Here is a 144,179-nt window from a genome sequence, read left to right on the forward strand (position 1 = left end):
ATTGAAAGAAATGCACGACAACCCAGTAGGTGGTCACTACGGCGGAGAGACCACAACTCACAAAATATTAAGAGCTAGATATTATTGGCCCACAGTGTTAAGAGATTCACATGCCTACGCTTGCAAATGCAAGGTGTGTCAAACCGCTGCAGGACGAGAAAGAAAGCCAGTTGTTCCCCTCAGGCCTGTTATGATTTATTGATCGTTCCAGCAATGGGGCCTAGACATCATAGGCGAGATCACTCCAAACTCCTCACAGCAGCATAAGTATATACTCACAGCGACTAACTACTTCACCAAATGGACTGAAACCATCCCACTTCGGAAGGTGAACGAAGACGAGGTAATATCATTCATTGAGAAATTCATTATTAATAGGTATGGCATCCCTAAGCTCTCATATTTGATAACGCTTCTTACTTTTCATCACTGAAATTGACTGAGTTTTCTATTGATAAATAAATCCACATAAGGTATGCAGCAAACTATTACCCCAAGGAAATGGACTTGCAGAGTCCTCAAATAAGAACCTCATATGCATAATTTGTAAGTCTGTCACAGATAACCAGAGAAACTGGCACAACGCTCTAAAAAATGCCCTTTGGGCCGATAGGGTCACCCCAAAAGTGGCCTTAGGAAACTCCCCATACTTCCTCGTCTATGGACAGGAAGCCATCCTGCTTCCCAATGTTACCCTTCCCTCTTTACAGCTCTCTTAAGCTTCAAGAGGAACCCCCTCTGCCTTACTTCAAGAGAGGATCAACCAACTGATGAGGTTGGAGGAATTGAGGCATAAAGCCAGAAATAAATTCAGGAATCACCAAATGATTGTAAAAATATGGTTTGATCATCATTTGGCAGGAGATAAAGAATTCCAAATAGGAGAGCTAGTCCTGAAATGGGCCAAGTTGAGTGAGCCAAAAGGTAAACACATGAAATTCCAACACTTATGGCTGGGCCCATTCCAAGTTGTTGAAAAAATTGGTCAAGAAATTTACAGGTTGAAAACATTATACGGAGAGACTAAAAAACTCCCTGTTAATGGCCATCATCTAAAGAGATACTTCCAGTAGCCACCACATGGTGGTTACCTCCTGAGTAGGTTAGAATTCATTTTATTTTTGTGGTTAGTTTAGTTGCATTTCTATCTTTTCCTTTTTGTTTTTTGCAAAGTTTATTTTCCTATTGTTTTGAATAATAGTCCTTTTCAGCCAACTGATTTCGGTCCTCCAGTGTCATTTCTTACCCTTTCAAGAGTGCACTCACTCACCACCTTCAGCCTTTACCTTCCTCATTGACCTGCTGGTGAGTTTGTTGATTCTAAATCCATCATTACCTTGCAAATCAAACAAATTTTCAATAGGCCCATGAGAACTTGAAAATCAGCAGTGGAATTCAAACCGAAGCCACTCATTGGCATCTTTTGGGAACTATATGAGATCTATTGATAACTTGGATATTTGGAGCATGTAGGGGCATCCTTATAAAACAAAAAATGTGTAACTACAGTTGGATTGGCATGGAGGAACGATGCATTTTAAAATCCCACTCAGACCTAGCCTATACTTGCTTGTAAGGTTTGCAATCATTCTCCATTGGTCCCATCCACCACACTAAGTTTTTCAATACCTGTCATCTACAAGTAAACTTCCTTTCATGGGCTAAACTCACTGTCGTATACCTGTGGAAAATGCAATTGTGCTCTAGTCCTTGTGCCTGAAACTGGAAGAACTTATTTAAAAAGAAAATGAAATGTTAGGTCCTTGTGCCAATCTGGAAGGACAAGTTGTTTGGGAAGCCGGTTAGCGTAGGGACTGTTGCTGGGTTTAGAGTATCGGTTGATACAGCAAGCCCAACCTTGCTTAAGCGGTTTAAAAATATGGAAAGATCCATGACTGCGCCCCATTCAATCATATGCAAATACAACACTGAAATTCTTATATAAAGTGCAGGCAAACATATTTATATCAAGTTTGATGACCAATAAAGAGCTGAGGTATACACCTAAACAGCTATGGATAGACCAGTGATGGCCCCAAAAGGATTTTTGAAAGTGGGAAACAGGTAAAGGAAGGTCAATAAACCCCATAATATTTCCATTGGAGAATGCCTGTCAAAATCCTATCAATAAGTAGAAGTTATTTGTCTCTATCCCACCTGAAGTAATTAATGTTGAAGTGGAACCCATGCTTGTCCATCTATATAGTCTACATTTCAAGTTTATACTAACACCCTGATGTTCTATTGATCCAATGTTTATTTGGAAACAGAGATAACTGGTTCGCTCAGTGGTTTGCCATTTGTTGTGACCACAACCACCACCCTATCAAAACTTGTGTTGGCAACAATTTTGAATGGGTCCCCTAAAAGTTGGTCTTCTACCTCTCTGAATGATCTGTTTAGTCCCAGATACTTTAACTCATTGTTGAGCCAAATTTTCAGTTTTTAATGGTCAAGACCCCCCTTTTAATCCTTACTACATGGTCCATTCATCACCCAGCCTAGCCCTCCATTCATTCGCTCCATCAGAACCTTTTCAGCCCTCAAAACCTTCTATCGCATCATTATTCCCATCATAACTCTTTATAGCGAAAATACTTCGCAAAACATGCATAAATCCCTTTTTTTTGGCTTACCGCAATTAACACTACGCACTGTTTCCTTCCGGACCCAAAGAAATTATCGACCCAAATTCATATATTTAGGGTTTGGAGTTATATTGAAAATCGCTATCAGCCAAGCACCAAGGCTATATATATAAAGGGCGCATATGTCTTCCAGACCCGACGGCTGTATTAACCATGATACATGTTTGTTTTATCAGCTCTGCCCCCCAATCGCATATCGTAATCGGTGGTGTCCACGGCATGAACATAAAGCGTAGTTCGATATGGCAGACCCACCGGGGCTATTAAATATAGCATATATATATATCGGGTCCGGCATAATCGCATATCACAATCGGCGGGGCCCTGGGCCTGGGCATATTGTGATATGTGATATGGCGGACCCGCCGATCCGATTAAATATAATATATATGCTATCGGGTCCACCCCTCCCCCATCGCAAATCGCTATCGGGGGGTCTAGCACTCATGCATAAGGTGCGACACCATACGCCGGACCCGCCAATAACTTTAGGCTCAAGCATATGAAATTTGAAGTCCAACTGTACGGCCCAGAGGCGGTTTTTCCCTTGTTTCTTGTGTATTCAGTAAAATGATATGGTTACAGTTTTTTATGGAATATGCCATATGGCGGACCTGATAGGGTATAGGTTCCCACCTATAGTATTTCAAGTCCGGGTTTTGGGTTCCGCTCTGTGTTTTGCGAGGATTTGCAATGTAAATTGGATTTACATTCACGGGACTTAATTAGTGCATAAATTAAAAAGAAGGGGGGATTCTTTCACATTTGATGTTATAAACACAAGATTCATGTTTTGTAGGCATGTTTTCCATATGTCTCACAGTCATAGCTGATATGAATTATTTTGCAGGCAAATTTGAGCAGACCCGATAATGGATAAAGGTGAGTTGTATCAAGATGACACCTCTGCTCCACCGGTGTCAGCATTGCGAAACACACTCTGCAAAAGGGAAGACGGACCGCCAAAGTGCATAATGGAGGCACTCCTTCAGTTCAGTGGAAGCACTCATGACAACGCTAATCCATCAAGATGTCATCACTGCCAGATACATCACAAAATATGCCAGATGTGTGATGATGAGCGCAACATCTTCAGTTTCCTTCAGGAAATGATAGAGAATGATAGCCACTCCATACAGGTGCTAAGAAATGATACACAGTCCTCCTCTGTTCCAAAGGCATCCATTCATTTCCCCAGGAAGGAGAATGCTCCACCAAGGGTGACCTTGGCGTGTTAGCAGTTTCACCGACCGTTCTCATCTATATATGCTGATCTGTTTAATGAAAAGAGGGGAAATGAAAGGTCATGGAAGACTAAGGGTCATTCAGGGCTGCATAAGTATTACCTCTAGATAGGAGAGGGGGGCTTTTTTTTGGAGAAAACAACTTTTATTTATTATGAATAAAGAGGACTGTTTGGTTCAAGAAGGAGCCTGTTGTTTCAATTTGTTTCCCTTTTCTCTTATATGTTTAGAATCAGTGTGTTGTTGCTGGTATAAGGATAAGTGTGATTTTCTTTGTGCACATTGATAACTAGTTGTTCATGGTTATTTGAATGTAATTCAATAGCATTGATAATTCATGAAAGGTTGTTGATTCCATACTTTGTTAAACATCAGTCGCAAGTGTTATTTGTATGGAAAGGAATGTATATTCCTATATGAGTAATTTCATTGTGATTAGGATTTAATACAACCTTGGTCTTATGTGGATCAGTAATTGATTCATTTAGACTTGGGATTTATTTATGATGTTTAACCTCCTTTTGTTTTGCTCCTACGGGATAGGTTAGGATAGTTAGGACATAGACTAGAGTAGTTAGAAGTAGTTTGGATAGGATTTGATACATATAGGTTAGCTATTTTATTTTGTTGATTTAATTGAATTCTTCTTCCCAGAAGCAATCTTTCAAAGCATTTAACAGTTTACGAGGTCCCTTAAAACCCGTTGGAACTGGCCATTCCAAACGAAAGCAAGCCTAATTGGGGCTTGTGATCGGTTTAGTTCCCCTTGTTGGTATAGCGAAAATTCGCCATGTCAACATGTTGTTAATGAGAGAAATTATCGAATTTCCCCAGTGCATAATCTCGGTTAGATGTTACACCATTTGGGTTAGGATTCCCATCCAATATGTGGGTCAAGATGGCACCATGTTGTTTAGAGATTTGCTTTCGACAAGATGAACAATGATCGTTAGATAACAAATAAAACTTGTAAAAAACACAAGTTAAGAAGCTTTATAGAAACTTACCATATGAGTTGTGAACATAACAACAATTAACAAGACATGAATCTTAAATAAGTAATATTAGCAAAACTTCAATTAAAATGCGTGTATAAAAAGACAGATTTGTTTATCGACCATGACTTAGTTCATAATCGAGAACAAGCATTAAAGCATTAAAACATTAAAAGCATACAACTCCATAAATGATATGTGCTTAAATCAACAAAGCAGTTTGTTAATGTAAAAACAATGAAAGCAAACATATACCATTGAATCATTGCAAGAAGTGTCTTGCAATACTCAACAACACATGTAAGGAATTGTTTGCCGAGGCTCAAAGAGATTCTAACATTAAGTTGAAATATTCACAACCCCATCACATGAAATTCCCATGAAGTCCATTGGTGGGAATGCAAAGCCACCACTTGAATCCTCAAAAGGTCTATAAGCTCTAAAAAAATATGCACAAGTCAAGTCCAAAACTAAAGGTCCCTTACATATAGCCATGAGGGTTTATTTATAGAAAGTAGAGTGACTTTCACCTACCATGACCTTTCACCTACCCTCATGACTCTTAAACTCCCACATGACCTTTCACATTCTATGTGTGATTCTCTACTTTAAATCCTAATGCATTTTTAAAAAAATACAAATTACACTAATATCAAGGAAACAAACATTCTCAATCAACCAGGTTAGTGATGGAAAGTTCTAGAACATCTACTTGTAGATATCGAACAAAATATGCTTGCCAAAGCTTGTATTCACCTATGATAGTTAGGACCTTGTGTTGTAGCTCATCCCCATGTCTAATAAGGCATTCTAATGCATCTGGTACCAAGGTTGGCTTCTTGGATAGTATCTTATTCAATAGCATGGCAAGCTTTGTTTGCAACTTCACAGGCTCAAATACACATTGTGCAATTACTTCTTTTGTAGCTTCCAAATTGTCTCTTGTAGCAGCTTGCTTAATTGGGTAAAAAATTGTTTGTACCTCTTGCTTGACCTCTTCTTTCAATCTAGTTTCACCTAGTGCACCTATGGAAGGTATATTGTGCACCTTGGCAAAAGATTCCAACACAATATACAAGGTCTTATAAGAGTCCACTACCTTGTCCAAGTCCCTGCTCAACTTATCATGTGATTGCATCTTGATCTTGACATCAACCTTATCCTTCTATGCCATTATCCAATTTTTCCTTGGGAGCTCTTAAGGTGCATTAGGACACTTGATGATCCACTCATATACAATATCTATTGTTGAGGAGGCTAGTTTGTTCAAAATTCCTCTATCTTTTCCCTCACTTTGCATGTTGGGGAATGGAGCCATAACTTTATGCAGAGTCAATTGCATCTCATTATGAACAATATCCATTACTTCTTCAAGAATGGATGCTTGCAAGTCCTCATCTCAGGAGTGTGAGATCAACAAATTTTGGTTCTCATTTTGCAATTGTAGAATTCTTTTCTCAGAGGTAGTCGAATTTTCTTTTAGACCTTCGTTTCCTTTTGTTAATTGATCTATATTTTTTTTCGTCGCAACTACAAAGGAAGTTCCGGCGGAATCTATCATTACAAGGTTCATTACAGTGTCCATAACTATCTCCCTTTCTATAATGATTGATATAGGCTTCACTGGGTTCTTGGCCAAGAATCTGTGACTTTCTTGTATGATCTTTCATTGGACTTGGTCAAAGGTAATCATAGATATATCCAATACCTCTTCCTCTCCCTCCTCTGTGATGCCTACTTCCTACAATGGGAAATTTCCACCAATGATAGGAGTAGATGGCGGGATATTCAATGTAGGCATCTTCAATTGTGTCTTTGGACCCTTTATCCTATTATCTTGTTAACTTATTCTCATGCTATGTATCCATTAACACTTTCTCAAGTTGTTTGGCTAAAGCCTCTTCCTACATCTTGGTTTCTTCTTCCTCCTTTCTCTTCCTTTCTTCCTCTTCCTTTCTCTTTTGTTCTTCTTCAACTTTTTTTCTTTACTCTTCCTCTTCTCTCTTTTTCTTCATTGTTTCCTCTTTCTTTTTCTTAGCTACCTCTATGTTCTTTCTCTTTATAGCTTATTTTATTTTCCTCTCTTCTTCCTGCCTTTTCATGTTTTCTTCTTCTTCTTTCCTTTTCATCTCTTCCTCCTCTCTCTTGCGCTGAGCTTATTCTTCTTGTTTCTTCTTAGCCTCTTCTTCTTGCTTCTTCTTTTGTTTCTTTTATTTTTCCTTACTAGTTTCTTGCCCTTGTTTCCTTTTGAGAATAGTTTCTCTAGCCTCCAAGCTTATGATTTATTTGGTATTGTGTTCATATTTCTCTGCTTCTTCCACTTGCAAGGCTAATTCTAGTGCTTTGGAAGCATTATAAAAAATTTCACCTTTTCTTCCGCTTTGTCGGTGGTCGGAGAATATGCCCAACCATATCCAATTTCCTTGCAGTGTGCCATGGAAATACCCCTTGGGTCATATCTGTGGAAACTTAACTCAACAAAATGGAAGTGTTGTAGGTATTCAACGTCTGCTTTCGCCTCCTTAAAACTTTTAATAGTGTAAGTGTCGATGTCTAATCTGAATAGAGGCCACGGACACTTCTAGCCTTTCACCAAAGTCTTGGACAACCCAGTGTTGAGTTGGTATGTCACCTCTTACAGCAACATCTTACCTGTAATAAATGTAGGAAGGGCATGAGGAGGCTTGTAAGCACCAAACACTTTAATATAAGTAGTATCTCCATGGGGAAACTAGTCTGCAATATCATGAAGAGGAGTCCTAGCTCTTTCAGACATGCATGGAGGTTCTTCTCCAAAAAGTATTCTATATAGAGGAGAGATGAAATACTATGTGATCTTCTCGTACATCCCTATGTACCCTGTGTTCCATAAGTTTTTGTAATTTATATGCACATGTAATCCTTATTCAGGAGTCCACTTCAAGCCTACGCCTTCAAAGTCACATTTTGCACATACTGCATCTTAAAGATAAGAAGCCATATAAAACTCTGATTTTTCTCCCTCTGCTGGACTCTTTTTTGCATAGGAATTTGATTTGAGAGATGATCCAAGTAAACTCACCTAGTTGAATGTTATCCCTTTTGTGGCACATGCACACATCAAGGGGACCTAGGTTTCCTAAGAACTTTCTGTGTTTTGTTTTCCATGGAGCCTGTTCATTAGGAAACTGTCATTTGATAAAATTTCTTGATAGATTTTGTCTTGTATATTCCATCTACTCTATGCTTGAACTTATTTGGCTCTTTCCACCAAGAATTCAACACATCCTTGGTGGATCCATCAAATATGATGAACCTTCTGCTATTAAAAGTTTCATGATGCTTGGGCAGCTTAGAATAATTTGTAATGTCTGTTGTTGTAAATGATGCCACAATTTCTCCCATATATATTTTCATTGTGCATTTCTCTTCATCTCTATGCTGAAGAATCCACTCTAATGTATCTGCACACTAGAATACTAGTGGGTGTGCTACAACCTTGTGTAGCCAAGACTTATTTACATTGATGTACACATGGAAGTCCTCCTCATCTTGTGGGATATATTTCCTTGAAAACTTTGAGTAGATGTCACCCGATGTGAGCGTCGTTGCCCTGTCAATATAACAAATAGTATCACCATAGACAGGAAATTTCAGAGGGTTGTTCACAACTCGCTTTATGTTTCTTTCCACCCTTCCAAAGCTTCTGCCATATCCTCTTATGATAGGCAGAACCATCTCTTTGAAAGAAGATGATATGTTGATGAAATCTAGGTCAATGATACCTGACATATTGAAGATATTCATTAGCAAAACAATATATTAGATTACGTCAATGTTAACCAATAATTACAAATGGAAATGGAGGTAGGTTCGTTGCCTAAATTTGCTCAGCTCTGAATATTATAATATGATATTGTTTTGATGTCGAATTCAAGAACAATTTAGATTACCACTTCTCATTTCCTGGGTTAAGAAACAAAGGGGCTAAATATGGTAGTCTATGAATTATTTAATAAAATAACTAAAGATTGTTTTATATAATGAAAAATATTTGTAGTTTTCTCTTTGGATGATGTGGCTAATTAAATTTTGTTTTTTTTATTTGGTGAATTTTTTTGTTTTGTTCTAAATTTTGAATGCAAAATATTTGTAGTTTTCTCTTTAGATGATGTGGCTAATTAAATTTTGTTTTGTTATTGGTGATTTTTTTTGTTTTATTTTATGTATGGTACATCATATATATATATATATATATATATATATATATATATATATATATATATATATAGATATATATATATATATATATATATATATATATATAGATATTGAACCTTTATGTTTGGAGATATAGATACTTAATCTTTATGTTTACAGAACATGCTTGTATATTTAGGATTTAGATTGTATTTAAACAAACGAAGTTTCAAAGGATGCTTTGTGAATTTAAATATTGAAATTGAACATCCTAAATCCAATAACAAAATCATGCAATAAGGAAGTCAGTAATATCTTGGGGAGAGGGCCATTGAAGCACATGAACCAAATATAGGAATATTTATGAAATCATATGGAATTATAGTGTTTTCTTTGTTAAATACCATATATATATATATATATATATATTGAAGTGTCTAATTAAGCTTTTTATAAATTTAAAATAAAATTGTTATTTAAAAATATATTTCGACATTTTTTATTTTTATGTTAAAATATAATCAATTAAATTAATATCCACTCGCTTTGAAATTAATATGAAAAAGATCATGGACTTTGTTTTTCTCTTATGTCCACTTAGTTGGGAAGTAATATGAAAAAGAAAACTAAATTAAATTTTGGTATTTCATTCTAATCTCATGTATAGATAATATGTTACAGTCTTTCTCATGTATAATATGTTACATCCTTTCTCAAAATTCAATAAACCTAAAGCATTGTGGAACTTAAGCTAATTTCAATTATAATGGTTAATTCAATGGTGAATTTAATGGCCAAGCATTGATTTATAAATTTCACTAACACACTTAGATTCTATTTTCCCTTGAATAAAGAAACATATATTTATTGATACATTTTTGAACAATATGATATTTAAACATGTTTTCAAGAATTCTCTTTGTCAAATTTAACATTAATGTGAATTTGAATACAAATGTTGGAATCATTTCACATTGATTTATATTTCTAAAAAGCAAGGAAAATGCTTTTGGTATATAGTTGTATATATGTAAAGATTCACGAGACTATAATACTATCTGTATATAGATATGATTTTTTCTTATGATTAAATATGTTGTTTCTTTCTAATTTATGTATTTTCTTATTTTATTGTTTGTGTTGATTGATTAGGTGTAAATCTTGAAAAAATTCTCCCCTTGATTGCCCTAAGAAAGATAAGAATCAAATGACAACCATTGATGCATTTGGTATCCCACAAAATTCCAATCAAGCGTCTCATTATCAAAATGAAGTTGATGCTCATCTACTTGAAGATGAGGGACCAGATAGTGTGGAGCATGTTGAAAGGGAAAACCCATCAAAGAAACACAAAAGAATGATCAAATCCAAATGGAAGACAAGGTTTCCATGGGCTTATGTTGTAAACTATTGTAACAAAAATGGAAAGATAAAATGTTCTTAGTGTGTTAAATTTAAAAGAGGCACTCCATTTGCTAAAGAGGGAAGTAACACTCTTCAAGTTAGTGGTATGATTTACCATGCAAAATCAGAAGCTCATAAATTTTCTTTACAACTTTTGTAGGATGAAAGCAAACAAAGTAATCTTCCAATCACTAAACACATGGAACTAATGGTAGATGCTGAGAAGGGGAGAATTATATCAGTGATTGAAAACATGTATTTTGTTGCTATACATCTTTTATCTTTAGAAATGTATCAATCAGTATGTGACTTAAACGGGTATAAATTCACTCCAAATATGCATTCATCATATGAATATTATGCATACACAAATACGACATCGAGAAAATAATTTCTTCAAGCTGCTAAAGAGGTGTATTAGAAAAATTTAAAAGATGAGATATTACATAACCCATTTTATGCAATTCTAGTTGATTAAAGCATAGATCGAACTATGGAACACAATTTGATTATTTATATTAAATATTTGACAAATGGAGGAAGAGATCGATGTGTAACAAAGTTATTTGTTATGAATAAAATATATTAAATATAAATAATTGTAATAATGATCAGTTAATTAATAATTAGTTAAACAAAGAGTCATTTCTAAGGAGACATGATCGCTCGTGAAAGGGTACTTACCTAGCTATATATATAGGACCCTCACTATCAATTGTATCATCATTCCCATTCATTTATTTTAATATATATTCTTGTATCTCAATGGAGATATACATATTCCAAGCCTTATGGAGTATTTAACTTGAAGAACAAACTTTGTTCATTCCATTATGTGTTTGCTTCATATAAAGGATGGAACATCTCAGTGCATGTATGATGCTCTGAAAACTCTTTTAGTAGAGATGGATCTATCTTTGAAGAAGTTAGTTGGTTTTGGATCATATGGCGCATCTACTCTGAGTGGTATTCATAAAGGTTTATCTTATAATCTTCGTTGAGATTCTCTTCATTTATTAGATATCAATTGCATAGCACATAGAGAATAATTAGCTACAAATGATGATTCATCTCATTTTCCAAAGTTGCAATATATTGACAAATTTGCAAAGTTTATTCATGGCTTGGGAAATCGACAAAAATACACGGAGAATTGAAAGAGCTAATGGAATAATTTCAAATAACTAAGCTATAGGTCTTACAAATTCATCAAATTATATGGATTTCTAGAGAAAAATTCATGAAGAGACTTGTTAAACTCATGCCTGCTTTGTTAAAAGATTGGGAGTTAGGGGAGAAAAAAATGTATGGGTTGGAAACAATATTTCAAGTGAAATTTTTCATCCATATACTTGCATATGTGCTCATTGAATTAAATTAGTTGAATTATAAGTTTCAAGAGGATCATGTTGGTATTACATGTATTGGAGGTACTCTAAATGTTTCTATCAGCATGCTTCGCAAACAATTCTTAGGAAGCAGTTTTGGGGCAAGTGAAATTCACATATCCTATTTTCTAATTAAACCATAAGGCGGGGGGGTAAATTTGTGGATAACATAGGTATGGTACATTTACATCCATTAAGTTTTGAAATTTTTCCAAAGATGCAAACATCAGGGACAATAGATGATTGTATTCTTTTGGGAAAATTTAATGTTATGAAGGTGATCGAATCTCTAGATAGGAGGCTCACAGATTTACCTATATTTAGCGTTGTTAATTTTTTTGTCCACGAAATTATTATGAATATTCGAATGATAAATACTCTCAAAATAAAATATGTTTGAAGTGTTTATGTGAAAAAATTAGTGTTAGGGAATCACCCATTGTGGATACTACTAGATGTTTGGGTGAAATGGATGAATTTATTTATATTATTTCTAAATTATACCTCAAAAAATATATGTTTGGAGAATGGGATCTATGTGGATATGACCCTGAATGGTATTAAGGCTTTCCATAGTTAATGCAATTATCACAACCAATTCTTTTTATTCCAGCAAGCACAACAGTGTGTGAAAGAGGTTTCTCAAAATTAAACAAGATTAAAAGAAATGATAGATCAATACTTAGATTGGAGATGTTAGATCTGTTGATGTTCCTCTCTCTTAGTGCACCTCATGCTCTAAATGATTGGAATGTCATTCAGGATGTATGGAAACAAATGAAAAGTAGAAAGCTTCTGTCATTGGGAAAATAGATTGAAATTTTCAATCATGTAAGTCTAAATATTTTTGAACATCATCTAATGAATGAAAGAAACATTTGCTTAGTTGTTTAAATAAATTTTGAGAAAAACCTTTACTTATTTACTAATTTTATTGAAATTTTATATTATTTTGATGTAACCACGATATAATTTTTTCAATATGTAGAGGTTTAGAAGGGCACTCTATTTATGCTTTTTTTAATGAAGATTTTATTTACTTTACACTTGTCAATTTAAGTACAATTTTTTTTAACCTTTCATCCTTGAAAGGTTAGATGAATATATAACCTTCCCAATAAAATTAGTATGATCATTTCAAATTTGATCACCGGTCGCAATGCCACTTAGGATTATAACTATGATTTGTGACCTAAAGGAAGAGCAGGGTCAGTCTCGTTGCTGGTTTCATCTACAACGTAGGTCGCATTTTTAAACTACAATGTTGATGGAGGCTAAGACTATGATTTGTGACCTAAGCCTTTCCACAATTTAAAACTATAGCACATATCACATTTTGATATCATAGTCTCACTAAGAGCTAGACATATAAGTAGCGATAGAGGGAAAAGGGAACGAGATTAGCTTAGTCACAGAATTTAACCTTAGCTTCACTGGAAGTTGTAAACATGATTTGTGACTTGAGATGTACGAGACACCTATGCTAGTCATAAATATGAGTTCCAATATTATTTTCTTTTGGATATGCGTTTTGTAAGTTATAAACTATGTTTCCCAGCATAATTTTTTATCGGGTCTTTGAACCTTAATGGTTCAATTTGCAATGAACTAACAAAGGGTTTCTCCATGAATAAATTGCAAGGAACTATGTTTGAAATACATGATATGCGAATAGAATTTTCAGAAGAGGATTTATTTGTTTGAGTATCAGATGATTGAATCGGGAAAATGTTAATAAAATAACTAATATGACCCTTGCTATTTTTGTTAATGTGTTATATAAACAAAACACGACTCCCCACAAACATATTCACACAATCTTCAAGCAAAAGCTCATGCGATTCCAGCCATGAGCGAATGCATACAATTAAAGCAAGGGTAGTGTGCATGATTTTGGTTATCTGAATGGATTTCATTGTAAACGCAAGGTAAAGGCCCTTGACAATAGTATAGGGTTTAGATGTCTAAAGCTACAAGCATCGAATTTTGCAAACAAAAGAGAATCAGTGGCTCCTTGAGAGTGTAGTTCAGCTAAAGAGATCGAAGATGAATGTTTGATGGCCAAATGCGAAGCTAATAGAGAGGAAAGTGCACTGGAGGTTATAAGTAGGCAAGGTTGTGAGAAGACAAATCGATTTTATACTTGGAAAGTAAAACAAGAGAAATGATGACATAAGATATGTGCTACTTACTAGGAGGTGGAGATCGCAAATCATGTCCATAAGAGAAGCCTACTCATCCAGCGCTAAAGACAATGAAAATAAAGAGGGAAAATTTTGACTAATTCTTATTGCTTAGTTAAAGACTAATTCTCATCAACTCTGTTGTGAAATAGGGCACTAGAAAAGGCCAAAGGAAGTGTGGGAGGAAAGGGTATGCATTTTTTTCTTCTTTTAGAAAAGTGGAAACAGAAAAACATTTCATTTTCGAATATGAGGCCTTCAAAGACAATAGGGAAAGTTATGTAGATATGTTGGTAGCTAGCTCTTGGGATAATCTATTTAGCGAGGGGTTTGTCGAAAAGCTGGGAGCATTTATTGTGAAGCTTCACAGAAAAAGGGTTGAATACATCAAGCAGATGAAGAAGCAATCTGTCCCATAGGTTATCTTTAGCCTCGTGGACATTAAAATAATTTCTTTCTTTCTTTGTTTCTATGAGGAATAGCACGTGTGTAAGGTTGCAACCTGGAAGTGTGCGTTGTCTTTATTGCATGCACTAAAGACAATGCCAGCCACATGTCGCAATACTATAGTGTAGTGATAAGTCACTTCCAATTGAAGATGTGATTTGCAACTAGAGGGAATGAACTACTCAGAGTAAGTTGCGTGTCACACTTTCAAAGGCTCGGGAGACTAGCTCTGTAAGTTGCGATTGTGACTTGCAAGTAAGGCAAAAAACATAAGTTTTAAAGCTTTAATGGTACGCTCATTAGGAAGCAGTGAAACCCTATCTAGGTCAAAGGATAAGTAAAAGCCTAAGAAAACCAAGGAAAAGTGTATTATGAAGATGAGTAAAGGGGATCTCCAATTTTTGAAGTGCTCAGAAATTTGGGGCTATTGTAGCAGCTACAACAATTGGAGATTTACTGGTAGGACCTCATAATATTTGTTTGGCCTTTGCTCCAAGATGAAGTGTAATCCTTGGAAGTGTGTCTTAGACCTATGGATCCCACCAATTTCACTATGCAACCCTATTGATAAGCATAGTGTCTCTATCACTTTGATTGGTTTGTTTCGAACACACTTTATAAGTTAGGAGGAGACATTAATGACATGAAGATGTTTGGACTTAAAATGAGTCTTTGGTTGCATTTTTTTGCCAACATGCTTGTTTAGTACCCTAACATAGTCACTTAAGAAATCACAAGCATTTATTCGCTGGCAGCAGGCCTGTTCAGTACCCTGACGAAGTTGCTTGCATGACCTCTCTGTGCAAGAATCATTTCTCAATCTTGTACCCTTTATTTGATTGATTTTATTTTGCATGCACACTGGCATCATTGATTAGGTGTTTATTACATCAGGGTGGATGAGGGATCCTGACTTATTTTATGGGCAAGTGAGGTTGTTTCTTATTTTTAAATATTTTTAGGTTTTTCCAAAATGAGTTTTCTCACCATGTTTTTTCTCCCTTTCCCTTCTCTAACCACTATATCAACTCGATTAGAACACCGATTGAATTTGAAAAGCCAATTCAAGTAACATAAAGCATATTATGGATATGGGGTGTTCCATCGAATTAGAGTTCTCAATAAAATCGAGTTTGTATTTTCCTTATGGAAATCCTTGACTTGTAAATATGTTCAAGATCAAAGAGTGGAAAGATGTCTAAATATAGACAATGATTGAACAATTACCACATTGTATGTAAATCCAACTTATTGAAAATGTCCTTGAGCACTTTATTTATACACAATGCTTTTATTTATGTAAAGAAGCCTTTGAGAAAAACTGAAGATCAAATGCATAAGGAAATATGATAGGAAAATAAAAGCATGGATTGAAAATGACACAAAAGTAATATGTACAAAGGAGATGAGCTACAAGTGCTGATAAATAAAGTAAAATTTCAAGTCTTTGCCATTCATGGGAAGGGATTCAATCTTCCCATCTAGGGTTTGGAGATAGTAGATATGTTGGCCAAGCTTTTCCTTAACTTGATATGGACCAATCCATGGGGAATGAAAATTGGTGTGCTTGCCTTTGTCCTCATGGTATTTATCCCATTTCAATACGAGGTCACCCACAATAAATTCCTTATTGCCTATACATTTTTTTTCAAACCATCTCTTGATTCGGTTATGATGTGAGACAATTTTTTCTTGATCCATTTTCCTTTCTTCCTAAAGTTTTAACAAGGTGTCAATCCTAATTTGCATAATTTGGCATGACCTACTACTGGATTCTTGAGGCAATTTAAAGCACGTAGGAACATGTTGGGTGGTATGGTCGCAAGGAAGTAAGAATAAATGCTAAGAGAAGGTTTAGGAGTAACCCAATCAACCCAAAGAGAATTAGTTAGAGCATTGTGCCAATTTTATGTTGTGTAAGCACAGTTTTCTTGATGATACGAATCATATTCTTGTTGGTGGATTCAGCTAGGAAATTGCCTTTAGGGTAGTAATTAGCATAATGTTTCAATACAATCCCATTTTCCAAATCAAAATCATATAACCTTAATGATGAAAAATAAGTTACATTTTTTAAGACAAGTGAGGTTGGTATGTCAAACCTAGTAATGATGTTTCAATTGAGAAATTGAATTCACTTCTTAATCGTTCACTTTTCTAAGTGGCACGGATTCAATCGACCTTGTAAAATAGTTTGTGGCTATGAGAATGTACTTATGTTGCTTTGAGGAGTGTGGAGTGATCTCCCCATTAACGTCCAAACCCCACTATTGAAAACTCTCTTCTATCACAATGGGCTGGAGTGGCACAGTTGATCGTCTCACTCTTCTAATGTGCCTTTGATAGATGGAACATTTGTGTGCATATGCATGTGTTTCTCTAAATAATGTAGGCCAATTATAGCCTGCCCTCATAATCTTGTGTGTTCTAATAACACTGGCATAATGTCCTCCTATCGGTCTGCCATGCAGTTCCTTTAATACCTTCTCAGAATCATCAGATTCTAAACATTTCAGCGAAATGCCATTATGGTGTTTCCGAAATGGATTTCCATGGACCAACTGATAAGAAGAGCCTTTTAATTTGATGACCCTTTTTTGCTTTGCTGACAAATGTGAAGGAAAAGTTCCTTATTCTAGATATTTTCTTAATTATGCATACCAATATGATGACGTACGAGGTGTACGTGTATAATCGTTGTTATACATCTCAATCTCTTGTTCCCATCCTAAGATTTCTTCTTCATGTGGATTAAAGGCTTTGGTAACAAGCTTACATAAGCCATGGCCTTTGACTATGTGAGCTAGCTTGAACTAAATATCATAATCTTGTAAACAAGTCATCTAGTTGGCTCTGTATTCTCCCAATTCTTGTTGTACAAACAAATATCTTACTACAGGATGAGGAGCAAACACTATGACATTATTTTTTAGAATATAAGGCCTAAAGGTTTTGACAGTGTTGTACACAACATATGCTTTCTTGTCCATATCATGATAATTCATCTTTGATCCTTGCATGCCCGTACTCATAAAGGATATTGGTCATTCATTTTCTTGGTCATGTTCTTGAGTCAAAAGGGTTTCTAATGAAGAATCTGAAGCAAAGTATAGAGCATGAAATCCTTATCAAAATTAGGATTATAGAGCACAGTAGCTTCAACTATAGCTTGCTTGATTTGCATGAAGGATTCCTTCTCCTTTTGGCCCTGTTATCTCTTAGGGAAAACCTTGGCTGCAGGAAAAACCCTAAGTTAACCTCAAACCTCTTTTAGGTTGAAAGCTAACCCTTCAACCCAGAGAGGGATCTCTCTGTAAAACTCAACTACCTTAATGTCACTGTAGTAGAAGTTTTTCTGCAATTGAGTTCAGGTAGACAGATTTAGATCTAGGGATGAAATTGGTTGGGTGGTTTTCAAAACATACCATTGGGCATGGAGTCTATTTCTTAAACAAATGAGATTACAAATTCAATGAGCAAGTTGTACAAAGCATGAAAGCAACAAGTCCTTTGACTATTTTGGAAGTTGGAAGAAAGAGGAACGAGAATGAAACAGAGTTTATAAATGAATGGAGCAACAAATATTAATGACTAATAATACAATAAAGAAGCATAAATTAAATCCAATTCTTAGATACTAACATTTTCAGACATGAAAGAAAGTTTGCATAACAAAGAAGTACTGACAGGGAAATGCAACACATGAGTTTCCTACAACTTTCTCATTAAACACTATAAATATATTCAATATTTCTCAAATATATCAGACTGCTAATATATTTTTCAATTAATTTCCAACCCTCCTTCATTCTACAGAAATTGTCTTTATAGAAAAGACTAAAAAACTAAAACAAGTTTCTAGCAAAACTTAATTACAAAATCTAAAAATAATAGTGTACTTTATCAAATACATGCATATAGAAAACTTCCTAATCCTAACTAAATCTAGAGATCATGTTACTGTTGGAGTCAATTTTTTCTAAATGTGTCCATTGTGGACAAAAGCCTCTTTCGGTTTTGAAATTTTCATTCTCATTTGTCGGGGACATGATTTTGAAAACAATTACTAAAACAGGATTGTAAAATTCTGAAAAATAACCTTTCAAATATCCCTTCGAATGTTTTAAACCATCACACCTGTTAGAAAAAAAAGAGAGGTTTTTCTAAATGGGTTCGTTGTGGAAAAAAACCTTCTTAATATTTGAAAAATATGTTTCCATATTTTCATAAACCTTTCCTTAATTTACTGCCTTTTATAGGAAAAATAGTTTAAAAAACAGAGTTTTTTGTGAAGTAAAAACAAACATGTTTTGGCACCTTTTCCCTTTGACTGTTGAGCTTGTTTCATAACTTCCACTATCAAGAAAACACTTGAGATTAAACATGATATTCCATTGGCGCTATTCTTTGGTCATGAAAATTTTTAAATTTTTCATTTGGTGTTGATTTTCCAATAATCAGAGTTAAAACATATTTATTGTTTGGTTGTGTTGTATTCTTTCCACGACTAGCTTCCCTAGTTAACTGAGGGGTTAGACGGGGGGCAGAGCCCCCCCCTTCGTTGCACCAATTGTGCAGCGAGGGGGTCACAGTGGGTTTGAGGGGTGCAAGTAGCCCCCCTCTACAGGGTCCGGGGCAACGCCCTGCGGAAATTTTTTTTGGACCCTATATTAGGTTGGGCAGACCTACCTATGGTTTTTTGCATGGTTTCGCACATGCTTTTGGACGCGATGGTTTTCAGTCCATGGTATTGGGTGCTTCGGCATGTATATATATGTATTGTAACACTGAAAGGAAATAATGAAAAATCAAGCTCGTAGTCCGGATTTTGGGATCAAGGGGAAAGTCTCTGTGTATATGTGTTTTATGTGTTATGCTCTCGCGTGTTTTATTTTCTGTGTTTTAGAATTCATATGCAGGTAATTTCTGTACGGGGTTAAAACCTACATTTATTACAAATAACGCTAACACTCCCATTGTCTACATTTTAAAATTGTTTATTACAAATTTTCGCTAAAACTCTCATTTTCAACATTTTTTTTTAAATTACATAGTAAAAAATGTGATAACAACATTGTTCTAAATTTTTTATCGAAACCATGAAAAATGTTGATAATCCCACTAGCAACGATTTCCCTGTTTATTCCAAATAAAATGTTGACACTAAGACTGTCAACATTTTTTGAAAAAAAATTAAAAACATGATTAATGTGATAACAGGTCCCATTTATAAATTGTATCCTTCTTTATCATATCCACTAATGGTTTCACAATTTAGGCATAATCTAAAATGGACTTCCAAAGGAAATTAATTTTACTCAAAAATTTATTACACGTCATTTTGTCGCATTAGGGAAATGACTATCGGTTTGGATCTTTCACTATCCACAAATGTGTCCCAAGGGAATTCCCCTACAAAGTTAGAATATAAATTATCCCAAAGAAAGTGGAATTCTTGGATCCCATGGTACAAAAACCTTGTTTTGGCTACTTGCACAGTTCCCTAGCTAATTTTTGCTCATACGCAGAGAAGACCATTAAAATATGTGCATAAGTACGTATTGTCTTATACTATGACCTGCAAAGATGACTCAATGAATGTAAAAATAAAAAGTAGTGTTGGAAATGCGAGAAGAGAGGACACTTGAAGAAAGACTGCAAGTCTCAGAATGGAAAATAAGGAGACGTTCAACAAGAAAACAATCATGAAGCGAATTTGACAGGTGAAAGTATAGAAGCATTGTTGGTAGCATTTATCCCAACCAACAAGTTTCGAATGGGTGCTTATTTAGTCTTGATCCCTCCCATCATGAAGCAACTCCCCTTCCTTTGTGGAACCTCTATCCAACTATTAGTGGATATCATCCCTGGGAGAATCAATCCGAAACTTCCCATTCTTGGCCTATAAAGTGACTACAAGTTTGAGGATTGGGAGAGGACTTTTGGAAGTAGGTTTATGTTTTTGGAATAAGGTTGGAAGGCTATTCTTGCAATGGAAAGGGTTGGAGATTGTAGAAGGGAATTGCAACATCAAGGCTATATGGTTGTAAGGATTTTCTCCATTTTGTTAATATAAAAGAAATTGTTTTTTCTCAATTACATCTTTGTTGATCTAATTTGTAGGATTCCTTAATCACCTACATAGATTGTGATTGCATATCAATCAATTTATGACATATAGTTGGTTAATTAGTCCATTTATCTCTTTTGTTATATGTTGGATGTTTTGATCTCTTGTTTGTCTCTGTCTATGAAAATCTCTTCCAGTACATTACAGAGAAGTTGTGGGGAGCAACGAGAGGATATGTAAAGCATCGAGGAGTGAATGGTTAGAAGCTTTGAAGGGGACTTCATCAATCATTTCATTTAATCGGTAAGAGTCCTCTATCATTGTATTTTCTTTCATTCAATCAAAGTCTAGAGAAAGGTAGTAGTTCTTGTTTGTTTTTTTCTAGGGTTCTTTGAAGTCCAAGGAGATCACTCTTGTCCGTAAGAAGGATAAGTCCACATAACAAATTGGCAACTCCACTGGGGAATCGTCTCAGCCTTCATTAATTTTCCTTGTTTGACCTTTTCAACTTGTTGCACAAGCCTTCCTTGAGTGTCTGGAAATTTTATAGATTTGGATTTTGGGCGGGATTTGATTTATTATTTTTATTTTTTCTAAATTTCCCCATTGTGTGCACTTAGACTTTAGGCACAGTGCACACCTCTATGCATTTCCTTTTAGAAACACATCTTACACACACTAGTTTACTCCAGAGCTTGTGCACATACATGGAATTTCTTAAAAACTTATTTATCTCCTTTTTAAATCTAAGCTTTTGGTTTTTCCCTGTTGTTTTACACTTGTTTGAACCTCCTATGAGTGTTTTTCTGTCTAACTGAGTGCTATTTTGATATTTGCTTATGGTTGTCCTGTTTTTTCAAATTAGGGTAGAGTCGCGTCTGATGAATGGTCGATCTATCAAAAGGGATATATGTTGGTCCTGTTGTGTTGACTATATATCTTTCTTCTGTCGATTAGATCAGGCTTTGAGTCTAGTTTTCTATTTTGCAAAAGTTTATTTTGAGTGTCAAAATGAATGATTTACAAGATTAGGTATTGTTTATGAAAATACTTCTTATGCTTGTTCTGAAATGAAAAGTCATTTTTATTTCTATTTGTTGAAGTGTTCATGAACTGTATTTTTTACTGCAAGTAAATTTATAACATTCAATTAGGGAAAATTCATTTTTAGTGATTATTGGTTTCTTGTTGCATTTTCCAAATTTCTAAGTGATTGTATGAAAAGAGAAGTTTCTTGATTTTTTGTGTTAATGGGAAAAATGAAAATTTGAAGTTATTTTTCAATATTTGGGTAATTCGAAATTGGATAGCTGCATTTTAGGAAAAGGAATATAGTGGGGTTAGAGTTTTTGTTTATATTTCAGTTGAAAAAGTGAAAGACTCTCTCCTTACTTTAGATATATTTTTCATTGAAACGAAAAGATTACATTTTCATTTTCGACTGCATTAGGATTTGTGTCAAGTCATAATTTCAACAGTTTCATATCCATCACCTTTGAGTAAATAATAGCTCTTAAAATCAATGCTAATAAAATCAACCTAGAATTTTTTTATTTTTAGGGCTCTCTTCCACCTATAGTAGATCAAGTTGTAAGGTTTTGGAATAAGGGGGTAAATTTTCCAAAGCTGCAAACAAACAATAGAATCTTGTGATAGGGAGGAAAATCCATTTACTATATTTTTTCTCTAGGAAGCTCCCCTTACAAAGGATTCAAGCATGAGATCATATCAAACCCGATGAAGTGATCGACCCCACTTCATTGGCTACAGTAGAGTGATTTACATGCAAGGATAATTTTAGGGGCGAATGTTCGCCCTTTGGCGAAATTAATGGGTTTTAAATTTTTAGTGGGCGAATATTTTGTATCATAGTACATTTTTACAAATCACCTCAAATAGCCCACCTTATTTTAAGGGAGAGGGTAAAAAAAGTAAATTTAGCCCTTGAAATTAGGACTTACAACCTTTCATTCGCCCATTTTCAAGAATAGGTTTTATTCAAGTGAATCCATTAGCCCATTTTCAAGAATAGGTTTTATTTAAGTGAATCCTATGGGCCAAATACCATATTTATAAAAGAGGTATGGTAAATTAATAAAAATATAAATAAATGAGAGGTATGGTAAATAAATAAAACGTTTTTTATATTTACTCCATAAATCACCTTATATACATGTAAGGGTGTAAACAAATAAAAATATAAGTAAAGTGGAGGTATGGTAAATAAATAAAACGTCTTTTTATACTTACTCAAAAGGTATGGTAAATAAATAAAAATATAAATAAACTAGACGTATCGTACATAAATAAAACCTCTTTTTATATTTAGTCCATAACCCTCATTCTATTTACGAAGGCTCAAGAAAGAGGTTTTATTTAAGTGAATCCTATGGGCCAAATACCATATTTGTAAAAGAGGTATGGTAAATTAATAAAAATATAAATAAATGAGAGGTATGGTAAACAAATAAAACATTTTTTTATATTTACTCCATAAGTCACCTTATATTTACGAACACTCAAAAAATGGGTTATATTTAGGTGAAACCTATGGCCAAAATACTATGGGACAAATACCATGGACTAGACTGTTATTAATACCATGCAAAAAACCATTATTAACACTAATATTAGAATTAATAAAAATAAAAATGGCACACGGTATTGACCCATGGTATTCACCAAAATGGCACATGGTATTGACCCATGGTATTCACCTGGAATGTAGCCTATTTAAATGGGAGAATTAAACCAGCATGTAGCCTATGATAAGATTCACTAGGACTTTACAAAGTTTTATTATTTAGTGAAAGACTCGCCAAGATCTTACAAGATTTTATAATTGAGTAAAATATTCGCCATGCCTAGTGAGAGATTCGCCAAAAAATTATATATACATATTATATTATTGATAAAATCGCCTTCCATTTTTCCTATATACCATGGAGATTCGCCCATTTATTATATTTATAAATTTAGGGGGGGTTCTTAAAATTTTCCCTGTTTACATGTACTAAAAATGGTGTCAAAAGGTAATTGGGAGTCACTTGGAAGTAAACCTTAGCTTAATCATGTTGAGGAACTTTCAAGGGGATTGAGTTGTGTTACTCTGCCATTGCGTGTATGTTTGATCTGTGACAGTCCCCCTAGGTTGAATTGTTGTGAGTGGTAGCCTTAGTGACCCTATTCTTAGGGATTTTACTAAAGGTGATGGCGAAGAGGAAGTCTCTATTGTACCTGGAACATATGTTGGCTAGACTTACTTGGAAATTTCTAGAGGGTACTCTTTATTCAAGATGGCATAAATGAAGTTTACTTGCACCATATCGTGTACATTAAGCAGGTTGTCTGCGTAATTGGTTCCACCCACACTATCTGTAGCCACTTTCCACTTTGATCCATGCGATGTTGGATTTCATCACCAACTGGTGAACTCGTCGTGAAAAGATGGTTTGCATGGTTTGAACCCTTAGACTTTTTAGCGTGTTTTAATTGTTTGTTTTTACTTTTTAGAGACCTTAGGATTGGATTGTGAATATTATTTGATTTTGTGATAAATTTTCATCCTAGCTGAATCACCAAGGAATACACGTAGAATGCAAGGTAAACCTCTTGAATACACACCTAGTCAATTGGAAAAAATAAAAACTGAAAGGTAAAAGTAAACAGGATCTAAAGCCTCAGAAGAATGTGAAACATCAACAATTTTACAATTTGAGATAGTAGAAACCAAAGTGAATCCAACGCAAGAAATAGAATCAGGATTAGTTCACTCTGGACTAGAGATTACCAAAGTAGTTCAATCTGAATCTGATACTAGTGAAGTTTTGGATATTGAACTAACCAAACCAGACATAGAAGAACCTAAGTCTGAAATTTCTCAACCTAAATCACCTTCGGTTGTTATAGCTCCTACTCCCGGGCCACCTTCACCTCAAAGGAAGTTAATAATTATGACTGGATTACCTCCTAGGTTAATTAGAATTCAAGATGTTACCGGAAACAAAGAGATAGAAGCACCTCATTCTCCATTTACCAATAGTGAACCCTTTGACCCAAGAGTTCCTTTCTCTCCTTTCCGACTTGACCCTTGGTATTCTACCACTTTAGCCTTTTTAGGTCATAATTTATCACTGGCATGCATTCCTTTGTATTCACTAGAGAGAACTATGTCAAAAATTCCTATTGGGAGCCAACCCATTGATTCATCTATGTTTACCAACTCCCCAGAATCACTGATACCAGTCACTTACTGGGACATTTTCAGGAGCTGCTTCTTCTCCCCAACCTTCTACTTGGTAATTTGGTTTATCTACATCTATTGTTCAGAGCATGACTTCCATATGGTAACCAATAACTCAACCATATGGTAACCAGTAACTCAAGTAACTATGTTTTGCAGATTTCTGTGGTGTGGTTTTTGAGGTTTAGTATTCAAATATTCCACAGTTTTCATTTTTGCATTGTCTACGTTTCGAGTCTAGAACAAGACTCATCCTCAGGACTAATTTACAAAGAAGTGAAGTGTTGGTTATAAATATGTTTTTTAAGGAATTTTTTAGGACAACCGACTAGTTCAATTCAATTTTAATTATTTATTGTATTTTATTTTAATTATTTAATAAGTTTGATGATGATGCGTTGATGTCTTATCCTATTATATCCTATGTTTCTAATATTCATGTTATTAAAGTCTATAACTTATGCTAGTGTTACTTTTTTGGTTTGTTTTATAAAATTAATTTATTTGAAATAATATTATAATTAGTTTATTATTAATTTGTTATGACTATGTTTATTATATTATTTAAATAGGTTTTGGATTTAATTGTTTTATTTTAATGGTCAGTTATCTAAGGTATTAAATAAATCCATTCTTAGTTGTTATATGTAAGGGTATGTTGTATTAATGTTAAATATGATTTAAATAATGGTTTGTTTTATAAAATTAATTTATTCGAGATAATATTACAATTAGTTTCTTATTAATTTTTTTGATTATGCTCATAATTTATTATATTATTTAAATAGGTTTAAGATTTAATTGTTTTATTTTTAATGGTTAGTTATCTAAGGTAATAAATGAATCCATTTTTAGTTGTTATATGTAAGGGTATGTTGTACTAATGTTAACAATGATTTAAATAATGGTTGATTTAATGAAGGGTGAAGTATTTGTTATAAGAAGATGAAGATAAAATGAGAGCTGCGGGGTTTAAGGGGAAGGGGATGTGAATGACAGAGGTTAATGGAAACAAGGGGTCTTTCTATTCACTAGGTTTAAGAAGAGAGATCTAGTTTCTGCTAATTTCTAGGCCTCCATCCCTATTGAGGTTATGAGGATGTTTGATGATTTCAATTGCCTCTCGGACCTTGAGTTTAAAATAATGTTTCTCGTTGGCAATGATCTTTGTGTCTTCGAGGCATATGTAGTGGTTTGTTTTACCTGCATGCTCAGTTAAGGCTAAGGAACGAGTTCTCTCATTACGTATGTCAGTACCATGCTCTTTGAGCCTAATTTTTACCGATCTGCTTGTTTCACCTATATAGTGTTCTCCGCAAGAGCAGTTGATCATGTACACACCTTTTTGCTGGAGGTGATCCGTGCTGTATTTCACTGATTTCAATTTTTTTTTTAATGGTTTTCATGGGTTTAAATGAGGTTTTAATATATTTCCTTATGATAATTTTGGCTAGCTTGTCAGTGACACCTTAAATATATGGAAGGAAGGAATTAGCAGTTTGAGGGTTATTAGATAGATCTTTCTTACTTCCAGATCTTGCTTTTCGGATGGCTTTGAATATGTATTTTTTATTGTATCCCAGGTTTGTAAATATTTTCTTTAAGTAAGTAATCTCCTCTTCAGTGTGTATCTCATCTGATATCCTACAGGCTTTGGTGAAGAGTGTTTTAAGGACTCCCAATTTTTGAGCAGGATGGTGATGTGAATCTGCATGAAGATAGTTATCAGTATGCGCCTTTTTCCTAAACACTTTGTGTCCTAGGGAACCGTCCTTATTTCTTATAAGGAGGATGTCTAGGAATGCAATGCAATCATTCTCCTCAACCTCCATTGTAAATTTGATGTCATCCGACATGCTATTGAGATGGTTTAAAAAGATTTTAAGCTCTAATTCCCCATGCGGCCAATTTACACTAGTGTCATCCACAAACCTAATCCAGAACTTAGGTTTTAATGGGAAGGTATCAAGAGCCTTCTTTTCAAATTTTTCCATAAAGAGATTGGCTACAATAGGAGAAAGAGGTGATCCCATAGCCACTCCTGAGGTTTGTTCAAAGATTTCCCCTTAGAAGATGAAGAAGGTGGAGCGTAGGCAGATTTTTTCTAATTTGGCAGTTTGAGTGTATGCTTCTTCTTTAACCACTTGGATAGATTCATCTAAGGGAATCTTGGTGGAGAGTTGAACAACGTCAAAGCTAACAATTTTATCACCCAGATCTAGTTTAGCATTTTTGATGAACTCAACATATTGGTTGGAGTCTTTGATGTAAGATTTGGTTTTTCCTACTATTGGTGCTAGCGTGCTTGCGACATACTTAGCTAATTCATAAGTAGGTGCTCCGATAGTATTGACTATGGGTCTAAGGGGGACATCGATTTTATGTATTTTGGGTGCTCCATAGATACGAGGGGTAATTTCACTATCAGGGGTGAGGCATTTCTTTAGCTTCTCATCAAGGTTAGATTCTTTGATAGCTTTCTTGACAAGTCTTGTGATTCTTGAGATAGGGTTTTTCTGAAGTTTCCTGTAACTACCACATTTTTATAGGTGGTCCTTCGTTTTGTTTATGTATTCTTCCTGAACTGGTCCAGGAATGCGATGCAATCATTTTCTTGTAACCCCAACTGGTGTTTATTACTCGCCTGAGGGGAAACCACTTTATCCTCCACCTGGAGGACAACCTATTTCTGGGGGCCAACCTTTTATAGAAAACTTATGGTTAGATACCTTGGCCCGGTCTAGGTCAACCTGTTGTAAATCAACCTTTGCTTGGTACTCCTTATCCTGGTACAAACACTATTTGGAATCTTGATTTTACTCAAAAGTATGGTCCAATTTCTTCACAAGTGCCACTTTATCAACCTGTTTAGCCTGTTGGACAACCTATTCCTAAAATACTTATTCCAAGTATTGTCGTACCTCTCCAGTAGCCTGTCCAAGGGATTCCGCAAACAGTTGTCCAACAACTTGTCCAAGGAATTCCTCAAACACCTATTCAGCTACTGATTCAACAAAATATTCAGAGTGCACCTCAAACATCTGTTTCACAGTCGGTTCTAAGTTCCCCTTAGAAACCTATCCTAGAAGTATCACAAATGATTGTTTCAATTACCCCTCAAATATTTGTTCCTCAAACTAATCAGGAAATCCCTCAAGTTTATGCTTATCAAACTAGCCCTACAGTCCAGTCTATACCACAGATTCCTATCAGACAACCCATTATAGGAATAGTGCAAACACCTTTTATAGGTCAATTTTTCCAAGCCCACCTTTCCAAGGTCAAGCTTATCAGGTTCCACCTTTTTAAGGACAAGTTTTTCAAATTCCACCTTTCCAAGGCCAAACTTTCCAAAATCCACCTGTTCAAGGTTGATTTATTCAAAGCTAGTATGTTCAAAATCAATTTGTTCAAGTTCAACCTTTTCAAGCTCAACTTGTACACAAGAAATATTACTTAGGTCAAATTGGTCAAGTTCAACCTTTTCAGAGTTAACCATACCCTGGTCATACTTATCAAGTCCCTGTTCAACCTCAACCTAGTATGGTTCACCCTAGTTACCCTAGTGGAATTCCAATTCAAACTGCACAGGCTATTCTAAGATATTCTAGGTATCCTCCTCCAGGGGTTGGTCTTAGCCCGCAAGGTTGTCAAACTTTACTGCAAGACCCTAATTGGAAATTACAATTTATTGCAACCCTAGATTTACCTTATTTATCTCAGTTAACGAACGAACCTATTTATTATTATCCTTATTGGTCAACGATTCCTACCAAGTTACCAAGTGACATACCCAAATATGAAGGCAAAACAGGAGAAGACACATTCAACCATGTGATGAAATATCATCTTTTGTTTGCATCGAATTCTTTAATTGATGATTCTATCCATCTTCACCTTTTCCAATGAACTTTAACCGGTTCGGTAGCCAAACGGTACATTAAGCTACCTTGCGCCTCTTTCCGTAAGTTTAACTCCCTGGCGATAGCATTTTTAACCCACTTTCAGTTACTGATTCGTTATGATATTAGTACTGGACTATTGACTTCCTTAAAACAATCAAAATCGACTCACATTTCTCATCATATCCATGAGTGGAGACGTAGACGTCGATTAGTCAAAGTTTTTATTCCATATCATATTTTAGCTTAATGGTTTATGAAATCACTTCTTCCTATTATTACCGAGGATGTTTCTAAGGGAGGTGTCGTCAAAGGAAGAGCAGGCAATTTTTCGCACCCAGTATTTAGACTTAGTCTACACTCAATTCGGCGCCTTGTATGATAAAATCCTGAATTTACCAAGCCCTTTTGTGATCCAATAGTTACTTCTCCTATGGGATCTAATGTCATTGATGGTATTATATGTTCTGTTAGCCAACAGTAAGGGGAAAATGAAAAATTCTAAAAGTACTCAGACTTTGGCCATACAAGATTCACCATCTAAAAGCCTTTCTCCGGAAATTATTTTCGAGATTAATGTTGTAGAATCATCTATCGACAAGTTCAAATCAACCGGAGGTAAAAATAAGGGGAAATTTAAATCGAAACAAAATGCTTCTTCGAAAGAGAAACTCGCTAAAACTGAATCTACTAACGAGAAACGTAAACCTCGATATCCTTGCCTTATTTGTAATGAGGATCATTATACGAAGGAATGCCCACATCAGGTAGAGGTTTCCAAATTCATTAAAGGTTCTCCAACTCCCATTGTTTTGAAGGATCCATTTCCTTCTCAAGATAGCAAAATGGTTTCTTATAACACATCTTCCTCTTCCACATCGCAATATATCATGATGATATATTCGCAACAAACTATGGTAGCTACGAGATCAAAATATTACGGATTCAAGGGTCCTATTAACAAGGGAAACGAGGCTAGTTCATCTCGTCAAATTTTCAGTTCAATTCTTCCTCCTCCTTCTGAACCATTATAGATTGAGAAACCAAGCCCTGACATGATGATTCAACCACCTCCCAAAGGTGTGCTTCGGAAATCAACTTTCAACCCACATGCTAGAGCTGCACAAAACTATAACATTGGTTAAGACTTAGCTATGTCTCCTTCGGCAAGGTTAGCTCTAGAAGTGCTACAAACATGCCCAACACAATGAAAAATTTTATTGGCATCCGTAGGATCTTTTGATCCATAAGATTCTAATAGAACTATCTTTGATCTCGAGAGTCATATCCCAAGACTCCCTCATCAACTAGCATTCCAGATTCCAGTTTTTGTTAAAACCATATGAGTGTTCTACACATTTTTTGATGAAGGAGCTTCTATGTGTATTATGTTTATTGTGTGTTGGAAAACTTTAGGTTCTCCGACCATTAATCAGACACCTACCTCTCTGAAAGCCTTTTATATAAGAGTTATTTTTCCTAATGGAATCCTTAAAAATCTGCCCATAGAACTAGAAGGTAAAACGGTCGCGATCGAAGTTGAAGTTGTTGATGCTCATCTCGATTATAACTTTTTCCTTGGTCGAATTTGGACCTATGCTATGTCAGCAGTGGTCTCATCGCTTTTTCGAATGATACAATTTCCTCACAAAGGGAAGATTGTCAAAGTAGACCAGTTGTCTTACTATACTTCAGACCCTAATTCTATGGGTAGCATACCATTTTTCAGTAAAACAAATGCTCTTTATGAGGATGTTGGTGTTGGTTTTCTTAAAGACTCATCGTTGATGGGAACCTTTGCACTCCCTCCACCTAACTTTCCTTCTAATTTTTCCGAGGTTAACATGATTACATCAAGCACTATGGAATCATTTGATCCCTGGATAGTGCCTTTAGAGTTTGAATTAGCCTCCTATGGAAATGAGATGCCTTTAAACCCTTTTGAATTGGCTTATCAGGCAGTTCAATCATTTTATAACCCATCATCTTTTGAAATTAATTGAGTGGATACGATCAATGATGATTATTCTCCTTTACCTTGGTTAGAACCAATTTCATTTCCTGGTCCTTTCGACTATATGTTTCCAGTTGACAAAAGTAGCATGGAGGTCATGACTTTGGATGAAATTCCATGGAACGACTACCATCATCATTCATATTTTTTACCTAACCCTGATAAAATCAAGAATGGTTTTTCAACTATTTTTTTGCCTGAGATTGTATATAATCTGGAATACCTAACCCTGATAAAATAAAGAATGATTTTTCAACTATGTTTTTGCCTGAGATTGTATATAATCTGGAATGGTCCATTTCAGTTTTCCAAGATGAATCCGAAAGGAATTTGGGTAATATATCTGCAATGATTTCCATATATATCTTAGTCAAAACAGGAATTGTTGAAAATATTCATGTAGGTGCTTCATGCTCAGTTGAAGAGATTCAAACGTATAAAGCCCTGTTTCAAGAATTCCCCGACATTTTGTCCTGCTCCTGTGAGGAAATTCTAGGAATTGACCCAAGCATTGTTGTGCATGAGATTAAGACTTACCCATATGTCAAACCTATCAGACAACGATTATGTCTGGCGCATCCATGAAAAGTTGTTGCGATTAAAGTTGAGGTCGAGAAACTGCTCAAAGTAGGTTTCATATAACTGGTTCCCTTAATTGATTGGGTGTCCAATATTGTACCCGTTAACAAGAAACAAGGAACCTTTAGAGTGTGTGTCGATTATAGGGATATTAACAAAGCTTGTCTGAAGGACAACTATCCCACTCCCTATATCGATCAAATTATTGACGAATGTGCTGGAAATGAAATGTTTTCATTTATGTACGTATTTTTTGGGTACAGCCAAACCAACATACTCCTAGTTGATCAACACAAAACTGCATTCATCTTCCCATGGGGGAATTTTTCCTATCGAAAACTCCCATTTGGTTTGAAGAATGTCAATGAAACTTTTCAACGAGTTATGTATTATTCATTTCATGATATCAAGAATATTGTGCAACCTTATCTCAATGATTTTCTAGTTCATTCATTGAGACAAGAAGATAATCCAAAGCATTTGAGAACAATCTTTATCAGATGCCATCATTACAATATTCACTTGAATCCACACAAATGTGTTTTTTGTGTGAAATCTGGTCGATTGCTAAGATTTTTCGGTTCAATGGAAGGAATTTGTGTTGATCCATTGAAGCTTGAAGCTATTTTGAATCTACCTCCTCCTTTCAATCACTACCAGCTCCAAAGTTTACAAGGGAAGGAAAAATTTCTACGTCGATTTATCTAGAACTACGATCAGTTGATTAAAGGTTTTACTCAACTTTTGAAAAAGGTCATCTCATTTATCTAGGATGAAGTGGCTCAAAAGGCCTTGGATGCACTTAAATATGTGTTGACCCATACATCATTGTTGCATCCTCCCGATTATCACCGAGACTACTTCTTATACTTCATCGCGTTTGATGCCACCATTGGCATGGTTCTAGTTCAAGAAGACGAATCAAACGAAGAGCATGTGATACATTACTTAAGTCGTAGTTTGAACAAAAATCAAGCAAAGTATGTAGATGTGGTGAAATTTTCCTTGGCAGTTGTTCAAGTTGTCCAACGTTTCTGTCATTACATTCTATTGCGCAAAACTAATGTGATTTATGATTGTAACCCCATGGTTTACATTCTTACCAGAAAATTGTTGGGGGGCAGGTATTCCAAATGGATAGTCATCCTATAGGAATTTTATTTGGAATTCATTAAATCAAAATCTAAGACATCATTCGTATTTGTTGAATTATTATGTGACTTTCCCTGTACTGAAACAGAAAACATGGTAGAGGATTCTCTTCCAGAAGAATCACTCTTTCTAATCAGTACTTTAGATCCCTGGTATGGAGATATCATCATTTATCTTTACACTGAACATTTCAGCCAGAACTGATTCAAACTGATTGTCATCGTATCTAGTATCAATCCCAACAATACAATATTTTTGGCAATATGCTTTATCATCATGGTGCAAATTCCATATTCAGACGATGTTTAACTCACAAGGAAGCAAAAAAGGCATTAAATGAATGCCATTCTGGAGCTTGTGGCGATCATATGTCAAGGTTTTCCGCTGCTCAAAAGATTTTGTGTGTAGGCTATTTTTGGCCTTCTATGTTCAAAGACTATATCACTCAGTCCGGAAATGTCATAATTTTCAAATCTATGATCGAAAAACGTTTGCACACCCAGCTCCTCTTCACCCTATCATTGTTGTCGGTCCTTTTGCTAAATGAGACATTGATTTCGTTACATGTAACCCTCACTCAGTGGGGGGGCATGGGTACATTATCCTTGCGGTAGATTATTTTACAAAATGGGCTGAGCTGATGCCCACATATAAGGATGATTATGAAACAACATTAATTTTCATGTTCAATCATGTGATTCCTTGGTTCAGAGTTCCACAAACCATCGTCATAGACCATGGTAGCCATTTTCGAAACTTTATGATGATCGATCTTACCACGAATCTAGGCTTGCATCATGACCATTCTACTCCATATTACCTGCATACAAATGGCCTAGTAAAAGTCGTTAACAAGGTTTTAACCACCATGATTAAATAGATTATCGGGACTCATAAATGAGATTGGCATCTAATTTTTTATCTAGCCTTGTGGGCATATCGTACCACAACAAAAACTTCAACAGGTTTTACTCCATTCTAGCTTGTTTACGAAATGGAATCAATTCTACCAATTGAATGTGATATACTGTCTTTGAAACTGGAAATTGAATTATTACCAGCCACTTCTATTGAACAAGAATGTTTCCTATACTTAGCATGCCTTGATGGGACTCATCATGATGTTGCATTAGCTAGCGAGGCCCAAAAGAAACAAGTTAAAGCACAGTATGATCAAAATTTCAAACCTTGTTCATATGCAGAAGGTGATTTAGTCTTGGTCTATGATCAAGAGCACAATAAGTTAGGTGTTGGTAAGTTCGAGCTCATGTGGCATGGCCCTTATGTTGTAAAGTGTGCATTGGCAAAAGGAACCTATGAACTAGTTGATTATGACGGAATTCCTTTGGGAAAGCCCAAAAATGGTCTTTACCTAAAGAGATATTATACTTAGATTGTTATGTGAAAAGTTTGTGTATTACTGTACCATAGTTTACGTGTGGAAATTTTTAGCAGCTTTTTACGATTTTCCACTACTTCTCATGCTTATCTTGTGTTACACCTGATTTGCAGATGTCATCATTTTGGTATTGAGTGCATTTTATCACTTTTTCAAACTCATTAAAACTTATAAAAAAGCAAAACCCTGGAGTTCTATTTATGCCCTTTTCAGACTCCTTAAAAACAAAAATATCATCGAGTGCTTGATTTTTCGAACTCATAAAAGTAAATGAACAACTGTCTATTCAGTATAAGTTTACCCCTTTTACGGAATGAACTAGAGTATTTATGAAAACGTTATGCGTTGACTAATCATGATCAATAGAGTTATATCTTGCATTATTTTACCCTTTTTCGAGCTTGAGGGACTCAATTTATGAAAAAGGACATTGTGGAGTTTACTTATGTTTTTCTCCTAGCTCCCTAAGATTGAACAACATCGAGCTTTACTTTCTCCGTGCTCGTTAAAATTTTACGCTGAAAGAGCTGACGAGTTTTCTTTTATGTCTTTTCAAGCTCTTTAAACATGAAAACACCATCAAGTTACCCTTTTACTGGACTCGTAAAATATAAACATTACAACTCATTAATCATGATGAGACTGAGCCACTCCTTCCTAGGGTTCTGTTAGTGTCAGTCTTTCCAGCCTTCCTCCAGTGATCAAATATGCTCTTACAAAGTGGTCTTAGAGTGTCAAGGTCAAATTTTGTCATTTCAGTGAGTCTTCAAGCAAAATTTGGTCACTAGGCATTAGGTCTAGGGTTTGCTTTCACTCTTTTCAAAATTTCCCAAATGCCAATATATGTCACTATTCATCTGAGTCTATATATGTCACTATTCAATATATGTCACTATTCATGTCAATGTCTAATGAGTCATTTTACACCTTGTTAATGCTTCAGTTGCACCTAGGCAAGGTTCATTTCCCTCTCCTAGGGTTTTGAAGGCAATTTATCTTGGATGGTCAAATCATTAGCAGAACTTGTATCCAGATGTTCATACACCTTCCCCTATCCTTCGTGTACCTTATCAAACACTTCCCATCTCTGAGATCCCGCAAATTCCTCATTTTCGCACAAACCCTAGTTTCTTGCTACAACTTGGCAATTTCCTAGGTTGGGCCTGTGTTTTGCCCGTTTGGACCCCTTCCCCTCACTCGATCTTCGTAATTCCACTTTCCCCTACTTCCTAACATCCCTCCATACTTTAAAAAATTTCCCCAAGAATTTAGAAGCCCCTTATCCCCTTCATTTCGCTTCATTTCCACAAAATTCCTTGTTTCACACATCGGGATAGGTTTTACTCACATGATGTTTCTGAGCAATAAAAGATGAATTTTGGAAAACTGAGAGAGGTTTTTTTCCACAACATTCCAAAGAAGAAAAACCTCCTTCACTTTTTACACAGGTGTCATGGTTTTATAGAAATGTCAAAAATATTGTTGCCTCAGGAGAATCGAATACACCTCTGAAGTGACCTTGGGAAAATCAAGTTTTTTCCTAGCTTGGTTGGCCAAATGACTTTTTTTATGAGTTAAAAGATAACTAGACACATATAGATTTCCAATGAGCTATCATGAGCTCAATTTGGAGTTGAGGAAGGCATTCAAAAGTTGACTACAACAACACTCTGCCTTGAGGCAACCTCATTTGGTACATTTTGACCAGTCTTGGGAGATTTGATTTTTGATAGGTCAAATGAACTCCAAACTAAAAAATTATAGTTGTGTTGGAAAGTAGACTCAAATACCTTTCCAACGAGCTATCATGTGCCCGATTTTAACACCAGGAAGGCCTCCAAAAGCCTCCTGAAAAATGCCCTATGTAGCTGGGTGCGCGCTACGCATCAGCTTGAGCGCGCTACGCGTCAGAGGCGCGCTACGCATCAGGCAACATTTCTCAGTGAAATTATAAATGTGCACTATGAACCAGGGGCACGCTACGCGTTGGGTGAGGTGCGCTACGCGTTGGGATTTTTGTCCAAAAATTCGCCAGAACGCACTCCAACTCCTCTTCTCACGCATCAAATCACAGGTACAATTGAAGAACATGAAGAGGAGGCTTTGGAGGTAGACTTTGCTAATGCATACCTTGGAGGTGGTGCACTTAGTATGGGAAAGGTTTTCAAAATATGAAGGATATGCTTCAGGATTCCGTTTTGCTGGTGACTATGTTGATACAAGGTGTCATGATTTCTGTGGTAGGCGAGAAACAAGGATAGTAGCAATTGATGCATTAGGTCATCCTGGGGAGGGACAATTCAGATATCAAAAACTTATTCGAAATTCATGGCTATTCAAATTTCATCGATAAGTTTGGTATTGACACACAGCAACAATCTTGGAGCTGAAGAGGATGAAGAATGCTCAGGCAGTGACAAGAATGCTATCAGCAACAGGTTCAGTCAACAAATAGAAATTGTAGATGGTTAAGTGGGTGATCAACTACTTGGAGCAGCGCAACAAACAGCTGGAAGATGAACACACACTTTATAAGCTGCGGCAAATCCGGGAAGACCGAGGCTTGGCCCGCAAGAGACCCGGTGATTTGACACCTATTGAGCGAGAGTCTATGCTTATCCGGGTGAACACTCATTTAGAGAAATTGTTAGCCAAGGCAAACAGGGACAAAGATATGCTCCACCATATGAAGAATCATTACTGGGCCCGCATGCATGTTTGCAAAGCGAGAATGAAGGTTCTTAAAGGGCGATTGAGCAAGGCATTAAAACGGTGAAAAAGGCCCGATCCACTCCAAATTTTGGCTGAAGCCTCCTTGAAGGAGCATGGTACTTGATGATACACCCCCAGCTCAAAATTCAGAAAATTTGGAGAACTTTTGGTCAATTTTGAAATTTTTGTGTTAAAAACAGGTTTTTGCCCTCAACGCGTAGCGTGCTACCCTGAAGATGGGGAGTCACAATTCAAGAAAGGTTTGCATTTTTGGATTTGTCATGATAAAATACACCTTCTTAGCCACTGCCAAGACATTTCATCAAGTTTTGGGCCCCCAAAAGGTCAAAAAACATGCAAAAAATGACCTTCTGCCCCTTTTTGGACACACAGGAAGCAGTCTTGGGAGAATTCAATTTTGGAGGGGTAAATGGGCACCAAATTGAGAAATTATTCTTGGGTTGGAAAGCAGACATCCAGACCTTTCCAACAAGCCCACCTGAGCCTCATTTGGATGCCAGTAAGTGCCCCAAAAGTGGGCTGAAAGGCGCGCTATGCGTAGAGATTTGGCACGCTACGCATCAGGGAAATTTTCCAGTTTTTCATCTACAGTACAGGACAACGCAACTATTTGACCATTTTTGACTTTTCATGGGATTTTTCACCCTCTTTGATATAATTAATGTATTTTCATGTTGACATGACACTTTTTTTACCTATTCTAGAAGATTCATTCATAAAATGTCAAAAAATTAATGAATGAATTGGTTTCCTAGCTTATAGAGGCAAGTTGTTTTGATTGCCTAGATTGTAGTGCTCAGTTTAGAATTGGTTGAAACAGATCCTAGGATGATGAGCTCGACCCCTAGAGGCAAGGAAATGGGTTAGCTTGCTTATATTATGTATCTTCTTAATCATTTTCATGGTTGGACTCTTGAGGGATAAGCTTAGACTATATTACTCTTTGTATCTCTGCAATTTTGGCAAAGGAAAGACCAGGGTTTTGCAGCACTATTTGGGATTCCTGTGGTGATTTGTGTTGATGGTGTGTTTCTCTCATGTACTTGTAAGTTTTTTATGTGTATCATTTTCCTACTCTTCTCTTCTGCAAATTAAGTAAATGAAGTGTTAAGGTAGAATTCATGGTTTCTATGCTCTGCCTTTAAGTTTGCTTAATATCTAGTCTTCATCTGTTTAAGGAGAACTCCTGATGGTTTCTTGCTCTCCTTAACTCCTCACCAGTCATATCTATCCATTCACTTCCTTCAAAGGCATCAAGACAATCTCCTACCTTGCCCCAAAAAGACCTCTGCAAAAACTGTGTCTCATCCCCGCACCCAAAATTGCCGTGCTCTGTTTTCCAACAAAACCCTAAAAATTTGAAATCAAACTTTCCCTATTAGTTTACTAGCCTAAAATCAGTGTTCTTTATTGGTCATCTCGGCCCTTTTGAAAACCTTTTGCCGAGATAGACCCGGAGAGAGCCCTCTCCTATCCTCGTAGGGCTAGCTACAAGGCTAAGTGGTTTGATGTTGCCTCGAGTTTTGCCTTCTTCATCCTGAGGCAGATTTGAGTGCTAACAGGTTCGTTAAAAATAATTCGAAGGACTCATCTGAAGGATGAGCCTACAGGACATGCATATGTTATCCTCTTCAAGCTTGTAAAAAATAAAGAGGTACTTGCCAGTAATGGTGGGGGAAAAGTGAGAAAGAATATTTTTTCTTTTATAAAAGACAGTTTGTCACTCTTAAACATGACACTCCATCACTTTTGTGTCCGTGTTGGGAAATCCATTTGCCTATCAATTAATCATACCTCATTGAAAGTCTTCAATTGGTTTGGATTTTATTTTTGAGTCAAATGCTTCCAAGTCATCATGTCGTCTCTCTAATATGTTCAAGAGAAGTCCAACCTCAGTCAAATCACTTTGTCAGTCATAGCCTTCAGTTGCATCGACCATCCCTGAGTCAGTCCTGGATTACTCTTGTTAGTGTCAGTCTTTACAGCCTTCCTCCAGTGATCAAATATGCTCTTACAAAGTGATTTTGGAGTGTCAAGGTCAAATTTTGTCATTTCAGTGAGTCTTCAAGCAAAATTTGGTCACTAGGCATTAGGTCTAGGGTTTGCCCAAATGTCAGTCCATGTCATCATTCAGCTGAGCCTATCATCATTCAGAGGGTTTTCATTGTCATGTCAGTGTCTAATGGGTCATTTTACATCTTGTTCATGCTTCAGTTGTGCCTAGGCAAGGTCATTTCCCTCTCCTAGGGTTTTGAAGCCAATTTCTCTTGGACGGTCAAGTCACCGGCAAAACTTGTATCCAGATGTTCATACACCTTCCCCTATCCTTAAAGTACCTTATCAAACACTTCCCATCCCTTAGATCCGCCAAATTCCTCATTTTTGCACAAACCCTAGTTTCTAGCTACAACCTGGCAATTTTCTAGGTTTGGCCTGTGTTTTGTCCTTTTCGACCCCTTCCCCTCACTCAATCTCTGAGATTCCACTTTCCCCTACTTCCTAACATCCCTCCCTACTTCCAAAAATTTCCCCAAGAATTTAGAAGCCCCCTATCCCCTTCATTTCGCTCCATTTCGACAAAATCCCTTGTTTCACACATCGGGACAAGTTTCACTCAAAAGCTGTTTTTGAGCAATCAAAGATGAATTTTGCAAAACTGAGAGAGGTTTTTGTCCAAAACATGCCAAGGAAGAAAAACCTCTTTCAATTTTTACACAGGTGTCATGGTTTGAGAGGAATGTCAAAAATACCGGCGAGAATGAAGGTGCTCCAAGGACGGTTGGCCAAAGCACAAAAACGAAGGAAAACGCCCGATCCACTCCAAACTTTGGCCAAAGCCTCTTTGAATGAGCATGGTACTTGATTGGGGACTCCCAGCCCAAATTTCAAAAAATTTGGAGAAAATTTTGTCATTTGTGAATTTTTTGTGCAATTTACAGGTTTTGGCCATTGGAGTGGTCTCACCCCGCGCGCGACCACTCGTGGGGACAGCTCAGAACGGGGAAAACTCTACATTTTTGGAATTTTCATGCAAAAATACACTTTCCTATGGATGGACTTCAAATTTTATGGAGATTTGGACTTCCAAAAGCTCAAAATACATGCAAATTTTGACTTTCTGCTCCTTTTTTGAGTTGCAGAAAGCTGCCTTGGGAGGAATGACTTTTGAGGGGTCAAATCAACTCCAAATTCAGAAATTCCAGTGGGGTTGGAAAGTAGACTCATAGACCTTTCCAACAAAATATCTTGCACCTGATTTGGACACCAGGAAGGCCCTCAAACACAGCTGCCAATGTGCGCGACAACTCCAAGGGAGGGGCGCGACCACTCAGGGAAATTTCACCAGTTTGACCATTTCGGCCTGCAAAACTCAGTTTTTACTATGGTTGACTCTTAATGCTTGTAAATGATGGATTTTTGGATAATTTTCATGGCACATGGATACATTTACTCTCCTTTAACACTTCTAGAAGTTTCCTTGATGTAAATAGTGAATATTAAATGCATGGATGGGTTACCTAAGTTTTAGAGGCAAGTTGTTTTGACTGCCTATTATCTAGTGCTCAGTTTAGAATTAGTTCAAACTGCTCCTAGGAAGCTGAGCTCGACCCCTAGAGGTGGGGAAAGGAGTTAGATGATCTATATTATGCCTTCTCTTGCTCATTTTCATGGTTGGACTCTTGAGGGAGAAGCTCTATTGTATATTTTACTTGTATCTCTGCAATTTGAGGAAAAGGAAGGCCAGGGTTTTGCAGACATCATTGTGGATTCTTGTGTTGATGGTGTGTTTCCTACTTGTCATTGTAAGTGTGTTTATGTGTTCCATCTCTTATTCTATTGCTGCTAATTAAACAAAAGAAGTGATAAAGTTTGAATTCATGCATGCCATGCTCAGCTTTCAATGTTGTTTAATATTTATGTTTTCCACCGTCTAAAGAGGATTCAAAGTCATTGTTTGCCCTCTTTAGCTCCCTTTATTTCTTCCTTGATCATCCATCTCAGCTTAAGGCATCAGCACAAACTCCTACCTTGCCCCAAAGACCCACCTGCAAAAACTGAGCTCAATCCCCACACCCTGAATTGCACTCCCTCCAATTGCCACCAAAAACCCCAAAAACTTTAAATCAACCCTCCTTATCAGTTTACTAGCCTAATATCAGTGTCACTGTATTGGTCATCTCTGTCCATTGAATATTTTACTGAGATTGACCGGAGAGAGCCTTCTCATACCCCGTAGGGCTAGCTACGAGGTGAAATGGTTTGATGTTGCCTTGAAGGTTTACCTTTTTCAGCCTAGGGTGAAATCTCAAGCGCTAACATAGTGGCGACCATACTGGGGAGAACAAACTTGTTTGTGGGTTGATGTGTTTGTTTCGTAAGTCTTAGACGGAGCCTGAAGTTACGCCAGGTAGCCTTCGAAAACGCTCTTGTTTTACATCAGCGTTAGTAGATAAACGCTGCTTCAGTCAATCTCCGTGAGCTTGTGAATACAGCACTTCATTTTCATTTTACCCCAGTACATGTATCAAGTTCAGATCTGATTGTTGATAGTGGACAACGATCAGACACTTGACAGGTTGAAATCATTCACTTGGCGACTCTAAATCAGTTTTGAAGATCAGATCCAAAGACTCCACTGGAGGATGATCCCGACCAGCAGAAACATGAAAGGAGAATATGGCAAAATCAGGTATTCAAGTTGGAATTTCATCCAAGACATTTTGTTCTTTGTCATAAATTATTTCTTCTCTTTTCCCAAGAATGTCAAGAAGGCTTTGCAAAGTATATTATGCTTGAGAAAAGATCCTCGGCCTGCCGTCGATTCTTTCCCTTTGAAGATTGTGAATACCAAAGATTTGCATGCCTTTGAGCTTGATCAAGATCCTTTTTCCGAATTTTGTGATGAACCTCAAGAGACCAAGACTGATTATATACCTGCTGTACATACCCCTACATCTTATAAAATTCCAGATCGGTATAAACCTCTTCTTTTGCCTTCTGTTCTTCATGTTTTCCCAAAAAACTATGATCTATACTTGCCGATGTTTGATGGTGAATGTAAGAATGTTAACGCTGAGCAACATGTGCAGAATTTTGAGAATTTTCTAGATCTTTTTGAAGTTGATGAAGAAGATGTTAGTATAAGGCTTTTTGCTCTTTCTTTGCAAGCCAAAGTGAAGAGTTGGTTCAAAGCCCTGCCTGATGCAAGCATCTCAGATTTCCAGCAGTTTGTCAAAGTTTTTCTCGACAGGTGGATGATCGGGCAGAACCTTTTCTTGATTGTAGAAGAGTATAACCAGCTGAAAAGACTGCCAGGTGAGACAGTACAACAGTTTTCAGCCAGATTTAACCAATTTTATTATTCGATGCCAGTTGATATAAGACCTTCTACTAGATCTGCTCTCTTGCACTACCCGGGCGCCTTTGATCCGGAGATGGAGTTTCAGCTGTGAGAAAGGAATATTGCAACACTTCACGAGATGCAAAACAGTGCAGTAAGTGTAGAGGCACATCTGCTGATCCGAAGGGCAAGGATGAAGGAAGAAGTGATGAAAACCATAGATCTGGAAAAATCGACATCTCTAGAGGTAAAGCTTGATATTTTGGTAAGTGCAGTGGAAAAGATGATGGACAAGATCAACTCAAGGAATGATTATGATGTTCATGGCGCGCAGATTGAAGAAGAACAAGTTGCTGATCCAAAACATTTTGTTTCTTACCCTAGTTGTCGTAGTGATTGTTTTATAGATCATTGTGAAGAAGAGAGAGCTGTTGATATGATGTGTATGTTTGATGATGATTTGCCACATTATGATCAGTATGATGATGATTATGTTCTCCAAACAAACGCTAATCTTGCAGACGAACCAGCAGCTAGTTTGTGGGAGGAAAAAGTTCATTTTCAGCAGCTTGAATACAATGTTCAGCCATCACATATCAGCTATGACATTGATGAGGAAAGTGCAGAAAATTGGGAAGTAAGTGGCGGATCTTTGCCTTTTTGTTTTGATTCATGTCAGTTCATTAGAGACAACTTCTATGAAATTAGAAATCAGCTGTCAACAAGTCTTGATCTAGACCATCTTGAAAGCAATAAAAACCTTGTTCCAGACTTTACATATTCAGATTTGCAGTCCCCAAATGCCATTGGTTGTCAAGTTGCAGATGAAAGCATGGAAGCTGACATATTTGATCAAATGATGCAAGAAGGTTCCCTACCTTTCTGTTTTGAATCATTTCAGTATTTGAAGGGAAAGTTGCATAGTCCATTTTCAATGAAGAATGAGCAACATGTAGGCAATCATGTAATCACATTGGAACCAATAGAAAATGGGTTGCAGCGGTCTTTTCAAGTTTTTCATGATCCAATAGCTGATGTTTTGGATGAGGTTTGCAGTCAATGTCTTTCACCATTGACTACATGTGAGCTTGAAACATGTGCTGATATGAATTTGATCCGGCAGCTGGTTTCTTTGTCATTTTCAGCAGAGGTCTCGTCACAAGGTTCAGATCAAAGTTTGCATTCATGGTATGAGGAAACGAGAAGTAATCCATTGGATGAGCTAAGTTCCAGTGTGCATGAATTTCAAGATCCTTATGCAGTGTTTTTGGAGGCGAATAGAGCATTCATATCATTCAGCGGATCTGTTCCCAGGTTGTCATCGGAGTTGCCTTTCAGTAGTTCTCTCTTGTCGGTCATAAGTGAGCACTTGCAGAGAATTCGAACAGCAGATGAGATACTTACTTGGTTGCATTGGTTGTTTCATTTCACTTGATCAGGGGATGAATGAAACTGTTAGAGTAGGTTGTGATGAATAAGCTCCACTTTGAGCATCATTTTCAGTTTGTCGATTATGTTTAAGTATTGAGTCAGTTTTTAGTTGAGTCATGAGTCCTTTGTTAGTCCATTTTCAGTCTTCTTGTTAAGTTAGTTTGAGTCGGTTTTCTGTCATGCATTTCAGCTTGAGTTTTTGACTCCATTGCCCAATGATTGTAAGGCACTGGTCTGCTCTCCCAGAGGTCTAAGGTTCTTGGCACCTCCAAGGAGCTACCATCCCCATTGGAGCCAATGTTAGTGTCAGTCTTTACATCCTTCCTCCAGTGATCAAATATGCTCTTACAAAGTGATTTTGGAGTGTCAAGGTCAAATTTTGTCATTTCAGTGAGTCTTCAAGCAAAATTTGGTCACTAGGCATTAGGTCTAGGGTTTGCCCAAATGTCAGTCCATGTCATCATTCAGCTGAGCCTATCATCATTCAGAGGGTTTTCATTGTCATGTCAGTGTCTAATGAGTCATTTTACATCTTGTTCATGCTTCAGTTGTGCCTAGGCAAGGTCATTTCCCTCTCCTAGGGTTTTGAAGCCAATTTCTCTTGGACGGTCAAGTCACCGGCAAAACTTGTATCCAGATGTTCATACACCTTCCCCTATCCTTAAAGTACCTTATCAAACACTTCCCATCCCTTAGATCCGCCAAATTCCTCATTTTTGCACAAACCCTAGTTTCTAGCTACAACCTGGCAATTTTCTAGGTTTGGCCTGTGTTTTGTCCTTTTTGACCCCTTCCCCTCACTCAATCTCTGAGATTCCACTTTCCCCTACTTCCTAACATCCCTCCCTACTTCCAAAAATTTCCCCAAGAATTTAGAAGCCCCCTATCCCCTTCATTTTGCTCCATTTCGACAAAATCCCTTGTTTCACACATCGGGACAAGTTTCACTCAAAAGCTGTTTCTGAGCAATCAAAGATGAATTTTGAAAAAATGAGAGAGGTTTTTGTCCACAACATGCCAAGGAAGAAAAACCTCTTTCAATTTTTACACAGGTGTCATGGTTTGAGAGAAATGTCAAAAATACCGGCGAGAACGAAGGTGCTCCAAGGACGGTTGGCCAAAGCACAAAAACGAAGGAAAACGCCCGATCCACTCCAAACTTTGGCCAAAGCCTCTTTGACTGAGCATGGTACTTGATTGGGGACTCCCAGCCCAAATTTCAAAAAATTTGGAGAAAATTTTGTCATTTGTGAATTTTTTGTGCAATTTACAGGTTTTGGCCATTGGAGTGGTCTCACCCCGCGCACGACCACTCGTGGGGACAGCTCAGAACGGGGAAAACTCTACATTTTTGGAATTTTCATGCAAAAATACACTTGCCTATGGATGGACTTCAAATTTTATGGAGATTTGGACTTCCAAAAGCTCAAAATACATGCAAATTTTGACTTTCTGCTCCTTTTTTGAGTTGCAGAAATCTGCCTTGGGAGAAATGACTTTTGAGGGGTCAAATCAACTCCAAATTCAGAAATTCCAGTGGGGTTGGAAAGTAGACTCATAGAACTTTCTAACAAGCTATCTTGCACCTGATTTGGACACCAGGAAGGCCCTCAAACACAGCTGCCAATGTGCGCGACCACTCCAAGGGAGGGGCGCGACCACTCAGGGAAATTTCACCAGTTTGACCATTTCGGCCTGCAAAACTCAGTTTTTACTATGGTTGACTCTTAATGCTTGTAAATGATGGATTTTTGGATAATTTTCATGGCACATGGATACATTTACTCTCCTTTAACACTTCTAGAAGTTTCCTTGATGTAAATAGTGAATATTAAATGCATGGATGGGTTACCTAAGTTTTAGAGGCAAGTTGTTTTGACTGCCTATTATCTAGTGCTCAGTTTAGAATTAGTTCAAACTGCTCCTAGGAAGCTGAGCTTGACCCCTAGAGGTGGGGAAAGGAGTTAGATGATCTATATTATGCCTTCTCTTGCTCATTTTCATGGTTGGACTCTTGAGGGAGAAGCTCTATTGTATATTTTACTTGTATCTCTGCAATTTGAGGAAAAGGAAGGCCAGGGTTTTGCAGACATCATTGTGGATTCTTGTGGATTATTGTGTTGATGGTGTGTTTCCTACTTGTCATTGTAAGTGTGTTTATGTGTTCCATCTCTTATTCTATTGCTGCTAATTAAACAAAAGAAGTGATAAAGTTTGAATTCATGCATGCCATGCTCAGCTTTCAATTTTGTTTAATATTTATGTTTTCCACCGTCTAAAGAGGATTCAAAGTCATTGTTTTCCCTCTTTAGCTCCCTTTCTTTCTTCCTTGATCATCCATCTCAGCTTAAGGCATCAGCACAAACTCCTACCTTGCCCCAAAGACCCACCTGCAAAAACTGAGCTCAATCCCCACACCCTGAATTGCACTCCCTCCAATTGCCACCAAAAACCCCAAAAACTTTAAATCAACCCTCCTTATCAGTTTACTAGCCTAATATCAGTGTCACTGTATTGGTCATCTCTGTCCATTGAATATTTTACTGAGATTGACCGGAGAGAGCCTTCTCATACCCCGTAGGGCTAGCTACGAGGTGAAATGGTTTGATGTTGCCTTGAAGGTTTACCTTTTTCAGCCTAGGGTGAAATCTCAAGCGCTAACAACTCTAAACTTTTTTTCTTCAAAAATTGACATGAGTTTCATGTTATAAGCCCTCCTACAACGGATCTCTTCCTATTGAATTTAACTCACTATCTAGGAAGTTGATCTAGAAATCGTCAGTACCTTGGAGCCTGCATGCCTTAATGGAAAGTTTCTCTCCTTTGATGATAGGTTCTCATCATTGACCTTTGATCGAGTGATTCTATGAGTGTTCGACATTAACACATTGATTCACACTTCATACATTGTACTAGATGTACCTTGAGAGCCATTTTCATTATTGGTGGTTTGTCTTGCACTTGTTAACTGTTTACATCATTGACCGGTAATCAAGTGGTTTATACCATGTTCAACTTCGAGACATTCACTTGCATGGCTAGATTTGTACTATGGATCGAGAAATGAAGATCAAGACCTTGGATCTAGTTTCATTCATCCAGGCTGCATAGAGCTATTAAATATTCATTATTGTAAACATAGATCCATTGATGGTTGCATCGATACTATGTCTTCTATTGACATGGATCTTTAGATGTATTTTCATATTGTTCTTTGAGACATTTATGTTTAGAGTATGGGAATGCCTACCTCGGGGATGATATTATATATTTCATTGTAACATTTGATTGAGTGGTTTAAGTCTCTGACTACAGTCTCTAACCCAAACCTTGGTATGATAAAGCACTTCAGTCATCATATATCTCTTCTGACTTTTCACTTTAGGGGCAATCTATTACACGTCATTTTGTCGCATTAGGAAAATGACCATTGGTTTGGATCTTTTTCTATCTACAGATGTGTCCCAAGAGAATTCCCCTGCAAAGTTAGAATTTAAATCATCCCAAACAAAGTGGAATTCCTAGATCCCATGGTGCAAAAACCTTGTTTTGGATACTTGTACAACTCCCTAGTTAATTCCTGCACATACACAGAGAAGACCATTAAAAGATGCACATAAGTACACATTGTCTTACACTATGACCTATGAGCATGACTCAACGAATGTAAAAATAAAAGGTAAAGTCTAGAAGAATTGTTGGCAGCATCTATCCCAACCAACAAGCTTTGAATGGGTGCCTATTCAGTCCTAATCCCTCCCATTATGGAACAACTCCCCTTCCTTCTTGGAACCTCTATCCAACTATTAGTGGATCTCATATCTTGGAGAATGGATCCAAAATTTCCCATTCATGGCCTATAAAGCTACTATAGGTCTGAGGATTGGGAAAGGACTGTTGGAAGTAGGTTTATGTTGTTGGAATAAGGTTGGAAGGTTATTCTTGCAAGGGAAAGGGTTGGAGATTGTAGAAGGGACTTGCAAAATTAATGTTATATGGTTGTTAGGCTTTTGTCCAGTTTGTTAATATAAAAGCAATTTTTCTTTCTCAATTACATCATTGTTGATCTAATTTGTAGGATTATTTGATCACCTACATATATTTTGATTTCATAATAATCAGTTTATGATATATAATTGGTTAATTAGTCCATTTATCTCTTTGGTTATATGTTGGATGTTTTGATCTCTTGTTTTTCTTTGTTTATGCAGATCTCTTTCAGGACATTATGGAGAAGTTGTGGGGAACGATGACAGGATCTCTAAAGCATCGAGGAGAAAATGGTCGGAAGATTTCAAGGGGATTTCATCAATCATTTCGTTTAATTGGTAAGAGGCCTCTATCATTGTATTTGCTTTCAGTCAATTAGAGTCTAGAGAAAGGTAAAAATTCTTGTTTGTTTGTTACTAGGGTTATTTGAAGTATAGGGAGATCACTCTTGTCTGCATGTAATGATCCTAAATAGGAATGTAAGTGATATACAAAGCATGCAAACAATCTAGCAATCATAAAAATGAAATATACATTAAGCACCCAATGAAACACCGCAAATAGAGAATTGTTGATCCGTTTTATTACTTCTTCACGAGCAAATACAATAGTAAAGTAGAATGATGCATCTGGGCTTGTCTCAATGTATAAGCATGACAAAACCCAGGTGAGAAAGTGTTGAACTGAAGGCTTCTACAACTGTTGCACCAAACTGAACTACGTTGCCCCAGAAAACTACTATATTTGTTGACTTCGAAGGGTTGGAATCATTGCTTACCATGCTTAGAAAATTATGGGATTTTAGCTACTTGATCCTTGGCCTAAACCCAGAAAAAATCACAAAGGAATTGGCCAAATGTTGACCTAGAAATTTTGGCCCAAATTCCCCTTAGCTCCTCTCGTTGCTGGCTGAATTGGGACCCCTGTTTGACCCCTTAGATCTGCCCAGAAAATTCTATAAAATTAGGAGTGTGATCCTTGCCCAAAACCCAAAAAAAAACTAGAAAGGGTTTCCCTTGGTTCCAACCTTAAAAAATTGACCCTCAACAGCTTAACCTTCCTCCAATTTTGAATTTTGTTGTTGTGACTAATCATGTCAATATTTGCTCTCCCAACTCTAGCAATCCTCCTCAAATGGCCCTCCAAGTGATCTCCTACTTCTCCCGGCCACCTTGAGCTCTACAATTCCTTCCTCCAACTCCCACGTGAGCCTAGTGATGGTTCTCTGTGCAGGCCCAGGTAACAATAAATCGGATTGTTGGGATGTTGGATCTGCTGGCTCCAAACTCACAAGAAAGGCTAGCCCTTTGCTTCTCTCCCAATCCTCTAACTCTCCCGGAAAATGCTTGATCACTGATAGCTCCAAACTCCCCCTGTGTATTCTCCAACGTTAGGCCCGTATAATACTAGTGATTCCCCCATTACTATTGTCATTGTATCCCTTATTGTTATTATTGTGCCCCTATTGTCCCCATATTGTTATTAGTATGCCCCATAGAAACCCACTATTGTTATTTTTGTGCCCTTATGTTATTACTGTTATGTCAGCTTGATTATATTGTGACCCCTTAGACTCCTATATATAGAAGGGAGGTTTAGTCATTTGTATCATCCAAGAATTTCTCATTTGTGTAATATAAAGGAGGTTGCACCCTCGAATAGCCTGAATTCTAAGGCGTTGATCAATCTTTTCTATCTTTTTGTGAGTTGGTTTCCTAACATTTGGTATCAGAGCTTTGGATTCTAAGGTTTCGTTGCTCTAAACAGGTCATCGTGGAATTTTCACTATAACATTTTTTGTGATGTTTCAAAAGCTACGAAAAAAATCCATTTGAGCCGAAATCGTTTTGAACTTCAGGTCGAAATTTCAGAGCTTGTAGAACTATATTTGTGGAGATATGATCTGAGGAAGTTAGGGTTTTTGCAGACTCCCAAATTACATTCCAAATAGGTGACTTGGGGAAAATCATCCTAACTTTTGTTTTGAGCGTCAGATTGAAATTTCGTAAGAAGTCTCAGAAAGCGAACAAACTGTAGTTTTCTATGTATCAGTTTCAGATACTAAGGCCGAAACTGTGACACGTGGCACGTCGTACAATTTCGTTCTACTGAACTAGTCTATAATCAGGTCACCGTGGGAAATTTGGCATAACTCTTCCTTGGAGAATCCAATCTTGATTAGACTTGCGGGGTTAGAAAGAGGACTCAAAGGGCTACTAGAGGATATGATTTTAGATATTCAAGATCTGCAGTGACAGAGATACAACAGATTCAATATCGAGCACTTATAAAGTGAAAAAAAGTTGTGTAGTTTTATTTTTTTTATTTTGCATAAGATTGGTTTGAAAATTAGTTTGAAGGAATTCAAAGTGAACAGTGAAGAATTATTAGCATTAATTAATGCCCTGAAGAAAGAAAATGGAAACACCTAGTAAGCAACATGAAATCTCTAGCATGACTCATGAAGAAGAGGAAGAAATGCAACATGATATATCAAAATTACAAGACCGAGTACAATAAATTTCACTCTCACTAAAGGTAAATGAAGCCAAGATGAATGGCGTGGAAGCTAATATGAGTGGCATGCAAGTTAAGATGGATGGCGTGGAAGCTAATATGAGTGGCATGCAAGTTAAGATGGATGGCGTGGAAGCTAATATGAATGGCATGCAAGTTAAGATGGATGGCGTGGAAGCTAAGATGAATGGCATGGATGCTAAGATGAATGGCATGGACGATAAGATGGAAGAATTGAAGATAAATTTGAATAAGTTGCTACAAGAAATGGTCACTAATGGTGAAAGGGTAGTAAGGGAACTCATGATGAGAACGAAAAAAATGTTATTAATGATTTCATAGACTCTAATGTTGGATTGAAGACCCACCATGTTCCAAAAGTCGATATGAGGAAGTTTTATGGCAAGGATCCCAGAACATGGATACTACAAATGGAGAAATTTTTCGATCTCCATAATGTGAAAAACACACAAAAGGTACGTATTGCAACTTTATATTTGGAACCAAATCAGTTTGTATGGCATCGATGGCTTTGCTCTCGTAAACAAATTGTCACTTGGGAAATTTTTACGGAAGAAATGATAACACATTATGAGGATATAAAAAGCAACACCCTTTTTAGCCAATTGATAAATCTGAAACAAAATGGTTCAATGATGGAGCACATTGTGGACTTCCAAAAATTGAACATAAGGGTAAAAGATATTCCATAGGAGCATAGGATTGATGTGTTCATAGGGACTTTAAAGGATAATATGCAACATGAGGTTTGCCTTTGGGAACCTGATTCATTGGAGAAGGCATTCTGGTTAGCAAGAAAAATGGAAAGCAGAATTATGGCAACGAGGAAGCCTACTATTCACAACTATAAAGATGGAAGTGTTGTAGCCCCTAGCCTTCCAAAACCTACAAGGTTGACACCACAACAATTGGAAGAAAAAAGAGCAAAATGGCTTTGTTACAGTTGTGACAGCAAATACACTAAAGGTCATAAGTGTGCTAAGAAGAAATTATTCTACATAGATTGTGAAGAGGAGGAAGAAAAGGATCAAGAAATGTCAAAAGAAGAGGATATACTCCATGAACAAACCCTAGATAAAGAAGAAATGAATCTGACCATATCTTGTAATGCATTGGCTGGAATTACCACTCCTCAAACTATCAAGATAGAAGGGCATATCAAGAAGAAAAAGGTAATAGTGTTGATTGATTCGGGAAGTACCCATAATTTTATTCATTGTAAGAAAGCAAAAGAATTAAATTTCTTCCTATCTCCAGCACCAGAGTGTCAAGTGATGGTTGCAAGTGGAGGAACCATAAATTGCTCGAGAAAGTGCCATAATATCAAGCTATCCATGGGAGAATATGTATTGAATAGCCCAATGCTTTCCATTCCAATGGGTGGTGTTGATGTTGTACTAGGAGTCTAATGGTTACAATCCTTGGGTACAATAGCTTTTAATTTTCAAGAAATTTTCATGAAATTTTGCGTGGAAGGAAAGGAAGTTGAATTAAGGAGTATTGTAGGGAAGCTGGGAAAAATAATCAGCTCTAATAGTATGACAAAGCTTCTAAAGAAGGAACAATGAGGTGTAATTGCACAATTATGTTCGCTAGAGGTTCCCACATCGAAATCATCTATTTCTCCAGATCTCCAAAAGGCCTTGGACAATCATTCCAAGGTATTTGAGACTCCCAAAGTTCTCCCACCTATTCATGATCATGATGATGCTATTCATTTGATTCCAGGAAGTGTTCTTCCAAACATCAAGCCGTATAGATATCCCTATGCCCAAAAGAGTGAAATTGAACGTATGGTTGCAGAAATGCTAGAGGCTGGTATAATTAAACCTAGTCAAAGTTCTTTCCCTGATCCAGTAGTATTGGTGCGCAATGTTGACATAGATTGTCATATATGTCAATATGGCAATATTTGAGGAGCTAGAGGAAGCAAACAAAGCTATAGGAGGAGCAAACAGAGCTATCAGAGGAGCAAACAGAGCCATCGGAGGAGCAAAAAAGAGCTATTAAGGCATATCGGGAGTATCGGGAGCAATGTATGCCAAAGAAGAACTATCGGGGGTAATATATGCCAAAGAGCCAAAGAAGAGCAGAATACATATATATGCGGAAGAGTAAAAGGAGCGGAGTTTACATGTATATGCAATATACGCTGTCGGAGGTGGAGTTTACATTTATATCGATATACCCTATCCGAGGCGGAAAAGATATATATATCGGAGTATAGAGGTAGAAAATATACATATATATCGACGGGTTCTACAGTGAGCCACTACCCGAAATCCCCGATAGTGATATATATGTGCAGACCCAACGACATATATGTCCGAGTGTATAAATAGGTGAAGTCTGCTAAGTGTGTTGAAGCATGGTTTTTTAATGTATTTCATATATTCGGGCTTTAAGCCTTGCCATGTTAAAACGTACGAAATGTGATCTATATATATATATATATATATATATATATATATATATATATATATATATATATATATATATATATAGATATATATATATATATATATATATCATATAACTGTGATATGTTGTGGACCCACTACAACATTATGGAAGGATTTATTGTTATATCACATCCGCCCTATCGGTACTCACATATCACAATACACAAAGGGCTGTCACTTCTGCAAGCACCGATTGTGATGTATGTTACGGACCCGATGCAACATTGCAGTTTGATTTAATATCATATCGCATCAGCAGGTGAATTTGCCATCGGCCATCGGGAAGCTGCGACTTCCAATTGAAATTACACAGCGGACCTGATGTAGTTATAGATGTGGGTGTAATAAATTTGAAGTCAGGCCTTAAGCGCTTCGGTTGGTTTTTCCATATATTCCTATGTATTTCGAAAATTATATTGCATGGGGTTTTTGAAGGCCAAAATGCATAAATAACGGTTTCGATAGTTCAGTGGGCCTGAATGATGGCAATTGCGATTGTGATGGTGACGTGGCATGTGGGGCCTCCTTGTTGGTACTGTCTCTCCAATGAAATCTCTCCATAAACAATAAAGTCCTGTGTACGCATATTCTTATTGAAAATGGGCCTCTATTATAGTTTTTAATATGCAACAGTTGTTCTCAGTGTATTTCGGTCCTCGCTATTTAATTAACGTGTCCCTGCAGTGTTGGTGAACATGAAGAGATGCAGAGGAAGCCAAAGCAACTAAGGAGGGAACCCGAAGGATCAAGCGAGGCAGAGGAAACTATAGTGACTGAGGAGGAAGCCAAAGAGCCAGCGGAAAGAGGAAACCGATGGTAAGAGGCATCAGGAAGATACAAAAATAGAGAACAAGGAAAGTGGAATTGTTGTTGAAAAAGTTGGAGGAAACAGAGGCAACCGTAGGGTCCAGCAGAACAGAAAAGGGCCGAAGGACCAACAGGACAAGAGGCATTCGAAGGGTGAGCTTCTCTGCTAATCATGTTACCTTGTGAAATAATTAATCAGGTACACAATGTAGTCGGTAGAACAATTCTGGGATGTAATAAATAAAGTTTTTTCTAACATTGTTTGAAGGGAGAAGTAGTCAGCAGAGAAGCAGTCATGCTAAAGTATTTACCGTGACAATAAGAACAGATTCTTGAACAGAAAGTTGGTTCTTATGTAGAGCTTAGTGCAGCTAATAGTAGACTCACTAAAGCTGTGTGGAGACATTATGAGAGGTCATGAAGGCTATTGGAGACTCTGCGTGGATAGTATGAAGAGTTATAAAGACTCCTTCATAAGAAGACTGGTTGTCATTGATGTTGTAGCATGGAGACTACAGTGAAGGTGTAAACTGACAGAACTCAGTAAAGAAGAGTTCTGAGAGCAGAACATTACTATCAAACATGCCTTGACATGATTGGGTTGGAACCCTTGGGGTTGGTGCCTCAGAAGTAAGAAGGATTGGAATCCTTAGGGTTGATGCCTCAAAAGTAAGAATGATTGGAATCCTTGGGATTGGTGCCTCAGAAGTAGGAAGGATTGGAGTCCTTGGGACTGGTGTCTCAAGAACTAGAAGGATTGAAGCCCTTGGGAGTTGGTGCTCCTAAGTCCAAGATTGTTACCTTGGTGAAATAGAGTTGGAGCTCTGGAGATTGGAGCCTCTCAAAATTCTAAGTTGGTGCTTGGCAACTGATTACAACCATTTTTATATTGTATCTATTTTACTGCAAAGATTATATTAATGAAAGCATTTATTCTTTTTGTTCACCTTGTGTTCTGAATATAAATGTTCGAACTAGTAAAACAATAGTTGAAAAAGAAATACTGATTCACCCCCCCTCAGTATTTCCAAAAATTGTTATTAGAGCTAGTACCTTCATTCAAAGCCTAACATCTTTAAGTTTGATCTTTAGAACACAAATGGCGAAGTCAAGGAAGAAATTCTCCAATCCTCCTAGGGATGTGTCTCCCTCGACTACTAAGATAGAAGACAATCAATTTGAGGAGGCTCCATGGTTCAATGGGAACTTTAATATATGGGAAGCAAGAATGAGGAATTTCTTATAGACTCAAGGCATTGAAATCTAGAAATCAGTGATTGGTGATAGCAGGATAGATGGAGAACCCAAGGAGTACAATGAAAAAGCAATGAAGGAAATCTTGAATGGGCTACCTAATTCTATAAAGAACAATCTAGGAAAATATTCATCAGCAAAGGGTATGTGGGACAAACTTCATGACCTTCACTCGAAAGGAGCATTGACCATGACCATTAGTTAAGAAGATCATGGAAATCAAGAAGGAAATCTAGAACCTATCATAGAATCTGAAAATGAGAATGATGACATCAAGGATAAAGCAGACCTAGAAGATGAAGAGAATGAAAAAGATTTTGTAGAAGATCTCCTCGCTCAACTTATGGCTGCCATGGAAGAGATTAACAATTTGAAAGAGGAAAATTAGGAACTTAAGAAGATAACACTAGTTGGTGACCAAGATCAAACAAGGGAGAAAGTTGACCTTGTCAAGCATCAAGTACAATAAAGGGATGAAGAGCTTGCCAAGCTTAAGAAGGAATTTCATCAAAGCAAAAGAAAGAATCATGAAAAATTCATATCCATGACAAATCAATTGGATAAAGCAAATAAATGGGAAGATACCTTGTCAAATCAACTTGAACAAAGGCACAATAGCTTGAACAAACTTGAAGAAGAGATTGGTCAGTACAAGGTAGAGGTCTCCTCTCTCATATCTCAACTATAAGAAGCAAGGAAACAAGCACAAGGAGCTGAGAAGACAATGGAAGCATTGGAAGTCATAGAAGGACAGGTTGATGAAGTAGGAAAGGAAAGAAACACCATGATATGTCAACTAAAAGCAAAGGATGAAGAAATATTCACAATGAATTCAGATATCATCTCCCTTAAAATAGAAGCAGATGAAGCTACTCTTATCAAGGAAGAAACTGAGAAACAACTTGCTAAAAGAATAATGAGTATGAAATATTGGAAGAAGAGATTGTCTTCCTCAAAAAAAGGTTGAAGGGATGAACAAAATCTTGAAGAGCTCTCAGGCCTTAGATGACATGCTAAGCTATCACAAATGTCCATTTGATAAATCAGGTCTCAAGTATGCATGTGAATCCTCAAACAAGAATGATAATGCTTCAAACAAAAGGGATGTGAAGAAGCTAGAAAGAAATGGTGATGCTCCCAGTTCCAGCAAAGGCAAGGAGAAAAATCAAGGCTACAATAGAAGAAATCCTGCTCCAAGAAGAAATGTAGATGATGTCAAAGATGCGAGAGGCAATGGTTATCATCAAAGGATCCCAAGGTAGAAAGGCTTCAGAAGTACATCAAGGAAATCTCCATCTCCTAGGTACCAAAGTTCATTTTTTGGTTATTGTTATTCTTGTACAAAATTTGGTCACATGGAAAAATATTGTAAAGCATATCACAAAGATAGATGTTATGGTCCCAAACCATCTCATAAAGATAGATATTATGGTCCCCAACAATCTCCAAGAAACAATTTTGCAGGAAGAAATCATGAATTCTTATTCATGAACAATGTAGAATGCTTCAAGTGTCATAACATTGGTCATATGGCACATGATTGTAACTTAACTTGGGCTCTTACACAAGCTAGAACCATGCAAAAGAAGAAAGTTGCACAAGTATGGAGAAGGAAGCAAATACAATCCGAAAGTCCCTTGAACTCTCCAGCCAACAACAAATGTCACTGGCCTGCATTTTGACAATCTAAGCATTTGATGGGAAGATTCTGCCAAAAGAGATGATGCATACAGTTAGGGGGAGCCTGTGATTCTTGATCCTTATTTTCATAAGCTATTAGTGAAAGGGTCCTTATGAAATCCTTGGTGAGCTATATTAAAAATCATTCTTTGATAAAGATCATTTCTCGGGAGTACTCCATTGAAGAACATGATCATGTAACCCTTCTTTGGACTATTGTTAAAGATGCTTTCCACTTAATCACTAAGTAGTATTTAGAGCAATAGAGAAAGTCATCTAATGCTAAATAAATAGAGCAAATAACTATGTTTCTGATATTACAGATGCTAAATGTCTTGACTCAGGGATTTAATGTGAGAACAGATAAATTATGGACACTAATAGAGGCAATCTTCAAACAAACAGATACATCTGGAATGGAGTTTGAAGTAAGAGTAGTTGGCGGCATATAACAAAACTGAAGCATTGCAAGAAGATGAAAATCAACAAAATGAATTTAAAAGACAGTCACAGATAGGATATCTAAATATGCTAGCGGAAATAACTTGCAAAGATATGTAAAAAAACACAAGGAAAAGATGACTCATAGAAAGGAGAATGTTGTGCAGTCGAATATAATTTATGCTGACAGTGGTCACTTAGGAAATATAGCAACAGTGATGGCAGTGACTTAAGGAGAAGCACATAAACACAAGGGAACTCAGATCTGAAGAAAGATAACAAGAAAGAAAATTTCAGTGGCATTTTCTCTTGATTCGGACTATCAAGGCCTCTCAATTCTAACTGTGGAGACAACAATATGGATTGAAGCATAAAAATCTGGACTTGGACACTTGGTGTATGGCTATTTTCAATCTGATTGAAAGCATTGAAGTAGAGCATCTTTAAGCATTGATGAAGCTATGATAAAGAATTTCTGAGACATGAAGAGGGAATAATGTGCTAATTGATGATAAAGCATCAATCCTTCTATCTTGAGTAAAAATAAGAGCACTATGACAGGGGGAGCAGTTCAACAGGGGGAGTCAGTATGCATTCCTTTGCCATTGATGTTAAAGGGGGAGAGAAGAAGAATATTGCCATCAATAACAAAGGGGGAGATTGTTGACATAGATTGTCATTGATGTCAATATGGAAATATTCGAGGAGCCAGAGGAAGCAAATAGAGATATCAGAGGAGAAAAACAGAGAGGAGCAAACATAGCTATTAGAGGAGCAAACAGAGCCATCGGAGGAGCAAAACAGAGCTATCAAGGCATATTGGGAGTATTGGGAGCAATGTATGCCAAAGAAGAACTATCGAGGGTAATATATGCCAAAGAGCCAAAGAAGAGCGAAATACATATATATGCAGAAGAGTTAAAGGAGCGGAGTTTACATGTATATGCAATATACACTATCGGAGGCGGAGTTTACATGTATATCGATATACATTATCGGAGGCAGAAAAGATATATATATATATATATCGGAGGATAGAGGCGGAACATATATATATATATATATATATATATATATATATATATATATATATATATATATAGATATATATATTGGCAACATTGTAATCGGTGGGTTCTACAATAAGCCACTACCTAAAACCCCCGACAACGATATATATGTGCAGACCCAACAACATATATGTCTGGGTGTATAAACAGGTGAAGTTTGCTAAGTGTGTCGAAGCATGGTTTTTTAGTGTATTTCATATATTCAGGCTTTAAGCCCTGCCACATTAGAACATGCAAAATGTGATATATATATATATATATATATATATATATATATATATATATATATATATATATATATATATATATATATGTTGCGGACCTGCTGCAACATTATGGAAGGCTTTATTGTTATATCGCATTCGCCCTATTGGTACTTGCATGTCGCAGTACACAAAGGGTTGTCACTCCTGCAAGCACCGACTCCGATGTATGTTGCGGATTCGATGCAACATTGCAGTTTGATTTAATATCATATTGCATCCGCAGGTGAATCGACCATCAGCCATTGGGAAGCTGCAACTACCGATTGCGATTACACAGCGGACCCGATGCAGTTATAGATGCGGGTGTAATAAATTTGAAGTCCGGCCTTAAGTGCTTCAGTCGGTTTTTCCATATATTCTTGTGTATTTCGAAAATTGTATTGCCCGGGGTTTTTGAAGGCCAAAATGCATAAATAATGGTTCCGATAGTTCAATGGGCCTGAACGATGACGATTGCGATTGTGATGGTGACGTGGCATGTGGGGCCTCCTTGTTGGTATTATATCTCCAATGAAATCTCTCCTAAACAATAAAGTCCAGTGTACGTATATTCTTATTGAAAAAGGGCCTCTGTTATAGTTTTTAATCTGCAACAGTTGTTATTTGTGTATTTCGGTCCTCGCTATTGAATTAACGTGTCCTTGGAGTGTTGGTGAACACGAAGAGATGTAGAGGAAGCCAAAGCGACCGAGGACGGAAGCCGAAGGATCAAGCGAGGCAGAGGAAACTACAACAACTGAGGAGGAATCCAAAGAGACAACAGAAAGAGAAAACTGACAGCCAGAGGCATCAGGAAGATACAAAAATGGAGAACAAGGAAAGTGGAAGTGTTGTTGAAAAAGCTAGAGGAAACAGAGGCAGTCGTAGGATCCAACAGAACATAAAAGGGCCGAAGGACCAACAGGATAGGAGGCATTCGAAGGGTGAGCTTCTCTGCTAATCGTGTTACCCTATGAAAGAATCAATCAGGTACACAATGTAGTCTGTAGAACAATTCTGGGTTGTAATAAATAAATTTTTTCTGACATTGTTTGAAGGGAGAAGTAGTTAGTAGAGAAGCAGTCATGCTAAAGCATTTACTGTGATAGTAAGAACATATGCTTGAACAGAAAGTTGGTTCTTACGCAGAGCTTAGTGCAGCTAATAGTAGACTCACTAAAGCTGTGTGGAGACATTATCAGAGGTCATGAAGGCTATTGGAGACTTTGTGTGGACAATATGAAGAGTTGTAAAGACTCCTTCATAAGAAGACTGGTTGCCATTGATGTTGTAGCATGGAGACTACAATGAAGGTGTAAACTGACAAAACTTAGTAAAGAAGAGTTCTGAGAGCAAAACATTACTATCAAACATGCCTTGACAAGATTGGGTTGGAACCCTTGGGGTTGGTGCCTCAGAAGTAAGAAGGATTGGAATCCTTGAGGTTGATGCCTCAGAAGTAAGAAGGATTGGAATCCTTGGGATTGGTGTCTCAGAAGTAGGAAGGATTAGAGTCCTTGGGATTGGTGTCTTAGGAATTGGAAGGATTGAAGTCCTTGGGAGTTGGTGCTCCTAAGTCCAAGATTGTTGCCTTGGCGAAACATAGTTGGAGCTCTGGAGGTTGGAGCCTCTCAAAAGTCCAAGTTGGTGCTTGGAAACTAATTACAACAATTTTTATATTGTATCTATTTTATTGCAAATATTATATTAATAAAATCATTTATTCTTGTTGTTCACCTTGTGTTCTGAATATAAATGTTCTAACTGGTAAAACAATAGTTGAGAAATAAATACTGATTCACCCCCCCCAGTATTTCCAACACAAAAGAAGGATGGATCATGGCACATGTGTCCAGATTATAGGGAGCTCAAAAAGCTCACTATTAAAGATAAATTTCTCATTCCTGTCATTGATGAATTATTGGATCAATTTACTTCACCAAGTTGGATCTTCATTCAGGATATCATCAAATCAGAATGAAGACTAAAGACATTCTGAAAACAACAATTAAAACTCATAGGGTCATTATGAATTTTTGGTCATGCCTGTTGGCCTTACCAATTCACCTTCTACATTTCAAGGTTTGATGAATTCCATTTTCAAACCCTTCCTTAGAAAATTTGTGTTAGTATTTTTTGATGATATACTAATCTACAACAAGTCTTGGAAGGATCATGTTGAACATGTTGACAGGGTGCTCAAACTATTGGAGGAGAAACAATTATATGCAAAAAGATCCAAATGTTTCTTTGGAGTACAGGAGGTGGAATATCTGGGTCATATTGTATCTCATGAAGGTGTTAAGGTAGACCCTAGCATAATTAAAGCCATTAAGGATTGAAAATCCCCACATCCATAAAGAATCTGCTAGGATTTCTTGGGTTGACAGGGTATTATCAAAAGTTTTTTAAGAATTATGGGAGAATAGCAGCACCTCTAACAACATTATTGAAGAAAGATGCATTTTCATGGACTCCAAAAGAAACAAAGGCCTTCAAACATCTTATAGAGGCAATGTGCCAAGCATCGGTCTTAGCTACACCGGACTTCACAAAAACCTTTTTTGTGGAATGTGATGCTTCAGGAAATGGAATTGGTGTTGTTTTAATGCAAGATGAAAGACCCATTACTTTCGAAAGTCGTCCAATCAAGGGAAAGTATTTACACAAAGCTATTTATGAGAAGGAAATGTTGGCAATACTACATGCACTTAAGAAATGGGGACCCTACCTAATGGGAAGACACTTCAAAGTAAAAACGGACATGATAGTCTTAAATACTTTTAGAACAAAGATTATCATCTGAATAGCAACAAAAATGGGTCACAAAGATGTTGGGTTATGACTTTGAAATCATCTACAAAAGAGGGAAGCAAAATGTTGTGGCAGATGCACTCTCAAGAAAGGATGAGGATGTGGAAGCATTGTTGTGCGCCATTTATATTATCCAACCAGATTGGATAAACGAAGCAAGGGAGGAATGGAAGAATGACGAAGAAGTGTGGGCACTCATTCGAAAGATACGATAAGATCCCAATACATCTGATACATTTAGCTGGAAGAAGGAAATTTTTTTGGGATGGCCTTAAATTAGATATTCAAAATTTTGTGGCAGAATGTTTAGTTTGCCAACAAAATAAAGTTGAAACAATTAAGACCCCAGGTCTATAACAACCTTTATCCATTCCAAGCCAATGTTGGGAGGAGGTTCCAATGGATTTTATCACAGGTTTACCCAAGTCCAAAGGAAAGAGTGTCATCATGGTGGTACTTGACAGACTTACCAAGTATGCACATTGTTGTGCATTATCACATCCATTTAAAGCCAGTACAATTTCTACTGCATTTATGGAAACAATTCAAAAGCTACATGGAAACCCAAAGATTATTGTAAGCGACAGAGATCCCATTTTCACCGGAAATTTTTGGACAGAATTATTTTCTTGTCTCGGTACTCAATTGGCTCATAGATCATCTTATCATCCTTAATCTGATGGGCAAACTAAGATAGTAAACAAATGTTTGGAAGGATATCTTCGTTGATTTGTATCTGATAAATAGACACAATGGGTCAAATGGTTGCCTCTAGCTGAATGGTGGTATAACACTTCCTTCCATACTGCAGCAAAAATGACCCCATTTATGGCACTTTATGGATATCATCGACCATCCATCACATAATATTTAAGAGAAAATTATAAGTTTCAAGTAGTGGAGCATCACATCGAGCATCAACAACAAGTTCTCCAACTCTTAAAGGATAACCTCACGTTGGCTCAGAATAGAATGAAACAACAGGCAGATCAACAACGTAGTGAAAGAAGTTTTGATGTAGGTGATTGGGTATTCCTACGGCTACAACCATATAAACAAATGTCCGCCAAGCAAGCTAAGAAGGATAATAAATTATCACCAAAGTATTATGGTCCGTACAAGGTGTTTCAAAAGATTGGTACTATGGCATACAAATTGGATCTTCCTACAGCTTCCCGAGTGCACCCAATTTTCCATGTTTCATGTTTAAAGAAGGTTATAGGTGGTAAGCTCCCAATTCAAACAATAATTCCAAAAACTGATGAGGAAGGAAAAATCATATTGGAACCGGAATCAGTAATAGAAATAAGAACTTGACAGTTAAGAAATCGATCAATTTCGGAGTATCTCATCAAGTGGAAGAACTAATCGCTGAAGATTCCACATGGGAAGATGAGAATTTTATACAGAAGCATCCAGAACTACTCAAGCATTGAGGACAACACTTTTCGAAAGGAGAGGGGCATGTTAGGCCCCTATAATACTATTGAATCCCCCGTTACTATTTTCATTATATCCCTTATTGTTGTTATTGTGACCCTATTGTCCCCATATTGTTAGTAGTATGCCCCATAGAAACCCACTATTGTTATTTATGTGCCCTTATGTTATTACTGTTATGTCGGCTTGATTATATTATGACCCCTTAGACTCTTATATATAGAAGGGAGGTTTAGTCATTTGTATCATCCAAGAGTTGCTCATTTGTGTAATGTAAAGGAGGTTTCCCGCTCGAAGAGACTGAATTCTAAGGCGTTGATCTATCTTTTCTATCTTTTTGTGAGCTGGTTTCCCAACATCCAGCTAGCCAGAAATATGCACTCCCTGTTGTGGCTGAATGGTAGTGTTGTAACACACTCTCGGAACTCCTAAAATACTTATGGAACTGCCTCTCTAGGGCGAGCATGGATGGTCCCCCAAAGTAGAGGTTGAATCTACCACTTGAGAGATTCATGGCTAAACAACCAATTGACTCAGCTAAACAGCGATGCAAACATTCAAGTAATTTTTATTGCAAGGTGTAAGAATGAATCCAAAATGAGAGTTGCTCCTTCCTTATAATTCCTTGGGCATCCCTAGCCTCATGTGGGCCCCTCCATCCACCTATTTGATTTTCCTTCCAGGTTATTTGAATGGGTAAATTCGAACTCCCATGTGCGTGGCCCCCACATTCCACTAGCAACCAAATAAAGTTGAATTGTCTCCTAAGTCCCTAAGTAAAAAATGATGGGTTCTCTTCCTTAGCCAAAATCGTGCAAAATGGTGTAGCAACACCCTATTAAAAATGTGTTTGAGAAGGGACATGACAGTCCTCCCCTCCCAAATGTTGCTTTCCCTCAAGAAACCTCAAAGTTGGGAGCTCCAAAATGTGCTCAACCTCCCAAGTGGCACCCTCATCCAAAAAGCTTCTCCAAGGCACCAAAAAAAGTCGCTTGTCCTCAAGTAATGCCTGAGCAAGTAACCTCTCTAATTGTTTCTCCCCACTATCACTACAAAATGTGCCAGGGTCCCAGATGTGCCACTGGATCATGCCTGACGTTTGTACTGTCCTGATATGGAACCTTCAATACCAAGATCCCAGGCAATCCTGTCCAACATGAAGCTCCCCTCACTCCACTCACTATCATGCCCGGTGAAAGTACTAGAAGTCCCCTGCTCCATCAGTGAATCGCTAAAGCCCAATGGAAGATTTGTATGATCTCCCCTTGTAGTAGTCGACGCATCCCTAAAGGTTATTGAGCTGTGAAGAGATGTGATGCCCTAGTTCCTTGCTAGTCTCAGAGTGGTACCAGTATGCTGATGTTGCACTACTATGACTATGTCATACTCCCCATCGTGCGCAGTCAATATCCTCCTCTCCTAGAACTCGATGGTGCAATAATTAAAGAGGCGAGACACATCATGTCTAGGCATCTCCATGGCAGCCAAGCCAACCCATCCAAATCTAACTCTGAACCTGTGTAGCAACAGAGAATGTTTGCCTCCCCATATGATGAAACCCTTTGTGAACCCCCATGTGTCATCCCAAGAGCAAAGTATATCACTCTATACCACGACTCCGCTCATCATGAGTGATCTATCTATCAACTGAATCCCTACATCTCATATCCAGACCTGCTGCAGCATACCCCTATCAACTAATGGAATCCCTCTAGCCCTCATCTCTAGTTCCTGCATGTGATCACTATATAGGCTCCATATATTGTGGGCTAATATGATGCATGCTACTTTGCCATGTGCCTGCCACTGTGTAGTATCGATGATCATTGGAAGCCACGTGTGCCAAAGAGCTACCTCCTGAATGCAACCAAACGATGGGTATCCGATATGCGTAATCAACTTAGGGTATGTGGATCCCTCCTGTCCCTACCAACCATCTCCCCTGGGTCTGCCATCCACCCTCCCAATAATGTGCCAATATAATGTCTGGAGCCTGAACATATACTTGGAAACTACCTTAGTCATAACCACTATCCTCTGCTCATGTTCAATCTTGACATGCCCTGGGAAAAGAGTGACACAAGTCTCCCTCGGGACTAGATCCCTAGATGTAGGCTCGGTGATGAATGATATGCCACCCCTACAAATGATCACCTCATCCCCCAACATGTGACTGTCAATTGATGCACCAATCCAATGCCACTACTGAAAAATCTCCCCCCTAATGCGCTGAGTGTCACCCAAATACCTCGATTGAGCTCCACGTCCCCCACTGCTCATGCCCAGAGTGTATAAAGTCAACAAAAAAATCGAATACACCCATGAGGGATGTAGAATAGGGCCGGGTGTGTGAGTCCCTGTGGATACCATCAAGTATCGCTCATCTGTGTCCTCGTCGATCCTGGGTGAACTATGCCCAAGGTATGCCCAATGTTTCTTTCCAAGTGTCTCCCTGGAGGCAACACTCTAAGACCTCGTTGTGCATCACTATACACCCTTGCGTACCACTGATCATCCCAGTACTCCGAGACATGCCATCATACACTTCGGCCTACCCCTGTACACCGTTGGATACACTTGGCTACGACTATGCCATCCTGTACTAGCATGGATCCTGCATGTGTCATTGTACCTCTCACTCCCCACATGTACACAATGTGATGTGAGGCACTCCCACTCCACAATGCATTCCAACATACTATGACACACCACCCTGCATATCCATGCTCCTCTGCAGGTCCCGCTCCTCGCTCCATAGCCCCGCACAACACTCGATGTTATGGCCTAAAATTGGGTCTGTATGCATCAGACTGAATCCCTCTACATAATAATGGATGCAATGACATAACTATGTGTAGTCATGTGTACCACTACCCATTGTAGTACCACCCTATAACATATAGTATCCTGCATAGGCAAAAATATCGACCTCTCTGCTAGTATGCCCTCCATGATGTGGGCTACATCCACCCCATCTGCTCTGAAAGACCTGAGTGGCCCGAATCCCCACATGGTAGCAGAAATGACACTACTGCGCCTATCCTCCATAGTCCCTGCATCCCATATGCTAGTAAGAGAGCACTCTCTCCATACAATGCCCTATCTGATAGCCTGTTGATGCCACCTCCTCCTACCAGCTCCTGCCAGAGTAAGCTAGTCACCCTGTGACTCCACGCACTGTCAATATGCCAAGACAACTCATGAAATCTGTTTGCTCGCCTGTCAAACCATCTTGTCACTAGTGCTGACTGGGGCTCTGATGGAGATCTGAAAATGTGGGTGTGCTCAAGCGTCAAATCCATCTCGTAGCTACTATCATCACCTACCAGCTCTATGATGTGATGGAAAATCCCACCTGGATCCCAAAAATAGTCCGACCCTCGAGTCCCTCTGGTAATCCATGGCCTCTGCTGACATGTGGCCATGGATGTATCCAACCGCCTAACCTGCTCCATCGAGTACCAGCTCAGTACCTCTCGCCATCCAATCCCAAAGGAGAGATCGAATGTGTAATCCTTTGTGGAAGGAACAAGCCCTCCAAGCTGATGTGGTATCATGCTCAGCTCAGTCCTGCTAACCTGTCCACCCCCTCGGGTATGTCTAGACAACTTGGCCTCCCTCAATCCAATGCATAAGGGTGGGTTGATAATGTTATAGACCCCGACAGTGGGCCTCTGAAGTGAACTGTGTTGAAAACCCAATGTGTGACCTCTATGTTGCCCCTCATCAATGGCTAGCCCAAGGGATGGTTGCACATCCTCCTCCATCACGAGCTCAACATGAGCCTTCGACTTCTCCTCCATAGACAACCCAATATGCATAATATGCTCACTAGTCAGCTGTAGGCGACTGTCATCTGGAAACTCCATCATAGATCTAGAGGCCTTTGTACCAATTGGCTCCTCAACAATAGTGGAGTTGTCTTCCAGCACCTCACCAACCTATGGTGCATTCTTATCACTTGAGAACTCAGTCACAACCCTGAATACCTCATCAATGGATGACGCCTCATTAATGGGTGTATGCTTAACTATCTCTTTTCCAAACATGGCCCCTTCAACTACTCTTTCATCTTTTTTCTTAATAGTTCTCATCATCCCTGCAAAATCCCATTGAATCTCCATTGGTTTGTGCATACCCCTTAGTTCACAAAATTCCCAAAAAGAGAGGGACGCTTGAATGCCATGACCCAATGATTGATATGCCCTCCATTTTTCACCAAATAACTCCACATTAGTTGCAATCATGTCTAGATTCCCAATCGAGGAATGAATCAACTTCTTCCCCACATCAATCACCATTTACTATATCCTCACCACCTCATTCTAGGTGACTTCCATGTTGTTTGATTCTAATATTTCCCATAGTCTAAGCCAAGATTATGGCACTGATACCACTATAATGATCCTAAACAGGAATGAAAGTGATATACAAATCATGCAAACAATCTAGCTCAGAGAAATGAAATATACATTAAGCACCAAGGAAACACTGCAAATAGAGAACTGTTGAGCCATTTTATTACTTCTTCAAGAGAAAATACAATAGTAAAATAGAATGGTGCACCTGGGCTTGTCTCAATGGACAAGCATGACAAAACCCAGATGTTGTTGCACCAAATTGAACTGCATTTCCCCAAAAAAACTACTATGTCTGCTGACTTCGAAGGGCTAGAATCATTGCTTCTCGTGCTCAGAAAATTATGAGATTTCAGCTACTTGCTCCTTGGCCTAAACACAAAAAAACCCATGAAGGAATTGGCCAAATGTTCACCTCGAAATTTTGGCCCAAATTCCCCTTAGCTCCTCTAGTTGTTAGCTGAGTTGGGATCCCTGTTTGACCCCTTAGATCTACCCATAAAATTCTAAAATTAGGAGTTTTATCCTTGCCCAAAACCCAGAAAGGTTTTCCCTTGGTTCCAACCTTCAAAAATTGACCCTTCACAGCTTGGCCCTCCTACAATTTCGAATTTTGTTGTTGTGATTGATCCTGTCAATCTCTACACTCCCAACTCTAGAAATCCTCCTCAAATGGCCCTCCAAGTGATCTCCTACTTCTCCCATCCATCTCCAGCTCTACAATTCCTTCCTCCAACTCCCACGTGAGCCTAGTGATGGCTCTCTGTGAAAGCCTAGGTAACTATAAATCGAGCTGCTAGGATGCTAGTTTTGTTGGCTCCAAACTCGCAAGAAACACTATCCCTTTGCTGCTCTCCCAATCCTCTAACTCTCCCAGAAAATTCTTGATTACTAATAGCTCCAAACTCCCCCCGCGTATTCTCCAACTAGCCAGAAATATGCACTCCCCGTTGTGGCTAAATGGTAGTGTTGTAACACACTCCAAGAACTCCTAAAATACTTATGGAACTGCCTCTCTAGGGTGGGCATGGATGGTCCCCCGAAGTAGAGGTTGAATCTCCCACTTGAGAGATTCATGGCTAAATAGCCGGTTGACTCAGCTAAACAACAGAGCGAACAATCAAGTAATTTTGATTGCAAGGTGTAAGAATGAATCCAAAATGAGAGTTGCTCCCTCCTTATAACTCCTTGGGCCTCCCTAGCCTCATGTGGGCCCCTCCATCCACCTATTTGACTTTCCCTCCAAGTTATTTGAATGGGCCAATTCGAACTCCCCTGTGGGTGGCCCCCACATCCACTAGCAGCCAAATAAAGTTGAATTGCCTCCAAAGTCCCTAAGTAAAAAATGATGGGTTCTCTTCCTTAGCCAAAATCATGCAAAATTGTGTAGCAGCACCCTGTTACAAATGTGTTTGAGAAGGGACATGACACCGCAAGAGGGATAAGTCCACATAACAAAATGATTGCATAGTTTTCTTGCCATTTGGATACAGGGTTGGTGTAATAGATTTGATGCACTTGGGATCAATGGTAATACCACTCTTTAATATGATATACCCTAAAATATTCCCTTTGGACATGACAAATATGTTTTTCTTATTATTATGTGATACACCATATTTTCTGTAGCACTCAAAAATCTACCTCAAATGACATAAATGATCGGATCTTTTCTTTAATAATATTGTCACGTCATCAAGGTACACCACCATGCTCTATCCAATCAGCCCTCTAAATTCAATATCCATTTCTCTTTGAAATGTAGCTCCTACATTAATAATACCAAATGGTATATGTCTAAATGCGAAGGTCCCCCATTTGGTTCTAAAAGTAGTCTTCAATCTATCTAGATCAACGACTAGAACCTAGTTATAGCCAGAAAATACATCAAGTAAAGAGAACATCTTGCATCTTGAAATCATTTGAAGTATCTGCTCCATGGAGGGGACTGGGGGGTTATCTTTATATGAATCCCGATGGAGATTTTGGAAACCAACACACAAGCAGATCTCTCAAGATTTCTTCCTTATAGGAATGAGGTTCAATACCTGGATCTAATTCTTGACTCTGAATATAATATGTGCACCCAAAAACTTCTTTAATTCTTTCGATATAAGAGGCTCAAGTGTTGGATGTACCTTTCTTAGTTTTTTCTAAAAAGGCTTAACCCCTTCTTTTATCGGAATGACATGTTGGATAATACAGGTATCATATGTCTTTAGGTCTTCATATGTCTAGGAAAAAATGTCTTGATACTTTTCTAATAACTTAATGAAAATTTCTCTCTCTTCCAAGAAGCAACAAAGTATCAAGATTAATGAACTTGGGGTCTACCTCTGTCTCGAGATTGATTTCCTCGTGAATTAATGTAGAAATTTGAGTCTTCCTGTTAGGAGGTCCCTTGAACTAGTTTTGTGAGTCAGATAACTTCTCAAGTGACACAACACCTTTGGGAATTGAGTTTCCCATTTGTGCATCAGCTTCCTCCAACAAGCCTTTCTCATGTTTTTCCTCGTCTATGGTCGCATCTTGAAAATGCATGTGTCGACAAGGATGTCCAATATCTGTTGATCATCATTGAAAAAGAATAAATTAATTATATTATCCGAGATAGCAGATTTATAAACTATTTGAATAGAAAGGTCGTCCCTAAGCAACGTAGACCTCACAGTGACATTAGCTAACATATCAGCTACAATGTTATTTATTCATGGAACTAATTTGATACCAAAATATTTAAATGTAGAAACTAATTTCCACGCCTCTTGTTGGTAGTTCTTAAAATGTGGTGAAACGTAGTGAATAGTATCACATACATTCCTAGTGATGATCTCAGAGTCACCAATTACCTTTAGACATTCGACCTTCAGGTCAATGGCGTTCTTTAGTCTAAGAATCAATGCCTCATACTATGCATTATTGTTAGTACATTGAAATTATAAACGAAAAGAAATCAAAAATTTATTCGTTTTGGGATCCACCAAGATACAACCTACACCAAATACATCATATGTTTTTGATCCATGATAATACAATGTTCACAAGTTAGTATCTATATAAATAAAATCTAAACTAAAATTATTTACATATATAGTACAAACTTCATTATGACCATCTAGGGGGCAAGGAAGGAGTTCCAACTCCAACTATGTATCTGACGGGATGGGAGACGACATGGCTTGGTAGAAACCAATGTCAGACTCTAAAAATAAATTCCCCAATTCCTCTAGAGTGATGTTGATTAGTTACTTTAATGCTTCTAATTCAGTAACTTTATACTTCATGTATGGCTCACTATTAACCCTTATATGATTATTCTTTCCTTTGTAGGGGAGACACAAATGAGACCAGTCTATGGTGAAATACCCTTGAAGTTTACTAGACCAGTCTCTACTTAGTAGAAGCCCATATGCTTTAGTAATATCTACTACCACAATATCGATGAATTAATGAACCCTTGAGTCGAAATACATTATAATCAGTACGTCATTAATTTCTCCCACAACTTGAACCTGAGATCTGTCAATTTGGATTATCTTCACATCTATCTTATTTTGTTTAGCATTAATTTTATTGCAAACAGATAAAGGCGTGACATTTGTCGATGCACCAAATTCGACTAGGCAATTATTCACATTATAATTGAAGATCTCAAATTTTTGGCATTATAGCTATTACATTGTCCTTGATGGTAACCTACATGTCAAATATGACCTTGATGTCAACCTAGTTATAATATGATAATTGTGGATTAATATTGGTACATGTATTACAAAGGATATGGAAGAGTATTGACAGCTTAGTCACAGGATGCATGGAAATTGTGAAGTTTGAAAAGTATACACGAACCCTGCAAAGAATAGCCGCATACATACGCAGTTTTTGTGAACAAAATTGATGTACGAAAATCTACCCATGGAAAATAGAAAATTAGGAGCCTTTACTATGGTAATCTCCCATAGTATTGTGACTGCAATGTCTATTTGATCTCATCAACAATTGCTAAAAACATTACCAAAGGATTTTCCTGTGGTATTGGAAAGACAAAAAACTATATAAGGAGAAGGAGATCAAGGATTCATTGTGAAATTTAATAGATTATTCATGTGTGATCTGATCTGGAACAGGTGTGCACCAGGGAGCAAGGAGAAGATTCATATCTGGAAGATTTGAAAGTGTATGGATATGCTTGATTGATTTACTTATGTATAAGTAGCTAACATTGCAAGATATGTGATCATAATGGAGATATGATCTGAATATGTTAGCTAAGATCTGCGATTTTTACAATATGTGTGAAAATATTTGTGTTTGACATGGGGTGTCTTTGCAGAAATAACTATTTATAGTAGTTTGAGATCTATACATGGGTTGTACTCTTTAATTTCGTGTACATACATGGATTTTTCTTATAATAGTCACATATAGTATCTGAGTTAATGTGGATTGATTATATTATATGCTTATTATTGGTTATGGATGACTTCAGTCACTTTGATGCATGAGAGTGTTTGATTGATAGTTGCTTCTCTGTTGATTTCTAATTATAATGATGGAAGATTATTTTTGTTGACCTAGTATTGGCATATTGATAAGGTTGTTGCAAAGAGGTTTTTGAATGAGTTTAAAATCCTGATACACCTGTTACATAATGTACCAAGTACAAAAGTTATGTTTGACAGAAAGCATGGTTGTTGAATATTGATTTGAGATCTATACATTGGTTTCATGAAAAACAATCGCATATATATGTGGATAATCTTAAGGACAGTCATGCATATCTTCTGAAGTGATTATTGTTTGCTATGGCTTTGATTGTGGATGAGTTCTTTGTTGATTATTATTGTTCATCAAGGATGTATTTATGTTTTTTTATAATTGTTGATCAGAATTTGGCTCTTGATTTTATTGATCCATGGTAGGTTGATTATTGGAATATGGTCTTGATAATGAGCATGGATGAGGACTAACATGGTTCATGACAAATTGGAACTACTAGTTATGACAATATGTTCTTGACAAATATTTGAGTTTATTTGGAATCTGACATGGGTTTATGATATAGTATCTTGTTGAGTGTTTTGGTTGGCTTGGTATACCAATTCAATCTGGTTGTAGTTAAATTTCAATGATTGATATGCTTCAGTAATTCAGTTGGTATTTAGTATTTAGTGATTCAGTATTTAGTGATTGGAACATTGGCATTCAATACTAGTTTTAGTCTTTAGTGATTTAGTATTTGTCATCTTGGTATATGGTTAGTGTGGGTGGTGGCCTACATGTTTTGATGATTGTTTGAGATAGGTGGATCTAATGTGAAACATTCTGAAATGTGGTCCACAAAGTTGTTGGGGGTTGTAACCTTTAGAAAGGGAGTAGACACTTCCTTCCAATAGTATCTAGAGAATAAGTAGATGTTGTATCCTCCTGTAGGTAGGATCCTATGTGCTTATAAGAGTTTTCACTAACACAAGATGTAAAATATTTTCTTTATAATAAGAAAGAATACAAAGTCGACAACAATGATGGTTTTCTCCCACATTGAATTTCCACCTAAACTCCTGGTGTTCTTATGTGTTGATGTGTTGACTATCTACTATGGTTTATCTACTCGTTACCTCTCATAGCTAATGAATAATGAATATATAATGTAATGATGATGTAATGATTAAGTTAATCATTTATGGAATTTGTGAAGAATTAGTAATCTGCACATATGCAATTTTAATTCACTGAAGTCTTGTATACACCAAGTTTTATAAATATCAATTGCATAGACTTTTTTAATTTGAAATTGAATAAGTGAAATAAAAATATTGGTTCACCCACCCCCCCCTTAGTATTTTTCCTAACAATTGGTATCAAATAATGTCCCTCGGAAGAATCTTGATCACTTAAAGGGAGATCTAACAGGAGGAGCAAGATGGAAGGAGTATCTTCTACAAAGCCACCTGTGTTTAATGGTACTAACTTTATGTTTTGGAAGGTCATAATGAGATCATATTTTCAGTGACTAGGAGATTATTTATGGGAAGTTGTTGAAAGTGGATACCAATATCCTGCCTCCATTCCCACACATGAAGCAGGGAAGAAGAAGTACGAGAACAATGCAAAGACAATTAATGCTATATTGGGAGGGTTAGGAGAATACGAGTTCGTGAAGGTCATGCAGCTGAACACTACAAAAGCAATATGGAATAAACTTGTCTAGAGCTATGAAGGTGACAGTAAGGTAAAAAGTGCTAAACTTCAATCATATAGAATTCAGTATGAATCTCTTAGAATGCATGATGATGAAAGCATTGCAAATTTTTTCCTCAGAGCAGATGAGATTAATAACATTATGAAAGGACTTGGGGACAAGTTAGAGGATTCCACATTTGTTGAAAATATTTTGAGATCACTAACCCCAAAGTTTAATACCAAGATCTCTGCCATTGAAGAAATGTAGGATTTAAAAATTCTTACTCTAGAACAACTTCATGGGATCTTGACAGCTTACGAGATGAGAAAAGGGAATACATCGAAGTTTAGAGAAGCATCCTTCAAATACACATACAAAGGGAAGGATAAAGAAGAGCCTAAAGATATAAGCTACATTTTATATGAGGAAGAATTGAATTTTGTGAGAAAGTTGCAAGTTGGAACTGGTAAATTCAAAGGTAAAGTTCCATTTAAATGTTTTTCCTATGGAAGAGTAGGTCACTCTGTTGTCAAGTGTCCTTATAAAGAAAATTATGATAAGAAAGAAAAAGTAAAGGATGTTTCAAATAAGAATGTCAAAAGAAGTTTTACTAGCAAGAAAAGGTTTTATACACATGATAATAGAGAGTGCTCTTCCAATGATGAGGATGATGAATCAGATTCTAATCAAGAATGTCAATTACTTGTGTTCTTTGAAGATAAAGTTACAGGTGAGTCTGTTAGTAGTGATGATTTTATGGATGCACTAGAGGGTATTGATAGAATCAGGATCATAAATAAAAATCAAGAAAAATAAATCAGTATGTATAAGGAAAATATCCTAGTTGAAGCAATAACTCAAATAAAAATATCTCTAGAAGAAGCTAATTTAGAAGAATAAGCATTGAGCAAAAAATTTTCTTACTTCAATGGTCAATGCTTCACTTTCCATAACTTTGGTCATAAGGCAATTCATTTTGTTGCTTATAAAACTATCATGACTAGAGAAGCAAGAAATCAACATAATATGAACAAGTCAAAGAATTCTTCCTATACTGTCTTCTCTCCTCTTCAGAATCAATTTGAATGTTCTATTTGCAGTAATTTTGGACATGAAGAAATTGAATGTAGAAGTTGGATGATTCCATATTTTCAACATGAACAGAAGTCATAACTTCCCAAAGTTTGGAAAAGGAAGATCACTTCCTCCAAAAAATGTGGTTTAGCCTTGTATGCAGGAGATCAAGAGAATCTATGGTACATTGAAAGTGGTTTCTCAAAACATATGATAGGTGACAAAGATAAGTTAATTTCTTTTAATGAAATTAAAAAGGAAAATAATGTCACTTTTGGTAATATTGCACGTGCCATTATTAAAGGAAAAAAGACCTGTGATTTTGAAAAAAAGGTTAAAGCTGAGAATGTATTATTTGTTGATGGACTAAAGCATAACTTGTTGAGTGTTAGTGAAATGTGTGATCAAGGGAATGAAGTTATTTTAAGTCAAAAATTTGCTTGGTGAAATAGTTGGGTATAGATAAAACCATAATCAAGGGAGCTAGAACTCTAGGCAATGTCTGCATCTTAGAAGGTGACAAAGAATGCTACTTTTTGAGAAAATCTGAAGAAATTTGCCTATTGTATGAAAGATTGGGACATCCTAGTTTTTCTCAATTATGTAAATCAAGCAATAAGGGTGCTCAGTTCATGACATGCCAGACATCACACCACATGAAGACAGCATTTGCAAATCATGCCAATTTGGTAACCAATCAAGAGTTCAGTTCAAAGCTAAGGAATGTGCTTTACGTAAACCTTTTGAACTAGTTCATATAGACCTATGTGGACCTATGAGAAAGAAGTCTCCTCATGGTGAAAAATATTTCATGCTATTAATTGATGACTTTACTAGGATGTGTTCGGTCATATTACTGAAGTTTAAAGATGAGGCATTTGAAAAGTTTAAAATATTCAAAGCTATGGTTGAAAATGAATTGGAATTGAAAATCAAATGTCTTAGATCTGATAGAGGAGGAGATTTTATATCAAATGATTTTTTTAATTTATGTGAGCAACATGGTATTAAAAGGCAATTATCCATAGCTAAAAATCCTTAACAAAATGGAGTAGCATAAAGAATGAATTGGACAGTACAACAGATTAGACGAGGTATGCTTGATGAGACTAGAGTATCTCACACCTTTTGAGGAGAAGTAGTACAAACAGTCACTAATATCCTCAACAAGGCACATGTATGAGTCAATAGTGATAAAACACCTCACGAACTCTTGTATGGCAAGCCCACAACTGTAAGATACTTTAAAATATTTGGGAGTGAATGTTTTGTAAAGGAAAATGATGATAAGCCTCGAAAGTGTGAACCTAAAATTGTATTGACGGTGTTGGAAGTTGACAATAGGGAAGGGGGTATGCCCAATGTGAAGTCTCAATTAGACCCCACACCATTTGGATTACGAGCCCCAACTGGGATACGGTCGGTTTCCAAATTGGTGGTCTCAAATATATGCCTTGGCCGCAATGAACACATAAGATTACATATGCATGGATTTGGTGAGAGAAATTGTATGAACTTTGTGAGATATCAAATGTGATGTATGAAAGGTTCGTTCACATCAAAGAGAAATAAGTGAGCCCCTTGGAAGAAAACAATAGTACTATCTTAGAAGATACACACAAGCAATACAAAGAACCATTAGTTAACCTGAAAAATAGTTCATAATATAACAATGATCATGATAAGATAAAAAACATGCACTCAACAAGATAAATACTAAATCAAATGAATTAGTTCATTAACATTAGTGTAAATGAAACAACATACATCACAAATATAAAAAGAATAGTCTTACCACATTCACGACATATGCATGAAGACATGCTAGCTTTGAGAGCTTATTATTATTAAGTGAAAGTTTCGAGCATACAATTATATTGATATGACACTAGCCCCAATAGTGGAACGTGAAACCAACACTTTCTTCTCCAAAGAATGATATTGTTCCTATTATAGACTAGAGAATCCAAGGCTCCAAACCTTAGGTTCCAAGCCCTTTGCATGAGTTATAAGGGTTTATTTATAAGAAATGAGATGACTCTTCATCTCCCTTGGTGACCTTTGAACATCCCCCATGACTGTTGGACTTATTTTGCCTTTTCTCTAACTAATGACTCCTCACATTCCACATTTAACTCTTAGACTTCCACTTACATTTACCCTTTATTATATTTGAAATACAATAAGAGAAAATTCCATGTAGGAAAAAAATGGATAGAGCCTAATAAGACAAACTAAATGCATTAATCTTGGGTTTGAGGAAATTCTAGCTCAACAACTTCAACTTGTAACTATGTAGTGACATATTGATGCCAAGATTTGTATTATGCAATTATCTCCTCAAACTTTGCTTATATCTGACTCTGGCCTCCATAGAATTTGGATCAATGGTTTTGGCGCATGTATGTACCTCATCCGCAACAAGAATAGCTTCATATTAACCTTAGCATGTCCAGTTGTATACCTCTGCACGTTCTGTATATTGATTTCCAAGTCCTCCTTAGTTGTGACCTACTAAAGAATGTTAAAAAACTCTTTGATTTCCTAACTAATGATGTTTTTGCCCTTTGCCTCTGTTAATGGTCCAACTAAAGGGATATTGTGTCTTCTAACCAAAGAATCCAAACCATTGTACAATCGTGCATAGGCAGTTATTATGTTGGCCACAAAAGTGTCGAGGTTTTTGTTACTTTGAATGAGCATTTTGACCTTGGCCTTATCCAATTATGCTTCTTGCCTTGTTTTTCTGTCCAACTCCGCAGGTGCATCTCTATACTTACCACCCCATTCTTGGATCGAACTGATGGCCGCATGGATTACTTTCAAAACTTTTTCATTTTCTCGAGACCTCTTTGCATATTATGTAGGGGAAATAATGCATTATGAAAGGTGATCATCTCCTCATAAAGTTGCCTCATTGTGTCTCCCAATGCCTGCATTTCACCATATATTGTTGCTTGAAGCTCTTTCAAATAATAATTTGTGGAAGACAATCATTGGATCTCAGCTTGGAGATGTTCTACTTGTTGTCTTGCAGCATCCATATCTTTAGCCAACCAACCACATGAGTAGTTCGCTCCAAGACCCAACCAATTGCTTGCCTCCCTCCGGATGCCGAGATAGAGCAACACAACCTATATGCCCCAACACCGATACTTCCAACAACCTGCTTAAGGGCAAAAAGCTGAAGCGAGCGCTTTAGCGGTCCTTAAGGTCCGGCAGGGTGCGTAGCACGCTCGACTAATAAGGCCGCCATCGGCTCGACCATAAGGCCGCCATCGAGAGGATGCGCAAGCAGGCTCGACTGGCCGCCATCGACGAAGTCACTCACTCATTCCGATTTTTTTACTTATTTGAGAGGGGCCACCCAATAAGTAAATTGAACCTTTAGTCACTCGGCCTAGACTATGGTTGTAGGCTTCCGGCACTCCGATTGGGCTTCAATCAGTTAGAAAGAAAGTGAGGTCGTTTCTTATATATTATGTGGATGCTTCTTGCCTTGTTTTTCTGTCCAACTCCGCAGGTGCATCTCTATACTTACCACCCCATTCTTGGATCGAACTGATGGCCGCATGGATTACTTTCAAAACTTTTTCATTTTCTCGAGACCTCTTTGCATATTATGTAGGGGAAATAATGCATTATGAAAGGTGATCATCTCCTCATAAAGTTGCCTCATTGTGTCTCCCAATGCCTGCATTTCACCATATATTGTTGCTTGAAGCTCTTTCAAATAATAATTTGTGGAAGACAATCATTGGATCTCAGCTTGGAGATGTTCTACTTGTTGTCTTGCAGCATCCATATCTTTAGCCATTTGTCGATTTTTGTCATCAAGAAATTTGTATTTTCTTTTGTAGCTCCTGCAAAGGTCAAGTTTGTTGCAGCAATTGTCTGTGGATTCCTCTTGGTGTCGGTAACAATTGTCATTTCAGTGTGGATGAAAGCAAGATGGACCATAACATTAGGGAATTATTTCCTCCTTTCCTGTAATATTTTGTTCTGGAGTTGGTTAAAGCTAAGGTTGGAAATATCCATGATCATGTCATCATCTTGACGAGAGATTCCCATTTCATCGTCTGGGATGTGCCCATCTGTGTGGGGAGTTGAAAGTTGACTGGTAATTTTTTCTACAATGGGCATGATGTCAACTTCTTGGTTCTGCTCCACCTGTTCAACATCCATGTCTTGGGTTAGTATTTGCTCAATTTCTTATGCAAACTTTTGATCTTGCTTTTGTTTGTTCTCTTGTTCTTCTAGTTGTTTCTCCCTTTCTTCCTCTACTTGTTTTAGTTTTTCTTTTTCTCCCTCCTTTCCTATAAATTCTTCTTATACCCCCATATCCTCCTTTTCTTTTCTTTCCTACTCTTCCTTCTGCATTCGCTCTTCCTCTTGCCTCTTCTCTGCTTATCGTTGCTTCCTCTTCCTCCCTGCTGCCATATCCACTTTTATAATGATTCAATATTCTTTGAAATTACAGTTCTTCTCTTCTCTTAAATTATGGGAAACCTTCCTCTTGTACTTGATGCTCACTAGGGTGAATTCTTCTGGTTGTTTTTCTTCGTAGGTAACACTTTGTTTAGGAATTGCACTGGCAGGCCTGCCTTGTTTCCTAGTGCATGTGACCAAGAGGAATTATAGCAATTCTCTATATTTTCTTCCTCTGGCCTAGCATAAGTCACATAAGGCCAGAAAAAGTGCAACTTCACACAGTGTGCCTTACATACTCCTCTGGGATCGTATCAATGAAAATTCATTGTATCGAACTGAAGGTTTTCCAATTCCTTAGCTTCAACATCTGTAGCCTTCAATTTCTTATTCTCATAAGATCCCACCTGCAAAGGAAAGGAAGTCCAAGGTGCCTTCTTCTTTTTCTGCAATAGTGAAGATAAACATGTGACAATATAATATACAACCTCTTGCATGAAAACCTTATTCATAGCATAGCTTGGCAATATATGAGGTGGTTTCTGATAGCCAAACACTTTGAGGTATGTACCATTTGGTGAGGCAAACCAATCTGCTACTTCCACCGCCGAGTTCATTTCCTCATGAGACATGCAAGGGACCTCTTCTTCAAAGATCATCTGATATAAGACCCTGAAGAAATGCTCAGCAAGTCTATCAAAGGCTCCTCAGTAGTTGCATTCTTCCAATTACTTACAATAATTGTGGATAGGAGGCTATTTAGGCGTCCATTTACATTCCAAACTAGGGAATTCATTATGAGTACATATTCCATATAACAGGTAGACAAAAATGTAGAATTTGTGTTTCTTTCCTTGTGGTGTATTTTTCTCCTTTTTCAAGTTAATATATAGTTGTTGGGACACCAGATGATACTAGTTAAATATCGTCCCTTTTGTGACAATCTGATGTAGCATTTAGACCCATCCTTCTGGGAAGGTTCCAGTATTCTTATTTCCATAGACACGATAGCACAAAACCATAAAGTATTGAAACATCATTCTAAGTGACTTGGTCTTGTAAGTATTATTAGGTGTCTAGAAAAAAAAAATTGGTTCTTTCCACCATGACTTAACAACTTCCTTAGAGTTAAGATAGCTTAGGGTTACATAACATTGTGAATCCAGATGTTTCTCAGGCTTAGGCAACTTATAGATCAAGTGGATGTCATGTGGTCAGTAGGAGGTAACTTATTTCCCACTTGCATTGTTCAATGACATGTTATTTGTATCCAAGCCTTGCAAAATCCATCTAATAACTCATGCACTTGGTAAAACTAGGAACCTGAAAGTGACACTATCGAACCCTGATCATTGAATTTTGATGTAAACTTGCCTATCCTCCAAATATTCTTTGAAATTTTTCGTAGTGAATGCATCATTGATGCTATGCCAAGTGACAGTGGAATCATTCTCAATGTATAACTGTGGATCTGACAGGATAGGAACTGATATTAAAGGACCATCAATGACTTCCTCCATACTTCTTTCGGTGGCCTCCTTTGATGATATCTTCTTGGGAGGCATGGTGTTATCTGATAATGAAAGAGTAATGTTTTGAGGACCTGCAACAACTATTTCAAGAGATGCACTCATGGTGATAACAATTTAGCTTAAAATATTAGTTCATCAATCAACTTTAAAGTGGCAAAACAGTCACTGAGGGGAAATATTGTGAAAAGTTGACTAGCAAACAGGTAGACTCGACACTAAAATTGCGCAATACGTAATAAGAGAGAGAGATTGCACAGTTTTGGTTGACAGCATACTAGATTGTGGACTGGAACTACGCAATGCGTAGTCACAGCTGGTAGAGAGAGAGAAGGATTTCACAGTGCGCAGTTTCAGTGGCCTGGGATGGCCACTTCTAGTTGGGATTATGCAATGCGTAGTTGGAGGAGGCCAATAATTATGCACTGTGCAGTTGTACCTGGAAAGAAGAGGGTCTTGTTTCTTGTGATTGTGTATTGTGCAGTGAGAAAAGATAGCAAGCCCTAAGGATTTTGCAATTTAGCAGGCAAACTTCAAGTCTTGGACTGAGGAAGGAAGGGGTGTAGATTAGTCTTTGAATCAGTTATATCAATCATTAATGTCATCCAGATGAGATAATACAAAAGGAATAACATGCATGCATAAATATACCCAATAGCAGTGACAACTGGTAGGCAAAAAAGCAAGAAAGTGATGTGACACTTGTAAAAGTAGCTCAAAAGTGAAAAAACGGGAAAAATGACACTTTCAAACACAAAAGTGAAAAAAGCAACAGAAAAATCATTAAAAATTGACACTTGAGAAACTTACCCAGAAAAGTGTTGCAAATCAAATCCACTGCTCCTTGAACTTGTGAGAATGGCTAGAGCTCCAATGTCGAATGTGAAAATGAGCTCTAAAAGCCTCTATTATATAGATTTACTCTCACAAGATTAGGATTAGGGTTTGTGACATCCACACCTAAAATCAAGGAGAAAGTGGCACTTGTCTTTAGATCTGAAATAGAAATGTGTGCCACACCGTCATAGTGGAATGAAAATTCCCTATTTTCTAGGGATGCATACTTAGCTGATCTAGAGGACTATGCATCCCACCAGAAATATATTGGGAAATTCTTGGTAACAATGGATTATGAAGTTCACTGGCACAATGGACTACGCAGTTTTGACTCACAGTGAAGGATTTTGCATTTTTCTTGCTCAATGGTTGCATGTCTCACATGATTGTGTAGTTTATTTTTTCAACAATTTGCGCAGTATCCAGTGACAGGGGATTGCATAATTGTTGGGAACAAGACAAGTAATTAGTGCTAATTCAAGACATGATTTAGCTTATGTTGGAGAGAGAAATTACTTACCTTCAGAAATTATATAATTGTTTTCGACAATACATATTCGTCCTCATGACAACATAATTAAGACAACACATGAGTGATACATGGAAAGATAAGTCAATGCAATACTAAGAAATCAAGAGGAAAAGTTGAAAATGAAAAGGTCAATTCTTGTAGACAAAGGTAGGCTCCAAAATCGAAGCATAGGAAAAGTTTTAGAGGGGAGTTGTAGCAGCTACAACACTTGGTGACACACTAGTAGAACTCCAACTTCTCTGAATGGGTCTAACTTTATAAAGCAGGTCTAGCAGTTCAAGAAGTATTTTTCCATCCCATCAATCACCTTATTTTCCTTACTTAGCTTGACTTAAAGATATAGTTTCATCATTCTCTTCATCATTCGAACACTTACAGAAGCAATTCAAACTTCAGCTTTCGATTCAGGATTAGGAGTATATATATATGTGAGTGAAAACATGTCATAGTCTTGGTTTTCATATTTGGTGTTTCTTTGCTGCCAGCGAGCCTGTTTAGTACTACAGGAACATAAGAATTGCTTCATTGTGAGCAGACCTGTTCAATACCCCAACGAAGTTGCTTATTTCACCTCTTTGCGTAGGAAGCCTTTCTCTTCTTTCACCCTTTATTTATTTATTTATTTATTTTTGAAATGTGCTTAAGCACTTATTTATTTACCAAGGTGGAAAAGGAATCTCGACTTATTAAGATCAAGAGAGGTTGTTCCTTTAGAGACAGGTTATATATACCTCTGAAATATAGTCTGCTCACTATAGATTTTCCTCCTCTCCCTTTTATACTCAACCAAGTTGATGAGTTGAAACCAATCAAATAAAAATGCTGATTAAAGAAGAATATACTATTTATAGATTCGAGCATTGTAGATCTACTAAGGTTTTATCTAAGAAAGAAATTATTTTTCCTCCAAGCATTATGGACTAAAAGACACAAGGCCCATGAAAAGATGGGAATAGATAGTTAACCAAGCATTAATAGTTGTACAATGTCCTTCCAAACTTTTCCATGCTTATCCAGAACCAAAACACCACTTTCATGCAAGGCTTATTGTGAAATAAAAGCATGAGATGAAAAACAAAATAACAACAAAAAAACAAACTAGACTAACCTAAACCCATTCCTAACGGAGGATAGTTCAGGCTCACGTGAAATGAAATTTCCAATGCAACCAACAAAGTAGATCATGACCTGTACCAACAAGGGAATAAGCAACAGGAAAGATCGTAAGATAAAACATGAGGAAATAAAGATAAATTGTGACAAGCTCCAAAACTTGAAGGGAGAAAACACCAACAAAAAAGGATGACAAGAAGGCATGCACTAAACATTTTGTTACTAGGTTATGATACACATTGCGACATGCTTTAATCTCAAATATCCATTCCAATTTTCAATATTTGCAAACATCAAGAAATATAAAAGCTTATTCCTAGCCATCAGGCTTGCCAAGTAAGATTCCTCCAACCATTCAGCAATGGGATCATGAAACTGAAATATAGATTTGTTTTCAATATGTGGAGTCAAATTAGGAATATCTTCTCATGAAAGAGTATTGGTTTGGTCATGTTTGGAACACTTATCAAGATTGAGAGATCCTGACATAACCATCAGCACAAGCTTAAGTGTCTCAACTTCTTGACATGGTTCCAAAGTAACTGAAGGTACATCATCAAAAATCAGTAGCTTGGAGAAATTGACAACTGAAGATATACAATCAACACTAGATGAGTCAGTGAATACATTAATAAAACCATGATCGGATTTTGATTCTTCATTCAATAAAAGGGGATCTTCGTGATTTGATTAATCGAAGAATGGGATTGATTGAAAACATGAAGTTTCATTCCCTGCTTCTTCACATTCACAAGATGAAGAATGATATAGATCATGAACATTAGTTTCTTCCTTGTCTTATTTCAGTCTGAAATTAGTATTCTACCGCTCCTGACTGCAGTCAAAATCACTGTCACTAAAATCTGAAGCATCCATAGATGTGACTAGGAACAGATTCATTAAATATGATAGGAAAGGGAGTAATTGATGGGGAAGAAATGGAAAATTGGGGGGAGAAATAATCCTTAATAACAATTTTTTGTTCATAATCATAAGCCCACACATAATCATCATGAAGAATATCTTGAATCTCTTGATCTCCATTAACACCATCTTGCACTTGATCCTCTTGCGATGCCTCATAGGTTACTATAAAAAGTGCATCCAGAGAATCAAAACAAAGAGGATCAGAGAGTGTGGTTTGTGGAGTGTAAAAGACATATCTAGAAGAATCAATGCCATTGATCAAGTCGGATTCAAGGTTGCAGCATGAGTTCCAAACTTGATTATTAGGGGGGGGGGGGACATGGGATCAAATCATCAATCTGATCTTCAAGTTTCTCAACCTTAACATTTACACATGGATTTGTTTCATTCAATGAAGAAACAAAAGAAGAGGGGAAATCATAAGAAATATCAAGTTCTTCCTTTGAAACTTTGAGGACCCCATGGCCAATGACAGATGGGAGAATTGAAAGAGAATCAGGTTCAGGTGGATTCAAAGAGAGCTTAAAAAGATACTGAAATTTATCTTTCATAAAATTCCAATCTATGTCATCCTCTAAAAATTCATAACATAAGTGAAGGAAGTGACCGTGAAAATCTTCAACAGCTTCATCAGATTTCATTCTAAGATGAATATTCTTTTTTCCTTTCGCAGCCTTGGTGAAGCTCCATGAAAAGATTCGATAGAAGCCGTCAGAAATGTATAACACCATTGTCTAACATAGCCTTTGAATGTGAGAACGAACAACCTATAGATAACATCCTCACAATTAATCTCACAAGATTTGTAAAATTAGAGAAAATAGAGGGTGTGATCAAGAATGGTTGTTTTACCCTTGCCATCAAATTTCATATTTGAAAAGTAATGAATTGTCCGCGTGGGTAGTTTCAGGTTTGTAACTTTAGAAAAGCATGAGGGGGTTATGATATGAGAAGAAGCCATTAAAGATGAAAAGTTGAAATCGGGATTCACAGGCTCAACCTGTCATTCGGTCCTCCTTCTAGTGCCAAAATCCTATTAACGATGTTGGAATACAACAACAGGGAAGAGGGTCTTCCCAATGTGAAGTCCCAATTAGACCCCACACCATTTGGAGTAGGAGCCCCAACCAGGATAGGATTAATTGCCAAATTGGTGGTATCAAAGATATGTCTTGGCCGCAATGAACACATAAGATGACATATAGATGGATTTGGTGATAGAAATTGTATGAACTTTGTGAGATATCAAATGTAATGTATGAAAGTTTCATTCGCATCAAAGGGAAACCCTTGGAAGAAAGTAATAGTACTATCTTAGAAGAGACATGCAAGCAATACAAAGAATTGTTAGGTAACCTGCAAAATAGTTAACAAGATAACAACTATCGTGATAAAATAAACAAAACTCATTCAACAAGATACATGCTAAAGAAAATGAATTAGTTTATTAACATTAGCATAAATGAAACAACATACATCATAAATATAAAAAGAATAGTCTTATTACCTTCACAACATATGCGTGAACTCATGTCGGCTCTAAGAGCATCTTATTATTAAGTGAAAGTTTTGAGCACAATTACTTTGATATAACACTAGCCCAATAGTGGAACATGAAGCCAACACATGCTTGTCCAAAGAATGATACGCTTCATATGCTAGACTATAGAAGCCAAGGCTCCAAATCTTAAGTTCCAAGCCCTTTGCTTGAGTTATGAGGGCTTATTTATAACAAATGAGATGACTCTTCATCTCCCTTGGTGACCTTTGAACTTCCCCCATGGCTCTTGGACTTCTTTTGTCTTTTTATCTAACTAATGACTCTTCACATTCCACATTTAACTCTTGGAATTCCACTTACATTTACCCATTTATTATATTTCAAATACAATAAGACAAAACTCAATGTAGGATAAAAATGGCTAGATCCTAATAAGACAAACTAAATGCATTAAGCTTGAGTTTGAGGAAACTCTAGCTCAACAAATTGAAATTGTAACTCTGTAGTGACATATTAATGCCAAGCTTTGTATTATGCAATTATCTCCTCAAACTTTGCTGAAAGGTTAGGATGATATGTGACTCTGGCCTCCATAGCATTTGGATAAATTATTTTGGATCATGTTTGTACCTCATTCCAAAACAAGAATAGCTTCATATTAACGTTAGTAGGTCCAGCTATATACCTATGCATGTTCTATCTATTGATTTCCAAGTCCCCCTTGGTTGTGACCTACTTCAAACTGTCCAAAAACTATTTGATTTCCTACCTGATGATGTTTCTGCCCTTTTCCTCCAAAAATGGTCCAACTGAAGGGATCTTGTATGTTCTGTTAGTCATTACAATCTCCTAGGCTGAAAAGGAAATCGACAAGGGTAACCTCAAACCACTTCAGCTTAGTAGCTAGCCCTACTGAGCATGAGAGGGATCTATCTAAGTCTCTTATCAGTGATATGACTTTAAATAAAATGAATCTTAGGCTATATATGTGTATTTGTTTGTGAAAAATTGGTTTCTTAAGAATTTTCTGAAGTTAGGGTTTGGAGCCACAAGTAGGTCTAGGCTGTGGGAATACAGGAGCAAACATAAGAAGGAGCTAGATGTCAGAAGCCATGGTGTAATTTGAGTATTTTTTAGTGTAGTATAGAGGATATAGTGTGCAAGAACTAATGAGCATAAATAAACATGATTTCATTAGCTTAGGAAGACAAAACACATAACTATGAAAACCAGGTAACAGAGCTTGGAAAACAAGAATTATGAGTATTTTATCAAAAGGCATTCATATAAAGAAGAGATATAATGTAGATAAATATGTTTAGACCATGAGAAAACAAAAATAATGAAGTACAAGTACCATGAACTCACTGGGCTAGAGTTCGTTGAAAATAGCTGCAACCTGTATCTGTATTAGCTGAAAGATGATTACAATGCAAGCCTCCTTCACAAAAAGTTCAACCCTCTTCTCTTGAGGTGAAATGATACTTATAAAATCTCCTAGACCACTTTATCACCTTCAGGAGTCGAATTCCTTGGTGGAGGAACTGGCTCCAAGATTCTCTCAACCAACAGGTGAGAGTGAGAAGGTGCAATTCAAACACTTCATGAAGAGTTTGTTTAGGAGTTTGCTTCTTTTATGAGAACTAATAAACATCAAAAACAACCTATGATGTAAATTTATTCATGCCTACATCACCTAGCCTCGTAAATAGTTCCATTACATAAATAATCTTGACTTTGACCAAGTCAAACTAGAAACTAGAAATTTTACATAGTGAAAATTTTCAAATAAAAACATAGAAAGTGAAAAAGCACAGTGCCAACTTTGAGCTGAGATTCATGTGCCTTCCATGGGTCAAAATGGAAATATTAGAGAATAGTAAACTAGCCCTTCAAGTCTAGTTTCCATAATAGTTTGAATTTATGAATTTGGAGCTCGGGAAGACCTTCAAAAATCCATTCTCCCAAGGTCACTCTAGAAGCATAGTGCCTGTCAAAAAATGGTCCAAAATGCTATTTTTTTGCCACTTTTTTTTATTTTTATCCAAAACTAAGCCACCTCTGCAAAATATGGGCAAATGGGTTTTTAGAGGATGTCAATACCTTTCCAAAAATGTAGACCTTTCCTCAAATGGAGGCCTGAGGAAAAAGCACAGCGCCTTGGAGCAGCTAAATTTCTGAACTTAGACCAAAATTTGCCAAAAAACCCAAAATGCTCATAATTTGCTCAAAATTTGAGGGAAGGTGTAAAAATAATTTTTCTATAGGTTCATGGAGGCTTCAGCAAGCATCTCCAAGTTTCCCTCATCCTTTTGGTCTATTTTGGCCTCCTTGAGCTTGTTTTCAAGTTGTTTTACCTTAACACTGGCGATCATGTTTTGAGCTTGATAGTGGTGCGTCATGTGTCTAAGCAACTGATTGTCTCTGTTTTCCTTCTCAAGGAGCTTCTCCAAGTGTTCATTCACCCTATTAAGCCAATATTCTTTATCTTGATGTACCTCTAGGGTAATCCTTTCCTCTAGGTCAAGGTCTTCATTGAGCAAAATTTGTTCTTGTTCCTCTTGCAAAGTTTTCTTGAGGCCTCTTGTTCTTGGTATTTTCCTTTTTCCTCTCACCTCTGATGCTTCAGGCTTGCTTGATGTCATTATCTCTTTACCTTTGCCGACTTGCTGCATTATCTTAGCTTTTTCCTTTTCTAGGATCAACTCTTTTGCTTTGAGTTGATTGTTTTCCTGTTCAAGGAATGATATAACATACTTTTACCTTTCTAGATTTATTGCCAACTCCTTGATTTGGTAGTCCTTGTCCCTAATATTCTGTCTCATGATTGAAGTTTGATCTTCTACCTCTAAATCAATAAGCTCAAACTCGTGCTCAACTGTCTCCTTATCCTTTGTTGTTGATTCCTGCTTTGTTGATGAAGAAGGCTTGGCCCCTTTCTCTTTGTGAGAAGAAAACACAAGCCTCTGCCCTTTCTTATACACTTTGGTCACCTCTGGCTTAGGTAGCTGAGTCTTCTTTGTTGTTTTGCTAGATGACCCCATCTTTGTTTGTTGTTTTGGTGCACTTGGGGACTGAGATGCTGCATTTACCTCATGCCATTTTAAAGCTACTTCTAAGAAGGCTTCCCAAGCCATACCTCTCTCTGCCAGCTGATGGAGGACAATGGTTTTGATAAGATTGTGATGAAACAAGCTTGGAGAGTGCTCTTTGTCCTATAATTGTATCTTTTCAGACATTTTTTAAATGATCCTGAACAGGTAATTAACACATGTTGAGTGGCTTTTGAGATGTGAAGTGCATCAAGAGGCGAATATGATATGCATATAACCTGGAGAATCTACCTTCACAGGTAAAGAACCTCATGATATTTTTCATTAAAGGGGCATATTTCTCTAGCAAATATCTGAAAGGCATGAGGTGAGTATGTGTATCTTTGTATGGTGTCTTTAAGAAGGGCTTGTAGTTTTCAAGATCTAGACTCATTCCCTTAAACCAATATTCGACATTGTCTGGTAAACCAGTTGCTAGTGAGATGGAGGCCACTGAGAAGCTAAACTCAATACCAGCAATGACAACAGTTTCTCATTTTAGTTTTGTTGCTACCTAATCTGTCAGTTGCTCATAAAACCCTGCTTCACTTACCCTTTTACAGAATTTCAAGCAGTGAACATCTAAAAAGCACTGTTTGATGAAAGGATATGAGTTGATTGTGTTGCAGTCTGATGGTTCATATATAAGAATCCTCCCTCCTTTGTGTTGTCTCTTTCTTTCTAACGAAGACTCAACCTCCATGATGACACAAAGTCCTAGCAGCGAGAAGTGAAAATAGATGTGAGGTGTGAATGGAAATGGAAAGATTTTGACAAAATGATAGAAGGGGTTTTATGAAAGATGAGATGAATTTGAAAATTGATGGAAATGAGTGAGGAAAATAGTGAAAAATATGGTGTTTCTTGCAAGTGAGACCAAGAAGGTTTATGATGAATTTTTCCCAAAATAACTCTAGGAATGAGCTAGGGTTTTGTTTTTCAGTGTTTAAACTTTGTTTGGGGGTAGATGAACTGGTCAAAATGACTCATCAGACATGTGTGTAGGCGTAGGATATCAATTTACATGTTTTGGAGATCAAAAATTATGATGACCATTTTTACCCTAGCATTTCCCATGAACAATTTTCTATAAACCCTAGCTAGAGAAATTATTGACATGGAATGAAATTTGGAAAGCAAAAGATAGAGGGTAATGGTGTACTTACTTGTTCCTTAGCTTTAGAAGACAATTAGACCAAGCTTGCAAGAAAAATTTTGGAGTTTGGAAGAATTTGGGTGAGTTTCGGGGTACTTTGTCCTGCGCGCAGTGCAATGTTCCTACGCACAGTGCCAAAGCACAACGCAGTTCACAGAAGCACAACACAGTGTATCTATGTGCAGTGGCTCCAATTTTTTGCTATTTTCTCCTAGGGAAACAAGTTTTTTTCTTTTTTGGGCGAGTGGGCTCGATGATGAGGAGTGAATGGGATATGAATGAAAGGGTTATGAGTCTTTTTGAGTTTATATAGGGACAATTTCCTCACTTTTTCAAAAAGGAAAAGAAACCTACCCTCCTTTATGAACTGATTTCACTTTATGAAGACAAATTTTACCTTTACCATTGCAAATGTGCTTTTGCTTTCCTAAGTGCTGGAGCTTCCTTCTTCTGAAACCTTTGATGTCATGAGAATATGAAAAGTGTGTGAATAATCATGATCAATTCTTCAATAGTTGCTTTGTCATGTTTGACTTATTGCTGGTTTTTTATGGAAATGATGGACCTTGGAGACCCCTGTGACCTAATGGATGACCTAAGACCTAATGGAATGATGATGATGACTTGACCCATTTTCATGGTGAAACCTTCATAAAGTATGATAAGCGACCAGCATGAGTGAAATTTCAAACAATGATTTCATCTTTGGACTAACCATACAATGACCAAATTTGTTGTGTAAATCTAGTAACAGAAAAATTTGATGGTGAAAACTTGAAAAAACATGGTAAAAGCATTTTTGATCCAGGTGACAGGCTAACAAGACTGACACTAACATGTTCTAACCAAAGAATCCAAACCATTGTACAACCATGAATAGGCATCTATTATGTTGGCCACAAAAGTGTCGAGTTGTTCGTTACTTTGAATGAGCATTCTAACTTCATCCCTATCCAATTCTACTTCTTGCCTTGTCTTTTTAGCCAACTCCTCAAATGCATCTCTATACTTATCACCCCATTCTTGGATCGCGCTGATATCTGCATGGATTACATTCAAATATTTTACATTTTCCCGCAACATTTTTTCATATCATGTAGGGTTACTACTGCCTTATGCAAGGTGATAATTTCCTCATAAAGTTGCCTCATTGTGTCTCCCAATGCATGGATTTCATCATATAGTGTTTCTTGAAGCTCTTTTAAATAAGATTATGCGGAAGACAATCGTTGGATCTAAGCTTGGATTTGTTCTACTTGTTTTTTTTTTCCGAGGAAAAAAACCGCGCTTTTCTATTAATCAGAGATAAAAAAGCTACAAAAAGGAATGAGTAAACATTCCACAGAGATGCATTTAAGCAATCCGAATGTTGCCGCAAGGGCCCGAGTGCTTTCGCACCCCACGCAACGTTATCAAACTAACGTGCACAAAGAATAAGAACAGAGAAAAGAGGAGAGAGAATGTGAGGCAAAAACTGAAATCCGGCAGTGAGTAGAACTCACGCATCAAGTTTTTCGCCCCTTTTTCTTTTCGACCTTACGCCACACTCCTTGAGAGGGCTCGATCGAAGCCAAAACTAGCTGTGTTTCTGTATTCTGAGGACCTGGTTCCTTGTCTGAATCTGAAGTATCTGAGAGGTGGTGTCGTTTTATGCCGCCCGTACTAGGTTGCATGCTTGTATCCACAGCCTTGTTGTCTGATGAGATTTCTTTCTTGTCTGATGGGGTTCCTTCCTGTTTCTCCATTTCGTGGGCTGCCTCAGTTTTCTCTTCTGGAGATTCTTCCTCTGCTGCTTCTGATTCTTCATCCTCTGAATCTGGGGGAGAAAAGTTCCAACCTTTCCTCTGCTTCCCTTTCTACTTCTTTTTATTCTTTGCTTCTGGACACGTGCTTTGTAAGTGACCTGTCTGCCTACAGATCCTACATCTGAAAGCGGTGTTTTCATAATCCAGTACCTGCAACCAGTTCTGTTGTTTGTAGATCAGCCTTATATTTTCCGGCAGTCCTTTACTTAAGTCTACTTCCACACAGATACGAGCGTAGGTGTAGATCCTTTCATCGATTTTGTCCATGTCTGTTTTGATATACTTCCCTATGCTGTTTCCAATGCCTTCCAGCACCCGCTCATCCCAAAAATGCAAAGGAAGATTGTGTAGTCTAACCCACACTGGCATTCTGGTTACCGTCATTTTATTTGGATCAAAATCTGGAAACCATGGGGTCACAAATAGCCCTGCTGTTCCCCAAAACCATGGTCCGGTGCTGAGAACTGTATCTCTGACTTCCTTGGATGTGAATCTCACTATAAAAAAACCCTTTGCACATAAATGAATATCACACTCCATGGTCCAGCTGGTGAAAATCCAGTGGAAAAGATCCATAGGTTTAGGCCAGAAACTGTTGAAACGGCAGATTAATGCTCGCGTTTCATAGGACTTGACGAAATCATCTAGCCCTGAGGACTCTAAGTTTAGGGTTGGGGTTTGCTCTGACTGATCTACTATGTATGGCCTGGGCAGGTGTCCTCCTTGAACTGGAGGTGGCCCTGAGCTTCTGCTGCCCTGTAAAATGTTTTTATAGGATTTTGGTTGGTGCTGGGCTGCAGCTTTTTTCCCCTTGTCTCCCCCTGAGGAGCTTGGCTGTCCCTGAGGCAGAGCCCCACCTCTCAATCTGAGATTTAGAATGACGGTTGATCCTGGGCCAATCTCATAACTTTCCAGAGGTCTACAGTCCTGGAGGGATCTTCTTCCACTGACCAGGTGCTGGGTCTGAACAGGATACCCCATTTCTGCCCAGATTTGTTGTTTTAGCTGCATGGAAGTATCTCCTGCATGCACCCATACTAATCGAGATTTCCCCTGAGGGGGTTTAATCAGGATCTGAAAATAAAAATTAGTTACCTGCTTTGACTGATGGCGAAAGTCCAGATCTGGCTCCGTTTTGGTTCCTTTTTCCTTTTGCTTGCCTGAGTCTGCATAATCTCTGCCCGATCTAGGATAGCTGTCTTTGTTCCAACAGGTTTGATCTGACCAAGATCTGTAATGTTTGGGCCTCAGATCTGGTAGATCCGACCCAGATCTGCCAAGGTTGGATCTTACGGTTTTCGGATCTGGCCCTGATCTGTTTGGGCTATCGCTCATTTGCATGAGAAAAACTTCTGACCCTCTGTTGTAAGGCTGCGTTGATGAGGTAAGGGCCCGGATCTGCGCAGCAGAGAGCATTGAAATCGCCAACCACCGTGCCCCCACGACCCTTCTTCCACCCCATATCTGATCTGGCGCGTTCCCATCTAAGATCCGCCCTAGAATGGCAGCTCGCGTCCATGGGATGCCACAATGGGGCTTATAATCTGGTAAAAACCTCGTTTCTCCATGGCCGCAAACAGATTTGCCGTGTCTATGCCTACAGGTCTCGAATGTTATCGCATCGCAGCGTGACAAGGTGCCGGCCATACTCTTTTGGGCATAACACTCCGGCCATGAGACTTCTGGTGCCGTTGAAGAAGAAAAACTCTGCACCCTCGGTTTGCTTTGGGTCGATTCATTGAGAACTTTTTCGTCAACAGATTCGTTCCAGGGCCCGAATAGGGCATCATGCTCATAGAGACCAGTCACTGGGCATCTAGCCGCACCACACCAGAGTAGATTTGGGGCCGCGGCGGCGCTGAAAAAAGTTCCTGAAACCCTAAGACTTGAAACCGACTCCATCGCTCCTCCCAATCCTCCTGGTCTCACCTAGTAAAATCACTGCTTATTGGAACTTTATAACGCAACTCATTGATTTGTTCTACTTGTTGTCTTACAACATCTGAATCTTTATCCATTTGCTTATTTTATATCATCAAGAAACTTGTATTTTCTTTTGCATCTCCTACAAAGGCCAAGTTTGTTGTAGAAATTGTTTGTGGATTCCTCTTGGTGTCGGTAACAATTACCCTTTCAATGTGGATGAAATTAGGATGGACCATATCATTAGGGAAGTATTTCCTACTTTCATGTACTATTTTTTTTGGAGTTGGTTAAAGGTCAAGTTGGAAATATCCATGATCATGTCATCATCTTAAGGAGAGATTCCCATTTCACCATTCAGGATGTGCCCATCTGTGTGGGGAGTTGAAGGTTGATTGGTAATCTATTCTACAATGGGCATGATGTCAACCTCTTGGTTTTTCTCCACCTATTCAACATCCATGTCTTGGGCCAGTATCTGTGTTGGCTTGAGGGGTCTTGGACCCAGGTTCATAGTTAGTTGCGCTAAGCAACAAAACTCTACATTACTGGCCCTTTCAGCAACAACCCGCGTAGCGCATGCTGCAGTCTCACCCAAGGCAATATTGGGGGATGCTAGAACCAGGTTTCTACATCCAAAGGACTATGTGATGTGTTGTTGTTACTTCTAGGGCCTTATTTTGACCTTAGTGAACCCTAACCCTTAAAATTGAGAAACTACAGTACCTAACAGTTAACAGATTCCAACACTTCGCCAATTGTTCTAAACATTCATAACCTCGTGTAATTAAGCAGATCTACCATTTTCGTGTATCTATTATGCATGTTTCATGATAAATTGCAATAAACTGAGTGAATATACAGTAAATTCTGAAGTAAGGAATAACACACAGATACACAGATAATGCTCCAAAACAACCTTTATTATGTTCATATCTTCAATTACAGAGTCTTTCTACCCTGTGCACACAGTTGCAGGGGTTCTCGCACTCAGCTGTGAACTTACCAAGGTCTTCGCACACACAGCTGTAGGATCCTTCCCCTTCGCCCAAGTATAGAATATGCAATACAGACCCAAAACTTGCATATCTATGTTCTTTTCTATCCAGACTAACTTTTCTATGACCCTTTATGACCCCTTTTATATCTTATTCTATTAAAATACCATGGTCTGTGAACCATGGGTGGGTCACAAAACAACTTATCTCCTAACAAACTGAGGGGCTTTGACCTTCCTAAATCCCCTTTGACTCCTATCAACCTGCGCGCTCTGCTCCTCAAAATATGGAGACTTTACAAAAATAACAAAACTTTTATAAAACTGACCCAAGGGGACCTTGTCCCAACAGGCCCCCAACACAAAGTTGTGACTCGTTCTGACTCACTTTGTTGGGGTTGCCTCAATCTTTGCCTGTAGACTGCTAAACTTTGTCTTCAATGTTTGAATATATGTTGTTCCCTACACAATGTCGTAACGAACTTCCTCAACCAATTTTTCTGTAGTTGGACCTTCGACTGCAAGGCCCATGGTTCTATGTGTCTGCTGCATAGCCTTCAACTTTCTCTGCACCGTCTACGTCAACTAGATGGCCTCACCTGCCTAGGATTGCGTCCTTGAGGATATTATGGATGCATTTTGATGTTGCTCATTGATCTCAGTCTTGATGAACTTTCCCTCCTGCAGTCAGGTGAACCTTTGCACTGGTGCTAAGGTCCGCCTTGTAGCCCTGATCTCATCGAACTGCCTTTGCTTTTCTTGGATATCTGCTTCATTTTTCAGCAAAGTTGGATCCTCCTGCAGCGAGGTACATAGTTCCATGGCTTGTTCAAACAATTGGGTGCAGTCTTTGACTTCAGCTTCTAGTGTAGCCATCTCTTCTTTAATAACAACCTCGCGCTACTCTCTGACTTCTAGAGGAGTGGTTGTTTGTAACTTAAGTTGAAGCTTAGATATCTGTAGCTGCAGCTCAAATCAAACTTTACCAATATTCTCCTTTGATTCTTTTACAGCGGTAGCTAGCTTCTGTATCTTTTCAGTAGAGGCCAGTTCTATTGGAATCTAGAGCTTAGGAAGCTCACTGCAGGTCTGCACTATTGTTGCTTCTAGTTGCTGACTACACGATATAACTACTTCACCTTCCTTAAGGGTCTACACCTTTTCCTCAAACATCTGTTGGTTGTTTGTTTTTACTTTGTTGATGACCAGTAGTGAACATTGTTCCCGAACTCGAAGCTCATCTGATACTCTTTGATGCAGCTCATGCAATTTCTGAATAGGGAACATCACAAGGTTCAAACTCAAATCATTCATGTGTAAGAGGTGCACCCTGTCTTCTAAAGTCTCAACATGTAGTGATCCCTCTAGTAATTGCACTGTGCAGAGGTCCGTGGTGAGCTTTGTTGCTAAGTTTGTCCTACTCACTTGCTTTAGGCTCGCCTGTCTAACGCTTGCTTGAATAATACCTGTCTATACCTGCAATTATTTGAGGCCTTGCACCTTGTCCAATGTTTGATGGTATTGGTCCTCAATGTGGCTCCAAATATTCTTCGTTGTGTCACAGACCACATCACCGATCTTGTCTAAGTCCTGCTCATAGGATCTTCTGCGCAATTTCTCTTCCCGCATAATGTCCTCCCGCAACTCCTCCATGCACTTCAGTGAGGATAGTTGGTCATTCATACTCTGGGACATACCTACACAACACTTCATCCGATCCCATTTTATATAAGTTCCCTGCAATGACAGAAAAATCTACATCCCTTACCACCAATTCTTTCTTTTTCTGCGTTGTATACCCTTTAGGAGTTGTACCCATAGACAAGAACTTGTTTATGTCTGCAAAATTTTCATCCGTGACGCGCACAGAAAAGAGCTGCACATCAGGAAATCCTTCATCCATATTTGTAGGCTCGTCACCATTCTCAATCCGCGAGAGGTGATCCGGTCTAGCATTTAATTGCCCTGGCTTCACAACTACTTCAAAGTCATATTCTTGAAAGAGCAGAAACCACCTACAAATCCTGCCCCCCCAATGCAGCCTTGTTGACTAGGTACTTCAAAGCGAAATGGTCTATGTACATCTTGAAGTGTGTACCCAACGAATATTGTCTGAAATTTTGGAGTGCATACACCATTGCCAATCCTTCGCGCTCTATAGTTGAATAATTCTTTTTTGCCTTCAACAACTTCTTGCTCGCAAATGCTATTGGATGGTCGATATCACCTACACCTGGCTAGTTTATAACAACTCCTAATTCTATGCAAGATGCATCTACATGTATGTGGAATTACTTATTCCAGTTGGGGAACAAGAGAATAGGCGATGTGACCATTTTTTCCTTCAACACATCCAAACTCTTTTAGCAATCATCATCCCAGCAAAACGTCGCATCCTACTTCAACAATCTCTCCATGGGTGCAGTGATCTATGCATATGATTTGATGAAATTCCTATAATATCCTATATGGACCAACATCATGCACAACTATTTGACATTCCTTGGAGCTCCAAATCGATAATTACTGCAATTTTGGTAGGGTCTACCATCAATCACTGCTTACAGACAACATGGCCCAAGAGTATCCCATATGGCACACAGAATATGCACTTCTTCATATTAAGGGATATATGATACTTCTAACAAGTATCCAACATGAGGCGCAAATTGGAAACATGCTTATTTACTAACCCAGACATTGTCCAATCATCAAAATAAACTGCCAAAAACTTATGAATAAATTCTTTGAAAGTCGTGACTACCACCCTAGAAAAGATTGCATGGGAATTCTTAAGTCCAAAGGGCATAACTGTATACTGAAAACAACCCCATTCTGTAGTGAATGTGGTCTTACTCCAATCCTCTAGCACGATCTTGATCTGATGATACACTGAGAACCCATCGGTAAACGAATATGCTTCCTGACCTCCAATGTTTTCTAATACTTCATCTGTGAATGGCATAGGAAATGGATCATGGACACAAGCATCATTCAACTTTTCTCAAATCTATGCAGATCTGAATTTCACCCTTCGTCTTATTTTCCTGAACCCAATCCATATGACTAACCCAATCCAATTCCTCAGCAAGCTCAATAATCCCAGCAGCAAGCATCTTATCTAATTATTTGCGCAATTTTTCCTTGTGCTTAGTATTCAACCGATATGGGCGCTACTTCATTGGCTTCGCATCTGGCTTTAAAGTGATCTTCATGACACCCAGATCACCTAATATCCCCTTCAGATCTGAGAACTTTGTGGGAAACAAGTCTTGATACTCCCTTAATAGCTCCGCGACTTTGTCCATTGTGTCCTCATCCCAGTAATCACCTATATTTGCGAACTTCAGTTGCGTTTCTGACCTAATATTCACCTGCTTGGTTTTCAAGGGCTTTGAGATGTCAGGGACTTATGCCTTAGGCCTCGCGACTTCGTGCTACCCTTCTGACTCAAGAATACTGATATTCCTAGGATTTTCCTCACCTTCTTTTGTGGTCACATTGTAGCATTCTAGAGCATGGAATAGCTACGTACTCCAGTCTAGTTGTATCCACGTGATAGGTTCTTCAAGCATTCTGAATATTGAAGCTTTAATCTCCTCTAACACTTCATCAATATACTCAAATCCATCTTCAAAACTAAAAATTAACATAAACATTTCCTTCAGATCCTCCCACTCTATGGTTCTGTGTCTCTACTCTGTCTCTAGATACCATTTCATCATAATCGTATCCAAAGTGTGGCAGAATATGTGAACCGATTATGGATGTGCTTCTTCTTCCCATAGTTTCGTCCATCGAGCCAAATGCTCGCAAGGATCGTCCTTTCCTATATACTTTTATGTAATGCAGGCATTGGCATATCCAAACCGTAGCTTCATCATCAGTCGATATTCCTTCCAATCTGCAAAGTTGTTCTTATGTGTACCCCACCGTCTGGAAGCCGTAGCTCTCAGCGCGATCTCTAATGCCTGGAACTGATGTTCCTCTGTTACATCCTTTTCAAATATCTAGAAATAAATTGACATCTTATAAACCATCATAATACAGTAATTTGTGTACCTCAATAGATATACATCAGAGTGACTTAGTAAGCATGTTGCATCGCAGCGACAATACCTCATGCAATTTTCTATGCCAGTGCTCAAGCTCCTCATTTGAATCTGAATTGCAGGATATGTTCTTCTCCCAAGTAATTTGCCCATCCGCCATAGGGTTGATCCAATCCTCATCTCATTGAATAAGCTTATACATTTTCCCAATATCTTCCTCCTAATAATAATCTCGGCCTGGTTTAATATATCGCACACCCTCGGCTAGATCTAATGGAACGATAACCCTTAGTTCCTTCTTCTCAAATATCATGTTGCGCTTCTTTAGGTTGATGACTATGTTCATATCAGATGCCCAATCAATTTCAAGCAGCGTCGAATATGGATTACTCTCATCCACTATTTCGATTACTTCAAAATCAGTTATGGTGTGTGCCCCTTCAATATCCATAGTTACTCCATTTAGGCACCCCATAGCAATAATCTTTTCTTGGTTCATCACTCAGTTGGATCGGGGACCATTGTAGTGTTGGTTTTCCCATTATTTCCCAAGTTTGTTTCAGAAAAACATTTGCATCAGAACCTAGATCAAAGATTACCTGGTCCATTTCAAATGGATGATCAATCTCATCTCCCGACCAATCCTTTTCTTTCCTTTGTCCACCTTATGCACTGCACATTGTTTATGTAGTGGCTTACCCTTGCCAACACAGTTATCTATCAACTCTTGCAGTCCCTCTACTTCTTTTTGATCCCTTAGTAGTTTCATGCAGGTCTGTAAGAAAGATGTTAACAATGATGGATTTGCATCCTGCGCAGTACTGACTGCTTTAGGCTTCTTCATTCGTGTACTTTGAGCCTTTGATGTATAATCCCGTGTGTCCGCAAAGCTCCTCTTCGCCTCCATAAAAGTTTCCTTCACTTTATTCAAATCAAATCCAACCTCCTTGTCAGCAGCCTTGCGTACCCATACATTTTCCTCTGGTTGTTTCCTTTATCCTCCCTGGTAGCTATACCACTCTATGTAACGATATTAACATTGGGTCCATCTTCACGCGGTTCTGATATCATCATCTAGATGTTCTGAGTAGGTTGTTGAGTCTGGGTCTTCTTTTCTTGCATTTTCATGATGAGCACGGGACAATCTTCTATGACATGATCAAACTGTCGACAATATTGACAAGAGGGGTGTGTTGGATTCTAACAATCTCGTGCGAAGTCACCTAGTTCTCCGCAATTGTAACAAATAATTTGGCCAGACCTCTTCCAGCTCCTCCCCCTCATCCTCTTCCTCATCCCTGGAATCCTCATCTCGCTGTAGTTGCACCTTGATCCTGTTGAGGATGTGCCTCTGTTTATACTTTATACGACGGTGTTTTGTCCATCATTAATTCATAACTTCTGCAATTACGCTCATCATGACCTATAGACTTACAGAAATTGCAAAATAGTTGTTGAGGATTCTGCACAAAATGTTGTAACAAGTGGAATTTTTTTGTCGTATGTTTTCCTATGATCTGGAAGATAGCGCACCATTGGACCATGCCTGTACTCATCCCAGCAGTATTTTCTAGATTTAGGGGAACATGACCCCCTCCAATGAGATAATTCTGATACATTGGGCAATGATCATTTTCGTGGCCATGGCCTTTGCATTTTAAACACCATACTTCCGCATAGGTCTCATTTTGGACTTCTTTTCCCTTTTTGAGACTCTGCAAATCCATATGCATGCTATCTAACTACGACTAAATTTTTTGCACTCCCACGTTCGTATCTTGAATAGGTGAGGCTTCCAACTTCATAGAAATCTCCAGTGCCTAAGCATGCGTCCCAATATTCTGTTGCGATAATGGAAATCTCAAATGAGGTAAGAGCGAAGCAATATAGCAATCCCTTTATTGTTCAACTGTGATCTGCAGATTACCCTATTGGAATAGACATTTAATCTTTGATCAAAATCCCACGTAGACTCATTCACCTTCTGCTGGATTTATTTGACCTTCGTTACTGACTGGGCTTGCGACTTAGGCTTCTTGAATTCATTATTTAGTGCATCCTTCATATCCTTCAATGTTGCAGCTGGATGAGCCGTACTATACTTGATATACAAGCTTAGTTCCCTATCTTGCAATGTTGTGACTAGCTACGCTTTCTTCAAGTCATCATCTGTTATCTGTTGTGACTTCCACACAGCATCTGTTACAAACCAAAATTGTTCAGGGTCTTCTATCCCTAGAACCTTGAATATGGGCATCTTCATAGCGTTCGCCATATTGAATAGTGGAGGTGGAGGTAGAGGCGTAGATGTAGGTGTGTTAGGTGGGGGTGATGGTGGAGGTGGAGTGGATGGATGTGGTATTCCCATGATACCCTTATTTACTGTCTGTGGCACACCTTGAGGTGTCTTCAAACTACCACTTTCTTCGTCACTATCAAACGCTCCCAACAAAGGACTGTACTCAGCACCCGAATCTAAATTTCTTTTGACTAGCTCTCATCAAGTCTTGTCTAAACATCAATTCAATGGATTAACTCGTTTCTCACACAATAGCATTCTAATCCAAGTTTTCAGGGACTTCAGATACTTACATCTTGGTCCTCTGAAAAGCTCGTGTTTAGCTTCGTTATAACTAACATATGTGTCAATTGCGAACTCAGTAATGAATCCACCCAAAATATTATTGATCCAATAATAAATATCCCTCAGTATCTTGTTTCCTAAACCTTCCAGGCGCCTCACTATCTCTAGAGTCCACGCAATAGGGTTATCCAACTCCCACATACCTCGACCTTCCACTAATTTAGCCAATCATTCGTATAAATCGCATGAAAAAGAGCAGAAGAAAATGGTGTGTTCTTTTGTATACAGGTATCTATTCAACCACTCTTCCTTCGATGGGCGCGGATTCCTATTTTCTTGGGCTGCAAACTCGTGAAGCTTCTGATCGATCCACTTTTAAATCTCTTTCTTAGTCAGTATCATCACATATTCCTTAGATAGATCTTGGTCCTAGCAATGGAACCATTTGTTGGCTTGAGAGGGCTTTGACCTAGGTTAAGAGTTAGTTGCGCTAACCAAAAAAACCCTACACTACCGGCCCTTTCAGAAACAACCCACACAGTGCAGGTTGCAGTCTCACCCAAGGCAGTATTGGGGGATGCTAGAACTAGGTTTCTGCATCCAAAGGACTATGTGATGTGTTTATGTTACTTCTAGGGCCTTATTCCAACCTTCGCGAACCCTAACCCTTAAAACTAGGAAACTATAGTATCTAACAATTAACAAATTCAAACCCTTCACCGATTGTTCTAAACATTCATAACCTCATGTAAGTAAGAAGATCTACCCTTTTCGTGCATCTATTAAGCATGTTTCATGATAAATTACAGTAAACAGAGAGAATATACAGTAAATTCTAAAGTAAGGAATAACACACATATATATAGATAATTCTCCAAAACAACCTTTATTATGCTCAGATCTTCAATTATAGACTCTTTCTACCCTATGCACATAGTTGTAAGGGCCCATGCACTCATCTATGGACATACCAAGGTCTCCACCCACACAGCTGCAGGAGCCTTCCCCTTCGCCCAAGTACAGAATATGCAATACAGACCCAAAACTTGCCTATCTATGTTCTTTTCTATCTAGATTGACTTTTCTGCCCCTTTTATATCTTCTTCTATTATAATACCATGGTCTGTGAACCATGGGTGGGTCACAAAACAACTTATCTCTTGACAAACTAAGGGGCTTTGACCTTCCTAAAGCCCCTTTGACTCCTATCGACCTGCGCGCTCTGCTCCTCAAAATGTGGATACTTTACAATAATAACAAAATTCTTACAAAATTGACCCTAGGGGACCCTCTCCCAACAATATGCTCCTCAATTTCTTATGCAAACTCTTGATCCTATTTTTGTTTGTTCTCTTCTTCTTCAACTTGTTTATGCATTTCTTCCTCTACTTATTTCAATATTTCTTCTTCTCCCTCCTTTCTTCTTAGTTCTTCTTGTGCTTGCATCTCCTCCTTTTATTTCCTTTCCTTCTCTTGCTTTTCCATTCGCTCTTCTTCCTTCCTCTTCTTTGCTTCTCGTTGCTTCCTCGTCCTCTCTTCTACCATAACTTCATTTAAAATGATTTGATCTCCTTTGAACTTATGGCTCTGCTACTCTCTTGAATTATGGGCAACCTTACTCTTGTACTTGATGCTAACTTGGGTACGCTCTTCTAGTTTCTTTGCTTCCTAGGTAACACTTTGTTCAAGAATTGTGCTGGAAGGGCTTGCCTCATTTCTTGGTGCATGTGACCAAGATTCATTATAGAAATTCTTGATATTTTCTTCCTCTAACCTAGCATAAGTCACACAAGGCTAGAAAAAGTGCAACTTAGCACAGTGTGCCTTGTAGACTCCTCTGGGATCGTATCGATGAAAATACATTGTACCAAACTTAAGGTTTTCCAATTCCTTATGTTTAGCATCTGCATCCTTCAAGTTCTTAATCTCATAACATCCCACCTATGAAGGAAAGGAAGGATAAGGTGGCTTCTTCTTTTTCTACAGTAATGAAGATAAACCTATGATAAGATTATATGAAAACTCTTACATGACAACCTTATTTTTAGCATACCTCGATAAGATTTGAGGTGGTTTCTAATAACCAAACACTTTAAGGTATGTACCATATGGTGAGGAAAACCAATCCGCTGCTTCCACCACCGAGTTCATTACCTCACAAGACATGCAAGGGGCCTCTTCTTCAAAGATAATCTGATATAAGACCTTGCATAAATGCTCAACAAGTTTGTCAAAGACTCCTTAGTAGTTGCATTCTGCCAGTAATTTCCATTCCAAACCAGGGAATTCATTACAAACACATATTCAGTCTAGCAGGTAGGAATACATGTAGAATTGTTGTTTCTTGCCTTATGGTGTATTTTTTACCTTGTTCAAGTTAATTTGTAGCTGTTGGGACACTGGATGGGACCAGTTAACTATATTCCCTTCTGAGACAATCTAATGTAGCATGTAGACCCATCCTTCTAGGAAGGTTTCAGTATTCTTGTGTCCATAGACTTGACAACACAAAACCATCAAGTAATGAAACACCATTCTAAGTGACTTGGTCTTGTAATTATTATTAGGTGTCTGGAAAAAAATGTATAGTTCTTTACACCGTGACTTAACCACTTCCTTAGTGTTAAGATAGCTTGAGGTTGCATAAAATTGTGAATCCAGATGTTGCCTAGGTTTAGGAAGTTTATAGATCAAGTGGATATCATGTGGCTAGTATGAGGAAAGTTGTTTCCCACTAGCATTGTTCAATGACATTATCTTGGTATATAGGCCTTGAAAATTCCATCTAATAACATCTACACATGGTCAAAATAGGAAACTGCAAGTGACCCTTGGGAACCCTGATCATTGAATGTTGATGTAAACTTACCTATCCTCCAGATATTCTTTGAACTCTATCACAGTGAATGCATCCTTGATGGTATGCCAAGTGACAATGGAATCTTTCTCATTGTATAATTGTGTATCTTATAGGATAGGAACTGATATTGAAGGATTGTTAATGACTTCCTTGGTACTGCTTTCGGTGGCCTCCTTTGATGTTGTCTTCTTGGGAGGAATGGTATTATCTGATGATGAAAGAATAATTTGTTCAGGAACTATAACACCTGTTGCAAGAGATGCACTCATGGAGATAACAATTTAGCTTAAAATATCAATTCATCAACCAACTTTAAAGTATAAAAATAGTCACTAAGGGAAAATATTGAGAAATGTTAAGCAGCAAAGAGGCAGAATGAGCTCTAGAATTATGCAATTCACAACAAGAGAGGGAAAATATTGAGAAATGTTAAGCAACAAAGAGGCAGAATGAGCTCTAGAATTATGAAATTCACAACAAGAGAGAGAGAGAGAGAGAGACTGTGAAGTTTTGGTTGACAGGAGACTAGCTTGTGGATATGAGAGAGAGAGAGAGACTGTGAAGTTTTGGTTGACAGGAGACTAGCTTGTGGATATGAATTGCACAATGCGCAATATCAGCTGATAGAGAGAGATGGATTACACAATGCACAACTTTAGTAGCCAAGAAGGACCACTGATGGTTGGGATTGCACAATATGCATATGGAGGAGCTGAGTAACTTCACATTATGCAGTTTCAGTTAGCAAGAAGAGTTTATTTCTTGTTGGACGCCTAATCTGCCAAGGGTTAAGGTGTGGGAGTTGAATGGTAAAAAGAGTCCAAGCGATGTTGGAAGATGAATCCAACATTGATGAGAATGTATTATAAATGTACATATATGTTAATAGTAAAGACAATTCAATATTCTATCATTTATGATTGTTCACATCCCATGTGGGTCTAATGTGGTATCAGAGCAGTTTCCTTCCTGCCCTGCTCAAATTTGAATCACTAGTTTTGTGGTGCAGTGATTTTGTGCATTTCTCTACCTTTCTGCATAATTGTCCCTTTGTCAACTACTTCCTTTCTTGGTATCTACATTGTTTACAGTCTTGAAATAGTAAAAAAATATCCTGCATAGTTAACACCTCATATAACACTCCTCATACTGTACATTTCTTCTGCCATTTTTCCTTGTCCAACGCTACTATGGTGAGCATGGAGACCAAGTGGTGAGCGTGGAATAGTTTGAAAGTTATGGAGGATTGATTATCGAAGGCTCAAAATAAGGTAATATCATTCCTCCTACGAGCACGACTTACACATTGTTGGCATGACTTTGTTTTGGAAAATCTCATGTCTGATTCATACACCCCTCGTGTTATGGCATCGTGTTGTTATCAAGATTGTGTTATTGGAGTGATGTGTTATGTGGAGCTCTCCTTTGTGACTTTCTCCCTTCCCATACAACTGCTATGAATCTTTGTTGTTTTGGCATCATGGCATAAAACCACCATACCACCCATCATGGCTCCACCGAACAATTTCTCCCATACTACAGTTTCTCCCCATACCAACAAACTTCCATATGAACCTGTTGAATGGTATTACTTTGAATCATGTTATATATTATAATTGTTGAATTTGCTAAAATTCCACTCAAGAGAGGCCCTCCAAACCGCCTCCTCCATACTCCGGTTATAATACATATAACACCTCCAAGTTATATAATACATTGTCCCGACTCCCGGTTAATACCTCCTCCATACCACATCACATAATGCCTATGTTTTATCGTTATAATATATGTCATATATATACTCCACCTCCCAAACATTGTTATATAACACCTCCCCGCTACAATCAATATATATATAACCTCGGTTATAATGCATGGTCAATACGTTAATACCCCACACACTTAATACCTTTTTCATATACCACCTCTTCCATGGCAAACTAGCTCAGTGCAATGTCCTTCGAGATCCATCTAAGACCCTTATCTAGAGTCCATGTATTCCAATAGAAAAAGTTGAATCTCGTCCTCTCTCAGGGCACAAACCACACTAAGAATTAGCAAGCAATGGTAAGGTTCCAAACCAATGCCATTCTTGCGGGAAGGTTGTAAGTTTTATGACTTTCAAGTGTCGATGCAGATATTGGAAGGTATGCAAAATAAATTTGTGATGTACTTTTTTCTAAATGTCTTATGGGTCTACCAAAGATAGTCGATAAGGCACAAACTGTGTTTTTGTTATGGCTAGAGTTTCATGCACAAAAACTCTACTCAAAGGATTCCCTTATGGCGAGTTCCTTTCGGTTGAGGAAGGACCTAAAGAGTGCTAAGTCCATGAGTTCTTTGTGTTTGTAATAATAGTGTAAATAAATTGCTCAACAGAGATCACGGAGAAAAAGAACATGGAGTTAAACACAAATTTATTTTGGTAATATAACCCGAGAGAATAGCTACCTGATTCAATTCTGACTGCGGGAGAGGCTTGAGATGATAGTTGGCATCTAGACCTTGTCTGACAATATTCAATTTGATATAAAAGTAGTGCTAGAACTCATTGTATCTGAGTTTGGGTCTAATTACACAAAAATCCTCCCTTCTTTAGTTGAATCATATTCCCGCAAAAGATTGTTTCCACGTTACATTCATCCTCTATGTTGTTGGGAGAGTAAGTGGTAAAGGTAAAGGTAATGATAGAGATAGAGGAGTGGTCGAAATGTGAATCAGTTGATGTCAAAAAATAAAAACGTCGAGAGAGGGTGGTCGACAATTCTGAGAAGAAGATACATCTGAATTTCCTAGTAATTGATCCAAATTTATATTTGTAGACCCCCTTGAATTCTCCATTGCCATGGTGACTGATTAATGTGATGTTCTCTAGAATAAATGTTAAAGTATTTTGAACTGACTACCTGCACCTTGTAGATATTGTTGGGGTCGCAGGACGAACAAAATGCACAGGCCCAATGAATGAATCGAATTTTTAGGTACAAACTTCAATATTAAATCCTACCATTGTTGGTTTTGTGTCTTGAATTTGTATAATGCATCGCACCTCAGATATTGGTTCATATGCCTAGTTACATGCCAGTTAATACTCTCTACATATATTTTCCATTGTGGACTTTTGAAGAATAAATAAATTGTGTAGAATCAAGAAAGAATACCACTTGAGTATTGTAGTTGCTTGGGAGAACTAAATTTGAGATTATTTTGTAGTGAAATTGTATTGTGACTGGGTGTTTTTCTCATCGGTTCATAGTTGTCATCATTTTTTAAAGTGTAAGTTTGACAATGAAGAAAATGGTCGAACCTGATGATGCATTAAAGTTACTAAATACTATGATACTCTCCACTATTGATGGGATGGTTAACATCAGCAAGAACAGTCTATGTGACATTAAAACATGGTTGCAGTATACACAGGAGAAGGTAGACTTTTTGGAGCTTGAATATCAGCTTCAATGAGCAGAATTAAAGCAGTGGAGCCATCATTCTGAACCTGTTTTTGTTTAGAACATTGAAACGGACTCCCATAAGCAGCAAGTCAATAATGTTGCAATTGATTTAGATCCAGTGCCCAATGAAGAAGCAAAGTTACATGCAGATGCAGATGTTCAGTCTACACTTCCCAAGCCCATCATCAGACCTTAGGAAGAGCTTGTCCATAACAAACACAAAATAGGTCTTGGATATGACAAGGATATGTCCTTTCATATTCCAGATTACTCAAAACCCATCCAATTCCATAGTTCTAGGTTTCTTCATGATGGTTCACCTTCACCTATTCTAGATTATGCTCCTCCACATTTGCAGCCAAAAGTCTTTAAATACCAAAACTGTGATCGATTTCGCCATATGAAAGATAATTATTTTGATCTTCATCCGTGCAAGCATTGTGTTCAACATACTTATTCTTCACATGAATGTTTCAAAAACAAGCCTCCTACAAGAACAAATATTCATCTTGGATGGATCGCTTCTTGGCAATGGGCTTCAACAACCAAGAAGATATTTCAGTCATATGTCAAAACTTGTTTTAGAGTATTGAACAATCTTGGAGTTGAGTTTTATCCATCATCTCACCTTGTATCTGACAGGGGGAAATGATGGTCATCTACAAGTTTCAAAGCCTCATCAAGCGAGCCTGAGCCACAACCTACCATACCAGATTCAAAGTTGTAGCCAGAGACAAATATGTTAGGAAATTATATATTACGGAGCAATGGAACACATAAAATATTGAAGAAATATAAACACAGAAAACGCACAAAACAAGAGAGACACAGATATACGTGGTTCACCTAGTTTGGGCTACGTCCACCCCGAACAGCCAGTCCTTCCTTTCTATTATCCAACAAAATGAAGAGACACAACCTACAACAAATTCGTTGTAATATCCTCTGTTTTCTCTCACATTCTCACCTCTCTGTTTCTCGCTCACAGAATACACATCTATATCTCAGCCTCCAATACAATACCCTCATACAAAGAGAGGGGTTGCCTTATAGGGCAAAAAACCCTAAACTAAACATAAGTTCTACCGTCAGATCATCTGCCTAATGAACGACCCAGATTGACTAGAAATTACTATACTTTTACAAGGCAATTTTACATTTGTTTTTAGCTTTGGGGGCGCTGCCCTCGAGCCCCCGCCGGGGGACCGCTGTCCCCCGGACCCCCCAACCGAGGGGGATCGTCCCCCCCGGACCCCCGCAGGAGGGACAAGTCCCCCCCGCATGGAGGGGTGTACAAACTCCCTGGGGTATACATCCGGCTGAAATAAAGACCTTTGAACAATCATGCTCCACACACAACAAAATATTCCCATGCGCATGCCTTTGGTCGGTGGTCATCCTTAAACCATCTATGCAAGGTTGATACCTCCCTTCTCAGGTCGAAGGTATCCCTCTTCAAATCATTAGGGACACTTCCTCTAGCAGAAGACTTCGTCTTCTTGCCAGATTTGGAAGAGTTTCGAGAACTGCACTAAGTGTTCCAGTGTTGGTGGTCATTCTTAAAGCACCACCTTATGCCAACATTTCATAGAGCTCATTTAGCCTACTGTTGCCATGCATTTTTTCACGTTTTGTATTACAAATCTCTTCTTGGACTCATACATACCCCTTCGAATTAAGGGGGGCAATATTGGACACCTAATCCACCAAGGGTTAAGGTGTGGGAGTTGAATGGTCAAAGGATTCCAAGAGCCGTTGGAAGATGAATCCAACAGTCACAAGAATGTATTATAAATGTACATCTATGTTAATAGTAAAGGAAATTCATTGTTCTATCATTTATGATTGTTCTCATCCCATGTGGGTCTAACATTGTTGCTTGTGATTGTGCAATGAAAAGTGAGAGAAACTAGCAAGCCCTAAGGATTGTGCAATTCAACTTGGGAGAGAGGAAAAATTTGAATCTAGGACTAAGGAAGGAAGGGGTGTAGATCAGTATTTGGATCAATTAGATCAATCAATAATATCACCCAGATAAGATAATACAAAAGGAAGAACATGCATGCATAAATGTTATATACCTAGGGGGGATAATATGGGGTACAGAGGGAGGTACCCAGGGGAATAATGTAATAATGGGATGGGCCATAGTAATAAATAAGGTGGTTAACCCGTATCATGTAAGTGACCACAAATAGTTAGTAATAATGTAATGGGCCCATGGTATTAGATAGATGGTATTGAGGAAACCATGGTAATGACCCATGGTATTTTATGTATGAGGCCTATATAAAGGCTAGAGACTCCACATTGAGGGATGTCAAGGAATATTGTATGAACAGGAATATGGCTTGTGGAGTGTTCTCCTTCCTTAAGGAGTGAATGCATGGTGTTGCCCTACCTTAAGGGTTTTAATCAATAAAGAATTATTTCTATCTATTTCTATCTTATTATTTCTGGTTATATTTCTATTATCATATATTTCTAGGTTTAGAGCTATAACAAGAATAAGGTGGTTAACCCGTATCATCTAAGAGACCATAAGTAGTTAGTAATAATGTAATGGGCCCATGGTATTACATAGATGGTATTGATGGAACCATGGTAATGACCCATGGTATTGTATGTATGAGGCCTATATAGAGGCTAGAGACTCCACATTGAGGGATGTCAAGAATTATTGTATGAATAGGCATATGGCTTGTAGAGTGTTCTCCTTCCTTAAGGAGTGAATGTATGGTGTTGCCCTACCTTAAGGGTTTTGATATTAATAAAGTGAAGCATTTATATCTATTTCGATCTTATTATTTCTTAGGTTTATTTGCATTGTCTTATATTTTTCATATCACATCTATAACAAGTGGTATCAGAGCACTTTCTTGGGCAAAAGTGGAGAATATTTTTTGCAGGAACTTTCTGGGGCGGTGAGTTTGCAGATTAGATATGTACATTTTGGGGCAAAATATGTAAAATATAATTGAAAATTTGGATTCTTTGTGAAAAAATACCCGATTTCAAAAAAAAAATCGGCTGTATCGGAGTCTGGATGAAGAAGATATCGCTGATCTAAAAATCAGTGGTGTTGCAGACAATTTTTTGGGGCAGCGAGTTTGCGGCGCAGATATAGATGTCCTAGTGCAAGATCTATAGAATATAATTGCATATATGGATTCTTTGTGAAAAAATACCCAATTTCAAAAAAAAAATCAGTCGAATCGGAGTCCGGATGAGGGAGATATCGCTGATTTAAAATCAGCTATTTTTCAGCAATTTTTTGTGACGGCGGGACAATTGCAGCGTGGATCGGCAATTCCAGTGCCTAGATCGGGATTTCTACCACATGGGAAGATGCAGAATGGTTGTTCCATTTCCGAAAACAAGTCATAATATGGATTCTGAGCAATATTGATGGAATTGTGGCCATTTCAAATTTTCGCCAAGTAAGTGAATTTTTTTCAAAACCCTCTTCATGGCAGTTCTATGTTTTACAGGAAAAGATAATGGTCCTACTATTGAAGAATACATAAAACAAAATAAGTCAATATGGGAAAAAAAATTGGAAGGATTCAGTGTGGCTTAATTTCAGAGATGAGGTTGACAAATGGTATTTCTCAATTGACAACAAGCAGTTGACCAAACTTTCAGATGCATAATTTGAAAGAGTCCTTTTAGACAAATGGTCTCGGTCTAGAGAAACGGAGAATGAGACACGTAAGGGGTTATTTTCTACGGGTGTCTCCTTGTTACAGGTTCATGGATTGATTCAGAAGGAGAAGATCGTTGTGTCTATAAATCCTAATTGCAAGCATAATTTTATCAATTTTAATTTGCAAAAAAGTTGCAAGTTCCAGCAAAACACATTGAAAACAAACAGGTTTATGATGAGAATGTTCAAGTTTATACGGATTTGAAGCTTTCTATGGATAAATATGTGTTGCATGGTGATTTTTATACTTCAGATATGGATAACATGGATGTTGTTTTGGGATACCCTTGGATGGAATCAGTGGGTACTATCAATATTAATTTGCAGAAGAAATTCCTGAAGCTCTGGTATAAAAAGAAGAAAATTACATTACAGGATATTTCCATTAATAAATAGGTAGAGTCCAAGGAAGCTGAAACAGAAGATGTTCCAAGGACTGACATATCAGATCATGAGCCTTTGATGATCGACAATCAAACACAAACAGAGGCTGAAGCAGAAAAGGTTACAGGTGCTGATACATTAGATGAGGGCTCAGTGGTTGAAGTAATATTGGAAGATAAGACACCACAGCAGGCACCACAACATTAACCAGATAACAGTCAAGCTCCAGTAAGGAGTGAATTAAAGAAAAAGACACCGTGGGTTAAAACTTCAACATATCATCACCCACATCACCTCACAATACAACAACCAACAAGATAGAAACCAATTAGCCACAAGGACAACAACCCCTACATGATAGATAGAGAGGAGCGAAGATCCACCTACTACACATCAACACAGAATAGCTACCATGGTCAACTTCCATCTCAAGCGAGCGAGGCACCAGCAAGATTGAGGGTTCACCTTTCTCTTTGATGGCTAGATGCACGTGCATGGTACCAGTGGACTACTATTTTGAGTATATCTTATTATTTGTGTTCTTCCCATGTTTCGGGGACAAAACATGCTAAGGGGGGTGGAATGTTATATACCTAGGGGGGATAATATGGGGTACAAAGGGAGGTACCCAAGTGAATAATGTAATAATGGGATAGGCCATAGTAATAAATAAGGTGGTTAACCTGTATCATGTAAGGGACCACAAATAGTTAGTAATAATGTAATGGGCCCATGGTATTAGATAGATGGTATTGAGGGAACCATGGTAATGACCCATGGTATTGTATGTATGAGGCCTATATAGAAGCTATAAACTCCACATTGAGGGATGTCAAGGATTATTGTATGAATAGGCATATGGCTTGAGGAGTGTTCTCCTTCCTTAAGGAGTGAATGTATGGTGTTGCCCTACCTTAATGGTTTTGATATTAATAAAGTGAAGCATTTCTATCTATTTCGATCTTATTATTTCTTGGGTTTATTTGCATTGTCTTATATTTTCATATCAGATCTATAACAATAAATAATCCAGCAATAGTAACTGCTGGTAGGTGAAAAGGCAACAAATCAATGCGAAACTTGTAAAAGTAGCTCAAAATACTGAAATGAAACTTGTACAATCTAATAATAATAGAAACGCCAGCTACTACAAGAAGAAATGAACAAAATGACACTTGCAAACACAAAAGCGACAAAAGTGACAGAAAAAACAACAAAAGGCGACACTTGAGAAACTTACTCAAAAAAGTGTTGCAAATCGAATCCAAAGCTCCTTGAATTCATGAGAATGGCTATATATCCAATTTCAAATATCAAAGTGAGCTCTACAAGTCTCTATTATATAGATTTACTCTCATGAGATTAGGTTTATGGATTTTGATGCACATGCCTAAAATCGAGGAGAAAGTGACACTTGTCTTCAGATTTAAAATAGAAACACCACACTATCATAATGGAATGTGCATTTCCTGTTTTTTAGGGATGCATACTTGGCTGATCTAGATCATTTTGTATCCCATTGGCAGAAAAGACTGTGCAATTCCTAGTGACAAGGGATTGCGCAATTCACTAGCAAAGTGGACTATACAGTTTTTACTCACAGTGAAGGATTGTGCAGTTTTCTTGCTCAATGACTACCTGTCTCACATGATTATGTAGTTCAGTTCTTCAGGGAGTTGCACAATCTCCATTGAAATTGGATTTTCAATTGCTGGGAACAAGACAAGCAATTAGTGCTAGATCAGGACAGGAGTTAGCATTTGTTGGAGAGATAAATTTCTTGCCTTCAGAACGTTTATAGCTATTTTCGACAAGACTTGGTCATCATCACAACAACATAATTAAGACAACACACAAGTGATACATGGAAATATAAGTCAATGCAATACTAAGAAATCAATAGGAACAATTGACAATGAAGAGGTTAGTTCTTGTAGACAAAGGTAAGATACAAAATCAAAGTGAAAGAAAATTTTTGGAGGGGGTTGTAGAAACTACAACAAGCTGATGAAGGCTTTATTATTGGTTACTCTTACAGAAGTAAAGGGTATAAATGCTATAATAAAAGGCTTCATAAGATTGTTGAAAGTGTAGACATTGTTTTTGATGATGGATTTGTAGGTACCAAAAGAGAAATTCAATTTGATGATGAATGAATTCCCACCAAGATACAAGAAGTAGTAGGTGAAGAATTAGGCGAAGCACAAGAAGAATATAACCAAAATGTAAGTATGCAAAAAAACCCTCAATCAAGATATGTGCAAAATAATCATCTTGAGGCTCAAATTTTAGGAGATAAAAAGGTTGGAATATAAAGTAGAAGTACATTTGTTGGATCATCTTGTCACCTAGATTTATTTTCCACTATTGAACTTCAAAATGTAATCAAGCAAGAAAATATGAATGTTGTATTAAGGAAATGAATGAATAATTCAATCAAATAGAAAAGAATCATACATGGGAACTTGTTCCAAGGCCTCATAATAAAAATGTAATTGAGACAAAATGGGTATTTAAAAACAAATTGAATGAAAATGGAGAAGTAGTTCGAAACAAACCAAGACTTGTATGCAAATGTTATGCTCAATAGGAAGGAATAGAATTTTAAGAAACATTTGCACTTGTAGCTAGACTTAAAGCCATCATAATGTTCCTTGCATTTGCTAGATTTTGTAACTTTAAATTATATCAAATGGATGTTAAATCTAGGTTTCTAAATGGGGACTTAGAAGAAGAATTTAAATTGAACAACTTGAAGGATTCATACTTTGAAATGATAAAAATATTGTTTCCAAACTTAAGAAGGCATTATATGGGTTAAAACAGGCTCCTCGAGCATGGTATTATCATCTTGGCAGGTATCTTCAAGAGAAAGGGTCCAAGAAAGGGTTTGCGGATAGTAATATATATGTTAAGGTTGAAAAATAAAAATTATTGGTAGTAGTGGTTACATTTATGACATCATATTCAAGAGCAATGTTGAGTGTATGGACCAAGGATGTTCTTTAGCCATGCAACAAGAATTTGAAATGTCTGTACTCAGTGAGCTAACATTCTTTATAGGTATTCAAGTACATAAAACTAAGGATGGTATCTTCCCTTCTCAAACTAAGTATCTCAAGTAGATCATGAAGAAATATGGATTGGAAGACTATAAACCTATTTGCACACCTATGGTAACAGGATGCAATCTCAACCAAGATGATGACTCTCCTTCAGTTAATTAACCTGAATACAGATCTATGATTGGAAACTTACTTTATCTTATAGGTACTAGACCAGACATCATGCATGTAGTTGGCATAGTTGGATGATTCCAAGCAAATCCTAAAGAGACACATCTCAAAGTTGTCAAAAGAATATTCAAGTATTTGCAAGGCACACAAGATCTTGGACTATGGTATCCTAAGAACATAGATTTTAAACTTCACGCTTGTAGTAATACATATTTGGAAATTAATGTTGATAATCGCAAAAGTATTAGTGGAGGAGCATTTTTCTTGGGTCCACATTTAGTTTCTTGGATCAGTAAGAAACATAGTTCTATAGATTTATCAATTGTTGAAGACAAATATGTTGCAGCTACTACTTATTGTGTACAAATTCTCTGGATGATGGAAACTCTACATGATATACAAATCACATGTCCTCAACCAATGCCTATTCTTTGTGACAACACAAGTCCATAAGCATCTCAAAAAACCCTGTCATGCATTCAAAAACTAAACATGTTCCAATAAAGTATCACTTTCTTTGAGAGCAAGTCTTGGAGTAGAAAATAAGACTGGAATATGTTCCTTCAAAGGAACAAATTGTTGATCTATTCACCAAGCCTATTCCACGTGATTCTTTTGAGTATCTTCAACAAATGTTAAGAATGATTTCTACTTCTTCCCTCTACTAACTACTTTATCATGACAGACAATTATATACTAAGGTGGAGTCGTGGTTGAGTAGAAGCTAGCACTTTATTTTCTATACAAATTTAATATTGAAGATAGTTGTGCATGTACACGGTATTTAACTCAAACAGCCACGTACATCTCATTGTGATAAAGAAGAAGTGGCATAATCTCAGGGGGAGTTTCTCATGCTTCCATCATTACCTCTTTGTCATGTTGAACCCGACGTTGGTTTATTGTATATTGTTGATGTTCTTTATCTAATTTTTAGATGTTTTAATTCATTGTTGTTGATGATATAACTCTTTTATGCATTTTTTGCTAACATCTTCATTATTGAGAGGATATATATATGTGTGTTATGGTGATAAAAAGTTGGCACAAGTTCAAGGGGAGAATCTTCTATACTTTTAATGGCTCATTGTTAGCATTATGGGAACTTCTTATTGCATGATGTTGACTATGATGAATTCATATTATTGATGTTGATATATCTTCTTGCATTACTCACTGTTGATCGACATGTTTACTAATAAGAAGGATATCTATATGTTGTTGTCACTTGCATTCTCATATGTTGTTGCTCAACGTTTATTACTACTACAAATAGTCTTCATATATATCTATATATATATATTGTTGCTATGGAGAGTATTTATAGATACCATGTATTAATCTCATGTATGTATCTTGATGAACAGGTATTGAAAAGCCCCATATTGTAAACATTGTAAAACTCAGTCATATATGGGTTATTAGAATTAAGTCATGTCATGTATGTAACCCCATTTTGGGTGATTGATGTAAACATGAGATCTTAGAGTCATTGGTTATAGGAGAAGTCATATGTGCTTATGAATAGGCATTTACTTAGCATCACTAGAAGGTTTAGTATATACTCAGGGGGAGCATGGCCAGTATGAAAATTTCATGATTCATATCAACAAATCAGACTTATAGTGTTGAGATCTACTATGGTAGTACTTCTATCAGCATGGTTTTGCTATTTTCCCTTTATGTCAAAGGGGGAGAGAAGACTTGGTGTTTGTAGGAGGTTTCCATCAAACCAAAAGGGGGCGATTGGTGGCATTATGGCTACTATGTTGTCCTTGATGGAAACCTGCATGTCAAATATGACCTTGATGTCAACTTGGTTATAATATGATAATTATGGATGAATATTGGTATAGGTATTAGAAAGGATATGAAAGAGTATTGACAACTTAGTCACAATATGCATGGAAATTGTGAAGTTTGAAAAGTATATGCAACCCCTGTGAAGAATAGTTGCGTACATACACAATTTTTGTGAAAAAAAAAATGTGTACGGAAATATACCCATGGAAAATAGAAAACCAGGAACCTTTACCATGTTAGTCGCCCATAGTATTGTGATGGAAACGACTATTTGATCTTATCAACAATTCCTAACAACATTACCAAAGGCGTTTCATGTGGTATTGGAAAGACAAAAAGCTATATAAGGAGAAGGAGATCAAGGAGTTCAGTGTGTAATGTAATGGATTCATGTGTGATCTTGTCCAGAACAAGTGTGCACCAAGATGTAAGGAGAAGTTTCAGATGTGAAAGATATAAGTGTATGGAAATGCTTGATTGATTTACTTATGTTTAAGTAGCTAAAATTACACGATTTTTTTATCATAATCTATTATATTAATATGTTTGCTGAGATCTGTGATTTTTACAATATGTGCACAAATATTTGTGTTTGACATGGATTGTATTTGTAGAAATAACGTTTTTCAGTAGTTTGAGATATATACGTGGGTTGTACTCCTAAATGTTGTGTACATACACGGATTTGTATTAGAATAGTTATGTATAGTATCTGAGTTAATTTGTATTGATTATATTATCTACTTATTATTGGTTTTGGATGACTTTAGTCACTATGATGCATGAGAGTGTTTGATTGGTAGTTGCTTCTCTATTGATTTATGACTATACTGATAGAAGATGATTTTTGTTGACCTAGTATTTGGCATATTGATAATCTTGTTGCAAAGAGGTTTCTAAAAGAGTTTAGAATCCTAATACACCTGTTACAAAATGTATTATATGTATATATATAAGTTATGTTTGACAGAGAGCATGGTTCTTGAATATTGATTTGATATATGTACATTGGTTTCATGAACAATAGTTGCATACATACATTGATAATCTTAAGGATAGTCGCATATATATTCTGAAGTGATTAGGGTTTGCTCTGGCTATGATCGTGGATGAGTTATCTGTTTATTTTTGTTTTTCAAGAATGACTTGATGTTTGTTATAAATATTGATCAGCATTTGGATCTTGATTTGATTGATGCATGGTAGGTTGATTATTGGCATATGGTCTTGATAATGAGCATGGATGAGGGATGACTTGGTTCAGGATAGATTGGAACTACTTAATTATGACATTATTTTCTTGATGAAAATTTGAGTTTATTGTTGGAAATAATGATAATATTGAGACGGGGGTTGAATCGATATTAAGGCTAATTTTAACATTTTATGCCAATTTACTTTTCTGATTCAAACTTGGCAACCATCCATATAATGAGCAGCAATATGAAATCAACATACAAGCATGTACACCATGAGCTTCATACACACGAGACACAAGGTTTTATGTGGAAACCCTCTAGGGAAAAAACCACCAAATCTTTTTTTTGTTATTGATTTAAATAAGATCACCTACTCTATTACATCAATCTGCTTTGTGAGCACCCACTCACAGGAAGCACCAAATCCCTTTGATTATTTGTTAGCACCAACTAGCAGGAAGCACCAACTCCCTCTTTTTGTAGACACCTGTCTAGCTTACCAAAAGCACCATGTGAGGCACAGACCTCATAGCATTTTTGCAAGCACCAACTTGCAGCTTCTTGGATTTTTACAAGCCAACTTGCAGGAGGCACCAACCCCCAAGCCTTCTCAATCACCCACTAGAGATGGAAGCACCAACTTCCTGTATGCAGGCACCAACCCACACTCAAATAGGAATTAAATTTCTTTGTAATTGGCAGCCACTCTGCCTAATCTCAGCTTTGTTCTCTTCTCACTCTACAACAACACACTAACCTGCTCAACATTAGTCACTCATCACAGTCCATGCAGCTTTTTTCTCTACTCTTCATCAGTATCCACTCAGCTCTTAGCCTTTTTCTCTCCACAGAACACGCACATCTCTCGAACTTCATTCACTACATAGGAACCTTCAACCTTTCTCATACAACACAGGAAACTATGGCCTTTCTCAACCATCACAGGAAACTTTGGCCTTGCTCACACAGTGCACAGAAAAATTTCACCTAACACACAACGCACAGGCAACTTATTCCTTTCTCACGACAATGCGGCTCTTGGGGTATCTTACCTCTACATGGGCACTCTCGGCCTCTCTCTATAGAATATGATCTCACTCAGCCTTACATAGTAGTGCACACACTTAGAGATTTTTCGCTTAGCTCACTAGAAACTATGTTGCTTCCCTCACTTTGGTCATCCGAGCTCCCAGGTTTTGTTCCTCTACTGCCCCCCGACTGATGATGCTACTCTATCATGCATTCACACTCCGTGAGTGTACCTCTGCATGGCTCTTCCACTTTGTTGTCGTGTCTGACTTGGTCTTTCCCACTACATTAACCCTGAGAATGGGCACCTGACTATTTCTCCATACTGAGAATGAATTCTTAGTCCACCTTCACACTCCAAACAGGCACAGTCCTCTCTGTGAACAACACTCCTGTCACTCAGGCTCTCCATGCTTATTCATGGTTTCGCAAGGCTTGGTTTTACTTCGGCATGGCTTCTCTGTGGAACATTGTCCTTGTTGCCTCATCTTAGAGTTTTCTGTTGATCCATCTGACTCCATGAACCAACTCCTCTGCTCCTTCATTCAAATCCCCAATTGTAAACCCATATGCTCTTTAAAGCCATGTACTTCCTTATCAGAGCGATTCCATATCGCAATCTTCATAGTGGTGCAATTGTAAACAAAGGGCCTTTGAGGAGCTAAAGAAGAAGATCAATCAAGCACTAGTTCTAGCATTACCAAACTTGCAACAACCCTTTGAAGTAGAGACAGATGAAAGTGGGTATGATATGGGAGAGGTCATGATGTAGGGAGGAAGGCATGTTTGCTACCATTTTGAAGTAGTTCATGAGGCAAATCTTAACTACCCTACCTATGACAAAGAGATCTATACCCTGGTGTAAGCTATGAAAAAGTGGAACCATTATTTGATGGGAAAGGAGATAGCGATCCACACTGATCACCAACCTCCACAATACCTGTAGGACCAGAGTAGCTACAACAGACCAAACATTACAAGTGGACAACAGTTTCATTTAGTGATTAAATATAAGAATGGTAGTACAAACAAGTTTTCCAACATGGTTTCAAGGCCACCCACATCAAATATCATAGCTTAGGGGACTCTTATGCGCATGGAGCCATTAACCCATGATGCACATTGAGAGGAATATTCAAAGGATGAGGACTTCAAGGAGGTGTTTTAGGAGTTGTAGAGTCGGATTCATGTGCACAATGGAAACAACACCACTGACTACCATCTCCAAGACGGGTTACTCTATAGGCTAGATAAGATATGTGTCCCTAAAGGTGAGCAATTACAACTGATTATAGAGGCTCACACCTCCAAGGTTGCAGAGAACTTTGGTGTAGGGAATATTGTATCCAACTTGCATATGTATGTGTATTAGCTCAAGATGCAAGAAGATGTAGCTAGGTTCTTAAGAGGATGCATGCTTTATTATACTACCAAGCTTAGCAATAGGAAACATGGTCTATATCATCCCTTACATGTACCCACTCATCCTTGGGAGAGCATTTCCATGGACATTGTGGGAGGTATACAAACAAACGTGAAGGGACATGACTATATGTTTGTGGTAGTTGACAAGTTCAGCAAGATATGTGTTCCGATGCCCTAAAAAAAGATCACTAGTGGGAAATAAGCAACAAACTTGTTTTTTGGATAATTCTGGGTACATTTTGGGATACCAAGGTGCATCATTTCAGATAGGGACATAAGATTTCTTAGTGCATTCTAAACTACATTATGGGAGAATATGCACACAAAGTTGAAGAGATATACATCATGCCATCCACAAACATATGGACAGACAAAAGTAGTCAATAAGACTTTGGTGCGGCTTTTGAGGGTATACAACCAGAAGCATCTGAAGACTTGGGATGAAAATCTGGTATAAATACATCATTCTTACAATAGATTGCTCCACACTTCTACAGGAAAGTCCCCATTTGAAACTTATTTTGGATATTTGTTTCCTTCCCCTTTGTACATTGCATATGGGCAGTAAGGAGGAGTAAGGGAATATCTTATAGGAGATGCATCGAGGGTTGAAAAAATTATAGAGAAGATTGGGCAAATCCATATATAGGTACAAGAGACATTATATAAGTCAGAGGAGAAATATAAGGTCAAGCATGATCAACACATAACAGAGAAGTTGTGCAAAGTGGGAGATAGAGTATGGCTATAGTTGAACAAGGAGAGGCTACAGGGGCTTAGTATGAAAATCAAGGCTCTGCAGTACGATTTCTTCAAGATACTAGAAAATGTGGGTGATAATGTCTACTAACCCAGTTTACTGCCATATATCACATTTACTCAGTTGTGAATGTGGAGAGTCTGAAACTTTATAAGCGCCCTTCCATGCTAGATCAAGAAGAGGAATAATTCCTACCTTCTATGGAGGATTTTACACCAAATGCTTAAGCAACGTTGATAGAAGATGCAATTTTGTAGAAGAGGTCTAGAACTACAAGACAAGGGCAACAAGACCTTTGGAAGATTGGGTTGAAAGGACAACTTCCAAGCAAAGCTAAATGGTACACTGGAGAGAAGGTGTAGGAAAATTTTCCTCACCTCATTTAGTAGAAACTTTTGAGGACTAAAAGCCTCAAAAAATGGAGAGGTGTGATCCGGATTGGATCATTATATTTTTTTCATCCATCTCAATGGTTTCGGAGTGGAAAACATGGAGGAATCAACTCTGAGGACCATTTTTACTAGCGGGGCCTAGTTTGGGAAATTGGGGTCTTAAACATTCCAAGAGTGTTTTGAGGCATCACATGACGTTTTTTGGAGGGAAAAATTTTTCCACTGCAATATGGCACTGTTTTTCCCTATTATACACACAAATACCTTTTGAACGATGCAAGAATTATATCAATCAAAGTCTATATGTGAAAGTTATCCCACCTAGAAGTTGAACTTCATGTTTTCACCACCATAATTCGAGAAGATGCCACATCAACCCCCATTATTCATTAATAAGGGGCTAGCCATAGGATTATGATGAAGAATACTCTATAAGTGTCTATATTGTAACTCTGGTTAAGGGTTGAGGTAGTCAAAACTAACCACTAGTAGGCTATTGAGTTGTGTTATGATCGGGCCAATAGGAGGGAAAGGGGTTCCATTATTTTGAGTGCATTTGTTCCATAATTGAGCAAAAATAACCGAGAGAGATAGGAGATAGAGCACATAGAGAGGATTTGTGCATTGTAGTAACCCACAGGCCACAGGCCATACTTATTTTCACTTGCAAACATTTACTCAGAGAAAGGGTGCAGAGCGACCTCACCTTCTAGCTAGTTTTTTCTCTCGAAAGGGTTTCCTAGGTCATATCTTATGTAAAATGTGTGTGAGATTTCATTGTCTGTTGTTCTCTATTTTCTACACAATTTTAATTCACATGCATGTAGGTTTGAACCTCGTACAAAAATTACCTTCATAAAAATTCTAAAACATAGAAAATAAACAATGTGAGAGCATAACACATAAAACACATATACACAAAGATTCTCCCCTGGATCCCAAAACCGAGACTACCAGCCTGATTTTTCATTATATTTATTTCAATGTTACAATGCATATTTATACATGCCGAAGCATCCAATACCATGGACCAAAACCATCACATCCAAAACCATGGACCAAAAACCATCACATCCAAAACCATGGACCGAAAACCATTGTGTCCAAAACCATAGACCGAAAATCATAGGTAGGTCCGCCCAACCTAATATAGGGTTCAAAAAAAAAATTCTCGGGGCGCTGCCCCAGACCCCATAGAGGGGGGCTACCTGCCCCCACCTGTGACCCCCCCACTGCGCAATCAGTGCAATGAAGGGGGCGCTCTAACCCCTCGGTTCACTACGTAGGTTAGTCGTGGAAAGAATATAACACAACCCAACATTATCCCAATTGTCTTTTTCTTTCCACAGGGGGCCACAGGAGAGCTTAGTCATTTTTCCAGCCCTAAAATGCCCATTGTTTCTCTACACCAGGAGAACTTCTCAGAGCTCACAGATTTTTTCAATGCATCTATAGTATTCTTCAAAGTGTCCACCTTTACCAGCAACACCTTTTTGTCTTCTATCATATCCCTCACAAAGTGATACTGAACATCAATGTGCTTTGTCTTTGAATGATAAGTAGGGTTCTTAGCCAAGAAAATTGCACTTTGGCTGTCACAGTCTATCCTTATAGCTCCCTGTACTAACCCCATACTTGAACACAATATCTACAACCAAACTACTTCCTTGTTTGCATGAGTGGCTGCCATGTATTCTGCCTCTATAGTTGATAGTGCCACTACAAATTGTTTCTTACTCATCCAACTGACTGCACCTCCAAATAGGTTAAACACATACCCACTTGTAGATCTTCTTTTATCCAAATATCTAGCCCAGTCTACATCAACAAAGCCACGGATATCCAAAACATTGTCCAATCCTGGTCTTCCTTGGTAGCACAATCCATAATCACTAGTGCCACGCAAATACTTGAAAACCCGCTTCACTGTTGTCCAATGCTCCTTCCCTGGTTTTGACATAAACCTGCTCAATACTCCCACTGCATGTGCAATGTCTGTTCTAGTACAGACCATTGCATACATCAGGCTATCGACTGCACTTGCATATGGAACATGGGACATATCCTCTTCCTCTTCGTGTGTCTTGGGACACTATTCAGCAGATAACTTTACACCTACAGGAATAGGAACCTTCATCGGCTTACTATCCTGCATATTAAACCTTTGCAGTATTGTCTCGACATACTTCCTCTGGTTTAACCAGAGCTTCCTCTTTGCCTGATCTCTTTTAATTTCCATGCCCAAAATATAGTTTGTAGCACCAAGATCTTTCATGTCAAATTTGGAGGACAATTGGGTCTTCAAATCTTGGATAATTTCTTTCTCATTTCCAACCAGCAACATATCGTCCACATACAAGAACAGATAAATAACACGGTCACCAATTAATTTAAATTACACACAATGATCTGCTTTGCTTCTGGTGAAGCCAAGTCCCCGTATAAATGTATCAAATTTATGATACCACATCCTTTGTGACTGTTTTAACCCATACAAAACTTCTTTAACTTGCATACCAGTTCTTTCTTACCCTTCACCGCAAAGCCTTCAGGTTGCTTCATGTAGATCTCCTCTTTTAGATCCCCGTGAAGAAATGTTGTCTTCACATCCATCTGTTCTACCTCAAAATCAAAAGCAACAGCAACAGATAAAAGTAATCTAATAGAAGTTACCTTTGTAACAGGAGAAAAAAATATCACCAAAATCAATTCCCGGCACTTGGGAATAACCTTTTGCTACCAACCGAGCTTTGTATTTCTCCACCTTTCCTTCTGCATTTGTCTTCTTCTTGAACACCCATTTGCTGCCTATGGGTTTCCTTCTAGCCGGCAACTCCACCAGATCCCAAGCCTCATTTTTGTTCAAAGATGCCATTTCATCAACCATGGCCTCTTTCCAGAGTTTTCCATCCTCTGAATCTACTACTTCCTTCATAGTTCTGGGATCATCATCAGTGATAGATAAAGCAAAATTTGAATAGAAAGCGGATGGACTATACCTTTATGGCTGCCTTCTTTCTCGAACTGATCTTCTTACACCCAGAGTTTGTGGCTCTTCATCTTCTGATTCCTCCTCTGTTGTAGAGTCTGATTCTTCCTCCTTTAGCTCAAACTCTATCTTCTCAAGTTCCTTTGGTTGGACTTCATGTTTAATAACACCTTTCACCTCTCTGAACACCACATCTCGATTGTACACAACCTTCCTTGTTGTTAGGTTCCAAAGCTTATAACCCTTTAAACCATCCTTATACCCAATAAAGATGCACTTTTCAGATTTACTATCCAACTTGGTTCGTTTCTCCTTTGGAACATGTACATATGCATCACATCCAAATACCCTCAGATGTGAAAGAGAGGATTTCTTACCAGTCCATGCCTCTTGTGGAGTGTTATCCTCCAACACTGATGAAGGTGATCTGTTGACCAGGTAACATGTTGTCTCCATCGCCTCTGCCCAAAATTCCTATCCTAACTCGGCACCACTGAGCATGCTTCTTGCCTTTCCATCAACGTCTTGTTCATTCTCTCTGCAGCTCCATTTTTCTAAGGTGTGTATGGAGTAGTTTTCTGCCATGCTATACCACACTTCTTACATAATTCTTCAAATTCCTTACTACAAAACTTTCCACCATTATCTATCCTCAACACCTTTATCTTTTTCTCTGTCTCGTTTTCCACCAGAGCCTTAAATTCTTTAAACCTGTCAAAGACTTCAGATTTCTTCTCAAGAAAATATATCCATGTATTCCTTGAGAATTCATCTATAGTACACAGACTTACCCAGAGATGGAACCTTCACAGGTCCAAACACATCACTGTGTACAAGCTCTAATATTTGTTTCGCCCTCTTACCACCAGAGGGGAAACTCACCCGATTCTGCTTCCCATATACATAATTTTCACAGAAATAAAAATCCAGAGAGCTATTACTCATACCTTCTACCATACCTTTACCATGAAGTATTCGAAGGCCCTTCTCTCCAATATGTCCAAGCCTTTGATGCCACAACATGGTCTTCTCTTCAAAGACCACTAGATTTTATGCTCCACTTTTAGGAACCACAGAACTGTTGCACCCATCAATAATAGTGCTACCTTGTAGCTTGTACAGAGTTCCAGTTTGAACTCCCTGCATCAATACCAGTGCTCCCCGAACCATCTTGCAGGTATCCTTCTCGAACATTGTTTTTACACATGCATCATCCAACTTGCTTACAGAAATCAGATTTCTGGCTAATGCAGGAATATGCAGAACACCCGGAAGTGTTCTAACCCTTCACCTTGCAACTTCAACTTTACTTTTCCACAACCAATGATTCTAGCCTTCCTATCATCCCCTAAGAAGACATCACCACCATCGTATTTATCATACTCACAGAACCATTCTCTATGGGGAGTGAAGTGAAAGGATGCACCTAAGTCAATTAACCATGCCTCATGATCTACATGTGTACTTGAAGAAGCCAAGTACACATCCCCACCTTCATCTGAGGTGGTTTTCGCCGCTGCAAAAGAAGCATCATCAGATCCCTTTCCTTTGTCAGAAGCTTTAGATTTACATTGCCTTTTGTAGTGCTCTTCCTTTTCGCATTTCCAGCATACCACCTTTACAGGTTTTCCTGGAGATTTAGATCTCCCACTCGATGACTTATTTTTATTTCTATTCTAGGATTGTCCTCGTATAGAGAAGGCATCACCATTATGGCTCTCCATATTTTTTTGTCTCATCTCCTCCGTCAGTAAGGATGAGACTATTTTATCAAAATGCAAGGCAGTGTCATTGCTACCTATTGCAATAACCAGACCATCCCATGAATCTAGTAGAGAACACAACAAACTGATGCACTTATCTTCATCTAAAATTTTAATATCAATGAATAATAACTGACTTACCAAAGTATTAAATGTGTTCAGATGCTCTATCACCGAGTCTCCATCTTTCATCCTCAGGTTATGTAGCTTTTTCTATAGGAACAATTTATTCACCAGAGACTTAGATTGGTACAAAGTCCCTAACTTGTCCCACAAAGCCTTCGTCGTAGCTTCCCCTGATACATTCAGCAATATTGAATCTGAAACACACAATTGTATTGTGCTCTTTTCCTTCTAATCCAACTTCTTCCATTTCATCAGACACTCCTGTTGGTTTAGTACCTGGATCTACTGCGATCCACTAATCTTTATCCACCAATAGATCCTCCATCTTGAGTTTCCATAACTCAAAACTCTGACCATTAAATTTATCGATCTCTATCTTTCCATTTCTCGCCATATTCTTTCACCACCAGAATCGATCCCACAAATCTCCCACTAAACAGGGTCTACCACAGGCCCGAGCAAAACCCCTCAGCAACAAAGGCGTCCGCTTGAATCCAAAACAGCTCTAATACCAAATGTAGGTTTGAACCCCGTACAGAAATTACCTACATACAAATTCTAAAACATAGAAAATAAACAATGCAAGAGCATAACACATATACACAGAGATTTTCCCCTGGATCCCAAAACCGGGACTACCAGCTTGATTTTTCATTATATTCATTTCAATGTTACAATACATATTTATACATGCCGAAGCATCCAATACCATGGACCGAAAACCATAGGTAGGTCTGCCCAACCTAATATAGGGTCCAAAAAAAAATTTCTTGGGGCGCTGCCCCAGACCCCATAGAGGGGGGCTACCCACCCCCCCTCGGTTCACTACGTAGGTTAGTCGTGTAAAGAATTTAACACAACCCAAAAATGCATACACTATTAACAATAATATACATATCCATAAATCTAAAAGGAAATAAAATTGTGATAGTATAGAATTTCAAATTTTAAATATAATCTTATAGTTTTGTTGTGATGAATTGTCTAATGGAATATCCACAACAATTTAAGGATCAACATTAAATTGTTCGATGTGTGGGTTTCCTAATGCTCTTGTCACCCTCACACAACAATGGATATTTTAGCTAGCCTTCTACAGGTTTTCTTGGCTTGCTCTACAATATTTGGCTTTGACATTGTTCCTTTATTCTACATCCTTATCTATAATCTTTGGTATGTTAAATCTTACATGGATCCGCACCTTGCCTAGTGAGGTAAACTTCCAGCCCTTTGTACTTGAGCAAAATTTGTGGCAGTGGAAATTGCTTAGGACTTTCAACACTCAATCTCACTTGTAACCAAGAAAAAAACTTAAGCGGTTGGATGTAGATGTGAAGGTCAAGCACGATTATCATGAGAATGGGAAGATCAAATTGCATGCTAATGATTTTGTTCCTAACATGGGTACCATTGACACTAGAGGCAACAAATTATAGAGTACTTTTGAGTTATATTGCTATACCAAAATGTTTGTTGTTCACACTCTCTATGGTCATGACGCAAAATACTCTAAGCATAATTCTCATTTGGATATGATAGAAAGCAAGGCCATATTCTTATCATCCATTGTTCTTGGCTTATGAAGAACCACAATGGAGTCATCATCTCAATTCTATGAGTGGCTCCAAAGATAATTTGAGTGACATCACCTCTGACCTAGTGGTAAATTGATCTCTTGTAGGATTTTAAATCTCGGTTTTATGGTTGGCTTTATAGCCCCTCTCTCTTCAGTGTCATTTTTATTTCTCCACATGATAGAACTTTAAAAAATGTTTAATTTAGTTTCATTTACAACAAATTTCCCCTACCATTTAATATGTATATGTTAGTCCATAAGACAGTTCGAGTTTTTCCTTTCCTATTTTCCCTTTGGGTAGGCTTCTACAACCTTTTTGGTTACTTTGTGATCTATCTACTCAAAAATTAACTCTGAATCCCTTTTACAATGGATCTTGTCTTCTTGTGCCTAAGTAGATTCCACAAACTCTATGTTCTATGTATTTTCATGATGATGATAACAAATTAAAAGAAAAAGAAAAAAAGGGAGATAATGAAATGTGCATTTCTTCTCTAAAAGTCATAATTTGTCTTCTAAAATCCAACATATAACTTTTAATTATCACATAACAAGGGAGAAAGTTTATGGATGAAAATTCAATATCTAAAACATGTTAACTTGTTAAATCATAGATTTTGCTATATACATTTTCATAAAATTAGGGCATCAAATTTATATGTGGAAGGAGTATATTATCTCATAAACAACGGCTACATAGTAGCTAGTGCCTGCCACTTAGTTTAAATGTACATAAATTGAAGTAAAAATTATTTAATTCAAGTTAGTGTTAAAGTTTAGAATCAAGTTAATTTAGATTCTACTCCTTGGTAAATTAAGGTATTTGGTTATTTGTAATTCCACATTGTCATGGTGGAGAATCCAATCCTACCCAACAACAATAATAATAAACTTTTTATTGGTTACTCATATGCATATGTTGGAAAGTCAAATTTGCATATACAAACAAATTTATTTACAAAACAACAAATATTTAAAAAAAAATTATATTGTAATGTCAAAAAAAAACAAAACCAAAAACCAAAAAAAAAAAAAAATTACACACCCATTCAATAGAAATTTTTTTTTTTTTCATAAGATATATCTCTAATTTTTTTTTTCTAATGCTTGGTAGGACCTTCTATTTTCTAGTTATGAAAGACAAGTTTACACCACATAGATGAGATAAGTGGCCTCAACTTGCCTAATGGGAAACCAAGTCTGTTGGCCACCTGTCAGCATTATATGCCATCCAAAAATCATTTAGTTTAAGGCCATCTATCCAAGCTATATATACATCTATATCATGATAAGAGTCTAAGTTTTTGTCTATCATAAGCATACATTGATAAAAGTAAATGTTATCCACTAAAAACTAAATACAGTCAAGAACCTGCCTATTCCTTTTGATCCTCTAAGGTTGAGTCAACCAGGGCCGAGTCTTCAGTTGAGTCTCTTGGTGCATCTGCTAGCTCGATAATAAAAGGGATATGCCTTTGAATACGATCTAGGCAAATTTATTGCTTGCACAACTAAAATTGTATGGTCTTTAGGTCCTTCTTGTAGTTTGGCATGTCCTGGAGGGTCATTGCCATCCCCATTGATAGCTGCTCCATGGCCCTCCCCATCAGGCTCTTCATGAGCCAATATAATTATAAAATTGAGTTAGTCTTCCCCTCGTATTTCCTAGGTCTGGGATTACCTCTCACTAGGCCTCCATTTCCTCTTCTGAGTTTGCCTCCTCTTTTATCTGTTCCTCCCAATCTTCTAAGATCTTCAGGATGCTTGCATCCATCCCTACCCTATACGTTTTCGTCGTCGCTTCATTGATAAGCCTTTCTACTAGCTTTCTTCCACGTCTGGGTTTCGAGGTTCCTGGGTCAACTACCCGAGGCTCCTCCCTTCCCCTTCTGCCTCATCCTCATCCATGGGCTAGTCTAGCCATGTCTCCTGTTGTGCGCACTTGTTCACAAAACATTCTGGTTAGCTTACATATTATATTTGCCAGCCTTTCCACTGTTCTGTCGCTTCCCCTCTCCTTGCATTTCCTACCACCCCCGTCTCTACCCCGATGCCCCTCTGCCCACTACTTTGTTGCCTCTTCTCTGCCTGAAGTAACAGTGCCACTCCCCTGCCATGCAATAGCCTCTCTGCCAGAAATAACAGTGCCACTCCCCTGCCATGCAATAGCCTCTCTGCCTTTTTGGTATTTGCCTCTCTCTTCTCTATTCCCTGGGTTAGAGTCCTGGTGCTCAATTCACATGACACTTACGTCCTTAACCTCCTGCCCCTCAAACCATATAATTACTACACTCAATTTTTGTCCCTTCTCTCTCCCCTCTAGCCAGTGCACCTTTCACTCTTCTTTGCCACTCACAATTGTCCCGCCTCTCACTTTCTTATCTCCCTTATCTCCTTCCTCATTGTAATTTTGTCTAGCTAACTTAATGGCATGTGCTTCCTCCTATTATCATCCTTGGTGGTCCCTCGTGTTACCAATTACAGGTTTGACCTTAGTCCCCTTCCTTCCCTGCATGTCCAGTTCTCTCTCTCCTTTATCCCTACCCTCCTCTCTAGTCGGACCTCTCATTCCCCTTCCATATAAACACACAAGTGTCATTTCAATTAATGAATATAGCCAGATAACATACTCGTTGCCATTGTAGGTTTTTGATCTCAGCTTCCTCGTCAGTCCTTCATCTCTTCTTTGCAACAATACTCTCCCCATCACCCTTCATTTTTTCATACTCCCCCTCCTTCCTTCTCTATATCATCCATCCTCTTGTCCTATCCTTCCCACCTCCATCACTACCTTGTCACTGGCTGACACTTCTCCCTTCCACTCTGTACATCGTCATGCCGGAAGCGACCGCACCGATTGCCATGAGCGTGTGGGTTGTACGCATCCTTTTGTTTTCCTGACAACGATATTTGGTCGACTTCCTCGGGCAACCACCCCGATCAAGGGTATATCTCTAATTTAAATATTGGAGAGAAAATGGAATTATATATATATATATACATTCACTAGACTTTTTTTCCAAGGAAAAAAGTAAACTTTTTATTAAGATTTATAAAAAGTTACATAATATATGCAATTAAGCATTCAATTGACTGTATGATTTTTCTAATCATAGAGTTTTTCTTAAATGGTGTTGGAGTGTCTTCCAAATCTTCCATCTCACTTTGGCTATCAAAATATTACTGATCATTTAACTCCCGGGTCTCCTCAGAGAGGAAAACAACCCTGTTAAATCAATTATCTGTGAATCATTTATCAAGAAACCAAAATAGCCATAAACAAAAACCATTGTTTTTTGAGTCTTAATGGGTGTGAACCAAGCCATTCCCGAGCCTCCTCTATGAGGGAAACAACCCAAACAGGAATGGTTTAGCAATATGTCATGAGTATTTGAAAATTTTTATGCATTGCAGTAAAATAAAAAGTAGTTTTGTTGTAGACATGTAAATTAAAGCGATAAACAAAATAACTGCTAGAGACTAGGATCTTGTGCAGTGACCAAGAGTTTTATGAGAAATTAGGCATATGGTGGGTGATCCGACACATGGATCTCATCTCGGTCAGCATCCTCTATCCGCCAACTGCACTGATCTCATTGCATACCCGCTTTAGAAAGCTGGTCTACTGTGTTATTGCATTCCCTGCATATGTGACATAAAGAAAATTCATTAAAAAAAATACTTTAAATGCGTTGTTTCTTATAACAGTGGAGATAAAATGTAATTCTGGCATCTTCTCACTCCATTGAGCCATTTTATGATGTTCATCGAATCCCAAAGATCTGAACCGTGAGTATGCGCAAATGGGCTAGCCAACAAAGTAAGCGTTTTAAGGCAGAAAGTTCTGCGAAGTTAATTGTTCCATTCCCCAATCCCACCAAGGCTTTGAGACTTCTATGATTGTTAAGGTGGATAACCAGCCCGACCCCACACTTGTTTTTTGGATTGGAGGCCCCATCGAAATAGGCCCATGGGGTTCCCTCCTTTATTTTCTCCTCTCTAACAGGGCGGGGGTTCTCATCACGGCTTGGCTTAGGGATGTAAATAGTCGTGCATCCGACTGCAATGTTCCCCACGGAGGGATTCTAATCCTTAAAGATGTTTTTTTTTTCGTGCTAACCAAATCCCCCAAGCAATGATTAGAGGTAGGTTCCGAATATTTCCTTCTGGAAACTTCTTCCACCAATTTTGCCAAACTTCTGCTAGTGACCTCCCTTCCCATATCACCCTATTCTGGATCAATCTCCCTACTTCCTGCCATACCTACTTTGAGTATGAGCATTCTAAAAATAGATGTTGGATCGATTCTATATCATTCTTGCATAAGGTGGATCTTCCTGGTCCTGATTTATATCTTTTCTGCAAGACATCCCAGGTTGGCACCTTTTTCCTGAGAATGCACTAGAAGAACATTCGAGCCTTAATAGGGCATTGGAACTTCCACATTGAGGTTACCCACTAGTCCTAGTTTCCCAAACCTTTCTTCGACATTAGGTATTTATAACCTTGTTTAGGAGAGTATGTAACCGTGTCCGCATGTGCCCAAACTAGCTGATCTAGTCTGTCTCTTAGCCTAACATTGGTCGTGGACAGTTCCTTGATGAAATTGTGCCATTCCTCCCTCCATTGAGGATTGAGATTTAAGTCCATCCCTGATAACCAGGCTTGTCCCCAAATGGTGGAGTGACCTTGTTTCTTAATCTATCTTAGATTCTGGATGCCTCTTATGTCGAGATGATTTAAAAGGCCCAGGGAAAGAGTGTATTCTTCATTGCAACACACCCATGGGTCTTTCCATATCCTAACTTTTTCTCCATTTCCCACTTGCCAGGACAAACCTTGTTCTATAATTTTGAAGGTGTCTATGGTGGCTTTCCACACCACTGAGGCATTCCCTTTCTTTTCATTTAGGCTCCTAATCCAATCCTCCAACAAGATGGGATTGATATATTTCCTTTTGACCACCATTGTCCATGGATTCTCCATCCTTATTAACCTCCATCCCAACTTTGCTGCTAAAGATGGTCTGAAGGTTGTTAAATATTTTATTCCCCATCCCCCCCACTCCTTTGGCCTTGCCACCTTCTCCCATGCCACCCAAGGCAAGACCGACTCCTCCTTTGTTCCTACCCAGAGGAATCTACTGCATACCCTTCTAATTTTTTCCAATATTCCTATCGGGACCCAGGTTAGAGCAGCCTAATAGACGGGTATATCCAGAAGGACTGATTTGAGTAGGGTCAGTCTACCATCTCTAGACAACCATTTGAAACTCCATCGAGTGATCCTCGCTTCTATTTTTGATATTAGCCAATACCAATCCTGTTTCTTGTATGAGTTAGGTTTTATGAAGAAACCTAAGTATTTGAAGCTGTCTTCTAGCTTCCGCTCTTCAAAAGGCAGGACGTCTATTATTTGATGTGCTTCAAGTCTATTGAAACCTTACGACAACAGTTGAGATTTTTCCTTATTTACTTGCATGCCTCTTGCCTTTAAGAAGAGATCCAGAATCCTTTTAAGTTCCTTTATTTCGCTCCTTCTTCCATTGCTAAAGAGCAAGATGTCATCCACAAATAGAGGATGAGTATATACAGATTTACAGCCACTTCCAGACCTTTAATTTCACCTTTCCTTTTGGCATCTAAGAGCAGCTGACTGAGCCCTTCAGCCGCTAGCAGGAAGAGAAGGGGTGAAAGGGGGCACCCTTGTCTCAGCCCTCTTTGAATTTGAAAAAAAGAGGATGTCGCTCCATTAATGAGTACTGCAAATCTCACACTAGTCAGGCACCCCATGACCCAATTTATGAAGTCTACTTGGAATCCCAGGTGGGTAAGGAGCATGCAGAGGTACATCTAATTGATTTTTTCATAAGCTTTGGAAAGATCTATTTTCACTACTGTGCCTTTGCTTCTTTTTGTTTTTTGAATCATGCTATGTATGGTTTCCTGAGCCACACCTATCGCCTCATGTATTTGTCTCCCGTCCAGGAAACCAAACTGTTCTTTTGATATATGTCTGGATAGTATTGCCTTTATTCTAACAGCGATCACCTTCGCTATGATTTTGTAGATACAGTTACATAGAGATATCAGTCTGAAGTCCTCAAAGGAGGATGGTTCTTCCTTCTTTGGGATGAGGGCTATGAAAGTTGAATTGAAAGGTGGGTAGATTGCACCTTTCCTTCTGGATTCTTCAACTACTTCGGTCAATTCACTTCCAATTTTCTCAAAGAAGTGTTGATACAACTCCACCGTCCATCCATCTGGTCTAGGGCTCTTATCCTTTGGCATAGATTTTATGATTCCTTCAACCTCCCCCCTCGTGACTTCTCTCATGAGTTCTATAGTATCCCCTTCCTCCACATAGCGAGGGAAAGTTTGGGTTGTCTGGATCACTTCTGCAAGGGACACTTCTGCCTCGGCTATGAATAAAATTTTGAAGTGTCTTATTCCCATCTATGAGAGTTCCTCAAATGTTCGTGCCTGTCTTCCTTATTTTGCCTTTAAGGACCATATGGTGTTCAAGTTATTCCTTCCTCAAGCATAATTTTAGAAGAATTTAGTGTTCATGTCGCCAACCCTTAGCCAGATGGCTATGATTTTCAAGCACCATTGTTATTCTCTTGCTAAGAGAATTTTGTTCCTTTAGGATTCCAACTACATAACTCTATCCCTCTTTTCCTTCGTTTCATATCCATCAGCTTCTGGGCTTTCGAGCATTTGTAAATCCTTCCCTATTTGAATTAGGTCTTCATCTTCTTTCACTTTTTTGGCCTTAGCCCAGGTCATTGTAGCTTTTTTGAGCCATTTCAGGTTCCCCATAAAGAGATAAGCTTTATCCTCTGAATCGTTGGCCCGCACAGGTCTACATATTTCTTTGAAAAACGATTTATAGGATTCCTAATAACCAAGCAGGGTTAAATTTGAAGGGCGCTACCAGATTTTTGGGGTGCTTAGTTAATTGTAGCAAGACTAGCATATGATCAGAGTCTCTTCCTTCGCCTACCCACTACCAAAAGGTTGGGATCTTTGTCACTACCTCCTCTCTCAGGAGGAATCGGTCCAATCTTTTTGTGACTCGGTCTTCCCCTATTCTCCTATTCCTCTAGGTGGGACTTATCTTCAATAAGTTTATGTCCAACAACTTATTCTCTCTGATAAGGTTTGTAAAGAAATCCGAGAGTGGGTCTTCTCTCACTGTAGGGCCCCAGGTTTTGGCTGTGCCTATTGAGAAGTTTAAATCTCCCCCGATCACCAGGTTCGAGTTGTTCAATAGATATTTAGAGAATAAGGGTTTCCAGAAGTGAACTCTACCCTGGCAGGGCCCATAAATGTTGAGGATCACCAGGTTCATGCAAAGCTGATCTGAAAATGGGGCACTTAGGCTTCTTGTCTAACTTACAAGAACCTCTCCCACTCCCAAAGCTTTAAATATTCCCAACTCTTATTGATTAACCAATGTGGAATTACAAATGTGCTTCAAAATATGGGTGCATGCTTGTATTTGTTTTTAATTGATTATATGCTTTAAAATCTATTGTCTGTGTGTAAGCTGATGTGATTAAACTGATATATAAATGCATATAATAGTAAACAGTGCAGCGATAAACAATCACACAGAAATAGCAATTTAATTAGGAGTTCACCCACAAATCTTGGGCTACGTCTCCATGAGCTCTAGTCAACTCAACTAGGCTCTCTGGGATTAAGGTATAAGTCCTTTTTACAAGCTCTTGGCTCAACTCCTACTATTTTACTCAAAAAAATGGGTTCAGACACCATGTTCTTCCCTGGCTCTTGAAGCTCTAGCTCTTGGCTCTGGCTCTTGGCTCTTGGTTCTGGCTCTTGGCTCTGACTCTGGCTTTTCGGCTCTGGCTTCTTTCTGCCCTCTATCAGTTTACAGCTCTCTTGGCTTTTCACTTGACTTCCAAGTGACTCCCTTGGCTGCTCTTTTTGCTTCTGCGTTGCCTCTTCGCCTTAGCTTCCTACTTTGGCTTCACTTTTAGCAACAAAACACCAACAACAACCTAAGCAACCAACAACAACCTCTGTCTCTGTCATTTTGTGGCTTTTAAGCCAAATTGGCGCTGTTTATTCATTTCCCTTTCGGGTTCCATGTCTTCCAGCCTTTTTCTGCTCAAATCCCTTCTTTGAGCATTAGTAATCATTGCTAAATGCCCTCAAGGATGGTGGCCACCTATTCTATAACGGAAGGGGCCATCGAGCCTTTGAAATCCCCAAATTTTGGCATTCTTAGCTTACACAGGAAAATACACTAACACGGGAAAAATCCGCAAAGAACACTATTTACCAGACTTCAAATCTTCATAAATTCACACTATATCCCTATCGGGTGCGCCTAAAATTTCTTATCGCAAGTCGCAATCCCATCCCATGGCTTCCCTTTGTATTTTTTAAATACGTTAAAAACATTGAAAATATCGCAAAAATGGCTTTATGCGAACTTGAGATAATATACATTTGTATTTAGGAACCCCTTCGGGTCCAGATTCATCGCATCGGTGCATTCCTTCGCTTTTTGTTTATTAAACGAAATATGTGAAATTACATAGAAAATGCCTTTGGGAGGATTTTAAAATATATCAATTACCGCTTATAGCCCCGTCAGGTCTAGCTATCGCATATATATATATATATATATATATATATATATATATATATATATATATATATATATATATATATATATATCCCCGCGCCATTGCATAACTCCGATTCGATATTGCGATGCCAATTATTTCAATCGCATATCACACATACCCCAATCCGTTTAATGTGCGTTCCACTGTAATCGCCAATTGTGATATTGCGATCGCACTAATCATATAACATGTTCCGATATCCGCCGCCTGCCACCGCCGATTGTGATTTTCCGATCAAATCTGGACGGTTGATCAGCCAAATCCAATGACTCCTGTTCATTGCTCTGTTGACTGCCAATAAGCCCATTTTTACTTGTTTCTTCATGTTTTTGCCTCTTTTCCAAAGAACAAAGGGGAACTTCTTTTTATGATAACTTCTTCATCTAAAGTCCATTTTCTCCCATTCAAGTTGCATTGGATTCAGAATGAGGAGATCTCTGCAATGAGACTATTTCCAAGAGCAGCCTGCGATTTTCATTTTCCTCTGATTTACAAAGGATTTGTGCCATTTAGCACCTTTTACCTCTTATATGAAGTCTTTTAGACTTAGAGGTTTATCCAGGATCCATTTTTGGATCACGCCTTCCCACTAAGAGAACTTTTGGTCTCCAAAATACTGATATACTAATCTGAATAGTACCTGAAAGTAACAACACCCTCTTCTTTCAACCTCCATACAATTTCATTGCATAGTGCCTTTAACCAAATTTTCTGACCACTCCCCTTCTGGATGGATTAGTCTTCCCAAGAAGAGCTGCCTTCTTCTTTGCCTTCCTACAGAACTCCTACTTAGATGGTCACAGAAGTAGTTTGAACTCTCTGCCTTGATCATTGATCCAAGGTGGCTCAAACAAATGTGAATTACACCTGCTTCACAAAAAGCTTCCTTTGTACCTATTTGACAAGATGTCAAAAACAACTGTTAACAACAACAGAAATACAGACAACAACTGGATAGCTTAAACTCCTGCTTCAACAAAATAATATATTTCACATCTTGTGAACACCTCCATGTCTTACATCTGCATACAAATGATGGACTAGATTACAAGCCCACAAAACATGCCTTTAAACAAATGACCCTTCAAGTCAAGCATGTAGAAAAAGACCATTATGAATCTTTTTCAAAATATGAAACACGTCATCATTATCTCCATTTGGAGACCAAGTTAACTTCTCCCAAGTCAACATGGCATCACATGCATGTCAAAGCAATCAACCCTGCAAGTTAATTACACATACATGTTCAAAAATAAGGAAATCATCAACATCCCTGTGTTCATGCATGCATTTCATCCTTCAACTTTCACTTAAGCACACTGTACTTTCGAAGCTAAAATTAAATATAATGTAGATGCATCAATAGACATGCAATCTTAATCGGATAAGCACTCTAACCGTTCCTGACCAATCCCTTTCAAAGGTACTACCTTTGTCTGCACATCAGCATCGTCATGTGAACCATTCTAAGACACATCATTCATGGAATCTTCAATTCCATTTCTACCATCTTCTCTTTCCACTTTCTTCAACTTTTGTGGAAGCATCACTGGATTTAGAGTCCAAAATTTTGCAGCAAGATGTCCTTGCTTATGGTAGTAAGTGCACTGCATGTGCATCCTCTTGACAGCATGATTTGCCTTGTCCAATGGACCTATAGCTTCTTTCTTCTTTTCATTCAAAAGTTTCCTGTACGTGGCCATTCTCTTCCAACATCTAGAAATATTATGGTTATCCAAACCACAAAAGGAACATGCAATTCTTTCCCCATACTTATGTGGAAATTTATCATTCTTTACAAAATCAAAAGGAAGGTGTTTATAACCAGATTTATTCCTTTCTCTTTCACCTTTATTGCCTTCATGAGGAGGTGAATTGAGTGAAGAAGTGGCTCCCTTTGGAACACCATCAATCTCTTCAATGTTGTTGGAGTCTCCCCAACTCTCTGGTTCAAGTGTGTGCTTCTGAACACTTGCATCCTGCAAATGATGTTTCAAGCTATTGCATTCCTCCTTAATACAATCTTGACGCTCTGTAATGCAACTCCTTCTTGGAGCTGTTTCAATGGCCTTCATGGCAGCTTTGGAACTTTCTCCATAAGCTTGTCCATAGCCAAGACCCAAATACTTAGGCCTTTCCTCAATCATTATTGGCTCAACAATACCTTGTGCATGTCTACCCAAGCCTTTTCCTTCATAGCCCATCTTGGACATTAGCTTAGAACCTATGCCTCTAGCATGTTTTTCAAAAGAACCAATATAAGCATCCTTAGAGTAATTTGAAGACAAACTGGAATGGTTACCTCTTCTTCAAGCTGATAGTTGACTAAGGCTTCTTGGGAAACAAAGAGTTGTGTCTCCAACTCATGCATCCTTTTCCGCTTCATATTTGCAGTATGAAGTTGCATCTCCATTTCTTGCAATTTTCCAAAAAGCAATTGCTTCTCTTCCTTCATGGAATTGAACTGCTCTCTAAGTTTGCTGCTCTTCCTTCCATCCTCATACATTTCTCTCACCATATCCATCATGGTGGACAATTCCTGCCTCATGTCCTCATCAAAGAATCTTGTGAAGAAGGCAGAATTTGAGGACCCACTTGTAGAAGTTGTCATTATGCCAATGAAAAAAAAAGAGATAAATAAACATCTTATTCAACAACCTTTTGCAACAAACCTCTTGTGCTCCAGGGATTGCCTTGAGGTCCTTGGGATAGAAGAATTCCTTCAGACCTTCTTCCTACTTGTCCTTTCTAGACTGAGCTATCAGTAGCTTTCCCTTTACCTCTCAAACTTAGAAAATATTCAGTCTGCAAAACAAGCATGCAATCAACCTCTAACTATTTAAACACCTTTCAGACAAGCAATATTTTCTCTGTCAATCAAGCATTCTGATATAACCTTCTTTGAAGGAGGGGTTAACCAAACTTAAGCTCTGATACCACCTGATCTAGAAATGGGGCATTTAGGCTTCTTGTATAACTTACAAGAACCTCTCCCACTCCCAAAGCTTTAAATATTCCCAACTCTTATTGATTAACGAATGTGGAATTAAAAATGTGCTTGAAAATATGGGTGCATGCTTGCATTTGTTTTTAACGGATTATATGCTTTAAAATCTATTGCCTGTGCTGTAAGTTGATGTGCTTAAACTGATATATAAATGCATATAACAGTAAACAATGCAGTGATAAACAATCACACAGAAACAACAATTTAATTAGGAGTTCATCCACAACTCTTGGGCTACATCTCCATGAGCTCTAGTCAACTCAACTAGGCTCTCTGGGATTAGGTATAAGTCCTTTTTACAAGCTCTTAGCTCAACTCCTACTGTTTTACTCAAAAAAAGTGGGTTCAGACACCATGTTATTCCCTGGCTCTTGAAGCTCTGGCTCTTGGCTCTGGGTTCTAGCTTTTCGCTTTGACTCTAGCTCTTCAGCTCTGGCTCTAGCTCTGGCTCTTCGGTTTTGGCTTCTTTCTGCCCTCTATCAGTTTACAACGCTCTTGGTTTTTCACTTAGCTTCCAAGTGACTCACTTGGCTGCTCTTTTTGCTTCTGCGCTGCCTCTTCACCTTAGTTTCCTGCTTTGGCTTCACTTTTAGCAACAAAACCCCAACAACAACCTCAACAACCAACAATAGCCTCTGTCTCTGTCATTCTGTGGCTTTTAAGCCAAATCGACGTTGTCTGTTCATTTTCCCTTTTGGGCTCCCTATCTTCCAACTTTTGTCCGCTCAAATCCCTTCTTTGAGCGTTAGCAATCATTGTTAAACGCCCTCAGGAATGGTAGCCACCTATTCTGTAACGGAAGGGGCCATCGGGCCTTTGAAATCCCCAAATTTTTGCATTCTCGGCTTACACAGGAAAATACACTAACACAAGAAAAATCCGCAGAGAACACTGTTCACCGAACATCAAATCTTCATAAATGTGCACTATATCCCTATCGGGTCCGCCTGAAATTGCTTATCGCAAGTCGCAATGCCCATCCCGTGGCTTCCCTTTGTATTTTTTAAATACGTTAAAAACATTGAAAATATCACAAAAATGGCTTTATGCGGACTTGAGATAATATACATTTGTATTTAGGAACCCCTTTAGGTTTGGATTCATCGCATCGACGCATTCCTTCGCTTTTCATTTATTAAACAAAATATGTGAAATTACATAGAAAATGCCTTTGGGCAGATTTTAAAATATATCAATTACCGCTTATAGCCCCGTCAGGTCTGGCTATTGCATCGCATATATATATATCTATATATATATATATATATATATATATATATATATATATATATATATATATATATATATATATATATATATATATATATATATATATATATATATATATATATATATAGATATATAGATATCCCTGCGTCGTTTCGTAACTTCGATGTGATATTGTGATGTGACTTGTCGCAATCGCATATCGCACATACCCTGGGCCGTTTAATGTGCGTGCCACTGTAATCGCCGATTGCGATATCGCAATCGCACTAATCTTATAACCTGTTACGATATCCGCCGCCTACCACTGCTGATTGTGATTTGCCGATCGAATCTAGACCATTGGTTGGCTAGATCCAATGACTCCTGTTCATTGCTTTATCGACCATCGATAAACCCATTTTTATTGGTTTCTTCATGTTTTTGCCTCTTTTCCAAAGAACAAAGGGGAACTTCTTTTTATGATAACTTCTTCATTTGAAATCAGTTTTCGCCCATTCAAGTTGCGTTGGATTCAGAATGAGAAGATCTCTGCAATCAGTCTATTTTTGAGAGTAGCCTGCGATTTTCATTTTCCTCTAATTTACAAAGGATTTGTGCCATTTGGCACCTTTTACCTCTTATATGAAGTCTTTTAGACTTAGGGGTTTATCCAGGATCCATTTTTGGATCAAGAGCTCTAGTGAATAGACTTCCATCCCCATAACCTGGTCCATCCCCCAAGTGTTCAATACTTTGAACTTCCCTTCTTTGATCCCCATTTCTAGGCCTCTAGAGAGACCTTTAGCATCCAGAGCTTGAATGCTCCAACCAGTCAAAAATTTTGCCAGAGATTTTGTGACTTCTTCTCCTGCTCCCAGTGTTTCTTGAAGTGATAGAACATCTGGATTATAGTTCTGGATAAGATCTTTTAGGGCCAGTTTTTTAGGGTTGTTGGCTAAGCCCCGACAATTCAACGAGAGAATGATCATTGACCAATCTCAGGGGGGGATTTCACTTCTCTAAATGCCCCAGAAATGGACATTTGCTTCCCATCTACTATATCCAATTTAGCTATTAGCTAAGCCTTTGACAAGTTGGTTTTCCTCCCTCTCACCTTGCCGTATCCTCCATAGGGGGTTTGCATCCAAGTATACCACTACAAATGAGTTGGTGAATCACCGCAAGATGTCATCCATTAGCCTCATGAAGGTTGCAGGAGCATTCGTCAATCCAAAAGGCATAACCAACCATTCGAAAAGGCCCTCCTTAGCTTTGAAGGCAGTCTTCCACACATCGAAGGGTTCGATTGGTACCTGGTGACATCCTGACTTCAAATCGATCTTGCTGAAATATTTTTCCCCCTTCAGTTGGTCCAGGAGGTCATCGATCTGTGGGATCGGTTACTTATTACAGACAGTGATCTTATTCAGCGCCCAATAGTCAATACAGAGTCTCCAAGTCCCATCCTTCTTTTGTACCAACATGATCGGGCTCCCACAGGGTGATGAACTCAAACAGATGTGATCTTTCTGTAGCAGCTCCTAAATCTGCCTCTAGTTTTCATCGTTCTCAAGAACAAAGCGTCGATATATTGGTCCATTAGGCAGCGACGCACCTAGGGTCAGATCAATGGAGTGCTCAACCTGACAGTGCAAAGGAACCCCTGTGGGGGAGGTGAAGATGTCCTCATACTCCTCCACGACCTTGTCCATCTGTAGTTGTCGTGTGGAGGGGCCCTGTCTGGAGGTCGTGGCCACCGTCTTCTTCTTTCCTTGAGGGCGTATCATTAGGAAAACAAATTTCCCAGTTTTGGAAATGAGCTTACTGCATTTTTTTACAGTAACCAAAGAGATGGTGGTAGGTGGTGCTACCTCTAGTATCCTATACAACTTATTTCCCAAAGTAATCATAACAGCACGGGGCCTTGATTCATACACAACATGTCGCATGCACAAGTATGGTTGTCTTAATAATACATGACAAACTTCAAGGGGACCAATGTCACACAATACCTCATCCGTGAAGGGCTTGATGTTGTATGGAAGGCGACACTGCTGGCTCACGCGAAGATCCCGTCCTTGGTGAAGCCACCTGATGGTGTACGGTTGTGGATGTGCTGTGGTCGGTAAGCCCAGCCGCTTCATGACCTCTACTGAAATGAGGTTCTTTTGGCTCCCGCTGTCGATAATGAACTATAGCAGGGATCCCTTTACCCACATCTGGGAGTGGAAGAGACTCTCCTCCTCTAGATCTTCGGGTTCCTCCTTCTGGATCTTCGTGGTGGCAATGGTGGTGTTGGGCTCCGCATCGATAATCTGCTTCCCTTTGTCATTCCCCTTATCGAGTTCTGACTCAGAGTCGGAACATGCATCTAATTCTGAAACCTTTAGCTCAGCCACCAGTGACTGCTTGGCTCGACACTCACTTGTGTTGTGAGTGGAGATTTAGTGGAACTCACACCATTTTCCCATGTCCTTTTTCGGCTTCGAAAAGTTGTTCTTTTCTTGCAGCTTTGGCGGGTTGTCTTGGGCCACCCTGCCTTGGCTTTGTCCCTTTTTCTGTGGTTTGAGGGAACCTTTCCCTTGCTTCGAATTTTCAGATCCAAAGTCTCGCTTCTTCTGTTAAAACTTTTGCTCGACCTTGACGACATATCGGTACATCGTTTCGAGTGAGGAGATGTTTAGGAATTCTATTTCTTCCTAGATGTACTTGTGCAGGTAGTCATAGTATTTGAGTATCAAATGCTGCTTTGAATCCTTGATACCCAACTTTGTGCGAAGGGTATGAAAAATATTGGTAAACTCCGACACATCTTGGTCCCTTCCCTGCCGCAACATGGTCCACTTTATGTATTGATACTCATAGCTTCCGACGGGGTAGTACTACTCCTTGATGGCATCCCGGAATGAATTCCAGGTGGGTGCAACTGAAAATAGTGAGCCGATACTTTCATCCTTATGCTCGCAATAGGTTTCCCACTAGTCCTTGACGTGGGGGGTTACTTTGAGAAGAGCGAAAATAATCTTTTCCCGACTGGAAAAATCATGAACAGAAAAATAACCCTCTAGAAGATTTAACCATTTTTCGATGACATTTGCATCTACCTAACCCTCAATTATGGATATCCTATCAAAATATTGCTCAAAAAACCCCTCGAGTGACAAAGGAACGCGATTATGGACAACTTTGCCTAGATCCTTCAGCAGCTACCCAGGGGCGATGCATCAGCTTCCCACAGCTACTCTGGAAACTACCAAAATTTAAAAAAAAATCGGTCGAATCGAAGTCTAGATGAGGGAGATATCACTGATTTAAAATTAGCCATGTTGTAGACTTTTTTTTCTGATGACAACTCATGGACGATGACTATCCTATCATTTTTTGAATTTTCTGTGCAAAAAATCAGAAAAATGATTGTAGATTTGATATCCTCTTGAAAAATCACTCAATTTCAAAAATAAAATGGGTCGAATCGGAGTTCGGATGTGGGAGATATCGCTGATTTAAAATCAACTATTTTCTTAGAACTTTTGTGACGACAGAAAAATTGCAGCGCGAATCAAAGATTATAGAGTGTCCAAATAAGGATTTCCAACAAATAGGAAGATGCAAAATGGTCCTTCTGCTTCCAAAAATAGGCTATAATAAATATTCTGAGCTATATTGACCGAGTTATGTCCATTTTAATTCTGGAGCAGCATTCAGAGCGGGTTCCCGTTGGAGATGTGCCCTTCCACCCCAGGTTATGTAGGCACCTGCTACTTCATCAACAACCAACATCACAGTTATGAGTCAACCGCACAAAATCCTTGCCATCGGAGTCCATTTGCTAGGACACACACTGTGAGTATCACAGTTGGTCACAAGCATTACAAGGTATCTCTATCCTCGGATCTTTGTTCATCGTGCTTATGGGTCATCCACAAACCCACACTTCATCGAAGTCCATTTGCTAGGCCACACACTGTCAGTATCACAGTTGGTCACAAGCATTACAGGGTATCTCTATCCTCAGTTCTTTGTTCGTCGTGGTTATGGGTCATCCACAAACCCACACTTCATCGAAGTCCATTTGCTAGGCTGCACACTATCAGAATCACAGTTGGTCACAAGCATTACAGGGTATCTCTATCCTCAGATCTTCGTTCATCATGGTTATGGGTTAACCACATAAAGCTCTTATCTTCAATGGCTATTCATATTCAACAAAGGCTTTGCAAGAGGGAACTTTACGCAATGGGGACCATTGCTTCTTAAGGAAGGAGGAATGATCCGAATGGAAAATGGCATCAACCCATGGTATTCATCCACCCATAGAATTTATCCATGGTATTGTAAGTGGAATCCACCCATGGTATTTATCCACCCATGGTATTGTAAGTGACATCCACCCATGGTATTCATTCACCCATGGAA

The sequence above is a fragment of the Pinus tabuliformis genome, chromosome 9 (assembly GCF_031772625.1).
Source record: "Pinus tabuliformis cultivar Carrire ecotype Pingquan chromosome 9, CPIR1, whole genome shotgun sequence".
NCBI classification, from domain to species: Eukaryota; Viridiplantae; Streptophyta; class Pinopsida; order Pinales; family Pinaceae; genus Pinus; species Pinus tabuliformis.